The sequence below is a fragment of the Mustelus asterias genome, chromosome 11 (genome assembly GCF_964213995.1).
Source record: "Mustelus asterias chromosome 11, sMusAst1.hap1.1, whole genome shotgun sequence".
Lineage (NCBI taxonomy): Eukaryota > Metazoa > Chordata > Chondrichthyes > Carcharhiniformes > Triakidae > Mustelus > Mustelus asterias.
Window position 1 is genome coordinate 61,839,679 of NC_135811.1, and position 144,179 is coordinate 61,983,857.

The window sequence follows — 144,179 nt, forward strand, 5'->3', positions numbered from 1 at the left end:
TAGTTGACATACCAAATTTCCTTCGTCTTTTGAGAAAGAGGCGTTGGTGGGCTTTCTTAACTATAGTGTCGGCATGGGGAGACCAGGACAGGTTGTTGGTGATCTGGACACCTAAAAACTTGAATCTCTCGACCCTTTCTACTTCGTCCCTGTTGATGTAGACAGGGGCATGTTCTCCTTTACGCTTCCTGAAGTCGATGACAATCTCTTTCGTTTTGTTGACATTGAGGGAGAGATTATTGTTGCCGCACCAGATTCTCTATCTCATTCCTGTACTCTGTCTCATCATTGTTTGAGATCCGACCCACTACGGTGGTGTCGTCAGCAAACTTGAAAATCAAACTGGAGGGGAATTTGGCCACACAGTCATAGGTGTATAAGGAATATAGTAGGGGGATGAGAACACAGCCTTGTGGGGCACGGGTGTTGAGGCTGATCGTGGAGGAGGTGTTGTTGCCTATCCTTACTGATTGTGGTCTGTGAGTTAGGAAGTTCAGGATCCAGTCGCAGAGGGAGGTGCCGAGGCCCAGGCCACGGAGTTTGGAGATGAGTTTCGTGGGAATAATGGTGTTGAAGGCTGAGCTGTGGTCAATAAATAGGAGTCTGACATAGGTGTCCTTGTTATCTACGTGTTCCAGGGTTGAGTGCAGGGCCAGGCAAATGGCGTCTACTGTGTCCTGCGGCAGTAGGCAAACTGTAGTGGATCCAGGTAGTCCAGGAGGCTGGAATTGATTCGTGCCATGACTAACCTTTTGAAGCACTTCATAATGATGGATGTCAGAGCCACCGGCCGATAGTCATTAAGGCACGCTGCTTGGTTTTTCTTAGGTACCAGGATGATGGTCGTCTTCTTGAAGCAGATAGGGACCTCAGATTGTTGTAAAGAGAGGTTGAAGATATCTGCGAATACCCCCGCCAGCTGATCCACGCAGGATCTGAGTCCTCGTCCGGGTACCCCATCCGGACCAGTCACTTTCCGTGAGTTGACCTTTGAGAAAGCTGCTCTGATATCTGCAATGGTGACCCCAGATACAGGTTCATCCAGGGCTTCCAGGGTGGAGGGCATGCTCTCGCTGACCTCTTGCTCAAAACGGGGATAGAATGCATTGAACTCATCAGGGAGGGGTGCGTTGGAGCCGGTGATTTTACATGCCTTTATCTTGTAGCTTGTTATGTCTTGCAGACCTTGCCATAGTCGGCTGGAGTCCGTGTGGCTAGCCTGGGACTCTAGATGAGTCCGGTACTGTCTTTTGGCATCTCTGATAGATCTCCTTACATCATATCTGACTTTCTTATTTAGGTAAGTGAATCGCTGCCGGGGGAGGTAGTGGAAGCAGATACGATAGTGACTTTTAAGCGACGTCTTGACAAATACATGAATAGGATGGGAATAGAGGGATATGGTTCCCGGAAGGGTAGGGGGTTTTAGTTCAGTCAGGCAGCATGGTCGGTGCAGGCTTGGAGGGCCGAAGGACCTGTCTCTGTGCTGTAATTTTATTTGTTCTTTGTTTTGATTAGGACGATTGACAGAGTCATGTGATTAATGGGAGGGGCTAAGCTTGCAGGAAAGACAGTGTTTTAGTTCCATTTTTAAAATGTAGAGCAGTTGCTTACCCAGAGCTGTTTAAAAGAGATGGCTCTCTCTCTCTAGAGGTGTTCAAAAAGCTCTAGGACTGTTAACTAGTACAAGCATGTTAGCCTGTGTTGTTTGCTAACTGATTTTGAAGAAGGGTTTTAAGTCTGTAAGAGGAATATGTTTGAATTGGAACCTAATAGAGATGGGTTAGCAGTTGAGAACTGTATCTTGTCATGTTTAAGTATTGTTCAAATGTTAATTGTTAAGCTGTTTCATTTGTTATAGTTAAACTGTATTGTTAAATAAAGTTTGTTTTGATAAAAGCTACCTAGTTTGTCAATAGAATCACACAGATCTATAAGGCATCATTGGAAGCAGTGAGAGAGGAAGTGTGCAGGCACATGTGCAAAGTTCATATATAATCGATTAAAGGAATATCCATTGAAATTCAGTGTGAAAAGTGTAATGAAGAAACAGGATTTCTGAGAGTTGTGGGGGTCAGTTAGGGAGGCACTAAGTGAGGCTTCACATTTCCCAGTGGAACAGAGCACTGGGGTCAGGGATATTGGGAGGCAATGTGTTTGGAGAGACAAGTGGGATTGCAATCATAGAAGAAATCATAGAAACCCTACAGTGCAGAAGGAGGCCATTTGGCCCATCGAGTCTGCACCGACCACAATCCCACCCAGGCCCAATCCCCACATTTTTACCCGCTAATCCCTCTAACCTACGCATCTCAGGATTCTAAGGGGCAATTTTTAACCTGGCCAATCAACCTAACCCGCACATCTTTGGACTGTGGGAGGAAACCGGAGCACCCGGAGAAAACCCATGCAGACACGAGGAGAATGTGCAAACTCCACACAGACAGTGACCCGAGCCGGGAATCGAACCCAGGTCCCTGGAGCTGTGAAGCAGCAGTGCTAACCACTGTGCCACCCATTGTATACACAATCTGCAGGTCGATGGATGGGTGAGTAGGTGGGCAGGAAGCAACTCTGCACAAGTAGACAGGCATGCTGGCAAGCACCTGGGATGGTCATCCGGCACAGCAAGAGGTACTGGTGAGCAACTGAGGCACTGGCGTGGGAAACATTTGGTGGGTGCAGGAGCACACGGGAAGCTTGAGTTGATTGGGTGATTCATAGAATGACTGAATCATGCAAAACACAAGGAGGCCATTTGACCCATTGTACCTGACATTGTACTAGCTTTTGGAATGGGCTATCCCATCATTCCCAATAGCCTGGTCTTTCCCCCATTGCCCAGTAAAATGCCTCCAGGTTTTTATCTAATTCCATTCCGTTGTTTGTAATTGAATTTGCTTCCAGCAATGTTTCAGAAGGTCCATTCCAGATCAGATTGGATTGGTTAAAAAGCTGTTTCCACATGTTTGTCTTTGGGGTTTTATCAATGATCTACAATCCGTGCTTTCTCGTTCATGACCCTGGAAACAGGTCGATTTTATTTACATGATCAATGATCTACAATCCGGGTTCGATTCCCGGCTCGGGTCACTGTCTGTGTGGAGTTTGCACATTCTCCTCGTGTTTGCGTGGGTTTCCTCCGGGTGCTCCGGTTTCCTCCCACAGTCCAAAGATGTGCGGGTTAGGTTGATTGGCCAGGTTAAAATTGCCCCTGAGATGCGTAGGTTAGAGGGATTAGCGGGTAAATATGTGGGGGTAGGGCCTGGGTGGGATTGTGGTCGGTGCAGACTCGATGGGCCGAATGGCCTCCTTCTGCACTGTAGGGTTTCTATTAAAAAAAAAAAACCCTTAAAGATTCAAATCTCCCGTTAACCTTATCTGCTCTGAGGAGAACAATCCCTGTTTTTCATCATTTCTCTGAGCAACTGAAGTTTTTCAGCCTGGGTTAAACCTATCTGCAGGATATCATTAGATTGCCCAGGATAGCTGGAAAGTTATCACACCAGAAGGTCGACAGGGGCAGAACGTAAGCCTCGGAGCAAAGTCCAAACTCATATAGGCCTCATGCCAGAATTCCTCTGGGATAATCTGAATATAAATAGAATGATTTTTAAAAATGTTTTCACATTGTTATGGTGTAAATGTTGCTGATTTGTTTCTATATGGAGGTGGTTATTGTTCAGATTGAAAAGCTATGAAACATTGAGCTCTGAAAGTTTATATTTTGTGAATATATTGGAATGAGCGAAACACATGGGGAAGTCTAAATAAATGTGTAGGCCTCTAGGGAAGAACTGAAAGCAATGCTGAGAGTGGGAGAGTCTGAAGATACTACTGTAGGTGGATCTGGTGGTTAGACGAATATTAGGAAAACAAAGGTAGTTTTATGGGATTTATATTTGTTTGGTAAACATTAGCAATAAGGTATAGTTTTAAGTGGGGCTAATTTAATGTTTCTGTGCCTGGAAGGGTAAAACCTATAGTTAGATTCATGAGGGGACAAGAGTAGGCCGTTCGGCCCCTCGAGCCTGCTCCTCCATTCAATAGGATCATGGCATATCCGACATTCCTCATGTCCACTTTCCTGCCCTTTCCCCATAACCCTTGATTCCCTTACTGATCAAAAATCTCTCTCTCATTTCTCCTCATCTCAGTCTTAAATTGGTGCCCCTTTATTCTGAGACTATGCCCTCTGATCCTAGATTCTCCCACGAGGGGAAACATCCTCTCAGCATTTACCCATTCCAGCCCCTTAAGAATCCTGTATGTTTCAATGAGATCTCCCCTCATTCTTCTAAATTCCAATGAGTAGAGTCCCAACCTGTTTAACCTTTCCTCATAAAACAATCCCTCCACACCGGGGTCAGCCTAGTGAACCTTCTCTGAACTGCTCCAATGAAATAATATCTTTCCTTAAATAAGGGGAGCAAACCAGCTCACAGTTCTCCAGATGTGGTCTCATCTGTACCTTGTACAGTTGCAGCAAGACTTCCCGACTCTTATACTCCAACCCCCTTGAGATAAGGGCCAACATTCCATTAGCTTTCCTGATTACCTGCTGCACCCGTGTGCTAGATTTCTGTGTTCCATGCACAAGTCCCTTTGTGTTGCAGCTTTCTACAGTTTTTCTCCATTTGAATAATACTGTTCTTTTGTTCTCCCTTCCAAAATGAACAATTTCACATTTTCCCACATTTTACTCCATTTATCAACTTACTTAATCTATCAGTATCACTTTGTAAACAGTTTGTATCCCTCCTGCAGCTTGCCTTTCCACCTATTTTTCTGTGGTCTGCAAATTTAGCTACAGTATGGGGTCGCTTCCTTTCTCTGAGCCATTAATATGTTGTAAACAGTTGTGGTCCCGGCACTGATCCCTGTGGAACCCCACTGGTTACAGGGGGCCAATCTGAAAATGAATGCCTTATTCCCGCTTGTTGTCTCCTGCCCATTTGCCAATTCTCTTTCCATGCCAATATACTACCTCCTACACCATCTTATGACCTAACCTTTTGTGAGGTACCATGTCAAACGCCTTCTGGAAGTCCAAATACAACACATCTACTGGTTCCCTTCTATGTGGTTAGGTACATTGGCCATGCTAAATTCTCCCTCAGTGTACCCGAACAGATGCAGGAGTGCGATGACTAGGGAATTTTCACAGCAACTTCATTGCAGTGTTAATGTAAGCCTACTTGTGATACTAATAAATAAACTTAAACTTAAATCCACTCTGGGTGAGACTTTCTCAAAAAACTCTAATAAATTAGTCAGACACCATTTCACTTTCATGAAGCCATGCTGACACTGCTTGTTTAGATTATGCTTTTCCAAATGTGCCGTTATTCCTTAATAATCGATTCCAACATTTTTCCAACAACACCTGTTCGGCTAATCAGCCTATAGTTACCCGCTTTTGCCTCCCTCCCTTTTTGAATAAAGGCAGTTTTCCATTTTTCCAGTACTTCTCCAGGATCCAAGGATTTTTGTAAAATTACAATCAATGCATCCACTATCTCTGTCACTATTTCTTTTCGGATCCTAGGATGCAAACCATCAGGGCCAAGGAATTTATCTGCCTTTAGCCCCGTTAGTTGTCCAATACTACTTCTTTAGTGATGGTGATGGTACTTACTTCCTGCCCTGTATTCCTCAGTATCAATGGGATGTTCGAAGTATCTCCCAATGTGAGGACGGATGCAAAATATCTGTTTTAACTACTCTGCCATTTCCTTGTCCCCCATAACTATCCCAGATTCATTTCTAAGGGACCTATGTTCTCTTTGCCCTCTCTCTTCCTTTTTATATATTTAAAGAAGCTCTTATTGTCAGTTTTATATTCCTCGCTGTTTTTATGCTGGACAAAGATGTTTGTGTGTGTGTGTGTGGACTGTTTTCAATTCCAACTGTGTTTCCATTGTCCTTAGAGAGGGTTATGGTGTGAAGCATTAACAGAGGTTGGTAGAAGTGGCAGTGGTTGTCTAGCAACTGGGGGCCTTGTAAGGTAGAAAGACTTTTGAATGTAATTTTTAGCTGGATTTATTTGCAGTTGAAGAAGGACACCAGGGAGTGAATATCTTCTCAACTCTGCCAGGAGAAAGACTGGACAGGACAAGTGAGCTGCAAAGAGGCCAACTTTAAAACGTAATGTCACCATAGTCGGTGTATGGGATGATATTCACCCTACAGTCGGAATCTGGGTTGGGGGAGTTTCTTTTCTAGAGCTGAACTCAATGGATGAAATTGTATTTGCTTCTGTCCTTGTAGGAACAATGGAAGGGAGTAGACCATTCAGCCCATTAAGACTGCTCTGCCATTCAATTAGATCATGGCTTATCATGTACCTTACACCACTTTCTGAACTGCTTCTAATGCAATTATATTGTTTCTTAAATAAGGAGACTAAAACAAGGAGACATAGTGCTCCAGATGTGGTTTCACCAACAGCTGTAACAAAACTATGTGATGGTTATGACTGTAACACTACATTCTGCACTCTCTCATTTCCTTCTCTATGAACGGTATGCTTTGTATAGCGCACAAGAAACAATCCTTTTCACTGTATGCTAATACATGACAATAATAAATCAAATCAAATCAAACCTCCCTACTTTTATACTCCATTCCTTTGCAATAAACACCAACATTTCATTTGCCTTCCTCATCCATTTTTCTGAAAAGTTAGTTAGCAGGACTCTGAAACCTCTCTCTATTTAAATAATTTGCTGCTATTCTATTTTTCCTGCCAAAGTGAACACGTTCACATTTTCCCACATTATACTCCATTTGACAAATTTTTGCCCACTCACTTAACCTAACCATATCCTATAAAAGTTGCGACCACTGTAACCCCAGTTATGCATGGGCAACAGACAATCCGACTCCCCCTAATAAGGTGCAAGAACCAGGCCCCAGCCTTTTGGGAAGGGACTGGCTACAGGAAATCCTCCTGGATTGGCAACAGATCTTTAAAATGGGTACTTGCAATTTATGCAAAGTCACGCGGAAGTACCCCAAAGTGTCCCAAGAAGACCTGAGGAAGATTAAAGGTGCCAGGGTCAAAATCTACATGGACCCAAAGGTCCAACCTAAATATTTCAAGCACAACCGGTGCCCTGTGCCCTACATGCCAGAGGCTGAATTGGGACGTCTAGAGGAACTTGGCATTATACATATGCCCAGTACAATTTGCTGAATGGGCTGTGCCATTAGTCCCAATTTTAAAACCTGACAGTTCGGTCTGTCTCTGTGGGGATTATAAATTGATGGTCAACAGACCTTCCCCTTAGACAGATACCCTGTGCCACACATAGAGACTTGTCTGCAAAACTGGCTGGGGTGAGGGTCACATAATTTCCAAATTAGACATGAGCCATACCTACCTCTAGTTGGAGCTTGAGATGCCCTCCAGGAGTTATATGCCTATAAATACTCACAAAGGACTGTATGAGTATACTCGCTTGTCCTTTGGGGTGTCTTCAGTTTGTGCCATTTTCCAAAGGGTGATGGAGAACATCCTTCAAGGGCTGCCCAAAGTGGCAGTCTATCTGGAATGCTTTTTAATCCCAGGAGTTACTGCAAAGGAACATTTGAAGAGTTTGGAACAGGCCTTACGGTGTTTTTCTGATACTGGCGTCTGATTAAAAAAGGAAAAATGTGTGTTCCAGATCAATGAGGTGATATACCTCAGGGACAGAATTGACAAGAATGGATTACACCCTGCCGAAGAGAAGGCGAAAGCCATAAAGAGGCTCTGACTCCAAGAACAGAACGGAGTTGAAGTCTTTCCTAAGTCTCGTAAATTACTATGCAAAAATTCATACTGAACTTGGCCGCCCTGCAGGCACCCTCCATGTACTGTTAAAAAAAATCAGAAATGGTCGTGGCAAATGTCACAAGAGAAAGTCTTTACAAACATCAAACAACAATTGCTGTCAACAAACATATTAGTCCATTATACCCCCAAGACCACTCATTGTGACCTGTGACACCTCCCCCTATCGGATAGGAGTAGTATTATCACACTGTTGGGGTGATGGGACAATAGGTCTAATTGTGTACGCATCACAAACCCTGGCGGATGCAATAAGGAGGTATGCCAGATGGAGCAAGAAGGTTTATCCATGGTGTTCATGGTGAAGTTCCACCAGTACATCTACGGTCAGCATTTTACCACAAAACTCTGTTGGACCTCTTTAAGGAAGACAAGGCGATTCCTCCCATTGAATCAGCCCAGATCCAACCCTGGGCACTGCTATTAGGAGCCTATGAATATTCTTTACAACATTGTCCAGGGAGACATATAGCCAAAGCGGATGCCTTGCGCTGCCTGCCGCTACCGACCGTCCTACCTTCTCCTCTGGAGATTGATGAAGTTGCCAAGCAAATCCAAGCATGGACCCAAATCGAACCTACGTTGGCAAAACTACGTCATGTTGTCCTAAGTGGTGAACCACAAGGACATCCTAAAGAGGATTTGAAACCTTGGCTGGGATTCCTCCCAAAAAATTCAAAGTCCCCAATTCACGTGAAAATGGGAATAACCCCGCCGATTTTTTTAGCCTGGTTTCCAGAACAAATTTCCGACACTCTATACATCACAGAGTGCTCAGCGGGATTCACTCTGCATTAGCCTGTGGATGGGACCTATCCCCGCTGGAGAGGCCGGCAACATGCACTGAGATCGGTACAGGCGCAATAGCCCCCCACTGCCAGCCTTCCAATCGTTGGCCTGCTCTGCACCCCCCCATTGCTGGCCTTCTGACCCTCCACCCCCCGATCGCTGGTCTCCCGGACCTCCCCGGGCCAGTCCCTATGTCCCTCCCCGCAGTCAGCACCGTCTCCTGATTTCCCCCCCTCCCCAGCAGCCCAAACCACCCCAGCAGCCCGAGCCCCACCCCCAAGATGACCAGCCCAATCGCCGTCCTCCCTCCGTCTGCCACCGATCCCAAATGCAGAGTGAGAATGGGATTCCCCACCCCCACCGATCGACCCCAGTAGGCCCCACCCCCTCTTGCCCTGCCCCGTTGGCACTGTCCGATATCTGGTAGGCAGTGCCAAGGTGTCCCTTGGGCAGTGCCAGGACCAGGCTGACACTGCCCAAGGGGCAACCCCCCCTTACCTCTGAGCTCCTGGGGGGGGGCGTCAATGGCCTCTGTTCTCTCTAGTGGGATCCGGCTGACTGTTCCCCGTTAGCGGGGAATTGTTGTAAACCCCACTGGAGTGAACCATTCTTGGCGGGGGGGGGGCGGAATGCTAGTGGGCCCGGAGACTTCAGAACAGTGCCCGCTAATGATATGGAAATGAAAATTTCCATATTGTAATCAGCTCCGGACTGATTTCTGGCGTGGAGCTGCTGACGCTGGAAATCTTCAACTTGGAGACGCACGGAGGCCGTAGCGCTCAGCAGGGAGTCCGCTAAACGGTCTCCACACATCTCCCAGCCCATTGCGATCCCCCCTTATCTCTCTAAATATCAGGAGTTGAGTATAGAAGATGGCATCATCTCGTGGGGAGTCCGGGTGGTTGTCCCACATCCAGGCCAGCAACCAATACCTCAAGAATTGCCCAATGGCCACCCAGGAATTTCTAAGATGCCAAACCTGCCAGGAAAACCAGAAAGCCCCACCCACCAGAAGGCCTTGCTGCACTCCTGGGAATGGCTGAGGATACCCTGACGAGTACATGTTGACTTCAGAGGGCCATTCACTGCTGTTGAAGTATAATTTGTAAACTTGGTTTAATATTTGTGGTGGGATCACCTTCAGAGCTCACACAATCTAACAGTGCAGGATATTGTTGCTGCTGCCAATATTAATGGCCCAAGCTGCATACATGTTGACGATATTTGTAACCAGATGTCAGCAATGAGCATCATCATTTACTAGGTTGTTTGGTGAATTGATTGGTGAATCTTGAAAGGGGAAAATATCATGTATAATTGAGAGGAGGTTAAAGTTTGGGGAGGGGTTAAATAAGGAGCCTGGAAACAGGAGAAGCACCGCCAGGCCCTGTATAGACAGACACAGGAGAAAGGGCTGAATAGCTGACAGTAAAGCACTGCACTGAAAGGCTCTGGACACTAGGGGGTGGCAGATGGCTTCCACTGGAGCCTGAGTCTTTCCTCACACACATTCCCCAACTTGCTGCAGGTCCCAAGATCCAGGGAATCACAAACTAGCAGGAACAAAGATGGCAAAGCACACATGACACAATCTAGTGTTTAGAGAGAGAGAGAGAGAGATAGCACAAGGAAGCATATGGTAGGTATAAAGCACCAAGTAGAGGGCAGGCCCTTCAGGAGTACAGAGAGTGGTGACTGTCCCATATACACAGCTAATGCACAGCCAGGAACTACAGCAAACAGCTCCTGCAGGAAGCTGCAGGTAACCATGGTCACCTGCCGTGTGTAATGATGCACTTTGACTGATTTCATTACAAACACAAAGGGTATTTATTAATAAGAAAACAGGGTGGCACGGTGACACAGTGGTTAACACTGCTGACTCATAGCACCAGGGTTCCAGATTCGAATCCCGGCTTGGGTCACTGTCTGTGTAGTCCAAAGATGTGTGGGTTAGGTAGATTGGCTATGCTAAATTGCCCCTTAGTGTCAGGGGGGCTAGCATGGGGTTATGGGCCAGGGTGGGATTGCGGTCAGTGCAGACTCGATGAGTCGAATGGCCTCCTTCTGCACCGTAGGATTCTGTGGCTGTAGCCAGCTTTCTGCCTAGGAGAACTCCACTCACTGGGGTGATTCCACACTTTGATTGGTCACATAGACCATGTGACCCTCACTCTGCTGTATTGCCCTTAAAGGGACAGTAATCACAACGGGCCCGATTTTAATAAAACTTCCCGCCTGTTTTTGGGCGCATGCGCAGTTCAGAGCTCCGATCGTTCCGGCAGCGCTAAGCCCCGCCCACAGCGCAAATCGGACCGGAGCCGGCAAAACGCGTATGGGCGCGCTGGAAAGAGGATTCCGGGCTCGGATCCGTATTACGCCTGGATCCGGCCCTTAGGCTCCGATTGGTAAAGTCGGGCCTGTGACAGCGCTGCTCTTCCCAGAGATCTAGGAACCTAAACCTCTGTCTGTAGACACTGTTATGGTGTAAATCTCAGCGCCCCCTGCAGACTGGGGGTGGGGAAGGAGATGGCCTGATGATTACAGGGGGCAGAGGGCAATGCCAGGGATGATTGAGAGGGTTGGGGTTGGAGTTTGGGGGGGGGGGGTGGGGGGAGAGATTAGATTTTGTTTCTGTGATTGGTGCGCCTTTTCAGTGGAACCGGTTCTGGCTCTAAGGGCCCCCGCCTCGCCAGAGTGACGGCACAAACCACACCCACTCTTTCTTTTGACAGTTTAACAAGATCCAGAGAGAAAACTGGCCACTGGAACTGGAGAGTTCCACACCAGTTTTCTCACCAGAACTGAAACTCTGCCAAATTCTCATTGCAATTCTGCCCTCTCTCTCTCTGAGAGTCGAACTTACTGGAGACTATTTCACTCACGCAGTGTGTCAGTCCTGTCCTCAGTTCAATTCAGTCTGCAAATCTTCATAATTGAATAACTTCACGTAAGCCGTAACGTTTGAATGTTTAACTTGTTGATATTTGCCTTTTTATTAGTACCCACAGCCATCACATAACATTTTGTTGAGTCACAATATATAGAAATCTGTTACTTGCTGCATGTAAAATTATAGTTATAGATTGATCTGATAAATTGATCTAAATATGAAATATAATGGAGTGTTAAAGCTTGATGCAGTATTCACATTGTTCAAAAGCAAAACAGTTTCTTAAAACTTTCTTAAGAAGGTCTGCTTAGTTCACAGATCATAAAACATTTCCATTCAGGTACAGTATATTTGTTGCTGCCCCTCGTCAAGTATTATTGCTTAGCTCTGTGTTTCGGTGGCGTTTTGTGGGAGATTGGTGTGAGCCCCCCCTCCTCATTGGGTATTCCCAATATTTCTCTGGGTGTCCAGCTGATCTGCTCATAGACACACAGCCCTGCAAAGATCCCAGGGATATTGGTCAATATATTCAGAATCGTAACATGTTCGGAATCTGAGCACCTTCCTCAGTTAACTCAGGAGAGGTCGATCAGGCACCTTGCACGTGCTGAGGTCAGCCATGACACCCACTGACGTAAAACATCCTTAGCCTCTGGTGCAACTGTTTTGATGATGGAGCTGGGCTGGTGGGGCGGTGGGTAGATTTGTGGAACATCTACTCAAGCACCACTGTCTCCAGCATTGGAGGGGGGAGCTGGAGTGGGTGGGTAGGGCTGGGGGACGGGGGGTTGTGGTAGTTTAACACGGTAGAGAAGTTGAACCTCTGCCAAAGGGCAGAAGCTGTAGCGGAGTCGATAATCTGTTAAAGTTTGCTGTTCAGTGTTAATGGAACTGTAGCTTATCAGAAATTCCCTAAATTCTTCCGAGGTTGCTATGAGTATTTATGATGGAAACAGGAACCAGACAATAGAATTGAAAAAAATGAGATAAAACAAGCATTTAGACAATCCTGCTGAAATAACACAAATTCTGATCTTGATCAGTTAGTGGGTAGAATAGAATAACTTGTTGAGAAACAAAGATTAACAAACACAATCTCCAGCTTCTCTGAGCTGCCTTTTAACAAGCTGGGCTGGACTGTGATGAATATAAAAAGTCCCAGAGATGCCTGGAGGATAGGCCATAGCACCTGTGCAGATGATGCCAACAGTTGATAACGCTGTCCCAGAGGCTGCCTCTGCATCAACCAGTCACTCTTCCGTTGGATGTCGAAAATTCTTTGGGTGGGATTATCTGAAAGATTATGGAGAAACGTGAGATCAGCAGAACCATTGTTTGATAACGATTTGGAAAGTGAATTCCGCCTGACTCTGCTATTCAAATGCAGCGATCAAGACACCAGCAACCTAGCAGCTAACTCCACTTGACTGTGCCCTCAATTAAACATCTTTGCACAGAAAGGGGCACAGAAACACGAAACACAATCGATAGGCTATGCTCACAGGGGTGAATATCTTGCAGATGGTATTCATTCCTATTTCTTTAGACTTGTGGTTTCCCTAATCAATATTTAATGTTGGAACTGTCCTCATCAAATTGATCAGCACAAAATCCCATCTTAATGTGTCAACGCTTGTCTTCCTGAACCATTCAAATCATTCTCGTCGCTTTTAGTAAAACATGTTGACACCTTTTCACAAACATACAAAATAGGGGTAGGCCATTCAGCCCCTCAAGCCACCTCCTAGATATGAGTGGAAATGTATTGAATTGTTTTTTGCCACCCTGAGGGTGGAATTTTCCCATCCCTCCCATCATGGGAATTATAGCAGGTGGAGGCGGACCATGCCAAAGTTGACCTGGGATGAGAATTTCCACCTTGGGATGATTGTGGCCGGAAAATCCTGCCCAAAGTGTTTATTTGAAGATTTCAGCATCTCCCAAGGTTTTGTTAAATTAGGGACCTTGATTAAACCGGAGTCAATGGGAATCAGGAGAAAACTCCCCACCGATTGCAGACAATGGGGGGATTTTCCACTCAATCCCCAGAGTGTGGCCCACCATTGGCCAGTGGTGGGATCTTCTGGTCCCGCTGTTGTCAACGGGGTTTCCCATTGAATGCACTCCTCACCGCTGGGAAATCCATGCTGGGGGTGCGGCGTTGGTGGGACTGGAAGATCCCGCTGGCATGAACGGCCAGAAAAATCCCAGCGATGGGTAGGTCAAAGGAAGATAGTTGTGGTTGGATTGACAGCAACTCTCTCACATTCTGCAATGATGTCAAGGAAAGGTCACCGGTACCTGACTTCAGCCACACTCTGGGATATGGGTTGAAAGTTAAAGAGCATTCCAGTGAGTTACAGCAATCTCCTCTCCCCGTCTCAGCTGCTTCACATTAAGCAGTTCATAGATTAGATTAAAGTCTATCTCATTTCTTTGTTGACCTACTTGACCCTTTCCAAGATTATGAAGAGAATCAACAATGTTAATGAGGTGAACTGTTCAATAAGGTCAATAGTTCGAACACCCAGAGCTACGTTAGAAACCAGAAGGAGTGTGAGGAGCATTTTACACAAAGATTATTCGGGTTACGGGGTAGAGGATGGGGATGATCATTGAAGAGAACAGTGGAAATGGGGAAAGGGGCAAATCTATTATTTTTTGGAAAGAAACATAGAAAATAGAAGCAGGAGGAGGCCATTCGGCCCTTCGAGCCTGCTCCACCATTCATTTTGATCCTGGCTGATCATCAGATTCAATATCCTGATCCCCCTTTCCTCCCAAATCCCTTGATCCCTTTAGCCCCGAGAGCTGTATCTAATTTCTTCTTGAAATCAGACAACGTTTTGGCCTCAACCACATTCTTTGGTAGTGAATTCCACATATTCACCACGCTCTGGGTGAAGAAATTTCTCCTCACCTCAGTTCTAAAAGGTTTAACCCTTATCCTCAAACAGAACTACACAAGGTAGACAGGACTAGACAGGGTAGATGGGGCGGCATGGTGGCACAGTGGTTAGCACTGCTGCCTCAGAGCACCAGGGACCTGGGTTCGATTCCTGGCTTGGGTCACTATCTGTGTGGAGTTTGCACATTCTCCCCGTGTCTGCTTGGGTTTCCTCCGGGTGCTCCGGTTTCCTCCCACAGTCCAAAGATGTGCAGGATGGGTGAATTGGTCATGGGAAATTCTCCCTCAGTGTACCTGAACAGGCACCGGAGTGTGGCGACTAGGGGATTTTCACAGTAACTTCATTGCAGTGTTAATGTAAGACTACTTGTGACTAATAAATAAACTTTAACTTTTAGATGCAGGGAGGATATTCCCGATGGTGGGCGAGTCCAGAATCAGGGGTCACAGTCTGAGGATTCAGGGTAGACCATTTAGGACGGAGGTGAGGAGACATCTTTTCACCCAAAGAGTGATGAGTCTGTGGAATTCATTACTACAGGAAGTAGTCGATGCCAAAACATAGAATGTATTCAAGAGGCGGCTGGATATAGCACTTGAGATGAACGGGATCAAAGGTTATGGGGAAAAAGCAGGATTAGGCCAATAAATGGCGGAGCAGGCTCGAAGGGCCAAATGGCCTCCTCCTGCTATCTTCTATGTTTTTCTGACCCCTAGTTCTGGACTCCACCACCATCGGGAACATTCTTTCTGAATCTTTCTTCCTGTCGGAAGGAAGAGTGGTGAGAGTTATCAACAATCCTCCAAAAATGATGGATACAACTAAGAGTGGAGAGGGACAGAAAGAGTGCGAGGGAGCAGTGAGAGAGTGAGTGTGAGAGGGAGCAGGGCGAGAGCGAGTGTGCGAGGGAGCAGGGCGTGAGCGAGCGTGCGAGGGAGCAGGGCGAGAGCGAGCGTGCGAGGGAGCAGGGCGAGAGCGAGCGTGCGAGGGAGCAGGGCGAGAGCGAGTGTGCGAGGGGGCAGGGCGAGAGCGAGTGTGCGCGAGGGGGCAGGGCGAGAGCGAGCGTGCGAGGGAGCAGGGCGAGAGCGAGTGTGCGCGAGGGGGCAGGGCGAGAGCGAGTGTGCGCGAGGGGTCAGGGCGAGAGCGAGTGTGCGCGAGGGGGCAGGGCGAGAGCGAGTGTGCGCGAGGGGTCAGGGCGAGAGCGAGTGTGCGCGAGGGGGCAGGGCGAGAGTGTGTGTGAGGTGCTTGGAGCTGACAGTGTGGTTAGAAGGGGTAGGAATGGAACTAGTGACTGAGAGGAAAACGGGGAGAGTGGAGTGAGCGAGGTGGTTCAGGGAAAGGTCAGCTACAATCCAACAAGGGTGAAAGGTCAGGGAGCAGAAAGCTCGTTCTTTACATAAGGAGGAAAGTGCAGATTAGAATGAAACCAAGTCAGAGGCTGTGTAATACACGTCACATATCTCCCCAAGTGAAAACCACTTCAAATAGTATTCATTGTGCAGAGGGAAATAAGACTGACAGAAAGAATCTGAGAATAGAAGAATAGTTAACATACAAGAGAACCCAAAAAACTTCTATTCGCTTGTGAATAAAAAAGGACAGCAAGAGCTCGTGTTCATTAGGAATAAAGAGGGTGATTTGTACTTAGAGACACAGGGAAAGGCTGAAAACTGAATGCCTACTTAATCCCGTTTAATATGTACAGGAATCTGACAAAATATCGCTAGAAGTAGAAATAGGGTCAATGGATAGGTGTGAAAATTGAGAGGCAGGAGGTGCTGGAAAGGCTAGATATGCTGAGGGTTAATAAATGACTGGCTGCTGATGAATTACATCCCAGAATACTAAAGGAGGTGGGTTTAGAGATAGCAGGAGCACTATCGCAGACTACCTGGAGTGTGATGGGTAGTAAGGTTCCTCAGGGTTCAGTGCCTCAGGGGTCAGTGCCTCAGGGGTCAGTGCCTCAGGGGTCAGTGCCTCAGGGGTCAGTGCCTCAGACTGGTGTGTGCTGGGTAGTAATGTTCCTCAGGAGTCAGTGTGCAGGGTTAGAGGGCCCAAGGGTTCATGCACATTGATCTTTGAAACTGGCAGATCATAGTGAGAGAATGACTGGCAAAGCATATTGAACCTTGGGCTTCATAAATAGAGGGATTGAGTACAAAAGCAGAGGAGTTATACTGCACTGGCTAAGCCTCAGCTGGAGGATTATGTTCAATTCTGGTAACTGGGTTTCAGGATGTGAGGGACATGGAGAGGTTGCAAAGGAGATTTATTAAGGTGGTTCCAGGGATGGGGGACTTTACAAGGTTACATAGAAACATAGAAAAAAGGAGTAGAAATTAGCCATTCGACCCTTCAAGCTTAATCCACTATTTAATATGATCGTGGCTGATCCTCTATCTCAACACCACACTCCCGCACTCTCTCCATACTGCTTCACACCTTTAGAGTCTGGAAGTCTATTTATTTCCTTTCAAAATACATTCAGTGAAGTGGCCTCCCGTGGTTGCGAATTCCACAGGTTCACCACTCTCTTAGTGAAGAAATTTCTCCTCATCTCAGTCCTAATGGCCTAGCCCGTATCCCAGGGCTGTGACCCCTTTGCTCTATGCCCCCCAACCAGAGGATACAACATTTCTGCATCTAGTCTGTCTAGGCCTGTTAGAATTTTATGTGTTTCCATTAGATCCCCTCTTATCTCTCTAAATTCCAATGAATACAGACCCAATCAACCCAATATCTCCTCATACAACAATCCTGCCATCCCAGGAATCAGTTTGGTGAGCCTTCACTGTACTCCCTCTATAACAAATATATCCTTTCTTGGAAAACTGCACACAATACTCCAGATGTGGAAAGACTGGGGTTATTTTCCTTGGAGCAAAGGAGATTTGATAGAGGTTTAGATAAGGAACATGGATTAAGAATGAATGTGAAGATGATCAAAGGTTGGTGGGGTTGTGGATAGTCTAGAGGGATGTCAGAAGTTACAGAGGGACATAGATAGGATGCAAGACTGGGCGGAGAAGTGGCAGATGGACTTCAACCCAGATAAATGCATAGTGGTCCATTTTGGCAGGTCAAATGGGATGAAGGAGTACAATATAAAGGGAAAGACTCTTAGTACTGTAGAGGATCAGAAGGATCTTGGGGTCCGGGTCCATAGGACTCTAAAATCGGCCCCGCAGGTGAAGGAGGTGGTTAAGAAGGCGTATGGTGTGCTGGCCTTTATCAATCGAGGGATTGAGTTTAGGAGTCCGGGGATAATGATGCAGCTATACAAGACCCTCGTCAGACCCCACTTGGAGTACTGTGCTCAGTTTTGGTCGCCTCATTACAGGAAGGATGTGGAAAAGATTGAAAGGGTGCAGAGACGATTTACAAGGATGTTGCCTGGATTGAGTGGCATGCCTTATGAGGATAGGCTGAGGGTGCTCGGTCTTTTCTCCTTGGAGAGACGTAGGATGAGAGGAGACCTAATAGAGGTATACAAGATGTTGAGAGGCATAGATCGGGTGGACTCTCAGGCTTTTTCCCAGGGTGGAAATGGCTGCTACGAGAGGACACAGGTTTAAGGTGCTGGGGGGTAGGTACAGGGGAAATGTTAGGGGGAAGTTTTTCACACAGGTGGGCGAGTGGAATTGGCTGCCGTCAGTGGTGGTGGAGGCAAACTCAATAGGGTCTTTTAAGAGACTCCTGGATGAGTACATGGGACTTAATAGGATGGAGGGTTATAGGTGGGCCTAAAAGGTAGGGATATGTTCGGGGCCGAAGGGCCTGTTTTGTGCTGTAATTTTCTCTGTTTCTATGTTTCTAAAACAATGGTGATAAGCAGAGCCCTCACCCTGAAAGTGAAAAGTGAAGTAAATGAACAAGTCCTGGAACACTTGGAAATGTTCATTTAGGCCGAGAAGGTTCTAACAGACAGTGGCAGATGTAATTGTCAGACTTTGGAACTCTTCTTCAGAAGGCAGTGGAATCAGAGTATTTGATCGAGATAGATTCTTGATTAACACGAGGGTGAAAGGTTAGGCTAGAATGTGGATTTGAGGTTACAATCAGATCAGCCATGATTTTATTGAAGGATGGAGCAAGCCCGAGGGGCCGAGTGGCCAAACCCTGTTCCTAATTTGTATATTCATATGTAGAATCGAGATAGTCAGAAACAGCTCAGTCAGAATGAAAGATGCGTTAAGGTCAAAGAAAAGGAACCTGAAATCAGCGAATGAATGCCGAGCATCTACATTTTATCGTGTGTGTTATATGCCTCAGAAACACGGACAACAAATTAAAAGAACATTGATAAACTGAATACGTTTGGAATGTGGACATAGAGGAAGATGTTGCTCACACCCCACACAGAAAGACTAATGATCAAGAGGTGGAAATGGTTGGAGAAAAGGGGAAATTAGTGCACAACATCAAAGAAAGAAAGATGCAACCCTTCAGTCCCATGATTGAAGCAGACAGCAGATAGGGACTGTTAGCGGAGGAGGCAGATCCACAGGAAACAGAGGAAAAGGAAACAGAGGAGAAAATGGATGACAGACACAATGGACTGGGTACAGTTGACCTCCGTGGAATGTGTAAGGAGTAAGGACAGCACAGATCAGACAGAGATAGCAATCCATGGCAATTCATCATCTGGGAAGAATGAATAAATGAGATAAGGTAGAGAAGAATAAACCCATCCCATTGGCTGATGGTGTAAGGGCCATTAGACACAGGGCATGAGATATGGGGAGGTGTGAGAAAGATTTTTTTACACAGTGAGCGGCAGTGACCTGGAGCTCACTGACCAGGAGGATGGTGGAAGCAGAGAGGATGAACGGTTTCAAAAGGAAATTGGTTAGGCACTTTGATGTAATAAACCTGTAGGGTTACAGGAATTGAGTGGAGTGTGGGATTGACTGGATTGCACCCCAGGGAGCCAGCATGAAATCGATGGGCAGATTGGCTTGTCTGGCACAATGACATGGACAGCAGCTGAGAGATGAAGCTTACTTTCCAGAGATTTCCTGGTGGGTCAGGGAAAGTGGTCCCAGTCACTTTTCCTGTTCAGCCCCCACACACTGGCAGAGTTTGTCTCCTTCAGCAGAGAATTGCTGCTTCCATCTTCAGGTCTAAAGGTGGAAAGAGATGATTTCAGAATAACTCCTCTGTCTGCATGGCCCAGGTTTGTAATGTTTAGCTCAGACTGTTAACATGTATGCATTGGCTAGTGGAGACATCTCTCAGACTGTTCTTTACCCCAGAGTCTCACCCTGCATTTGGTAAAGTTAGTTGAAGACATTTCACAGGGGAACAGGAAGTGAATGACTCCCTTTCACTGACTCCAGGGACCTTGGTGTGGTCAACACTGGAGGTCATTGGCACAGAGAGCCTGGCAATGGCCACCAGAGTGCAGAGATTCCTCTCCCTGCAGTACTGTCCAGAGAAAAGGGTTGAAGAATATCATACAGGTATCTGGGTGAGGTGGATAACCCACACATAGTGTGGGCCCGATTTTACCATTGCTTCGCGCCCACTTTACCAAGGCCCGAAAATGGCCACGATCCGAATCGCGCCTAAAACGGGCGCAACGGCGATTTAAATGCATTTGCATGCATTTAAATTGAATTAATGAACTGCCCGCCCAACTTTACCAGCATTTCCCCCATTGCCATCACTTTTGCGTGTCCAGATTCGGCGTAAAACAGACCTGCTCGGTAAAGGCCTGTTTCGGGCGCTTCAGCTTCTGAAGAGGTAAGTTCAGAGCTTCCAATTGCTCTCTGACTCAGATCAGTGGTGAGGGGGGGACGGAGGGAAGTGGAGGTCGGGGGGGGGCGGGGGGAAAGAGGAGGAGAAGGGTCAGATATATGGGGGGTGGGTGGTGGAGGGAGGGAGGCCAGAGCGTTGTCTGGTTGGTGGGGGGGGTGGAGGGAGGAGGGAGGCCCGGTCATTCTTTGTTGGGAGGGGGGGGGGGGGGGGGGAGGCTCGATCATCCTCTGGGGGGTGGGGGGGGAGGCCAGATGGATCTCTGGTGGAGTAGGGGGGACTGCCACTCTGCGGGCGATCAGTCTGGGGAGTGGTGGGTGGGTGGATAAGGGGGACAGTTATGTTGTGGGGATGGGGCGATATCTGTGGGGGCCATCGTTCCTGGGCCGCTTTATCCGTTTTTTGTGGCCCGGGAGCAATGTGACAGGGGCGCGTTTTTCAAATTTTTTTCTCACTGCGCATGCACAGTTCAAAGCTCCGATCAGACCAGCAGCCTTTCGGGCGTGATAAGCCCCGCCCACAGCACGATTCAGACCCCCAATTTGTTTTTCAGGCTAAGTGCGTATGGGGGCGCCTGAGAACAGGTTTCCAATTCGGATCTGAATTGCGCCCAGATTCAGCACTTAGAATGAAAATGGTAAAATTGGGCCCACAGTGTATATCTCCCTCACCACCTCCACTCCTGAACACTGTGCAGGACCCCCTCACATTCGACACCACACAGTGCATCATCTCTCCCCTCTCCTTCTCCACAGTATCCTTCACTCTTGCCACCCCATCCACCTGGGCACAAACACAACACTACATCCACCCCCAGTGACAGCAAAGAATCAGTCATTTATTTCCAAGACAGAATAATGTGTGACTCGGTGGCGAAGTTGCAGGTGGTGGTGTTCCCAGATATCTGCTGCCCTTGTCCTTCTAGATGGTAGCGGTTGTGGGTTTGGAAGGTACTGTCTGAGGAGCCTTGGTGAGTTCCTGTAATGCAGCTTGTGGATGGTTATCATGGCTGCCACTGTGCGTCAGTGGTAGCAGGAGTGAATGTTTGTGGAAGGGGTGTCAATCAAGCGGGGCTGCTTTGTCCTGGATAGTGTCAAGCTTCTTGAGTGTTGTTGGAGCTGCACCCATCCAGGCAAGTGGGGGGTATTCTCTCACACTCCTGACCTGTGCCTTGTAGATGGTGGACAGGCTTTGGGGAGTCAGGAGGTGAGTTACTCGCCTCAGTATTCCTAGCCTCTGACCCGCTCTTCTAGCAACAGTATTATATGTGACAGTCTGATGATGCAGCTGTATAGAACGTTGGTTAGGCCGCATTTGGAGTACTGCGTCCAGTTCTGGTCGCCGCACTACCAGAAGGACGTGGAGGCATTGGAGAGAGTGCAGAGAAGGTTTACCAGGATGTTGCCTGGTATGGAGGGTCTTAGCTATGAGGAGAGATTGGGTAGACTGGGGTTGTTCTCCTTGGAAAGACGGAGAATGAGGGGAGATCTAATAGAGGTATACAAGATTATGAAGGGTATAGATAGGGTGAACAGTGGGAAGCTTTTTCCCAGGTCGGAGGTGACGATCACGAGGGGTCACGGGCTCAAGCTGAGAGGGGCGAAGTATAACTCAGACATCAGAGGGACGTTTTTTACACAGAGGGTGGTGGGGGCCTGGAATGCGCTGCCAAGTAGGGTGGTGGAGGCAGGCACGCTGACATCGTTTAAGACTTACCTGGATAGTCACATGAGCAGCCTGGGAATGGAGGGATACAAACGATTGGTCTAGTTGGACCAAGGAGCGGCACAGGCTTGGAGGGCCGAAGGGCCTGTTTCCTGTGCTGTACTGTTCTTTGTTCTTTGATATTATATGTGACAGTATTATATGGCTAGTCCAGTTCAGTTTCTAGTCAATGGCAACCACCAAGATGTTGACAGTGGGGGATTTATTGATGGTGATGTCATTGAATGTCAAGGGGAGATGTTTAGATTCTTTTGTTGGAGATAATCATTGCCTGGCACTTGTGTGCCACAAATGTTACTTGGCACTTGACAGGCAGGTTAGTGAGGATTAGGTCAAGTATGTTATTCCCTCTTGTCGGTTCCCTTACCACCTGCTATGGTCCCAGTCTAGCAGTTATGCCCATTAGGACCCAGTCAACTTGGTCTGTGGTGATACCGAGCCACTCTTAGTGATGGACATTGAAGTCCCCCACCCATAGCACAATTCTGCACCCTTGTCACCCTCAATGCCTTTTCCAATCACTGTTCAATGTGGAGGAGTACTGATTCATCAACTGAGGGGGGACGGTATGTGGTAACCAGCAGGAGGTCACGTGTTTGATGTGATGGAATGTGAATTCACTGGGGCCATTTGGAGGATTCCCAGGGCAACTCCCTCCCAATTGTATACCACTGTGCTGCCGCATGTGCTGGGTCTGTCTTGCCGGTGGGACAGGATATCCAGGGATGGTAATGGTAGTGTCTGCGGTGTTGTCTGTAAGGTATGATCCCGTAAGAATGACTATGCCAGGCTGTTGCTTGACTAGTCTGTGAGACAGTTCTCCCAATTTTGGCACATGGCCTCAGATGTTAATAAGGAGGACTTTACAGGGTCAACAGGGCTGGATTTGCCATTATCACTTCTGGTGCCTAGATCCATCCGGTTTCATTCCTTATTGACTTCTCTGTAGCAGTTTGATACAACTGAGTAACTTGCTAGGCCATTTCAGAGGGCATTTAAGAGCCAACCACATTGCTGTGGCTCTGGAGTCACATGTAGGCCGGACCAGGTAAGGACGGCAGATTTCCTTTCCTAAAGGACATTAGTGAACGAGATGGGCTTTTCCAACAATCGACAATAGTTTCCTGATCACCATTTCTGAGACTAGCTTTCAATTCCAGAGGGGTATTTATTGAATTTAAATTCCACCAGCTGCCTTGGAACCCGAGCATTAGCCTGGGCATCTGGAATGCTAGTCAGTGATGCTAGTCCATTACACTACCTAAAATAAAGAATAATTGCTGCACAGTCTAGCTGTAAAAGAAGTTTGTGCAGGAATACAGCTCAAGACACAAAGCAAGACAATATCCTTTACCTATAAAGCTGTGGACAGGACCTCTTTAACATGCTGGATGATTCTCGGCCTGGACGAGTTTTTAATCTGGAATTCCGAAGCAGGACCTTGACTTTCCCACTGGCCTGGTCTTCTACCTGAAATACACATCAGAAAAGGTCAAGCAAGTGATATCAAAATAAAAACAGAAAATGCAGGAAAATACTCAGCCGGTCTGGCAGCATCTGTGAAGAAAGAAACCTTTCACCAGAACTGGAATTAATTCGAAACGTGATAGGTTTTGAGCAAGTGAACAGGGGGAGGGTGGGAAAATTAATTAAAGAGAAGGTATGTGACTGGCTGGAAGACAGGAGTGATTAAATGACAAGAATTGATGGCGCAGGGTCAAAGGGAACGTAATGGTCTGATGATCTTTGACCCAGAAGCAGTCCAATAAGGAAAATTTGTTACTCCTTTAAAATGTCTATGGAATCGGTGATTGTTTTTAAGAATGTTCGAAAAGCACTTTAAGAGTTTGCAGCAATTGTAAAGCAATCAATTGTCATTTTATTGGGTAATATGAAATACTGGTCCATGTGACCTAGGTTGACCTGGAAGTAGTACTGACAGCGAGGAAGTTAATGCATATATGCCACGTGGCCGGACACAAAGGAAAACCACTAACAGAGGAGCTGGAAGAGCAAGGCCCAGTTGCGACATAAAGAGAGACAGAAAGAGGAGAAGAATTAATCTAAGCTCAGGACGTGGTTTTCTTTATGTTTGTCAGAAACAGAGAGGTCAGCCCAGGGGCAAGCTGGAGAATTAAACTGACAGCCCCTGGAAGCTCAGGGTCATGTGTATGGACTGAACAGAGTCACTTCATCTGCATTTGGTGGGCAGTGTCAAGGTGGCAGCTGCCTGGCCGTGCCCCCAACCCACCCGGGGGCTTTGATCACCTCTGATCTCCTGGCGTAGGCATCACATCTGGTCTCCGCTGCTGGAGACCGCTGTGATTCTCGCCAGTGAGAAGCTCACCCAGCGGGTGAGCAGGTAAGTGCAAGTGAGACTGGACAATAGCGTCCAGAACTCACTAATTACATGTAAATCATATCATTAAGATTGAAATCAACCGACTTCACTGGCAAAACAGGACCGGTACGATCAGGAGAGGCGAAAAACTGGGCGCAAACCTGATTTTTCGCTTCTCATCTGATCTTACCACCTCACCTCACCGAACAATGGGTAGGATGAGGTTGTAACATCATGCTCATAGAGTTTTACAGCACACAAAGGGACCCTTTGGCCCATCATGATGGGGAACCTATCTATTCTAATCCTATTTTCCAGCACTTAGTCCTTAGCCTTGTATGCTGTGGTGTTTCAAGTGCTCATCTAAATGCTTCTTAAATGTTGTGAGGGTTCCTGCCTCTACCACCCTATCAGACAGAGAGTTCCAGATTCCCACCACTAACTCAGGATGAAAAGGTTTTTCTTCAAATTCCCTCTAAGGTAAGTCCCTTACCTTAAATACCTGGGGTGGCACAGTGGTTAGCACTGCTGCCTCGCAGCACCAGGAACCCAGGTTCAATTCCTGGCTTGGGTCACTGTCTGTGCGGAGTCTGCACATTCTCCTGTATCTGTGCGGATTTCCTCTGGGTGCTCCGGTTTCCTCCCGCAGTCCAAAAGACGTGCTGGTTAGGTGCATAGGCCGTGCTAAATTCTCCCTTAGTGTACCCAAACAGGCGCCAGGGTGTGGTGATTGGGGAATTTTCATATTACATTCATTGCAGTGTTAATGTAAGCCTACTTGTGACACTAATAAATAAACTTAAACTTAAATCTATGCCCCCTGGTTATTGACCCCTCTACTGACAGGAAAGGTTTCTTCCTATCTATCCTATCTATGTCCCTCGTAATTTTGTACACCTCAGTCTTCTCTACTCTAAACAGAACAACCCCAGCCTAACCAGCCTCTCTTTATAGCTGAAACACTCCAGCCCAGGCAACTTCCTGGTGAATCTCCTCTGCATCCTTTCTGGTGCAATCACATCCTTCCTATAGTGTGGTGACCAGATCTGTACACAATGCTCTGGCTGTACCCTAATGAGCAGTTTATACAGCTCCATCATAACCTCCCTGCTCATATATTCTATGCTAGGTTAATAAAAGTATCCCATATGCCCTCTTAAACACCTTAAATATTTGTCAGGGATCTATAGACATATATCCCAAGCTCCCTCTGGTCCTCTGTACTTCCTAGCATCCTACTGTTCATTATTAATCATGTTTCACAAATTTGATTGAGTTTTTTGAAGGGGTAACCAAGAAGGTAGATGAGGGCAGTGCAGTTGATGTTGTCTACATGGACTTTAGCAAGGCCTTTGACAAGGTACCGCATGGTAGGTTGTTGCATAAGGTTAAATCTCACGGGATCCAGGGTGAGGTATCTAAATGGATACAAAATTGGCTTCTTGACAGAAGCCAGAGGGTGATTGTAGAGGATTGTTTTTCAAACTGGAGGCCTGTGACCAGCGGTGTGCCTCAGGGATCAGTGCTGGGTCCACTGTTATTTGACATTTATATTAATGATTTGGATGAGAATATAGGAGGCATGGTTAGTAAGTTTGCAGATGACACCAAGATTGATGCATAGTGGACAGTGAAGAAAGTTACCTCGGATTGCAACGGAATCTTGATCAATTGGGCCAGTGGGCTGACGAATGGCAGATGGAGTTTAATTTAGACAAATGCGAGGTGATGCATTTTGGTAGATTGAATCAGGGCAGGACTTACTCAGTTAATGGTAGGGCTTTGGGGAGAGTTACAGAACAAAGAGATCTAGGGGTACATGTTCATATCTCCTTGAAAGTGGAGTCACAGGTGGACAGAGTGGTGAAGAAGGCATTCGGCATGCTTGGTTTCATCGGTCAGAACATTGAATACAGGAGTTGGGACGTCTTGTTGAAGTTGTACAAGACATTGGTGAGGCCACACTTGGAATTCTGTGTGCAATTCTGGTCACCCTATTATAGAAAGGATATTATTAAACTAGAAAGAGTGCAGAAAAGATTTACTAGGATGCTACCAGGACTTGGTAGTTTGAGTTATAAGGAGAGGCTGAATAGACTGGGATTTTTTTCTCTGGAGCGTAGGAAGCTGAGGGGTGATCTTATAGAGGTCTATAAAATAATGAGGGGCACAGATCAGCTAGATAGTCAATATCTTTTCCCAAAGGTGGGGAATCTAAAACTAGAGGGCATAGGTTTAAGGTGAGAGAGGAGAGATACGAAGGTGTCCAGAGGGGCAATTTTTTCACACAGAGGGTGGTGAGTGTCTGGAACAAGCTGCCAGAGGTAGTAGTAGAGGCGGGTACAATTTTGTCTTTTCAAAAGCATTTAGATAGTTACATGGGCATGATGGATATAGAGGGATAAGGGTCAAATGTGGGTAATTGGGATTAGCTTAGGGGTTTTTAAAAAAAAAGAACGGCACGGACAAGTTGGGCCGAAGGGCCTGTTTCCATGCTGTAAACCTCTATGACTCTATGGCTGGCATTTTAAGATTGGTGAGTGATTGGTTCTTGCCATCCCAAAGTTGGCATTTAACATGCAACCACTGACTCTCAAACTCCCACTGCCATTTAACGCTTACTTCAGTATTGCTTGGCCGTGGGTGGGACTTCCATCTGCCCTTTGGGAGGAAGTCCCGCCGATGAGAGGTGTCAGCCAATCAGATTGGCCAACAGCTCTCCATCCTAGCCAGGCACAGCGCTGCAGTGGCCAGAAGCGGTACAGCAGCGCTGTGCCTGGAACTCAGTCCTGGACCATTGGAAAGATAAGTACCGGGGGCAGGAGGGTAGGGGATAACCGATGTCCGGGTGGGGAGGGGATTGCAGCGTAGGGTAGGCTGAGGGGGTGTGGGTTCCACCTAAGTATGAAATAGCATCTGGGTTTGGGCGTGTGGGTTCCTTGGGGAATCCCGTCCATTCAATTTTACGCTCCCCTCCCCTTGCCTCAGAACCTGCCTTGGAGGGGAGCATAAAATTCTGCCCTTAATGTATTCACATGCCTTGTTAGTGCTCCCAGAATGCTTCACCTCACATTATTAGGGGCTAAATTCCATTTGCTGCTGTTCTGCCCATCCGACCAGCCTGTCTGTATCACCCTGTAATCTAAGGCTATTTACCACACCACCCATTTTTGTGTCATCTGCACACTTACTGTTCATATCTGTTTCAGACAGTTGCCAGAGAGCAGGGTCAGTGTGTGGTTTGGCAATGGAGTTTGGGTGGGGACCAATCCAAGACTTATATCTGTTACAGGAATCTCCATTGAGTGGAGGAACTGCACCATTTCTTAGTTTGTTAATGTAACTGCGGCTTTTTAACTCTGGAGTGCCACATTCGCAAGTAGTGAGCTGGTATTGTGCCTGCATTGATTGGTGATCTGAGAAAATGAGCAACAGTAGCTATAACTCAATGGCGTATCGGAATACTATCATTATTTCTAGGCGCAATGGAATCCTCTCCACTTGCCTGGATGAATGTGCCTTCAACAACACTGAAAAAGCTCGACACCATCCAAGAGAAAGTGACCTGCTTGATTGGCACCCCATCCATCACCTTAAATATTCACTCCCTAAATCACCGACACGCTGACTGCCGTGTGTACCATCTACAAATTGCACTGCAGGAGTCACCAAGGTTCCTTAGGCAGCAGCTTCCAAACCCACAACCACTACTATTCATAAGGACAAGGACAGCAGACACATGGGAACACCATCACCTTGAGGTTCCCCTCCGAGTCACTCACCATCCTGACTTGGAAATATATCACCGTTCCTTCACTGTCGCTGGGTCAAAATCCTGGCACTCCCTTCCTAACAGCACTGTGGATGTACCTACACCACATGGACTGCAGCGATTCAAGAATATGGCTCACCGCTACCTTGTCAAGGGTAATTATGGATGGACAATAAATGCTGATGCTCACATCCCATGAAAGAATAAACAAAATGGTTCCTGAAACCAAAAGGGAAATAGAGGCAGGAAAAGCCATCGAGTCCCACAGAACTTGTTCTATCAGAGACTGTCCTTGCTTTCAAAGAACAAAGAAAAGTACAGCACAGGAACAGGCCCTTCGGCCCTCCAAGCCTATGCCAATCATGATGCCCTAACTAAACTAAAAAAACCTTCTGCCCTTACTCGGTCCGTATCCCTCTATTCCCTCCCTATTCATGTACCCATCCAGATGCCTCTTAAATGTTGCTAATGTGCCTGCTTCCACCACCTCCTCTGGCAGCTCGTTCCAGGCACCCACCACTCTCTGCATCAAAAACTTCCCCCGCACACCTCCCTTTAACTCTCCCCATCTCACTTTGAACCTGTGCCCCCTTGTAATTGAAGGGGAAAGATACCCACCTAAGTTACATAACGAAGATCGGCAAGTGTGAACTCAAAGTGTGTCATCTTGAACTGATTCCAGACAGAAACTGACAGTGGAACAGAACACAATGACAGCTTCTGAATGTCTCTGTGGAGAGAAGCAAGGGCCACTGCAGCGTGAGTACGGGGAAACCGGTTAAATCGGAGACCAAGGGGATAATTGGAGAGAAAAGCTACAGACACTAAAGCAAGAAATACTTCCAGTGCCGGAACATTCAAAGGCAGTCACAGCTGAAATATTAACAAAGAACAAAGAACAATACAGCTCGGGAACAGGCCCTTCGGCCCTCCAAGCCCGCGCCGCTCCCCTGGTCCAAACTAGACCATTCTTTTGTATCCCTCCATTCCCACTCCGTTCATGTGGCTACCTAGATAAGTCTTAAACGTTCCCAGTGTGTCCGCCTCTACCACCTTGCCCGGCAGCGCATTCCAGGCCCCCACCACTCTCTGTGTAAAATACGTCCTTCTGATATCTGTGTTAAACCTCCCCCCCTCACCTTGAACCTATGACCCCTCGTGAACGTCACCACCGACCTGGGAAAAAGCTTCCCACCGTTCACCCTATCTATGCCTTTCATAATTTTATACACCTCTATTAGTTCACCCCTCATCCTCCGTCTTTCCAGTGAGAACAACCCCAGTTTACCCAATCTCTCCTCATAACTAAGCCCTTCCATACCAGGCAACTCGAATGTTTTCTGAGTAATTGCTGAATGTTTCAGCATTTTCTGTTGTCACTCCAATGTAAACACCACATGGGTTGAAATAATTTTCACACAGTGACCCTCTTTGCTTTCTCAAATCTGTTGTTAAGTTGTTAAATCATTTGATTCCTCTTCAAACCCCTTATGTTTGAAATCTGAGACACTTACCGCTTGGTGTTCCTGGTGTCGAGGGTTGGGGTGGCTGGGCACATTGTGACTGTGTATCACATCAATGTCATGATGATTTGTCATTTTTCCACACACGGGCTTTCTGTAGGTCTGTCTTCCAGCTGTCCCTGTGCTGAAACCTTCAATACAGGCACAGTGACATAAGAAGGATTACCAAATCAGTCATTCCAAGCTCCCTTCTATCTAAATAACAGGACACAGCTTGTTCCACTAAATCTTGAGTACCAGACTGAGGGAACATAGGTGGGGCAGATGAAGTTCAAACTCCCCGAAATGGGTGTGGGCTTTTTGATGGACAATTATCTCATTCAGTGGACAGTGGGCAGGATGCCACCCTTGTGTTGTCCAATAACTCTAATGATATCTGGGTGCAACCATGGTGAACCACTCTGCTCATCAGCCCCATTCTTCAGCGCGTTTCAAATATTGTTACTTTCTAGCGCTACTTAATGCTAACCTGCAAAGCTAAAAGATAACCCGCCCTGTATAAAACAAGTCTAAACTATTCAAAAATAGCCTGTCTCCTGTACAAAACAAGGCTAAACTATTCAAAAATATCTTGCCCTGTATAAAACAAGGCTAAACTATTCAAAGCTAGCCTTGCTTTATACAGGACAGGCTAAATTGCTCAAATATACCCTGTTCTGTACAAAGTAATGTGTAGTAATTCAGCCAAACGTCAGCTAAAGCGCCAGCAATCAAAATCCCAATGGCTTCAGTCTTCCCAACGCTGGGTTAGGGAGGTGATGGCAAAATGGTATTGTCAGTGCAGTGGGAATCCAGTGACCCAGGATAATCCAGGGTAATCCAGTGACCCAGAATATCATAGAAATCATAGAAACCCTACAGTGCAGAAGCAGGCCATTCGGCCCATCGAGTCTGCACCGACCACAATCCCACCCCACATATTTACCCGCTAATCCCTCTAACCTACGCATCCCAGGACTCTAAGGGGCAATTTTTAACCTGGCCAATCAACCTAACCCGCACATCTTTGGACTAATAATCCAGACACTCAGGGTAAACTTGGGACCTGGGTTCAAACCCACCACCGCAGATGGTGATATTTGAATTCAATGAAACTCTGGAATGAAAAGTCTAATGATGACCATGAAACACATTGTTGATTGTTGTAAAAGCCCATCTGGTTCACTAATGCCCTTTAGGGAAGGAAATTTGTTGTCCTTACCGTTCTGGCCTACATGTGACTCCAGACCCACAGCAGTGTGGTTGACCCTTAACTGCTCTCTGAAATGCCACCACCTCACTCACTGACTAACCCCTCACCCACTGAGCAATCCTGTTCTCAGCCCATCCCCAGGAATGTCCCCTAGAGGCAGGGATGTGTCAAGGTGCAGCCCCCACCTAATTCCACCCCCTTCCCGACAACCACTAATGCAAAATTCAGTGCTGGCTCCCAAATGCGCTCAGGATTTACTGTTTGGTGTTTTGGAATCTCCCCTCTAAGCAATCTTTCAACGGAGGGCGAGGCAGGAGTGGCGTCATCATTGAGGGTTAGGGTTAGGTTCTTGTTCTATTCAAATTCCTGCCCCTCAGCATTACTAAGGGCCAGCTCCAAGACTCATTAAATTCCTGCAGTTAGGCTTTCAACAGGGTACATGGGAGTAAAAGAGGGTCTAAGTCAGGAAAGCAACCTGCACCCGCAAAGGTGGGCACATTTTCTATCCTTAGCTTTCTCCCATTAACCGGGTTACACAGAGAATAAGGATTATGGGATACCAAGAGAATATGGTTACCCCGTCAACAGAGGGCAGGTGTCCCATTCTCCAGCTGCCTGGGGCATGTGGGAATTTCCCTGACCCACGCTAATCAATACCCTCGCAGTCATCATGCAAATGCTAGAGGTCATGATGAGTAGGTAGCATGGTGGTTAGCGCTGCTGCCTCACGGCACCAGGGTCCCAGGTTCGATTCTGGCCTCGGGTCACTGTCATGTAGAGTCTGCATGTTCTCCCCATGTCTGCATGGGCTTCCTCCGGGTGCTCCGATTTCCTCCCACAGTCCAAAGATGTGCTGGTTAGGTGCACTGGCCATGCTAAATTGCCCCTTAGTGTCCTGGGATGCATAGGTTAGAGGGATTAGTGAGGTAAATATGTGGGGTTGTGGGGATAGAATCATAGAAACCCTACAGTGCAGAAGGAGGCCATTCGGCCCATCGAGTCTGCACCGACCACAATCCCACCCAGGCCCTACCCCCACATATTTACCTGCTAATCCCTCTAACCTACGCATCTCAGGACTCTAAGGGGCAATTTTTAACCTGGCCAATCAACCTAACCTTCACATCTTTGGACTGTGGGAGGAAACCGGGGCACCCGGAGGAAACCCACGCAGACACGAGGAGAATGTGCAAACTCCACACAGACAGTGAACCGAGCCGGGAATCGAACCCGGGCTCCTGGAGCTGTGAAGCAGCAGTGCTAACCACTGTGCTACCGTGCCGCCCTAGTAATAGGGCCTGGATAAGATTGTTGTTGGTGCAAATTCGATAGGCCGAATGGCCTCTTTCTGCACTGGGATTCTATGATTCTATAGCTTTTCTATTATTTCAGGGATGTGGGCGTGGCTAGGCCAACACTGTTGTCCATTGTAATTGCCCTTGAGAAGGTGATGGTGAGTGCTGTAATTCAGCCAAATGCCAGTTTCTTGTCACCAACACCCTTCATTGTTCACCAAAGGAAAAGGCCGTTCCTGCAGCTTACAGTCGGGTAGTCTTTACCTCGGGGCCTATAATGCCGATCCGGGTAGAGTAACAGGTTTAAAAACCCCCGCTGACCGCTTCCCAGTGCGCGAGCCTCCACTGCCCAATAAAACAGCTCGTACTCCACAAAGCCCCCAGGGAGATCGATTGATGATCTCCCACTGACCTTTGTGCCATCATAACAATGAGCTACCTTCTTGAACCGTTGCAGTGCATGCGGTTTCTGCCGATGTTTGGTAATGATGTTTGGTAAAACAGGGTAGCTTGGCCCGACAATTAGAGCATACAAAACTGTCAAAAACATTGCTGTGGCTCTGGAGTCACATGTCGGCCAGACCAGGTAAAGATGGCAGATGTCCTTCCCTAAAAGACATTAGTGAACCAGATGGGTTTTTCCGACAATCGACAATTGTTTAATGGTCACAATTACTGAGACTAGCTTTATATTTCAGAGTTAATTAAAGTCTTAAGAGTTTAACAGCATTAAAAATACCCTCCAACTCATCGTGTCTGTGCTGGGCAACACACAGCTGTCTAATCTGATACCATTTTCCAGCATTTTGTCCATAGCCGCGTGTGCTACATGTAGCAAGTGCTGATCTAAAAGTAGCCATGGTGTGGAGATGTCGGCGTTGGACTGGGGTAAACACAGTAAGAAGTCTCACAACACCAGGTTAAAGTTCAACAGGTTTATTTCGTAGCACAAGCCACTAGCTTTCGGAGCACTGCTCCTTCATCAGGTAAGTGAGAGTTCTGTTCACAAACAGGGCATATAAAGACACAAACTCAATTTACAAAATAATAGTTGGAATGCGAGTCTTTACAGGTAATCAAGTCTTAAAGGTACAGACAATGTGAGTGGAGAGAGCGTTAAGCACAGGTTAAAGAGATGTGTATTGTCTCCAGCCAGGACAGTTAGTGAGATTTTGCAAGCCCAGGCAAGTTGTGGGGGTTACAGATAGTGTGACATGAACCCAAGATCCCGGTTGAGGCCGTCCTCAAATGATGCTCCAGCCAGATAGGGCCCACTCACACGCCCTCTCAAATCCTGCACCAGCTACTCCCCCAAATCTGTGCCTCCCTCAGCTCCTATTCCAAACCTGGGGTCCCACATTTTACCCTCTGCTTATTCACCTGCACAGTAAGAAGTCCCACAACACCAGGTTAAAGTCCAACAGGTTTATTTGGTAGCACAAGCCACTTCCACTTGGAGCCAGCAGTTTGCGGTGTCGATGGTAGCCATGATGTGGAGATGCCGGCTTTAGACTGGGGTAAACACAGTAAGAAGTCCCACAACACCAGGTTAAAGTCCAACAGGTTTATTTGGTAGCACAAGCCTGCATCCTATTCACCTGCATTCCAGATTCCCCAGGAATCCGGACTCCTCAACTCATCTGCTTTTATTTTTAATTAATTATTTAATTCAATTAATTGAATTTAAATTCCACCAGTTGCCTAGTGGGATTTGAACCCATCTCCTCGGAACATCACCCCTGGACCTCTGGATTATTATACCAGTGACATTTCCACCACATCACCATTCTGAGGAATTCTGTTCCTAATTGGACCATATATTATGAGGTTGAACTAAAACTGAATTCCAATCTCTAAAAGGGAGTTGTGTAGATGCTGGGAGGGAAGTTGAAATGATAGAAGTGAGACACTGACCTTGGCTTCTCATACTGTCCAATCTCCCAGTGCTCTGCGATGTGTTCTCTCCCTTGAAGGAATTCCCGTTACCGGTGATGTTGCTGGATGATCCATTCCGCGGGTCTGGGAAGTTGACGAGGCTCTGATAGATCCCAACAGCTCCACAGCAACAGTGATTCAGAAAGAAGTCCTGAGTGGGAAAGGAGAGAATAACGGTGTTAGAGAGAGGTTCCCGGTAAAGGATTGATGTGATAGGCAACCAGCAAGATTCCCAGTAGCTGGCCTCACAACCACAACAAAGCAATTGATGCAACCGCCCCCTTTCTTCAGAATTAGTTTCTGTTGAGAGAGGGAGCGAACGAGGGAGGGAGGGAGCGAACGAGGGAGGGAGAGAGCGAACGAGGGAGCAAACGAGAGCGTGAGGGAGCAAGAGAGGGACGGCACGGTGGCACAGTGGTTAGCTGCCTTACAGCACCAGGGATCCGCGTTCAATTCTGCCCTCAGGTCACTGTGTGGAGTCTGCACGATCTCCCCGTGTCTGCGTGGGTTTCCTCCGGGTGCTCCAGTTTCCTCCCACAGTCCAAAGATGTGCGGGTTAGGTTAATTGGCCATGCTAAATTGACCCTAGTGTCAGGGAGATTAGCAGGGTAAATGAGGGTTACGGGGATAGAGCCTGGGTGGGATTGTGATTGGTACACACTCGATGGGCCAAATGGTCTTCTGTACTGTAGGGATTCTATGAAAAATAAATACTGCTGTGAGAGGGAGGGAGGGAGCGAAGGAGGGAGGGAGCAAAGGAGGGAGGGAGGGAGCAAAGGAGGGAGGGAGCAAAGGAGGGAAGGAGTGAGGGAGGGAGGAGGGAGGGAGGGAGCGAAGGAAGGAGGGAGGGAGCGAAAGAGGGAGGGAGCAAAAGAGGGAGGGAGGGTGGGAGCGAGGGAGGGAGGGAGCGAACGACAGCGGGAGAGAGCAAACGAAAATGTGAAAGAGAAACTGAGTGAGAAGGAGAGAGAGAGGAACTGGGAGAGTGAGAGAGAGGGAGAAACCATGAGAAAGAAACCAAGAGGAAGAGAAACCAAGAGAAGAGAGAGAGCGAGAGAAAAACCGAGAGAGAGAACCTGCGAGAAAGAGAAAGGAAGGGGGGGGGGGGGGAGAGAGAAACCAAGAGCGAGAGAGAGACCGAGAGAGAGGGAGAGAGAGACCAAGAGAGAGGGAGAGAGAGAGAGAGACCGAGGGAGAGAGAGAGAGACCAAGGGAGAGGGAGAGAGAGACCGAGAGAGAGACCGAGGGAGAGAGAGAGAGACCAAGGGAGAGGGAGAGAGAGACCGAGAGAGAGACCGAGGGAGAGAGAGAGACCGAGAGAGAGAGAGGGAGAGAGAGAGAGACCGAGGGAGAAGGAGAAAGAGACCGAGAGAGAGGGAGAAAGAGACTGAGAGAGAGGGAGAGAGACCGAGAGAGAGGGAGAGAGACCGAGAGAGAGGGAAAGGGACCGAGAGGGAGGGAGAGGGACCGAGAGAGAGGGAGAGAGAGACCGAGAGAGAGGGAGAGAGAAAGAGACCGAGGGAGGCAGACCGAGAGAGAGGGAGAGAGACTGAGAGAGAGGGAGACCGAGAGTGAAGGAAAAACCGAGAGAGAAACCCAGAGAGAGAGAGCGAGAGAAATCAAGAAAATGAGGGAGAGAAAAACCAAGAGAGATAGAGAGAAACTGAAAGGGAGAGAGACCAAGAGAAAGAGAGACCGAGAGAGAGAGAGACCGAGAGAAGGAGAAACCAAGAGAGGGAGAGAGAAACTGAGAGAGAGAAACCGAGAGAGAGAGGGAGAGGGAGAGAATCCGAGAGACAGAGATACCAGAGACAGAGAAAGACTGAGAGAGAGACCGAGAGGGAGGGCTGGGCTCCTAAGGGAGTGGAGAGGTGCACCTTTCTCCTTACCCTGCTGGCTGACAATGGATCCCTTGTCTCGGATGCTGAGGGCATCAAGTCCATTGCCGAAACTATTACACTGCCCTTTTCTCTCTGGATCCGTCCAGTGAGGATGCCCGTAGAGTTTTGTGGGAGGACCTGCCACAGGTCGGCCCGGAGGGCGCCAGTAGGTTTGATGCTCTCAGCAGCCTGGAGGGGCTGACCGGCGCCTTCGACAGCCTCTCCAGGGGAAAAGCTCTGGGGCTGGACAGGCTGCCAGTAGAGTTCTTCAGGATGTTCTAGGAAATGACTGTGGGGGACAGCGTTGCTACTGGGGAATGCCCCTTTTGTGTGCAGGGTGGTGATTGCCCTGCTGCCCAAGATCTCCGCCGCCTCAAAAACTGGCTCCTGCTCTCCCTCCTCAGCATGAATTATAAAATTTTCACCAGGGCAAAGTCATTACGCCTTGGCACCGTGCTGGACCACCCCTGATCCACCCTGACTAATCCTACATGGTCCCCCAGGCTGGACCATTCATGACAACTTACACCTAGGACCTAATCCACCATTCCCAGAGGGCTAGTCTGTCGAGTGCCTTCCTGCCTCTTGACCTGGAGAAGGTGTTCGACAGGGTAGATCATGAATATCTACTCAGGACTCCATGGGTCTGGGTTCGGGATGTCACCCAGATCCGATTACTGTACGCTGCTACAGAGTGTCTCATTGAGGTTAATGGGTCCCTGACGGCGTCCCTTCGTTTTGGGAGAGGAGTGCATCTTCTACCAGGACCTCCTCAAAGTCTAGGACACGGTTGCCTCGCACCGCAGCTCTCCCCCATCTGGAGTAGCGGCTGTTGCTCGGGAGCCACTGCTCAGGAATCCGCTTCTACACCAACTCCATTTCGGTGGCTAGCAGAGAGGCGGACTATGGCTTCCGGGGTGACTAGGGTCAGGGACTTGCTGGGTGGTGGAGGAATGGGCTGAATGACACCCCGCGAGTTGGCTCAACGTGCGACGGTGGGCGTTTAGCTCACGACTTACGCCATCCATGACCTCAAAACAGTCATGCTCGGACCCGGCGTCACATGTGGTCTTGAGGAGGCGCAACTGTGCAGTGGAATCCCGTCTGAGTGTACCCCTGCACGGACAGAATTTCACATTGGCCCCAAGCTCAGACCCATTCCCCTGGGGCTGGAGTCCCACAGTCTCAGCAGCCTCGCGGAAATGCCCTTCGTGCCCTTTGCCACTGCACGGAGGGATTTCCCGTATGGGCTGCTGCTGCACACTTTCCACTACTGTGCCCTCGCCCATCACCTTGGCGTGCCTTGTCACCGTCCGGCGGCAGAGGTCCCCAGTGGAGATCCCTCTAGGAGGGGGGATCCTCCCCCCTCAACATCGGGACCTGGGTGGAGGGTGGCACACGCAGCAACCACAGGTTGCACCAGTTCATGGACTCCCAAGAAACCTGCCCTTTTTGCAATGTTGTGGAGTCCGTGGACCATGTTTATATTGGCTGTTTTAGACTGCACTCCCTTTTCAGTTATTTTAAAAGCCTTTCACTGATGTTTTGTTTGCACTTCCACACTCCTGATCTATGCGCACCCGGTGCAGAGGGGGAGTGGGGAAGGCGGAGGACCTCCTTGAGAACTTGGGCCTGGCCAAACTTGCCGTAAACAGGTCCAGGCAGCGGGCGACCGAGGGGGTTGTCTGCCCCGAAAGTCTGCCCCTCCACCGTGGCTACATTCACAGCTGAGTGTCCCTGGAGAGGGAGCATGCGGAGTCCATGTGCACCATCGAGGCCTCCTGAGCCCATTGGGCCCCATAGGGAATGAGATGTTTAATCAACCCCTTCTTATTTACTTTAATTAGTTTAATTCAAAAGAGTTGGAGTTCTTTATCCTCTGAATGCACCAAGTGAAAATCACAGAATCTCTGCAGCGCAGGAGAAGGCTATTTGACCCATCCATCTACACTGGCTTGCTGAAAGAACATTCTACCTCATCCCACCCTCTGCCTTATCCCCAGAAACTTGCTCTTTCTTTTCAAATAGCAATCCAATTCCCTTTGGAATACCTCAATCGAACCTGCCTTCACCCTCTCAGGAAGCATGTTCCAGACTCCAAACCCCCTCTGGGTGAAAATGTCGCAGTCTCTTCTCCTGGAACACAGGGTTTCTGGTTATTAGCCTGATTACTGTCACCAGGGAGAGGGCTTTCGACATGAGAGCATTGAGGGAAGGTGCCAAACTCCAGCCCCAATCAGAGAGCCTGGCCCAAACCGAGCACTCACATGGACAATGTCTTCCTCCAATTGAGAGAGAGCCTCTTACCTCCTTCATCCTGTTCACTTTCAGAGCTCTCTCTGCAGTCCACATCTGCTTCTGCAGCTGTTTGTTCTGGTCCTGTAACTGGCCAATAGTCTCGATGAGCTGGCAGATATGTTCTAGATATCCCAGGCCCGAGCCTCGATCAGCCGCCTTATCCTGGTTTACCTGGAAACAGCCGTTCATGGTTAGAGATTAGAGAGATGGACGTGTGGCTCAAAGCTTGGTGTGGGAGAAATGGGTTCCGGTTCGTGGAGCGCTGGCACTAATACTGGGAAAGTGGGATCTGTACCTGTTGGGACGGTCTATGCCCAATCCATGCTGATGGTCTAGCAAGCTGCAAAACTAGGGAAGTAGAGAAAGTTTTAAACTAAATAGTGGGGGCAAGGGATCGAATTTGGAAAGATGCAATCAAAGAGCAGAGACAAAGCAAAAGAGAAAGGTATTATTCTGGGAAATGAAAACACACTGTGACAGGGAGGGATAGAGAACACAAATCTAACAGTAAATCAACGATAAGATGAGGGGTTATAAAAATAAAAAGATAAAACTAAAAGCTCTCTATCTGAATGCACATAGCATTCAAAACAGAACAGATGCACTGAGAGCACATATAGAAATAAATAAGTACAATTTGATAGCCATCACAGAGACATGGCTGCAGCAGAACATGGATTGGGATCTGAGCATTAAAGGGGACAGGATATTTAGGAAGCATGGGAAGCGAGGAAAAGGTGGAGGGGTGGCTCTGAAAGTTAATGATGATTTCAGCACAATACAGAGGGATGACCTAAGTTCAGGAAAGCAAGGTTTGGAAATGATTTGGGTGGAGATGAGAAATGGTAAAGGCAAGAGGTTACTTGTGGGAGTCATGTACAGTCCCTTAATAATAACTACATAGAGTCATACAGAGCAGAAAAAGCCCTTCTGCCCATTGTGTTTGCACTGACAATAACTACCACTAAAGTCGCGTTAATCCCATTTTCCAGCACTTGTCCCATATCCTTGATAGGCACTCACCCAAATACTTTTTAAAGGTTGCAATGTTTCTGGCCTCCACTACCTTTCCAGCAGTGTATTCCAGATACCCACAAACCTCTTAATTGAAAAACAAATTCTCAAATCCCTTCTAAATCTCCTGCCCCTCACCCTAAATGATTGGCTGCTGAACCAAGGGAAACAACTGCTTCCTATTTACCTTGTCCATTCCCCTCAATCTTATACACCTCAATCATGTCCCCCCTCAGCCTTCTTTGCTCTAAAGAAAACAATCCAAACCTATCCAGGGTTTCTCCTGATAGCTCAAATGCTCCATCCCAGGCAACATCCAGGTGACTCTCCTCGAGTGCTACCACATCTTTCCTATAGTGAGGTGACCAGAACTGCACACAGTACTCCAGCTGTGACCTAACCAACATTCTGTACAACTCCAACATTACATCCTTGCTCTTATATTCTATGTCACAACTGATAAAAACAAGTGTCCCATATGCCTTCTTAACTGTCCTCTTCACCTGCTCTGCCACCTTCAGGGATCTGTGAATGAGTACCCCAACATCCATCTGTTCCTCTGAGCTTCCCAGTGTCCTGCCATTCATTAAATACTTCCTTGTCTAGTTTCTTCTTCCAAAGTACATCACCTTGCACTTACCAGGTTAAATACCATCTGTTACTGCTCTGTCCATCTGACCAACTCATCTTTTTCATCCTGTAACCTACGACCTTCGTCTTCACTATTAACCATCCTACCAATCTTGGTAGAAACATAGAAACATAGAAAATGTACAGCACAAAACAGGCCCTTCGGCCTCACAAGTTGTGCTGAACGTATCCCTACCTTTTAGGCCTACCTATAACCCTCCGTCCTATTAAGTCCCATGTACTCATCCAGGAGTCTCTTAAAAGACCCTATTGAGTTCGCCTCCACCACTACTGACGGCAGCCCATTCCACTCGGCCACCACCCTCTGTGTGAAAAACTTACCCCTAACATCTCCCCTGTACCTACCCCCCAGCACCTTAAACCTGTGTCCTCTTGTAGCAACCATTTCCACCTGGGAAAAAGCCTCTGAGAGTCCACCCGATCTATGCCTCTCAACATCTTATATACCTCTATTAGGTCTCCTCTCATCCTACGTCTCTCCAGGGAGAAAAGACCGAGCTCCCTCAGCCTATCCTCATAAGGCATGGCACTCAATCCAGGCAACATCCTTGTAAATCTCCTCTGCACCCTTTCAATCTTTTCCACATCCTTCCTGTAATGAGGCGACCAGAACTGAGCACAGTACTCCGAGTGGGGTCTGACGAGGGTCTTATATAGCTGCATCATTATCCCCGGACTCTTAAACTCAATCCCTCGATTGATAAAGGCCAGAACACCATACGCCTTCTTAACCACCTCCTCCACCTGCGGGGCCGATTTTAGAGTCCTATGGACCCGGACCCCAAGGTCCTTCTGATCCTCTGCAGTACTAAGAGTCTTTCCCTTTATATTGTACTCCTTCATCCCATTTGACCTGACAAAATTGAACAATACGCATTTATCCGGGTTGAAGTCCATCTGCCACTTCTCCGCCCAGTCTTGCATCGTATCTATGTCCCTCTGTAACTTCTGACATCCCTCCAGACTATCCACAACGCCACCAACCTTCGTGTCGTCGGCAAACTTGCTAAACATTCCCATGACACTTTCATCTATATCATTTATGTTTATAACAAACAGTAAGGGACCTAGCACTGATCCTTGTGGTACGCTACGGGATACAAACCTCCAGTAATTCAAACAACTATCTACCATTACCCTTTGTGTCCTATTACTAAGCCAGTTTTGGACCCATTTCATCAAGTTTCCCTTCTCAATCAGTCCCCCATGTGAGATTTTTCAAAGGCTTTGCTAAAATCCATATAAATTACATCAACTGCACTTCTCTCATCCACATACTCCCTCCTACTCCCAAGGCTGGGGGAGTGACAGTGACCAGTTGACTATGGGAGTGAGACTGACCCCAGGGAGTGGGAGTGACACTGACCCAGGGTGTGGGAGTGAGACTGACCTCAAGTTGCGGGACTCACACTGTCCATGTGACTGTGGGAGTGAGACTGAGAGTGAGGTTTGCACATAAGCAGTTGGGAGAGAGCACATCCTGAGTGTGACACAGCCAGAGTGAGTAAATCTTCAGAGAGTGGTCTTGCCACTAGACACTACAAGGGAAAAAGCTGACTGGTGTGTCAGTCGTGGGTAAGATCGGGTAAGTATTTACTACTTGTATTATAGTTTCAGAGGTCTTTTTGCGGTTTATAGTTTGTAAGGGCTATATCCTGTAGTAATGAGGACCAGGAAAAAAGGGCCCCAGAGTAATTGATCTTAAGCATCTTCCAAGGTTTAATTAAAAGGGGTAAAGTCATAGCTATAGTTTGTTCCTTGTGCTCCATGTGGGAACACTTCCAGTGCCTGGGACCAGCATGTGTGCAGGAAGTATCTCTAAATGCAGCTCCTGGAAGCTCAGGTTTTGGAACTGGAGCGATGGCTGGGGACATTGTGAGGTATCTGCGAAGTGGAGAGTATCATGGATAGCACATATAGACAGGTGGTCACACTGCAGGCTAAGGTTCCCCAGGCAGAAGGGAATGGATGACCACCAGGCAGAGCAAGAGGATGAGGCAGGCAGTGCAGGAATCTCCTCTGGCTATTCCGCTGAAAAACAGACATAACGCTTTGAATACTGTTGAGGGGAATGACCCTCAGGAAAGCAGCAGCAGCCAAATTCCTTGCACCATGATTGGCTCTGCTGCACAGAGGAAAGAATAGAAAATGTAGGAATGCAATATTTATAGGGGATTCCATTGTAAGGGAAATAGATTGGCGTTTCTGTGGCTCCAGGATGGTATGTTGCCTCCCCAGTGCTAGGGTCAAGGATGTCTTGGGGAGAACTACAGGGTATTCTGGAGGGGGAGTGTAAACAGCCAGTGGTCGTGGTACACATTAGTACCAATGACATAGGTAAAAAAGGGATGAGGTCCTAAAATATTTAGAGTTAGGAAGCAAGTTGAAAAGTAGGACCTCAAACGGAGTAATCTCAGGATTACTACCAGTCCTACATGCGAGCCAGAGTAGAAATAGCAGGATATATCGGATGAATATGTGGCTGAATAGATGGCGTGAGGTGAGGGTTTCAGATTCCTGAGGCACTGGGACTGGTTCTGGGGGTTACACGTGGGCAGGATTGAGACTGATGTCCGAGGGCGGTCATTTGATAGCGTGGTTGACCCCGACTGTAACTGTGAGTGACACTGACTCTGTAGTGGCTGTGAGCAGCGATCTCTGCATTAATGCACTGTGATCTTCTCCAATACTAAATGTAGAAGTCTACAAGATTATGAGAGGCATGGACAGAGTGGATAGTCAGAAGCTTTTTCCCAGGGTGGAAGAGTCAATTACTAGGGGGCACAGGTTTAAGGTGCGAGGGGCCAGTTTTAAAAGAGACGTACGACCGCTTGAAAGTTCCTAAAGTGTCCGACTCCACTATCACAGCAGGCAGTCCATTCCACACCCCAACCACTCTCTGAGTAAAGAACCTACCTCGGACATCCCTCCTATATCTCCCACCATGAACCTTATAGTTATGTCCCCCAGTAACAGCTACATCCACCCGAGGAAATAGTCTCTGAACGTCCACTCTTTCTATCCCCCTCATCATCTTATAAACCTCTATTAAGTCGCCTCTCATCCTCCTCCGCTCCAGAGAGAACAGCCCTAGCTCCCTCAACCTTTCCTCATAAGACCTACTCTCCAAACCAGGCAGCATCCTGGTAAATCTCCTCTGCACTCTCTCCAATGCTTCCACGTCCTTCTTATAGTGAGGTGACCAGAACTGCACACAATATTCCAAATGTGGTCTCACCAAGGTCCTGTACAGTTGCAGCATAACCCCACGGCTCTTAAACTCAAACCCCCTGTTAATAAACACTAACACACTCTAGGCCTTCTTCACGGCTCTATCCACTTGAGTGGCAATCTTCAGAGATCTGTGGATATGAACCCCAAGATCTCTCTGTTCCTCCACATTCCTCAGAACCCTGCCGTTGACCCTGTAATCCACATTCAAATTTGTCCTACCAAAATGAATCACCTCGCACTTATCAGGGTTAAACTCCATCTGCCATTTTTCGGCCCAGCTCTGCATCCTATCAATGTCTCTTTGCAGCATACAACAGCCCTCCACCTCATCCACTACTCCACCAATCTTTGTGTCATCAGCAAATTTACTGACCCACCCTTCAGCCCCTTCCTCCAAGTCGTTGATAAAAATCACAAATAGCAGAGGACCCAGCGCTGATCCCTGTGGTACACCGCTGGTAACCAGTCTCCAGTCTGAAAATTTTCCATCCACCACCACCCTCTGTCTTCTATGAGATACCAGTTACTTACCCAATCGGCCAAATTTCCCTCTATCCCACACTTCCTTACTTTCTTCATGAGCCGACCATGGGGAACCTTATCAAATGCCTTACTAAAATCCATGTATACGACATCAACTGCTCTACCTTCATCTACACACTTAGTTATCTCCTCAAAGAATTCAATCAAATTTGTGAGGCAAGACTTCCCCTTCACGAATCCGTGTTGACTATCCCAAGGGTGCCTGGAACTCGTTGCCGGGGGAGGTAGTGGAAGCGGATACAGTAGTGACTTTTAAGGGGCGTCTTGACAAGTATATGAATGAGATGGGAATAGAGGGATATGGTCCCCAGAAGCGTAGGGGGTTTTAGTTAAGTAGGGCAGCATGGTCGGTGCAGGCTTGGAGGGCCGAAGGACCTGTTCCTGTGCTGTAATTTTCTTTGTTCTTTGTACAGTGGCCAGAGCTGTTTGTCCCAGTGAGGGACAGAGAACACTGTGGTTGCACTATCTCTGTCATCTACAGTTCATTCAACTCTACAACTCCCAATCACCAAGCATTCCTGGCAATTCAGGAGACAGGACAACATTCCAAAGGCTATTTTGGAATAGCCTGGGACTCACCACCAGGACAGGTACAGCACGGGGTTAGATACAGCGTAAAGCTCCCTCTGCACTGTCCCCATTAAACACTCCCTGGACAGGTACAGCATGGGGTTAGATAAGGGTAAAGCTCCCTCTACACTGTCCCCATTAAACACTCCCTGGACAGGTACAGCACGGGGTTAGATACAGCGTAAAGCTCCCTCTACACTGTCCCCATTAAATACTCCCAGGAAAGGTACAGCACGGGGTTAAATAAGGGTAAAGCTCCCTCTACACTGTCCCCATTAAACACTCCTTGGACAGATAAAGCACGGGGTTAGATACAGAGTAAAGATCCCTCTACACTGTCCCCCATCAAACACTCCCAGGGCAGATACAGCACTGGGTTAGAAGATACAGAGTAAAACTCCCTCTACGCTGTCTCCATCAAACACTCCCAGGACAGGGACAGGGCAGGGTTAGATACAGAGTAAAGCTCCCTCTAACCACTGTCTCCATCAAACACTCCCAGGAGAGCAGGATGGGGTTACAAAATAATAGTATGCAGTTACAGCACATAATTAAAAAGGCTAATGGAGTGCTATCGTTTTGCTGCAAGGAATTTAATAGTAAGGAGGTTAATGCTTCAGTTATACTGGGCATTGGTGGGGCCACATCTCGAATACTGTGTACAGTTTGGGTTTTCATATTTAAGGAAGGATGTAAATGCATTGGAGATGGTTCAGAGATTTACTGGATTGATACCTGGAATAAATGAGTTGTTTTATGAGGAAAGGTTGGACAGATTGGGCTTGTTTCCACTGGAGTTTAGAAGAGTGAAGGGTGACTTGATTAACGTTTACAAGATCCTGAATGGTCTTGATTCATGGAAAGGATGTTTCACCTTGTGGGTGAGTCCAGAACTAGTGGGCACTGTTCTAAAATTAGGAGGTGCCTTAATAGCACTGAGATTAGGAAAATGTTCTCTGTGTAATGTGAGACGTTGGAACTCTCTGCCTCAGAAGTGGTGGAGGCAGGGACATTGAATATTTTTTAGGTGGAGGTAGATAGGTTTTTGTTAGAAAAGGACTCAATGTTCATCAGAGGTAGATGGAAATGTGGAACTCAAAACACAAACAGGTCAGCCATAATCTTATTGAATGGCTGACCAGGCTCGAGAGGCTGAATGGTCTTCGCTACTCCTATTTTGGATGTTGTATGTAATTTCTATCTGCATTGGGATATTTGTTACAAGTTTCTAAATTACACTGTGACCCGAAACAAGTACTGCCATTGCAATACGAATAATGGACATACATTAGCGGGAGCTTTGTTATTTATTAACTGGAGCCGAGTAAAATAAACACCCAGAATGTAGGTCAAATTAATGTGAGTGTTGCTAAGGACAGTGTGTGACTGAGGCACAGCAACAAGACTGTCGTAGATTTGCCACCTGAATTTTAGTGAATTTGTTGAAATCAGTCATTGCTGCCATCCTCTGTATTGATGTGGAGATGCCGGCGTTGGACTGGGGTAAACACAGTAAGAAGTCTCACAACACCAGGTTAAAGTCCAACAGGTTTATTTGGTAGCACAAGCTTTCAGAGTGTCGCTCCTTCTTCAGGTGAATGGGAGTTGTGTTCACAAACAGGGCATACAGACACAAACTCAATTTACAAGATAATGGTTGGAATGCAAGTCTTTACCGATAATCAAGTCTTAAAGGTACAGACAATGTGAGTGGAGAGGGGGTTAAGCACAGGTTAAAGAAGTGTATATTGTCTCCAGCCAGGACAATTAGTGAGATTTTGCAAGCCCAGGCAAATCGTGGGGGTTACAGATAGTATAACATGAACCCAAGATCCCGGTTGAGGCCGTCCTCATATGTGCGGAACTTGGCTATCAGTTTCTGCTCAGCGATTCTGCATTGTCGTGTGTCGCGAAGGCCGTCTTGGAGAATGCTTACCCGAATATCAGAGGCCGAATGCCCGTGACTGCTGAAGTGCTCCCCCAGAGGAAGAGAACAGTCTTGCCTGGTGATTGTCGAGCGGTGTTCATTCATCCGTTGTCGTAGCGTCTGCATGATCTCCCCAATGTACCATGCCTCGGGACATCCTTTCCTGCAGCGTATCAGGTAGACAACGTTGGCCGAGTCGCAAGATATGTACCGTGTACCTGGTGGATGGTGTTCTCACGTGAGATGATGGCATCCATGTCGATGATCCAGCACGTCTTGCAGAGGTTGCTGTGGCAGGGTTGTGTGGTGTCGTGGTCATTGTTCTCCTGAAGGCTGGGTAGTTTGCTGTGGACAATGGTCTGTTTGAGGTTGTGCGGTTGTTTGAAGGCAAGAAGTCAGGGTGTGGGGATGGCCTTGGCGAGATGTTCGTCTTCATTGATGACATGTTGAAGGCTCCGGAGAAGATGTCGTAGCTTCTCCGCATTGGGAAGTGCTGGACGACGAAGGGTACTCTGTCTGCCGTGTCCCGTGTTTGTCTTCTGAGGAGGTCGGTGCGGTTTTTCGCTGTGGTGCGTCAGAACTGTCGATCGATGAGTCGAGCGCCATATCCTGTTCTTATGAGGGTGTCTTTCAGCATCTGTAGGTGTTTGTTGCAAGGTGTACCCTTCGTTGTCCAGTGTTACCCCGGAGCTACGACATCTTCTCCGGAGCCTTCAACATGTCATCGATGAAGATGAACATCTCGCCAAGGCCATCCCCACACCTCCACTTCTTGCCTTCAAACAACCGCACAACCTCAAACAGACCATTGTCCACAGCAAACTACCCAGCCTTCAGGAGAACAGTGACCACGACACCATACAACCCTGCCACAGCAACCTCTGGAAGACGTGCCGGATCATCGACATGGATGCCACCATCTCACATGAGAACACCATCCACCAGGTACACGGTACATACTCTTGCGACTCAGCCAATGTTGTCTACCTGATACACTGCAGGAAAGGATGCCCCGAGGCATGGTACATTGGGGAGACCATGCAGACGCTACGACAACGGATGAATGAACACCGCTCGACAATCACCAGGCAGGAGTGTTCTCTTCCTGTTGGGGGAGCACTTCAGCAGTCACGGGCATTCAGCCTCTGATCTTCGGGTAAGTGTTCTCCAAGGCAGCCTTCACGACACATGACAACGCAGAATCGCTGAGCAGAAACTGATAGCCAAGTTCCGTGCACATGATAACGGCCTCAACCGGGATCTTGGGTTCATGTCACACTATCTGTAACCCCCATGACTTGCCTGGGCTTGCAAAATCTCACTAATTGTCCTGTCTGGAGACAATACACATCTCTTTAACCTGTGCTTAACCCTCTCTCCACTCACATTGTCTGTACATTTAAGACTTGATTACCTGTAAAGACTCGCATTCCAACCATTATCTTGTAAATTGAGTTTGTGTCTATGTATGCCCTGTTTGTGAACACAACTTCTCACTCACCTGAAGATGGAGCGATACTCCGAAAGCTTATGCTACCAAATAACCCTGTTGGACTTTAACCTGATGTTGTGAGAATTCTTACCAAACCTCTATATAGTCAGAGGTTGAATCAGAGAGAACCAGCCAGGTATCCTAGCCCTCCTCGTAGGTAAGCTTCCCTATGAATAAAAGTACCTAGTAACGGATCACAGGATTCCCTGGGCTTGCTGCTCAGGATTATAACTTTATGTTAGCACTCCAGATGTCTGGCCTGTATCTTCACCCACTGTGTATTCACACAGTCACTTCCTGTTCCATTGGATTGTTCAGTAGCTGGCTATTTCCCCTCTCCCTGGCCTTTCCCACAATGACTTTGCTGTTCCAACACCTTCGGGAATGAGAGCTCATTGTATTGAAAAATTCCACACTGTACATTCCAGACATTTTCCGACATCATCCCTGTTCCTCATCCCGTTCCCATCTCTGATGTGTGCCATTCTCAGGAGATGGGCTGTTTCCTGGAATGTTATTCCAAAGTTAGGGAACAATGCCTTTGCCTCAGCAGCCTTGAGCCACAGTGGGAAGGGCTGGGATACGGCTACTAGCAGCTCCATAACGTCTAGATATGAATTTAAATACATCCCACTGTAAGGGTCAGGAGATTAGGAGGCAAATGTTATTGAAAAAAATGGGAACTGATTTCAGCTAAAAGAAACATTGGAAATAGTCTTTATTTCATCGAATCATAAAAATATGCCCAGTCCACAGCCATCCTGGCACTTTGTTCATTTGACCAGTGTGTTTTTCAAGTATGTTTTTCCCTCTTGTAGGTTCCCTCGCTATCTGCCGCATACCCAGCCTAGCAGCTATGTCCTTTAGGACCCGGCCAGCTCAGTCTATGGTGTTACTGCTGAGCCACTCTTGGTGATGGATATTGAAGTCCTCTATCTAGAGTAACCAGCTGTAACCTTGCCCCTGTCTGATCTAGTGCCACAAGATTCCATGGAGTCCGGAGTCAATATTGAGGACTTCCAGGGCAACAACCCCTGCCTGTATACCACTGTGCTGCCATCTCTGCTGGGTCTGTCCCGTGGGACAGGAAATATCCAGGAATGGTGATGGTGACGTGTGGGATTTTGTATAGTATGATTCCGTCTGACATGCGCGGTATTTTAGTTTATTAAATACAAAAATTTTGGAGATGGATAAATGACTGTTTGACTACTTCCAGCAATTACATCAGATAGTCACATGATGTAGTCTAGAACTCTCTTCAACTAGACCGGGTCCAGAGACTGGGAAAGAAAGAGAGAGGAAAAGAGAGAAAACAAACACGTGGAGAGGCAGAAAAGAAAAGAGATAAGGACTGAGACAGAAAAGGATAAAATCATAGAAACCCTACAGTGCAGAAGGAGGCGATTCGGTCCATCGAATCTGTACTGAACACAATCCCGCTCAGACCCTATTCCCGTAACCCTTCATATTTACCCTGCTAATCCCCCTGACATTAGGGTTAATTTAGCATGGCCAATCAAGCTAACCCACACATCTTTGGACTGTGGGAGGAAACCAGAGCACTCAGAGGAAACCCACGCAGACATGGGGAGAACATGCAGACGCCACAAAGACAAGCTGGGAATCGAACCCTGGTGCTGTGAGGCAGCAGTGCTAACCACTGGGCTAAAGTGCCGCCCCAATAGAAAAAGAGAGAAGGAATGCAAAAGGAGAGACAGAAACAGTGGGAGATAGCTAGGGAGAATGAGTGAGTGAGAGTACAGAGAAAGGAGGAGTGGGAAATGTGGAGAAGTCAGAGAGTGTGGGAGAAGAGGTACAGAGAAAGAAAGAAAGAAAGGCAATTGGGGAAAGAGAGGGTATAAGAGAGAGAGAGATAATGCCACAAATTTCCTTAAAGGTTTTCCTGATCAAACATTGTAGTTTTGGCAGGAAGTTTGTATCGATAGGTAAACCCATGCATCCGTTGATCGTGTTATAAGGTTTTATATATTATACACACATATCATAAAAATATTATACATATATAATTTTTTAATACTAGTGTATATATATATATATATAATACGTATGTATGTATATGTGTATAAATATATATGTATATAGTGTGTATATACATATATGCAGTATGAGCTCAGAATTTTCCAGCTGGATACTCTGTTCCAGTAGATGAGGTATTAGAAAATGGACACTTCCGATGAGCTCGAAAGGGGTGGAGAGAAAATCATTAAACGCAGCGAGCAAGGGCAAACTGGAGAAAGCACAGTGTAAACCATTTCAAATAGTGCTGTCACTCCACAGCTTCTGGTCCTCTGTGGTCTAGGGGTTGTTCCCAGGGAAGCACACTAAGACAAACATCAACCACTGCTGGAGGGTCATTAACTTGGTGAAAGACGCTCTTTGGTCTGCCTGAACCTTGTTGATCTTCCAATGCAAAGAATTGTCCTCGACCGAGTATTGCAGACTGGTGCATTCCAAGGTCCAGGACTACGTGCTATGAGGAAAGGCCACTGTGTACGGCCTTTCAGCCAATGTACACTGAGGGGCTAGTAACTAGGTAGAACCCTTGGACTGTAAGCATGGGAGAATGTTGGGCTAAATGTATATGTACATTGTAACTGTAAGGGAAAGTGTATGGAGACACCTCATTTACTGTACTCAAAACACTAATTTATATTGTAAACATAGAAACATAGAAGATAGGAGCAGGAGCAGGTTGTTTGGCCCTTCGAGCCTGCTCCACCATTCATTATGATCATGGCTGATCGTCCAACTCAATAGCCTAATCCTGCTTTTTCCCCACAATCTTTGATCCCATTTGCCCCAAGTGTTATATCCAGCCGCCTCTTGAATGCATTCAATGTTTTGGCATCAACTACTTCCTGTGGGAATGAATTCCACAGGCTCACCATTCTCTGGGTGAAGAAATATCTCCTCACCTCCGTCCTAAATGGTCTACCCAGAATGCTCAGACTGTGACCCCTGGTTCTGGACTGTCCCATCATCGGGAACATCCTTCCTGCATCTACCCTGTCCTGTTAGAATTTTGTAAATCTCTTTGAGATCCCCCCTCATTCGTTTGAACTCCAGCGAAAACAATCCTAACCTAGTCAATCTCTCCTCGTACATCAGTCTTGCCATCCCCGGAATCAGCCTGGTAAACCTTCGCTGCACTCCCTCGAGAGCAAGAACATCCTTCCTCAGAAAAGGAGACCAAAACTGCACACAATATTCTAGATGTGGCCTCACCAAGGCACTGTATAATTGCAACAACACATCCCTGCTCCTGTACTCGAAACCTCTCGCAATGAAGACCAACATACCATTTTCTTTCTTTATGGCCTGCTGCACCTGCATGTTTACCTTCAGTGAATAGTGCACAAGGACATTCAGATCTCGCTGCACACTCCCCTCTCCCAATTTACAGCCATTCAGGGAGTAATCTGCCACCTTGTTTTTGCTTCCAAAGTGAATAATCTCACATTTATCCAAATTATACTGCATCTGCCATTGATTTGTCCATTCACCCAACCTGTCCGGATCATGCTGAAGGATCTCTGCGTCTTCATCACAGTTCATGCTCCCACCCAACTTGGTATCATCTGCAAACTTTGAGATGTTACATTTTGTTCCCTCATCCAAATCATTAATATATATTGTGAATAGCTGAGGTCCCAGCACTGATCCCTGTGGCACCCCACTAGTTACCGCCTGCCAATTTGAAAAGGACCCATTAATTCCTACTCTTTGTTTCCCCTCTGCCAACCAGTTTTCTATCCATCTCAATACACTTCCTCCAATCCCATGGGCTTTAAATCTTGCACGATAATCTCTTACACAGGACATTGTCAAACGCTTTCAGAAAGTCCAAATATACCACATCAGCTGGCTCCCCCTTGTCAACTCTACCCCTTACATCTTCAAAGAATTCCAACAGATTTGTCAAGAATGATTTCCCCTTCATAAATCCACGCTGACTCTGTCTGATCCTGCCACTGCTTTCGAAATACTCTGCAATTAAAGTTTTACAAATATTATCCATAAAATATGCTTTTGGTAAAAAACACCCTGTCCTTTGGCAGTCAGTTAACCAGTTATCTGATCTCAGTGGCATTGCTGTGTCTCCTCAAGTTGTAATAGATTGAGGGGAATTTAAGTTCAAACTCAATGTAAAAGGCATGTTTGTTTTCAACAGACTATCCCGGTACAGCTCCAAGCAACATATACACCTCAATGATCATTCGATGTTAATAGATTTTGTCTCAAAGTAGTTGGAAATTTCATCCACGAGACTCTTTTTATATTTAAAGTGGATTTATTTGGATTTCCATGACAACAATAAGGCTGTTTGAACAGGCCTACCCAAACAGGCTTTGCCAAACAGGTTACTCTGTTGAAATTCATCGGAACAGGTCAATCCTCGGCAGCAGTCCATGGAGTCGTGGGTAGGGGGGTGGGTGTGTTGTCATGGAAACAATGCCAACACCCTCTGCGAAGGACAGAGGGAAAATGTCAGGAATGTAAACTATTTCATGATGAAGGAAACTGCTCATCTCCTCTGAATATGCAGCCTTGACTCACTGATTCAGTGATGTGGAGATGCCGGCGTTGGACTGGGGTAAACACAGTAAGAAGTTTAACAACACCAGGTTAAAGTCCAACAGGTTTATTTGGTAGCAAAAGCCACACAAGCTTTCGAGGCTCTGAGCCCCTTCTTCAGGTGAGTGGGAATTCTGTTCACAAACAGAACTTATAAAGACACAGACTCAATTTACATGAATATTCTCACAGACTCAATATTCATGTAAATTGAGTCTGTGTCTTTATAAGTTCTGTTTGTGAACAGAATTCCCACTCACCTGAAGAAGGGGCTCAGAGCCTCGAAAGCTTGTGTGGCTTTTGCTACCAAATAAACCTGTTGGACTTTAACCTGGTGTTGTTAAACTTTTCACTGATTCAGGACAGCAAGTGATAGATTTACTCTAAACCTGGAGATTACAGATAGCGTTAATGACTAAAGGCCATTTTACGCACTCTGACACACCCATATTAGATGTAAGGCTGGGACACAAGTTCACCCACTCCTAATTCAGGGCTTTGTTTTAAACGCCGAGTCCTCAGGAATTTTACTTTGTGGGCTCAATAGCAAAATGCTCTGTTTGCATCATTCTTCTTATATCAGCAGTCCTAAACATTATTTCCCTGGTTAATGTTAAAATTGGGAGCATCTGCAATCTCTGAGTTATTCCTTTCCAGAAAGTAAAAGCTGGATCTCCTCATCATCCTCCCACACCAACAGGCTTTGAAAAGCCAAGCTCGGAGTACACTAACATTCCACTTTATCTTATCTTCCACATTCTTCCACCTTGCTACTTTTGGCTTTGATTTCTGAATGCTAAAAACCAACCCTGGGTATTTGCATTTGGGAGAACGATGGCAGTGGTTAGCACTGCTGCCTCACAGTGCCAGGGACCCAAGTTCGATTCCTGATTTGGGTCACTGTCGGTACGGAGTCTGCACATTCTTTCTGTGTCTGCGTGGGTTTCCTCCAGGTGCTCTGGTTTCCTCTCACAATCCGAAGATGTGCAGGTTGGTGGATCGGCCATGCTAAATTATCCCTTGCGCAGGAATTCTCTGGCCTACCCACCACGGAATTGGAGCGGGCAATGGGAAGGCCTGTTGACCTCAGGTGGGATTTTCCGGTCTCGGGTTGAGCAAGGCCGTAAAATCCTGCCCTTGGTGTCCAAAGATGTGCAGGTTATCTGGATTAGCCATTGAATAGGGTGGGATGGTGTGCCTAGGTAAGATACTCTGTTGATGCAGACTTGATGGGCTGAATGGCCTCCTTCTGCATTGTAGAGATTCTATGATTACATGGTTCCAGCTCCTGTGTGATATTGAATTCCATGGAATGCTGGTTTCAGGAAGTTTCAATCTACCTGTAGTCTAACGGGAGATCCCAATAGAGGGAACACTGAAATACAGAACAAATACATTTTTAAAATATGCTGAACATAGAGCCAGGAGAAGCGCACACTGAAATGCTGCTGGCTACCACTACATCCCCACCCAACTTGATCCCTTCTCCTGCCCTCCCCTTTCATCCCAGACCTGTGAAGAAATGTAATTGGAGCTATGCTCACACAGTGCACTGAAGGAAGAGAATGACCAATTGTTTATATGTTCTGTCTATTGTCAAAATCTGAATGTATTTGATTTGATTTATTAATGTCACATGTATTAACATACAGTGAAAAGTATTGTTTCTTGCGGGCTATACAGACAAAGCTTACCATTCATAGAGAAGGAAACAAGAGAGTGCTAGGGTGTAGAGAAAGATCAATTTCATGCAAGGTAGGTCCATTGAAAAGTCTGATGGCAGCAGGGAAGGAGCTGTTCTTGAGTCGTGACCTCAGACTTTTGTATCTTTTTCCCGACGGACGAAGGTGGAAGAGAGAATGTCCAGGGTGTGTGGGGTCCTTAATTATGCTGGCTGCTTTGCTGAGGCAGTGGGAAGTGAAGACAGAGTCAATGGATGGGAGGCTGGTTTGCGTGATGATTGGGCTACATTCATGACCTTTTGTAGTTTCTTGTGGTCTTGGGCAGAGCAGGAGCCATACCAAGCTGTGATACAACCAGAAAGAATGCTTTCTATGATGCATCTGTAAACATTGGTGAGACTCGTAGCTGACATGCCAAATTTCCTTAGTCTTCTGGGAAAATAGAGGCGTTGATGGGCTTTCTTAACTATAGTGTCAGCATGGGGGGGACCAGGACAAGTTGTTGGTGATCTGGACACCTAAAAACTTGAAGCTCTCAGCCATTTCCATTTCATCTCCGTTGATGTAGACAGGGGCATGTTCTCCTTTTTGCTTCCTGAAGTTGATGACAATCTCCTTCATTTTGTTGACATTGAAGGAGAGATTGTCATCACACCCGTTCACCAGATTCTCTATCTCATTCCTATACCCCGTCTCGTCATTGTTTGGGAGCTGACCCACTACGGTGGTGTCATCAGCAAACTTGAAAATCGAGTTGGAGGGGAATTTGGCCGCACAGTCATAGGTGAATAAGGAGTATAGTAGGGGGCTGAGAACACAGCCTTGTGGGGCTCCGGTGTTCGTGGAAGAGGTGTTGCTACCTATCCTTACTGATTGTGGTCTGTGGGTTAGGAAGTTCAGGATCCAGTCGAAGAGGGAGGAGCTGAGACCCAGGCCACAGAGTTTGGAGATGAGTTTCGTAGGAATAATGGTGTTGAAGGCTGAGCTGTCATCAATAAATAGGAATCTGACATAGGTGTCTTCATTATCGAGGTGTTCCAGGGTTGAGTGCAGGGCCAGGGAGATGGTGTCTGCTGTAGATTTATTGTGGCGATAGGCAGACTAGTGGATCCAGGCAGTCCGGGAGTCTGGAATTGATTTGTGCCATTCGAAGCACTTCATAATGATGGATGTCAAGCTACCGGACAATAGTCATTAAGGCACGCTGCTTGGTTTTTATTTGGTACTGGGATGATGGTCGTCTTCTTGAAGCAGATAGGATCCTCAGATTGTTGTAAAGAGAGGTTGAAGATGTCTGTGAATACCCCCGCCAGCTGATCTGTGCAGGATCTGAGTGTTCATCTGGGTACCTCATCCGGGCCAGTTGCTTTCCGTGGGTTGACCTTCGAGAAAGCTGCTCTGACATCTGCAATGGTGACCCCAGATACAGGTTCATCCAGGGCTTCCAGGGTGGAGGGCATGCTCTCGCTGACCTCTTGCTCAAAACAGGCGTAGAATGCATTGAGCTCATCAGGGAGATGTGCATTGGAGCTGGCGATTTTACATGCCTTCATCTTGTAGTCTTGCAGACCTTGCCATAATCGGGCGTCCGTGTAGCTAGCTTGGGACTCTGGCTTGGTCCGTTACTGTCTCTTGACATCTTTGATGGATCTCCTTAGATTGTACCTGGTTATCTTGATGTGGAGATGCTGGCGTTGGACTGGGGTAAACACAGTAAGAAGTCTCACTACACCAGGTTAAAGTCCAACAGGTTTATTTGGTAGCAAAAGCCACTAGCTTTCGGAGCGCTGCTCCTTCGTCAGGGAGTTCTGTTCACAAACAGGGCATATAGGTCAGGGTCACCTGACTTGAATGTCTCAGACCTAGACTTCAGCAAGCAGTGGATATCCCTGTTCATCCATGATTTCCGGTTGGAAAACACGCGGATTTGCTTCTTTGGCACACAGTCTTCTGCATGGGAATGTAAATAGTCCACTGGAGAGTGGGAAGCTCGAGCCTGCATCTACACCTAACAACATTGGCACATATATTTCTACGGTGGAAAGTTCACTTTCCACATTGATCACCAGGCACTGACGAGATTGTTCATTGCGTCAGGATCAGGTCATCAAGGTCTACCATCAATAGATGTTCAGGTTGAATATCTTGCAGGTTTACACAGCCGAGTAGCTGACAGGATTATCTATACAGTTAGCGCAGACAATGTTAGCAATAATAAAGCAATGTGCAACATTAAAGACAATGTGATCATGGTGATTTTACGGTGCTTTTGCTGCGATTCCTGTTGCAAAGAGGAATTGAAGGGAGAATCGGTGACAGACAGCTTACTGCAGAGAGCTATTGCCAGTAGCTCAAAACTGAGTGATCTTGTGAAATAGAGGAAGAACTGGTCCTGAATTACAGAATATGCAATGAATTCACATTGTATTGTGTGGGCAGCACAGTGGTTAGCACTGCTGCCTCATAGCGCCAGGGACCTGGGTTTGATTCCCGGCTTAGGTCACTGTCTGTGCGGAGTCTGCACATTCTCCCTGTGTCTGCGTGGGTTTCCGCCAGGTGTTCTGGTTTCTTCCCACAGTCCAAAGATGTGCGGGTTAGGTGGATTGGCCATGGTAAATTGCCCCTTCGTGTCAGGGGGACTAGCTAGGGTAAATGCATGGGGGGTTATGGGGATAGGGCCTGGGTGGGACTGTGGTCAGTGCAGACTTGAAGGGCCGAATAGCCTCTTTCTGCACTGTAGGGATTCTATGATTCTAACCAGACTCACTAACCCGGAAGTGTAACAGCCACGCGGAGTGTATCTTGCTCGGGAAGGACATCTGGGTGTTAAGATGAAACAGCGATCCCTTGACAAAGTCTGGTAGCCGGCAATTGAGTATAAAAGCTGGAGTCTGATGATGCAGCTGTATAGAACGCTGGTTAGGCCGCATTTGGAGTACTGCGTCCAGTTCTGGTCGCCGCACTACCAGAAGGACGTGGAGGCATTGGAGAGAGTGCAGAGAAGGTTTATCAGGATGTTGCCTGGTATGGAGGGTCTTAGCTATGAGGAGAGATTGGGTAGACTGGGGTTGTTCTCCTTGGAAAGACGGAGAATGAGGGGAGATCTAATAGAGGTATACAAGATTATGAAGGGTATAGATAGGGTGAACAGTGGGAAGCTTTTTCCCAGGTCGGAGGTGACGATCACGAGGGGTCACGGGCTCAAGCTGAGAGGGGCGAAGTATAACCCAGACATCAGAGGGACGTTTTTTACACAGAGGGTGGTGGGGGCCTGGAATGCGCTGCCAAGTAGGGTGGTGGAGGCAGGCACGCTGACATCGTTTAAGACTTACCTGGATAGTCACATGAGCAGCCTGGGAATGGAGGGATACAAACGATTGGTCTAGTTGGACCAAGGAGCGGCACAGGCTTGGAGGGCCGAAGGCCTGTTTCCTGTGCTGTACTGTTCTTTGTTCTTTGAAGGGGGGGAGGTTTAACACAGATATCAGAAGGACATATTTCACACAGAGGGTCGTGGGGGCCTGGAATGTGTTGCCGGGCAAGGTGGTGGAGGCGGACACACTGGGAACATTTAAGACTTATCTAGACAGCTATATGACCGGAGTGGGAATGGAGGGATACAAAAGAGTGGTCTAGTTTGGACCAGGGAGCGGCGCGGGCTAATTGTTCCTTGTTTCTCTTTTCAAGGCTTCATTCTATGATCATCTTGCTGGTGCCAGTACAGAGCGAGACTGCGGATAGTTGGGAACCTGTCTCAGGGGCAGGGAATTCATATGGTGTTCATGGAAGTGGAAATGACTAGGGTTGGGAAGCATTTTCCGATCAGGGCCATTGTGATCTCCTGGACTCGTTTCGATCGCCTCAGGGGGTCGGAGAGGAATTTCCCAGATTTTTTTTTCCCCCATATTGGCCCTGGGGTTTTTCACTCTGGGTTTTCGCCTCTCCCTGGGGATCACATGGTCTGGAATAGGGGGGTGGGGGTGAGTTAATAGGTTGTAATGAACAAAGCATCGTAGCTGTGAGGGACAGCTCGGTGGATAGGATATTGGTGTGTGGATAGGCTGGAAAGTTGGGCGGGGATCCTGGATTCGGGATTCGGTCCTGGACCGGGGGGCGGCGCGGGCTTGGAGGGCCGAAGGGCCTGTTCCTGTGCTGTATTGTTCTTTGTTCTTTGTTCTTAATACATCACCGTATAGAAGATCTCGTTAGAAACAGCAGAGCTCGAACACTCAGTGAGTAATCTGTTAAACCCTGTCCCGCATTTCTACAACCAACCCCAAGGCCAATCAAATCATGGCAACAGGTCCAAGCGGATATTTATGGAGAAGTACAAGCAGCCACACGGAATCAATGTTTTCTGTTTGTTGTTCATAATCGACGTTGCAAATGGTATGAAATCGCTCCAACAAATTCCATCAACAGAACTTCAGTCATTTACATTCTAGACATTGGCCAGAATTTTAGCGGCCGCCCGCCCCGGAATCGGGAGAGTCAAGGCTAACAGAATTCTCCGTTGCCCTTGGGCGGGATTTTACAAGCCTCGCCTGAGCGAGGTCGTAAAATACTGGACATTGTTTACAAAATGGGCTTTGTTGGTGATCATCACGACACACATTGGAGTGTAGTTTGTCTCCAGTCCATGTCTCCATGGTGTTCCCAGCAAAGTACAAAATTCATCACCATCCAACATTGCAATCAAATGTGAACAATTCACAGAATGATGAAGTCTGAGTGTGTGGGAGGGGAAAATGTTTGAACAATTCATTCATATCCCACTTTGCACATATCGATCCACTCCACATTCTCCAAGTAGACATGCACCGGATAAAGCTGCCACAAGTTTTAACTTCCACATGCCACTGACCATTCTTATGACGTTGATAAGGAGGATGTGCAGGATATTCTGGAGGGTCTGAAAATAGATAAATCCCCTGGTCCGGATGGGATTTATCCAAGGATTCTCTGGGAGGCAAGAGAAGTGATTGCAGAGCCTCTGGCTCTGATCTTCAGGTCGTCGTTGGCCTCTGGTATAGTACCAGAAGATTGGAGGTTAGCGAATGTTGTCCCATTGTTTAAGAAGGGGAACAGAGACTTCCCCGGGAATTATAGACCGGTGAGTCTCACTTCTGTTGTCGGCAAGATGTTGGAAAAAATTATAAGGGATAGGATTTATAGTTATTTGGAGAGTAATGAATTGATAGGTGATAGTCAGCATGGTTTTGTGGCAGGTAGGTCGTGCCTTACTAACCTTATTGAGTTTTTTGAGAAAGTGACCAAGGAGGTGGATGGGGGCAAGGCAGTGGACGTGGTATATATGGATTTTAGTAAGGCGTTTGATAAGGTTCACCATGGTAGGCTTCTGCAGAAAATGCAGATGTATGGGATTGGGGGTGATCTAGGAAATTGGATCAGGAATTGGCTAGCGGATAGGAAACAGAGGGTGGTGGTTGATAGTAAATATTCATCATGGAGTGCGGTTACAAGTGGTGTACCTCAGGGATCTGTTTTGGGGCCACTGCTGTTTGTAATATTTATTAATGATCTGGATGAGGGTATAGTTGGGTGGATTAGCAAATTTGCTGATGACACCAAAGTCGGTGGTGTGGTAGACAGTGAGGAAGGGTGTCGTAGTTTGCAGGAAGACTTAGACAGGTTGCAAAGTTGGGCCGAGAGGTGGCGGATGGAGTTTAATGCGGAGAAGTGTGAGGTAATTCACTTTGGTAGGAATAACAGATGTGTTGAGTATAGGGCTAACGGGAGGACTTTGAATAGTGTGGAGGAGCAGAGGGATCTAGGTGTATGTGTGCATAGATCCCTGAAAGTTGGGAATCAAGTAGATAAGGTTGTTAAGAAGGCATATGGTGTCTTGGCGTTTATTGGTAGGGGGATTGAATTTAGGAGTCGTAGCGTTATGTTGCAACTGTACACAACTCTGGTGCGGCCGCACTTGGAGTACTGTGTGCAGTTCTGGTCCCCACATTACAGGAAGGATGTGGAGGCTTTGGAGAGGGTGCAGAGGAGGTTTACCAGGATGTTGCCTGGTATGGAGGGGAGATCCTATGAGGAGAGGCTGAGGGATTTGGGATTGTTTTCGCTGGAAAGGCGGCGGCTAAGAGGGGATCTTATTGAAACATATAAGATGATTAGAGGTTTAGATAGGGTGGATAGTGATAGCCTTTTTCCTCTGATGGAGAAATCCAGCACGAGGGGGCATGGCTTTAAATTGAGGGGGGGTAGTTATAGAACCGATGTCAGGGGTAGGTTCTTTACCCAGAGGGTGGTGAGGGATTGGAATGCCCTGCCAGCATCAGTAGTAAATGCGCCTAGTTTGGGGGCGTTTAAGAGATCCGTAGATAGGTTCATGGACGAAAAGAAATTGGTTTAGGTTGGAGGGTCACAGTTTTTTTTTAACTGGTCGGTGCAACATCGTGGGCCGAAGGGCCTGTTCTGCGCTGTAATGTTCTATGTTCTATGTTCTATGTCACTGCTACCCAATGAGAGTGGCAGAGAGAAAACAGAAATTAAAAGGGACAGGTTTAAACAAAAATATATTCTTTTTGTTTTTTTAAAATTATTAGTGTCACAAGTAGGCTTACATTAACACTGCAATGAAGTATTGATATAGAAATATAGATATAGAAACCCTACAGTGCAGAAGGAGGCCATTCGGCCCATCGAGTCTGCACCGACCACAATCCCACCCAGGCCCTACCCCCACATATTTTACCCGCTAATCCCTCTAACCTACACATCCCAGGACTCTAAGGGGCAATTTTTCAACCTGGCCAATCAACCTAACCCGCACATCTTTGGACTGTGGGAGGAAACCGGAGCACCCGGAGGAAACCCAAGCAGACACGAGGAGAATGTGCAAACTCCACACAGACAGTGACCCGAGCCGGGAATCGAACCCGGGACCCTGGAGCTGTGAAGCAGCAGTGCTAACCACTGTGCTACCGTGTAAATCTCCTAGCAGCTACACTCCGGCGCCTGTTCAGGTACACTGAGGGAGAATTTAGCACGGCCAATGCACCCTAACCAGCACATTTTTTGGATTGTGGGAGGAAACCAGAGCACCCGGAGGAAAGTCACACAGACACAGGGAGAACATGCAGACTTTGCATAGACAGCGACCCAATCGGGAATTGAACCCAGGTCCCTGGCACTGTGAAGCAGCAGTGCTAACCACTGTGCCACCCAAGGGGACAGGGAGCTCACATAGAAAATTGCAGCAAGGTCTGACTGAATCATTCGATTCATCAGAACCTGAATGCCATCAACCTTTGAATTTGGAAGGAGAAATGCTTGTCTGTTCTGTCTGTGGGAAAAGATTTCAAACATCAGTGTGCCTAGAAAAGCATCAAGACACACACGCCCGAGTGACAACGTTCCAGTGAACTGACTGTGGAAAGAGCTTTAACCAGTTACAGATCCCTGAAAAACCATCATACAGCAGGCACATTAGCAACATTTAAGAGGCATATGGATGGATACATAAATAGGGAGGGAGTACGGTCCGAGTAAGGGCAGAAGTTTGTTTGAGTTTAGTTGGGACATCATGATCAAAACAGGCTTGGAGGGCCGAAGGACCTGTTCCTGTGTCGTACTGTTCTTTGTAGCCCCTGTCTCCAGACTTCAACATCATAAAACAGATTATCTGGTCATTATAACATTGCTGTTTGTGGAAGATGCTTTGTGTGAATTGGTTACCAGATTGTCTATGTTACAAGTGACTACACTTCAAAAGGCGTACTTATTAGCTCTGAAATCTTTGGGACGATTGTGAAAGGTGCTTTATAAATTCATGTATTCCTTTTGGTAAATTATTATAATAAATCACTTATTCCGAATACGGTTACCTCCTACCACACAGGATCTCAGCTAAAAGAAGTCTTGGTGATTCAGGGTACCCACACCAGATTTGGCACCGCTGGGACAGTTAACAAACAAATGGGCACAAGGGAACCACAATTTGAAGCTGAGGATTGAGTTGACATCAAATGGCCAAAATTGCAACCACAAAACTTGTACCATCTCTGTCAGGACCAAAGCAGATTGAGGGGTTGCTGGGTAAAATGGTTTCTCTGTTGGATGGCGACAGAAAGTGGAATGCAGGCTGCTTGATAGTGAGCAGAGTGTGAGAGTTCCAGCACCGCAATTGTGAGGATACATTTCTCTTTCTGATGAATAACTGTGATATTGATCATCGGTCTCATCCAGCTGATCAGAGTGAACCGCATCCTCAAACTTACAGATCTGAGTGTCGTCATCAGAGACCTTCACATCTCAGAGACTATTTCTGTACTTAGAGAAAATGGACAAGATCCACGCTGAGAAATGGCTCAATGTAAATATGTTTGCTGTTTACGATGCCTTCATTTATCTTTAGTTTTACACGAGTGAATTGTTCTGTGTTCAATTATGTGACTTTGATTTCTATGGATGCTCCTACTTGATTGGTTAAACCTGGAGGTGGACTCAGAGAAAAGTAAACAAATGGTAGAAAGAGCTAGAAGTTGCTAGAAGCATGGAGGAGATATTTGAAAACACTATGAATAAAATTGGCTACGCACAAAGAAACTAGTGTCATCTCTGCGTAGATCCGACATATGAAACCAATGATTCCTTTCCATCACCTTGGCCGCACCTTTTTCCTTTTACTACTTTCCCTAGACAAGAGGCCTGATCTTTACTGAGCTGCCCAAGATGTCAGTTAGGTGTCTGCAGCTTGCTAATGATATGAAGACAGGAAATCGGAGCCAGATTATAATAGCCACTTGAGTCTGCTTCAACATTCAATAAGATATGGCTGATCCTTGACCACAGTTCCACTTTCCAACTCAATCCCCACATCCCTCAATCCCTTTAGTGCTCCCCTCGCCTGTTATAACCTCCCACACCCATTCCGTTCTAATCTTTTAGAATATGATTCACTGCTTTGTGATTTCCTCACTTTCCCGGGGATTCTCTGTGATTTAAACAATTCATTTTAAAGTATCTGCTCCTTGTGAATCTTGTTCAGTCGTGACTGAAACTAATTTTTGTGAACTATGGGGGAATGTGCATATGAGAAATAATTGAATATTCTCTTACCTGACTTAATCTGCAGCACTCCTCCATGTAATCGTTTAGACTATCACTCGATGGTCGTCTTTTCAATGTCTCTTGGTCTAATCGAACTTCATTTGCATGCTCCACAGTATCACTCCCAGACAATTGTGAATTGGTGTCAGCAATCACTATTTCAACAAGTGAGAGACGTTTATGCTCTGTCACTTCCTCATCAATAACTGTAGGATTCTGATTAAAGTTTTTGTTTGACCTATTGATTTTTTTCCAATTGGCAGAGGCTGGGTGAACCTTCTTGACCTTTACCTCTTGATTTTCCTCGGCCTTTCCATCTGTTTTTGTACACTTGTCCAAGTTGCAGTACTCAGCTGGGAAAGGGCAATGTTGAATAGCAGGAGATGAGGACACAATGCTCAAAGCCATCCCAGAGTCGCAAGAGGATTCCCTCCGATGAATGCCAAAGCTCTGCTCAGATCCTGAAGGCGTAGAGGGAGAGTTTGTACCGCTAGGCAGTTCAACACCAGAATCCTCCGACTCCGATTTATACAGTTTCAGGATGCAGTTTGATGGCTCATTAACTGCAGCATACTCAGAGAAAGAGCTCAGGAATGCAGACTTTGCTAGCTCCGTGTGATTGTTAGTTTGTTGTGCTGGGTTGTCCTCAGGATTTCCTGTCTTGGCTAGCGCTGGATGTGACAGGATGTCTTCACACTGTGGCCCATTTTGCAGGAGGGTCACTTTGGTCAGAACCACTTTCCTCTTGGCCGATTCCTGTCTCACCACTAGAAACACAAAAGCCACACATCATCACATTCATAATTACTCCCGAGTCAAAGGTTTTGCTGTCACACTAAGGGCCAGTGTTGACCATTCAGCCTCAAGCAGCCAAGGTCTGGTCACATGATCAGAATTCTCAGACCTGATCATTTTATGTGGGAATAGTGAGCTTTTAAAAGACACACTTTTAAAAGGCTTGTTCAATCTGTAAGCTCAATCTTACAAGCAACGTAGCAGATCATTGAGGCCATAGCTAAGGTTGGAAAGATCAATAATGTGCAAAATGAAAAGAAATGTTTCTCAGTATCATTCCTTCATTCGTCACCAATTATCTGAGGAGTTCTTTGCATCAACTCAGACTTGACGGAGATGCTGACCCCACTCACCCCTCCTCCCCATCTCTAACACCTCAGAGAGGCAACTGACTTGTCGGAATGTTCCTGAAGATGGTTTACAATTGGTTGATCAGTTGTGGGGAGGGTGGATTAGTTGATGCTTAAGGTTTGAACATTTTAGCAAAACTATTTTGACAAAGGGTTCACACCTTCTCTGTTCTCTCCACAGATGCTGACTGACTTGTGGAGTGGGGGTGCCATCGTTGACATGTTCCTGGGAGTGTCATCAGGTTATCCAGCCTCCAACTGTCCCACCCACTCAAACAACCTTTAAAATACACACTGTAGAGGTGACACCATCGAAACATTCAGTGCCCCGTGGGCACTGGAGTGTTTTTATCCCTAAATTTGTTGATTTAGTTTATTTGGTTAACCCAAAAGTAGGGGGAGGTGCTGGCACAGCGGTAATGTTGCTGTAGTAGTGGCCCAGGGTAATGAGACACGGGGTGGAATTTTACCGTCCTGTCATGGTGGGGCAGGGTTGGAAAGTGCAGCGATCCATTCAGAAATCCACCGATTTCGGTGGCACTGGAAATTCTCACCGGTGGGAGCGGCTGTAAGATTCCGCCCGTGAGGTCAAATCCCATCATGGCAGCTGGTGGAATTTATATTCAATTAGTCAAATTTAAAATTGACATCTAATCTCAGGAATGATGGCCATGAATCGATTCAGTAATGTCCACACAAATTAGGAGCAGGAGTAGGCCATTCAGCACCTCAAGCCTGCTCTGCCATTCAATAAGATCATGGCTGATCTGATCGTGGCCTCAACTCCACTTTCATCAAATCAAGGATCTATCTAACTGTGCCATAAAAATATGCAAAAGCTGTCCCTCCACCACCCTGAGGAAGAGAGTTCCACAGACTAAAAGCCCTCTACAAGAGGAGACCCCTTATTTTTAAACTGTACCCTCAAGTTCCAGTTAATCCCACAAGGAGAAACATTCTTTCAGCATCAACCCTATCAAATCATCTGAGGAATAGGATTCTAACCCAGATATCAGTCCAGTGAACCTTCTCTGAACTGCTTCTAACAGCATTATATCTCTTTTCAAATAAGGGGACCAAAACTGTACACAGAATTCTAGATGTGATCTCACCAAGGCCCCAAATAGCTGCAGTAAAACTTCCCTACTTTTATATTCTATGCTCCGTGCAATAATTTGTATAATCCTTTGCATAATCAGGCTGGAAGGTCCATTACTCACCATGATTAAGTCAGGGATTGGAGAAGTTGACTTTATCCTTCTTGTTCGTGGGGTGCTCCTGGTACAGAAAGCCTCCACAATCTCCCAGATAGAGTGCTAGAAGGTGAACTGAATAATGTTCCAGCCTGGAAAAATCTACTGGGGTAAAAATCGAGGCCACAGTCATCTTGACAGCTCCTGGCAGTGCTGTCCTCTGCAGCTGCAGGTCTCACTATGGGAATGTGGCACCTTGCTGTGATCCCCTAGTGAAGCCTCCACAGACATTTAGAGTACTATTTACAATTCTGGTCACCCGTTTAAGGAAGGATCCTACTAAACTGGTAAGGATGCAACAAGATTTACAAGGATGTTACCAGGACTGAAAGTTTGAATTATAAGGAGGGGTTGGATAGGCTGGGACTTCTTTCCCTGGAGCGTAGGAGGATGATGGGTGACCTCAGAGGTTTATAAAATCATTGATAAGGTGAATAGCCAAGGTCTTTTCCTCAGGGTAGGGGAGTCCAAAACTAGAGGGCATAGGTTTAAGGTGAGAGGGGAAAGATTTAAAAGAGACCTGAGGGACAACTTTTTCCACACAGAGGGTGGTGCGTATATGGAATGAGCTGCCAGAGGAGGTGGTAGAGGCGGGTACAATTACAACATTTGAAAGACATTTGGACAGGTTAGTGGATGGCAAAGGTTTAAAGGGAATAAGAGCCAAACGCAGACAAGTTCAGTTTAGGAAACCTGGTCGGTATGGAGGAGTTGGGCTGAAGGGCCTGTTTCCGTGCTGTATATCACTATGACTTTGTTCCTAGCTGAGGTAGAGTTCGGAGTAACGCTCTCCGAATACCCTCGGAGGGTACCGCCTCCTGCTGAAAGGCCTCCTCTTCCTTCTGCAAGCAGTCTCTCCTGCCTGCTGCCCTGCTCCCTCTCTCTGATCCTGCAGCCTCCCTGTAACTGTAACTGTAGACACCCCAATTGGGAGAAAGTGGTGGACAGAAAGCGACCCTTTCAGAAACACACAGCCCCTTCCAAACGTCCAGCACCACCCACTTCAGACTTACTCAATTTCTCCCAAATCCTCCAGTATAGAACTTCCACCAACACTGAAACAGTTAAAAACATCTCCCCTCGTTAAGCTGCCACGTTTTAAACAGTGTTTGTAGGGTAGGGTGGTGGAGGGGGGCCCCTCGTACAGCATGTTCAGCTGTGTGTGTTTGAGAGAGATTGTGAACAGGAACAACAAGGTCCAAGCTGACAGGATGTTAAATCAGTGTTCGACACTAGCTGACATGATGATCTCTGCTAGCGTTCCAGGATATGCACGGGATTCCTGAGGTATTGCCCTTCATAACACACTGAACCGCGTGGGCTGTGCAGGAAGAGGGTGAGAGTGTGGCCCCCACACCATGTTTTCCTCATATGGCTCCCCCAGCAATAAAAATCAACAGCAATATGAAGCCTTCTATTCCTTCATTCAAGACAGTAATTACATGGTTAAATGCTGAGAGTGAGTCGCCATCTCCCAGAAACAGGCACCCATCATATCCTGTCACACAGGGAGCAGACCTCCAATTCTCTCTCCTTCCTTCCAGCCCATTTCCATCTCGTTACCTCCAATTCTGTGCGTTTTTTGCCAATGATCTTTTATATGAAACCATATCAAATTTTGCCACACTTAAGGACAGGGTCAAGTATATTCCTGTTAAACCGGTTCTGCTCACAGTACAACAAAAGCTCTCCTTTAAGAACCAGAAATAAAATTAACCCCGAAGAACATTCTGAATAATGAGGGGATTGGATATTTTCTCAGGATTTTGATAGCAATTCATTAGTCCTTTGTGCAGAATCATTATAAAAAGTGGATCTCTACTCAAATATAATGTGTATTTATTTAATAACCTCTAAAGATGGGGCAAGAGTAGGGAATTAGAACTACATGGAAGTAGTTCAACTCTGAAACCCTCCCAATCAGAAGCATTTATCTTTGATTGGGTGGTTGAAATGTTAAAGTATCACAGACAGTGCTCCTGCTCATTCTGCAACTCCCACCACAAACTGTACTTCTGTTGGGGCTCGGGAATCCATGAATCTATATCAGCTCAACTTGACACCCGCAGATCCAGCAAAGTGTGTACATTTTAAAATCCCTACCTCTCCCATGAATTAACTATTTCTACTGGAAAGGGAGGGTGAGAATCAGAGCAGGTAAGGCCCAGCAATTGGACAGTCCAGGACGATAACTGGCTCAAAACTGATCTTAATGTCGATTACTGTGAACCATTCATTCTAACCCCAGATACCAGAAAGGATTTTTATACCAGCAAGGCTCCAGTGCTACAAATGGGGAAGTTCTAACCTGCCATCACAGAGGGTGTGACCACCAAATTTTGTCAGGGTCAAAAATCTCAGGGATCTTTTTCTTTATAAAACAGGACTGCGGAAAACCTCCCAATTAAAGATAAATATAATTACAACAAAAGCACATTTTAAGCTCACACAATGTCTAAAACCAATACATTAGCAGATTGACAATGCCACAGATTACATGAGCATGCGAGGTGAAATCATCTATCAGGAATGGCTACAACTGCCTAAAGGCTAACTTAATGCCAGACATTTTCTGCTATTCACAGAATTGTCACGGCTTTACGTTTGAAAATGACCAAGAAACTTTTCTGATCAATGACTCCAAGAGATAATATTTGGTCTAGGATTTTACAGTTGCTGATGTATGCGAGGAATAGAATCACTAGGAATTCATAAAACCGGAGACACAATGTTTGAACTCTAGTTATTTAGAGATCTCCCTGCATGCAGCATTAAATGCCTGCTTTTATACTCCATACCCCCTAGAGTCTAGCGAGCTTTAACTTCCCTCCCCTTTTTTGATCATTACTTTATTGAAACTCCCGTTCTCTGCTCCTTGACTGCTTTTCATTTCACCATTTAGTTTATTCACACTTAGTTTACACACCAGTGGATTCAGGGGCAGAGATGTCGGGCGGGAATAATACTCACTGGAATTATATCGGCACATTGTGGTTCCAGACACTGGGATCAAATCCGAGTGCTGAGCAAAATGTAGGAGTGTGGCGGGATCCCATTAAGGATGGTGGCAGGCCTCTCCCACTTGCCTATCCAATCAGAAGGCTGGCACTTTGGCTGTCTGGGCGGTGCCACCAGTAAAATAGCGGCAGCTGAGTCTGCGAGGAGAGGAGGAGGGCACCTCCATACTGAGGAATCCTCAAAGAACTGAGGAGAATGACTTCAACCTGCTGAGACCAGGCAGGCTCCACTGATTGGATGGGATTAGCCCATCAGCAATGGTGTTGAAACTGTTGGGGGTCAACTGAGGGAAATTGAGCCTCTGGGAAGGAAGGTTCCCAGTCCCCCCTTCCCCGGGAAGCTGTCTCAATGTAGCTGGCAGTGTCCCCACACAGCAGAACCGGGCCGACACAGGAGTATGATCGTGGTTAATGGCAGCATGGTGGCACAGTGGTTGGCACTGCTTCCTCAGTGCCAGGGACCCGGGTTCAATTCTAGCTTTGGGTGATTGTCTGTGTGGAGTCTGCACGTTCTCCCTGTGTCTGTGTGGGTTTCCTTCAGGTCCTCTGGTTTCCTCCCACAGTCCCAAGATAAGCAGGTTAGGTTGATTGGCCATGCTGAATTTCCCCATAGTGTCAGGGCAATTAGCAGGGTAAATAAGTGGAGTTAAGGGGGTAGGGCATGGGTGGGATTATTGTCAGTGCAGGCTCGATGGGCCAAATGACCTCTTTCTGCACTGTAGGGATTCAATGAATAGACCAGTTCAACTGGTTGCCTGTCTCTGGTTGACAGACAGTTGAGCCGCTGCTATTCCTGCCTCTAAAATTTTCCCATCGTGGTGGGCAGGAAGATCTCTGGCTTCCCTTCAGTAGACTTCCATTGCTTTTGTTAACCATAAAACCATAAGACATAGGAGCAGAATTAGGCCACTCAGCCCATCGAGTCTGCTCCGCCGTTCAATCATGGCTGATATTTTTCTCATCCCCATTCTCCTGCCTTTTCCCCATAATCCCTGATCCCCTTATTAATCAAGAACATATATATCTCTGTCTTAAAGACACTCAATGACCTGGCCTCCACAGCCTTCTGAGGCAAAGATTTCCACAGATTCACCACTCTCTGGCTGAAGAAATTCCTTCTCATCTCTGTTTTAAAGGATCTTCCCTTACGCCTGAGGTTGTGCCCTCTGGTTCTAGTTTTTCCTACTAGTGGAAACACCCTCTCCACATTCACTCTATCCAGGCCTCGCAGTATCCTGTAAGTTTCAATAAAATACCCCCTCATCCTTCTAAACTCCAACGAATACAGACCTAGAGTCCTCAACCGTTCCTCATATGACAAGCTCTTTATTCCAGGGATCATTCTTGTGAATCTCCTCTGGATCCTTTCCAAGGCCAGCACATCCTTCCTTAGATATGGGGCCCAAAACTGCTCACAATACCCCAAATGGGGTCTGATCAGAACTTTATACAGCCTCAGGAGTACATCCCTGCTCTTGTATTCTAGTCCTCTCGACATAATGCTAACATTGCATTTGTCTTCCTAACTGCTGACTGAACCTGCACGTTAACCTTAAGAGAATCTTGAACAAGGACTCCCAAGTCCCTTTGTGTTTCTGATTTCCTGAGCATTTTCCCATTTAGAACATTCCTCCTTCCAAAGTGCATAACCTCACACTTTTCCACACTGTATTCTATCTGCCACTTCTTTGTCCGCTCTCCTAAGCTGTTCAAGTCCTTCTGCAGCTCCTCTGCTTCCTCAATATTACCTGTCCCTCTACATATCTTTGTATTATCTGAAAACTTAGTTCCTTCCTCCAAATCGTTAATGTATATTGTGGAAAGTTGTGGTCCCAGCACTGACCCCTGAGGCACACTGCTGGACACTGGCTGCCATCCTGAAAAAGACCCCTTTATCCCCACTCTCTGCCTTCTGCCAGTCAGCCAATCCTCTACCCATGCCAGGATCTTGCTCTTAACATCATGGGTACTTAACTTATTTAAGGGCTTGATTAACTTATTTAACCAAGCTCTTCCACTTCCCAACCCATCTCCAGAGAGCCAGTGAAGTCCTGGACAATAGTGTTCAGGCTGCTGAAGACCCCTGGCTATCTGGTGATTTAGAATGAAGCAGGGCTGTGAGCAGTCAGGCAGGAGTTGCTGTACTAATTTATAAAGAGGGTTCACTGAAAGACGTCAATGCAGTTCTGACCCAAACCCCTTCAAAGTTTCACAGGGTAGTCACAGGAGAAAGTCCACCAGCTGAGCATTGTAGGTTTAAAAGGCAATAGGGAGCAGCCCAGTTTAACTGACAGATTGGATCAGTTACAGTAAATGCCGATCTGTTCCAATCCCTACCTTTTTTCCAGGAATTTCCTACTCCAAAGATGCCATTTCTTCCAAACATCATCTCTCAGCGGGCTGTTCGAAATGAGCCTCTTGTCAGTCTGCTCCAGATTCCAGTTCTCCCCTCATCTACAATCCACGGCCTGTCACAAACATCCTCGGTTCTTTGAAAGGTGATATTCCAATCACTGCTGGGGTGGGTTAGGCTGGTAAATGAAGGAAGGAAGCTGGGTGTGAGTAAAGCTGCATCACCGGCTGCCGCAAGCCAGAGGCACTCATTCAGAATCCACTTGAAGAAAGGACAAGCTCCCTTCCTGATAATATCAGAGGGTGGGGAGGTGGGAGGGGATTACTGGATCCTCAGCTAATCAGCACAGAACTCATCCTGGAACAGGACTGGGCAGACTCGAACAGCCACTCACAGCCCTGCCTTGGAGAGGAGGTTAAAAGGTGAAGAATTGTGATCATTTAATAAATTATGGAAGGAATTGGGCTCCTTTTTCAATGTAGTAAATCTCTGAACTCCGACTAGTTTAAATGCTGCAATCTATTTCCTTTACTTTTCCTGTTTTGTCACAAACAGGTGCATAGAAATCAGCCCTGGCTCTCTCCTAGCGAGGCCCCTGGCTCACTCCAGTTTCTTGGCAGACACTAAATACCCCTTGTTATATCTTTTAATAATTCAGATAATGAGTAACTTCTCAACCATCGCGCTGTGTCCTGTGAACACACACAAGTGCTGAGAGAGTTGGGCAGGAATGCACTGCTATCGGGTCCAAGCAGCTGGCATGTGATGTTAGTTAAATATTTCCTCAGATGCTTCTATGACAGTCTTGTGCAGGAGACGGGATTGTAAAATCAGTTCTTCCAAGCAGGTATCCTGTAAAACTCAGTGATCCGACTGATTATGTTCTCCTGTTATTCATCAGCCGGACTCCAATCCCAGCTGCCCCCAGATCATGTTTAACATTCTCGTTATGTCAGGATCAGAGCATTATGGGCAGGACATTCAGCCCATCGAGCCTGCTCCCCCAATCATGGCTGATCATCCACTTCAATGGCCTTTCCCCCACTCTATTCCCATATCCTTTTTCAACACTGGAATTTAGAATTCTGTCAATCGCCATGTTAAACATACTCACTGACGGAGCTTCCACACACCCCAGTGAAAGAAAATCCAAAGATCAAACATGCTCTGTGCAAAAGAATTTCACCCCATCTCAGCCCTAAGTGGCCTCCACTTTATCTGGAACTTGTGACCCCTGATTATAGAGAGTAACTGGGAGGAGAAAAATGACTCCCCACATACTGTGTGCATATTGGAGAATACAGTGACTCCCCATGTTGTACCTGTTCTGTGAGTGTTTGATGGGACAGTGTAGAGGGAGTTTTACTCTGTAGCTAGGTGATGGCCTAGTGGTATTATCGCTAGACTATTAATCCAGAAACTCAGCTAATGTTCTGGGGACCTGGGTTCAAATCCCATCACGGCAGATGATGAAATTTGAATTCAATGAAGAATTTCTGGAATTAGGAATCTACTGATGACCATGAAACCATTGTCGATTGTCAAAAAACCCCATCTGGATCACTAATGCCCTTTAGGGAAGGAAATCTGCCGTCCTTACCCGGTCTGGCTACATGTGACTCCAGAACCACAGAAATGTCGTTGACTCTGAACTGCCCAAGGGTAACCAGGGATAGGCAATAAATGCTGGCCAGCTAGCGATGCCTATGTCTCACGAATGAATAAAAAAAACTAACCCCGTGCTATGCCTGTCTGGGAGTGTTTGATAGAAACAGTGTAGAGGGAGCTTTATTCTGTGCTGCACCTATCCTAGGATTGTTTACTCTGTATCTAACCCCGTGCTGTACTTGTCTTGGGAGTATTTGATGAGGACAGTGTAGCGGGAGCATTACTCTGTATCTAACCCTGTGCTTACCTGCCCTGGGCTGTTTGTAGAGGGAGAGTTACTGTTTCCTAATCTATATTTTCTCCACTCAGGATATGTTCAGTTGATAAACCTGATACTTTAAATTTTCTGTGAATACAGAGTTTCATGATGCCAACATGAATGGGCAGGGAGTGGCATAGTGTTATTTATTGTCACTGTATTTGCAGCCCAGGGACACAAGGCAAGATATGGGGAAGTTGGTTTGAATCCCACCACGGCAGATGGTGAAATTTGAATTCAATAAAAATCTGGAATTAAAAGTTTAATGATGACCATAAATAATTGTCAACTGTCGTGAAAACCCAACTGGTTCACTAATGTCCTTTAGGGAAGGAAATCTTCTATCCTTACCCAGTCTGGCCTACACGTGACTCAGACCCACACAGCAATGTGCTTTCTGAAACAGAGCAGTTAGGGATGGGCAATAACTGTTGGCCCAGCGATGCTCACGTTCAGTAAAATGAATAAATAAACAATAGGAACAGTGTGCAGAGAGACAGAATTCCTTTTTATTCCTTCCCTTCTCCTCTTAGTGCCTGTCCATCCCTAATCATGGGAATAGGATGGACAGGCACTAAGAGGAGAAGGGAATTATCAGCAATGACTGGGCAAGTGAATTAATGAAAGTGAAAGGAAGCAAGTGGAGGGAGCAGGAAGAAGGACGGATGAGAGGCAGATAGTGAGAGAGAAAAAGAAGGAATAGATAGTAGCTGGCAGGGCAAAGAGAGGGAGTGGTTATGCAGCATATGTAAAATGGATAGCAATAAAAGGAGACAGTGAGGAGGGGAGAAACTGAGAATGGTGCTTTATTGCTCAGTATTAATTCAGAGCTGAGAATTGCTTGATATTTTCGAATCAGTTATTTCTTAACCAGAAGCAGTTAGGGAAATCCATTCTGAAAGGGATTAAACTTGTCCATTTTTAACCAGCTTTTGTAAACAGCAAGAATTATGGAAAGTGCAATGTTTGGTGACAGGAACAAAGGAATATCCTGGGCTTTACCTTGGAAATGATTCAATGTTTTCCGGTCCGGAATTCAAACAATCTCTGCTGTTCAAATCCTGCTCCATTTCCGACTTATCTGATCTCCACTTGGTTCACTGTTTCACTGCAGCTCGTCAGTGATTAGGACTGTGAATGTAAATGTTTGATGACTTAATGTGACTGGGAGTTTTTACTGCCTCAGAGAGGTTGTGTGTCAAGGCACTTGCCTCAAGGGAGCACTGCTAAAGTGGAGAGGGAAAGTGAGTTGAGTAAAATGATGAATGAGGGATTTAGTTGTCACCAAGTAACCAAGTATAATGATTGGAGGGAGTAATGAAAGAGTGAGGGAGAAGGGGAGTTTCATTCTGATATGGTTCTGAAAAAGCGTGGAGGGCTAAGTGGAGGAGAGGAAACCACAGTAGCCTGGGGTATTTACAGTTGGAGAAAAACAGGAAACTTCAGCACAGTACAGTATTACTGAGTGAAGAATGTTGCTTGTAACTTTCACCTATCTCAGGGCCACATTCCAGAACTTTTGTTAACATCTCCTCTTACTTCCCTTCACTCCAGTGCTCCTCCACATAACCTATCCCTTCAGTCATCATCCTGATCACTGCACAGTTTCAGATCCTGCTATGTGAGGCACTTTGAGACAGTTAATTATATTGAAGATGCAGAATAAAGTTTCGCCGATGGTTCTAGGGCAGAAACAGGCTATTTGACCCAATGAATTAATGATCATTTGGACAGTGACACAGTGGTTAGCGCTGTTGCCTCAGAGCGCCAGGGACCCAGGTTTAATTCCAGTCTTGGTCACTGTCTGTGTGGAGTTTGCACATTCTCCCCGTGCCTGCTTGCTCCCCTCACTCTTTCACTTACACCAAGGACGTCACAGTGGTTAGCACTGCTGCCAGTGGGACAGGACATACCCAGGAATGGTGATGTTTGGAACATTATCTGTAAGGTACGATTCCATGAGAATGACTAAGTCAGGCTGTTGAGTGACTAGTCTGTGAGACAGCTCTCACAATTTTGGCACAAGCCTCCAGATGTTAGTAAGGAGGACGTTGCAGGATCAACAGGGCTAGGTTTGCTGTTGCCATTTCCGGTGTCTAGGTCAATGCTAGTGGTCCGTCTGGTTCACCCTTTGAGCATCTTGCCACCTACTGGGGTTTCACATATGCAAGCATGTGGTTGTGAGCATTTCCCATTAGAGATCGACCATTATTCAGAGGGTTCAACCTCTGCCATGTTCTTGTAGGCAGGGTGTTGGCAAGATTGGTCTAGTTTGGTTTCTGGTCAGTGACAATCTCCAGGAAGCAGAGAGTGCTGGGCGATTCCGTAATCTGGAAGATTATCAGTAAACGATTAGACTTTCCCAACAGGGAGCACTTCAGCAGTCACGGGCATTTGGTCTCTGATCTTCAGGTAAGCGTTCTCCAAGGCGGCCTTCACAACACACGACAGCGCAGAGTCGCTGAGCAGAGATTGATAGCCAGGTTCCGCACACATGAGGACGGCCTCAACCGGGATCTTGGGTTCATGTCACACTATCTGTAACTCCCACAACTTGCCTGGACTTGCAAAGTCTCACTGGCTGTCCTTTCTGGAGACAATACACATCTCTTTAACCTGTGCTTAATGCTCCCTCCACTCACATTGTCTGTACCTTTAAGACTTGATTAGCTGTAAAGGCTCGCATTCCGATCATTATTCATTATTCTGTAAATTGAGTTTGTGTCTTTATATGCCCTGCCCTGTTTGCTGTTTATGAGCAGATCTTCCACTCACCTGACAAAGGAGCAGCGCTCCGAAAGCTAGTGGCGTTTGCTACCAAATAAACCTGTTGGACTTTAACCTGGTGTTGTTAAACTTCTTACTGTGTTTGTTGGGGACAGTGCAGAGGGAGCTTCACTGTTTCTAACCCTAATTTGTGAAATGCAATAATCCCAATATAAATAGCAAAATGATTATAGAGACAATTCCTTGAGGATTATATAATGAAATGTTTGAAGGCAGTGTGTTTGTGTCTCACTCACTACAAGAATATTTACAAAAATATGATTTGGAAACATTATGTGAGGAGAGATTCAGTGAGATAACTTGTACAGGAAGCCACATCAGCAACTTTTTAAAAACACAACAAAAGAAAAACTGAAACATTCAGCAATTAGCTATGCAGCAGGATGTAATGTTGATTCTAAAAGTTTATGTGAAGTGATTTAAACTTTTTGTTGACTGGAGAATGTTTCCAAAAAACACATTAAAATCTTTAACTTCCTGGATACACTGGATACACTGCCTTGTGTTTGAGATACTGAGCGCCCCAAACAACACGAGGGCTTCAGACTCAATTCCCAAACTCAGTACCTTTCACTGACCTCAGCTGGGCAGCTCATGGAGTTACTCCAGTTAGCCTCAGCACACCCACACTGTGGCTTATAAAGAGCAGCCAGGATTCCCGCTTACATTCACTTTTGCTGCAGCCTTTGGGAAATGGCTCGGTGATTCTGTCAGTGCTGTCTCTTGTGGTTGAATAGCCTTCAAACACTCAGTGCCTGAACCATTTTCTCTGAAGCTGCCTGTGATGATTAATGGCAATCAGGTGACAAGATCCCTGACACTGAAACCCTTAAAAGAAAGATAGCAATTGATGCGCATCAATTTGACACGAGGCACAAAGCTTCGGTAAAAGAAGGCTTTTATTAACTAACAATGGAACTATCAGAACTTTAACACACTATCCCAGACTGAAGAGGTCCCGCCCGAGCAGGGGGTCTTATACCTCTCCCAGGAGGCGGAGCCCGACTGGGATGTGCCACAACAGTTACAACCACAGGTGTATCAATCCCACCCTAGCCCAACAACAACATTAGAACAACCCAACAACAACATTAGAACAATCCCACAGTGGGAACCAACGATGGTTCACCACATTCACCCCTCCTTTGAGAACAAAGGCCGGCGGGGTACGAAAACAGACTAAAATAGAATAGAAACCCTACAGTGCAGAAGGAGGCCATTCGGCCCATCGAGTCTGCACCGACCACAATCCCACCCAGGCCCTACCCCCACATATTTACCCGCTAATCCCGCTAACCTACGCATCTCAGAACTCTAAGGGGCAATTTTTAACCTGGCCAATCAACCTAACCCGCACATCTTTGGACTGTGGGAGGAAACCGGAGCACCCGGAGGAAACCCACGCAGACACGAGGAGAATGTGCAAACTCCACACTGACAGTGACCCGAGCCGGGAATCGAACCCGGGACCCTGGAGCTGTGAAGCAGCAGTGCTAACCACTGTGCTACCGTGCCGCCCCAAAAATGTCAACAGATTATAAGTTCAGACGGTCTGGAGGACCGCACCGTCGTTGTGACCTCCTCAATACCGGCGGTGACACCGGAGTAGGTGCTTGCGGTGGCGTTCTCCCCAAAACAGCGTCCAGCTGTTCTCCCACGGACTCACAGGCCGGTTGACCCAGATGAAACGGTAGTGCAGGGGATCCTGATACATTCTGCGATGGCGACGATCTTCGGGGCTCAGGCAAGCTGTGCATTGGAGTAAAACTGTTAAGCATTGCTCCCGATGCTGTCCGCGCCACGTCCGGGGGAGAAATAAGGGATAAGGGATTCGTCACTGGGGGTATGGGAGCGACAGGAGTTGCTACGTCCCCTGCGGGCGCCAGGTCTCGGATCGAGACTGTGTCCTCTCGCCCGTCAGGATATGCCACATAGGCATATTGAGGGTTGGCGTGGAGGAGGTGGACCTGTTCGACCAAGGGGTTGGACTTGCGGGCCCTTACATGTCGCCGCAGGAGGACGGGTCCTGGGTACGTCAACCAGGCTGGTAAAGATATCCCCGAGGACGACTTCCGAGGGAATGAGAACATCCTCTCGTGGGGAGTAGCATTGGTTGCCGTACACAGGAGGGAGCGAATGGAGTGAAGCGCATCAGGGAGGACCTCCTGCCAATGGGAGACTGGAAGGCCTTCGGACTTCAGCGCCAATAGGACAGCCTTCCAGACTGTAGCATTCTCTCGTTGCACCTGTCCATTACCCCTAGGGTTGTAACTCGTGGTCCTACTAGAGGCAATCCCGTATGAGAGCAGGAATTGCCTCAAATCATTACTCATGAACGACGAGCCCCTGTCGCTATGGATATAGCTGGGGTACCCGAACAGGGTAAAAAGATCACGGAATGCCTTGATCACCGTGGCAGCCGACGTGTCCGCGCAGGGGACAACAAACGGGAACCGGGAGTACTCATCTATTATGTTCAGAAAGTACACGTTCCGATCTGTTGAGGGAAGGGGGCCCTTAAAATCCACACTCAGCCTCTCGAAGGGGCGAGTGGCCTTGACCAAATGTGCCCGGTCAGGTCGGTAAAAGTGCGGTTTGCATTCCGCGCAAATCCGACAGCTCCTTGTCACCGACCTGACGTCCTCCACCGAGTAAGGCAGGTTGCGGGCTTTGACAAAGTGGTAGAGCCGAGTGACCCCAGGATGGCACAGGTCATTATGGAGGGCGTTCAAGCGATCCTCCTGCGTAGTAGCGCATGTTCCGCGCGAGAGGGCATCCGAGGGCTCATTGAGTTTCCCTGGACGATACATGATATCGTAGTTATAGGTGGAGAGTTCAATTCTCCACCGCAAGATCTTATCATTCTTGATCTTGCCCCTCTGCGTGTTGTTGAACATGAACGCCACGGACCGCTGGTCCGTGATCAGGGTGAACCGCTTTCCCGCCAGGTAATGGCGCCAGTGTCTGACGGCCTCCACAATGGCCTGGGCCTCCTTTTCCACCGCTGAATGCCGAATTTCGGGGCCTTGGAGGGTGCGGGAAAAAAACGCGACGGGCCTGCCCGCCTGGTTTAGTGTGGCGGCCAGGGCGAAATCAGATGCATCGCTTTCCACCTGAAAAGGGATGGATTCGTCTACCGCGTACATCGCGGCTTTCGCGATGTCGTGTTTCAATTCCTTGAAGGCCAATTGGGCCTCTGGCGTGAGTGGAAAAGTCGTGGACTTAATAAGCGGACGGGCTTTGTCCGCGTAGTTGGGGACCCACTGCGCATAATAGGAGAAGAAGCCTAGGCATCTTCTCAGTGCTTTTGCGCTAGCGGGCAAGGGAAGTTCAGCAAGGGGGCGCATACGGTCTGGATCAGGGCCAATGACCCCGTTTTCCACCACGTATCCCAGGATGGCTAACCGGCGCGTACGGAATACACACTTCTCCCTGTTGTAGGTCAAATTCAGGCGAGATGAAGTGCGTAAAAAGTTCTGGAGATTTGTGTCATAGTCCTGCTGATCACGGCCGCAGATGGTGACATTATCCAGGTACAGGAAGGTAGCCCGCAGCCTGTTCTGGTCCACCATTCGGTCCATAGCACGCTGGAAGACCGAGACCCCATTGGTGACACCAAATGGAACCCTAAGGAAATGATACAGACGACCATCCGCCTCAAAGGCCGTGTAATGTCGGTCCTCTGGGCGAATGGGGAGTTGGTGGTAGGCGGACTTAAGGTCTATGGTGGAGAACACCCGGTACTGCGCAATCTGATTGACCATATCAGATATGCGCGGGAGGGGATACGCATCCAGCTGCGTATATCGATTAATGGTCTGACTGTAATCAATGACCATCCGGGGTTTGTTCCCGCTCTTGACCACCACAACCTGTGCTCTCCACGGACTAACACTGGGCTGTATGATCCCTTCTTTGAGGAGTCGCTGAACCTCAGATCTGATGAAGATCCGATCTTCAGTACTGTAACGCCTACTTTTAGTAGCGATGGGCTTGCAGCCTGGTACCAGATTCTGAAATAAAGTGGGTGTGGAAGAAAGATTGCAGGCGGGGCGCTTTGGACAATTTGGAGACTGCAGCTGTTCCCCCACTGTCAGCGAAGGGAGTGGCCCACCGTACTGTAGGATCACACTCTTCATGTGGACCATAAAGTTTAGTCCGAGGAGAATTGGTGCGCAAAGATGCGGCAACACAAGGAGCCTGAATCGCTCGTAAATTGTGCCTTGCACTTTCAAAGTTACCACACAACGTCCTAGCACAGCGACAGACCGGGACCTTGATGCCATAGAGATTGTCTGTTTGGCAGGTTGAATCTGGAGTCCATACCTCTTCACAGTGTCAGGGTGAATAAAGCTCTCAGTGCTCCCGCTGTCAAACAGACAATAAATTGCACGACCATTTACCTGTATATCCATCATTGAACAATCAAGCCTGTGATGCTTAGCCAGGGTGATCGACGCCACCGTTGGTCCGTGAACGTCACTGCAGGCAGCTGAGGTCGATGCTGAGGACCCCTGCTGGTCGCTCATGGTCATCGTCGACCAAAATGGCCACCCCCATGAATCGCACATGGGTGAGGGCGCCAAACGTAGCGACTCCTGGTGGTCATCCTCCTCCGACTCCGTCGACCGCAATGGCGTCGTCCTGGACTCGCACGTGGACGAACCCCGTGAGTACTTCGACAACGATGGTGATGATCCCCGTTCCGAAGGGTCACAGGCCGCACTGCCGTTCTTGGGCTTCGATCTGCACACCTTCGCATAATGCCCCTTTTTACCGCATGAGGTACAGACTACCGCTTTAGCGGGACACTTTTGTCGTGGATGTTTGGCTCCTCTGCAGAAGTAGCACCACGGGCCGCATGGGGCTGCAGCCGTCGTCTGGTCCACATGGGAGCACGCCATAACACTACACTTCAAGCCCGTGGGGCGAGGAGGGATTTGCGACTGCTCCTGCCACGTTGTCTCCACGTGGTCCTCCGGATACAGGACCAAGCTCTTCGAAGCCGCCTCAAGCATTTCAGCTAATTCCATAGCTTGGGTCAGGTTGAGATTTCCCTTTTCTAGCAGCTTGAGACGGATGTATGAAGACCCGACCCCGGCCACAAACGCATCTCGGGCGAGGTCGTACATGTACTGCTCAGCCGACACAGCTTTGCAGTCACAGCCCCTGGCTAGCTGCAAGAGCTCATTGGCGTAGTCCTCCATGGTTTCGCCCGACTGCCGACGTCGTGTAGCGAGGAGGTAACGAGCGTGGATCTCGTTAGGAGGTTTCGTATAGCGCTTTTTTAAAAGCTCGAGGGCCCTCAGGTAAGTGGTGGCCGCACAGATCGCGAGGTAGACTGTGTCGCTTACCCTCGCATGGAGGACCCGGAGTCTGTCATCGTCTGTGGTGACCGCTGCGGAGGCTGCTAGGTAATCTTCAAAACACTTCAGCCAGTGGTCGAAGGTGTTAGAAGCGCCCACCGCACGTGGATCTAGCGTCAGACGTTCTGGCTTTAGGATTTGCTCCATACTCTCCTTTCTTTTTTTCTTCCGTCAAGAGTTTAATGTTAGTTAATAAAATTGATACGCATCAATTTGACACGAGGCACAAAGCTTCGGTAAAAGAAGGCTTTTATTAACTAACAATGGAACTATCAGAACTTTAACACACTATCCCAGACTGAAGAGGTCCCGCCCGAGCAGGGGGTCTTATACCTCTCCCAGGAGGCGGAGCCCGACTGGGATGTGCCACAACAGTTACAACCACAGGTGTATCAATCCCACCCTAGCCCAACAACAACATTAGAACAATCCCACAGTGGGAACCAACGATGGTTCACCACAGCAATGTGGCTGTGAATGTGACGGTGTAGCTCTGATCACAAAGCCAGGTGTTGCGAATGTCAGTTCCCAAGGAAGATTGTTAACAATATATTGACAACTGGGATATGAATTCATTATGGATAGCACAAGAGATATAACAACTGTTTAAAAGTGACTTTGAAACAAGACACTGAAGATGTTTATAAGTTAGGAAGGACCAGGAGATGTAGTATCAACTAAGAGATATAATTGTAAGGAGGGTGCAGGAGCAGAGAGGCTGGTGGGTATTGTACACACAGCGTTGGGGATGACAGGGCAGGTTGAGAAAGTGGTTAAAATGATACTTGGAATCCTGGGCATTATAAATAGAATCACAGAATCATACAGTGTAGAAGAGGCCTTGGCCCATCGAGTCTGCACCAACACCCGAGAGCCACCTGAACTCCCACTTAATACTATCTACCAGCACTTGGCCCATAGCCTTGAATGTTTTAATGTGCCAAGTACTCATCCAAGTACGTTTTAGAGGATGTGAGGCAACCCACCTCTCCCACCTTCCCAGGCAGTGCATTCCAGACCGTCACCACCCCCTGTGTAAAAAGCTTTGCCTCACTTCCCACTTCCTAAACCTCCTGTCCCTCAACTAGAACCTATGGTACCTTGTGTCTGACCCTTCAACTAAGGGGAACAACAGCTCCTTATACACTCTGTCCATGTCCCTCATAATTTTGTATCTCGATCAGGTCACCCCTCAGTCTTCTCTGCTCCAACAAAGATAACGCAAGCCTACTCACCCGTTCTTCATAACTTAAATGTTCCACCCCAGGCAGCATCCTGGTGAATCTCCTCTGCACTTCCTCCAGTGCAATCACATCCTTCCAATAATGTGGTGACCAGAACTGCAAACAATACTCCAGCTGTGATTTCCCTGCTTTTGTAAAGCCTCACTATTAACCATCCAGCCAATCTTTGTGTCATCCTCATAGCAGTGTAAACGAGTAAAGCAAGGTATGGTTGATCTTTTATTAAGCAAGGGTTTTTTAAATTCATTCATGGGCCGGGGTGTCACTGGCGGCCAGCATTTTTTGCCCATCCCTAGCTGCCCAAGGGCAGTTAAGAGTCAACCACATTGCTGTGGCTCTGGAGTCACATGTAGGCCAGACCGGGTAAGGACGGGCAGATTTCCTTCACTAAAGGACATTAGTGAACCAGATGGGTTTTTCTGACAATCAACAATGGTTTCATGGTCATCAGTAGACTCTTAATTCCAGATTTTTAAAAATTGAATTCAAATTCCACCATCTGCTGGGCGGGATTCGAACCCAGGCCCCAGAACATTAGCTGAGTTTCTGGATTAATAGTCTAGCATAATATCACTAAGCCATCGTCTCCCTGATAAAAGGGTATGGATTTGAGTGAAATATTATTGTGTCCAATTCTGGGCAAATCACTGAAAGAAGGATAAGAAGGTGCAGAGAAAATGATTCCAAGGATGAGGGACTTTGTTTATGTGAGTAGACTGGAGACATTGGGATTGTTCTCCTCAGAGAAGAAGGTTGAGAGGAGATTTGATAAAGGTATTAATGAGTAGATAGGGAGTAACTGATCCCACTGGTGGAAGGGGAGCACTGTGATGATGGTACTGGATTAGTGATCCCAAGGCACAGGAGTTGGTGGAATTTGAATTCACTTGAGAATCTAGAATTGAAATGCTAGTTTCAGCAATGGTGACCATGAAACCATTTTTGAATGGTTCACTAATGTGCTTTAGGGAAGGAAATCTGCCATCCTTATCTGGTCTGGCCTACATGTGACTCTAGACCCATAGCATTGTGGTTGACTCTTAACTGCTGTCGGAAATGGCCTCGCAAACTACTCAATTCAGGGATAATTGGGGATTGAGCAATAAATACTGGCCTTGCCAGCGACACCCACATTCCATAAATGTGAAAGATTATGATGAGCCAAGGGTTTGTACTGAGGACTACATTGTAACAAATCTGACTGCACAGGGTTAAATTCCCAAGGCAAAACATTCTGACAAACAGCTGTTTGAACTGAAGGAAGGACAGGTGAGCGGTTTTAGAAGTTTTCTGCCATGTTTACAATGATGTTAGGTAACAGAGGAGGCTGCTCATAGTTCTTCCTCAGTAAAGGAATGGTCCGAGGGTGGCCAATACTGTTGGTTTTAGAGCCTGAATAATCTTTTATTAATCAGGGCCAGTAAACAGGGGCCTGCAGTTTGTAACAGATTGTAGAGACCAAGATAATGGATGTTGGATGGTCAAATATTTAGAAAAATGTTTAAAGTTTCAATGGAACTTCTTCATTGACCGATTGACCTTAAAGAAATGCACTCTAGTGGAAACTAAAGAGAACATCTTACCTCTGCAGATGATGTAGTTTGATTCCATTGTGGCATATTGTTGTGTTGTACCTGTTAATTCTCAGATACTTTCAACCAGTTTACCCTGGTGTCCTTATTTGCAAGATGGACAAAGGACAAACACAAGTAAAGGTTCAAAAAGTTTATTAATAATAACACTATTAACCCTTAAATTACCCACATAAAACAAGAGGATACCCAGCAGATTCAAGTATACTACCCGTAAAGATGGTTTGGTTGAACTGCAGGCCCGAAGATGAGTCTCGATGGCAGCTTCTTCCTTCCTTCCTTCTTCGGTCAGTCTTCCGAATGGGCAAGGCCGTCTCCTTCGTCGAGTCTTCGCTCCTGTGTGACTCGAAGTGTGTCCCTTTATCCCCCAGCCTGCTTGCCTTCCCAGAAACTTCTCTGGCTTCTGGCCAATGAGGTTCCAGGAGGGGTTCCAATACCCAGTGGGTTTCTTGATGCCTGTCTGACAGGACACCAGGGTCCACCCCCAGGTCTCCCATCTCCATCCTGTTGCTTATGTATAACTTGTTATCAGATAAGGTATCTACAGGAACTCTTGGTGACAGAAAGTCTGGTCCGATCTGGGCTTCTAACAATAGGCCGATGCATTTCAATGAGGTGCAATGATCTCCTGCTGAGTCTCGATAGATTGTAACGACCTTTGATGGGTGGTTGATGGGTCAGGCGCAGACACGTTTGTGTATTGTACAATTGGCCTGCCTGAGGTTTGACTGTGTTTGATTTCAATATGCCCAATTCTTTAATTTAGGATATCCAATTTTATCAGCGTTAAAACTAGGCCCTGTTTATATTACCACAGTTGTGAGCAAAGTAGCTGCTATGTCTGTCCACATTCCAAATAGAATGAACGAAAATGATGGAGGTGCTTTTGTAACTTTTCATTGAAACTTAGGGCCCGATTTTACCAAAACTTCGCGCCCATTTTCGGGCGTGAATTCGTGGTAAAGTTGGGTGTCGGGCCTATGCCGCGATCTGCACCCGATTCTGAGCAGATCGCGGCTTTACCGACATCCGATTCTGGCACGGGTCCAGAATCGGGTGCATACGTTTAAATCGACTTAATGAACTTAATGAACCGCGCACCCAACTCTACCGCCAAATCCCACTTTACCGTCTTCTGGCCCGTTCTGCACCCGCGCTGTAAGCGACCTGCAAAATAAAAGTCTGAAGTCGTCGCTGCAGCTTCCGAAGAGCGGGGTCAGAGCCTGCAACGGCTCTCTGACCCAGATCATCCTCTGGTCGGGGAGGGGGTCCGCTGCCAGTCTGCGGCCGATCCCTCCGCCCGGAGTGGACGTGCGGCCATGCCATCCCACAAAACCTTCAGGATGAAGCGATTCCTCGCTAAGAAGATGAAGCAGAACCGGAAGATTCCACAATGGATCCGCATGAAAACCAGCTACAAGATCAGTACAAGTCCCAAGAGGAGACACTGGAGAAGGACCAAGCTGGGCCTGTAAAGGGATACACCATCACCAGCCATAGCTATCTCTCCCGCTATCTTGCACCTGCAGGGAAGAGTATTCGGGTGTCGGTAAAGACGCGATCTGCTCGGAATCAGGTGCAGATCGCGGTATAGAACATAGAACATTACAGCGCAGTACAGGCCCTTCGGCCCTCGATGTTGCGCCGACCAGTGATACCAATCTAAAGCCCCTCTAATCTACACTATTCCAATATCATCCATATGTTTATCCAATAACCACTTGAACGCTCTCAACGTTGACGAGTCCACCACTGCTGCAGGCAGGGCATTCCACGCCCTTGCTACCCTCTGAGTAAAGAACCTACCTCTAACATCTGTCCTATATCTCTCACCCCTCAATTTAAAGCTATGTCCCCTCGTGCTAGCCAACACCATCCGAGGAAAAAGGCTCTCACTATCCACCCTATCTAATCCTCTGATCATCTTGTATGCCTCTATTAAGTCACCTCTTAACCTTCTTCTCTCTAACGAAAACAACCTCAAGCCCCTCAGCCTTTCCTCATACGATTTTCCCACCATACCAGGCAACATCCTGGTAAATCTCCTCTGCACCCTTTCCAACACTTCCACATCTTTCCTATAATACGGCGACCAGAACTGTACGCAATACTCCAAATGCGGCCGCACCAGAGTTTTGTACAGTTGCAGCATGACCTCCTGTCTCCGAAACTCAATCCCTCTACCAATAAAAGCTAACACACCGTACGCCTTCTTAACAACCCTATCAACCTGGGTGCCAACTTTCAGGGATCTATGCACATGGACACCCAGATCCCTCTGTTCATCCACACTACCAAGTATCTTACCATTAGCCCAGTACTCTGTATTCCTGTTACTCCTTCCAAAGTGAATCACCTCACACTTTTCCGCATTAAACTCCATTTGCCACCTCTCAGCCCAGCTCTGCAGCTTATCTATGTCTCTCTGTAACCTGCCACTTCCTTCCGCACTGTCTACAACTCCACCGACTTTAGTGTCATCCGCAAATTTACTAATCCATCCTTCCACGCCCTCATCCAGGTCATTAATAAAAATGACAAACAGCAGTGGCCCCAAAACAGATCCTTGCGGTACACCACGAGTAACTGAACTCCAGGATGAATATTTCCCATCAACCACCACCCTTTGTTTTCTTACAGCTAGCCAATTCTTGATCCAAACCACTAAATCACCCTCAATCCCATGTGTCCGTATTTTCTGCAAAAGCTTACCATGGGGAATCTTATCAAACGCTTTACTGAAATCCACATACACCACATCAACCGCTTTACCCTCATCCACCTCTTTGGTCACCTTCTCAAAGAACTCAATAAGGTTTGTGAGGCACGACCTACCCTTCACAAAACCGTGTTGACTATCCCTAATCAAATTATTCCTTTCTAGATGATTATAAATCCTATCTCTTATAATCCTTTTCAATACTTTGCCCACAACAGAGGTAAGGCTCACTGGTCTATAATTACCAGGGTATAGGCCCGACGCCCAACTTTACCGCGATTTTGCACCCGAAAACGGGCGCAAAGTTTTGGTAAAATCGAGCCCTTAGACTCAAAATGGTAAAATCAGGCCCTTAAATGGTGTTGTGGAATGATGAACAAGTCGGGTTTTCACTATTGAGCTTAACGATTCTATGTGGGATAAATTGGGATTGGCAGGAGAGATCGACAAGCATGTTGGAAATGTGTATTGGGGCAATTATTAACTCAGTCACATGAGCAGCCTGGGAATGGAGGGATACAAACGATTGGTGTAGTTGGACCAAGGAGCGGCACAGGCTTGGAGGGCCGAAGGGCCTGTTTCCTGTGCTGTACTGTTCTTTGTTCTTTGTTCAGTGATTACTCACTGGACTAGTCACCTGAGGGTGTGAATTTTGGTTCCATAATAGACTTCAAGCCTTTAGGGAGTGATTTTTAACATGTATTTCAGAACCATAATGGCCTCCAAAATGGCCAAGGTGGGATGTCAAACTGGAAAGTTAGTTTAGCAATCGACTCGGTGCATAGCGGTCTCTGATATCAGGCAAGACAAACAGCATCGAGCCCAGAGGTGGCAGTGCTGGCTTTTCCTGTCATTTATATGATGCCTAGGAGAAATTATTGGCAGGCAGGGGTTCCATGCCATCTTGTCAGTGGGCAGCCTCTGATTCACTCACCCCAGCACCACCTCAGTGCTTCGATAATCTGGGCACCATATTTAAAAGCTGCCCCAGGTCAGAGTTCACAGGGAGGCCCTGGCTGTCAGAACCAGGAAACACTCTGCACCTGAGTTCAACACCTCGCTTTGGTAATTTTTTAGTACATTAGAAGTCTGCTCGAGAGATTAAAATAACAAAGTGAAATATTTCAAATCCCTGTTCAATTTGAAATACGGGGCCGTGACATGCCTCAAACTAATGAAAGTATTTTTGAAGTAACTTTTGTTTCAGAGAGATGTAACATTCACACCACATCAATGCCAGGCAATGATCATCTCCAACATAAGGATCTAAGCATTGCCCCTCGACATTCAATGGCATTATCATTGCTGAATCCCCCACTATCAACATTCTGAGGGTTACCATTGACCAGAAACTGAACTGGACCAGCGTAATAAATACTGTGGCTTTCAGAACAGGCCAGAGGCTGGGAATCCTGTGGTGCGTAACTCAACTCCTGGCTCCCCAAAGCCTGTTCACTATCTACAAAGCACAAGTCAGGAGTGTGATGGAATACCCTCCACTTGCCTGGATGAGTGCAGCTTCAGCAACACTCGGGAAGCTCAACACCATCCTTCATCGAACATTCACCTGATGAAGGAGCAGCGCTCCGAAAGCGCGTGATTCCAAATAACCTTTTGGACTTTAACCGGTATGTGAGACTTCTTATTGTAATCTACAAGATGCACAGCAGGAACTCACTCACCAAGGTTCCTTAGGTCGCTTCTTCCAAATGAACGACTATTACCATCTAGAAGGAAAAGGGAAGCAGATGCCTGAGGGGACCACCTCCTGCAAGTTCCCCTCCAAGTCACTCATCATCCTGATTTGGAAATATATCGCTGTTCCTTCACTGTCGCTGGGCCAAATTTGTGGAACTCATTATAAGCACAGTGGGTGTACCTACACCACAGACTGCAGCAGTTCAAGAAGGCAGCTCACCACCACATTCTCAAGGGCAATTAGGGATGGGCAATAATTGTTGATTTAGTCACCAATGCCCACTGTAGTGATTGTGGTGTCTGTCAATTTAATACAGCACAGCAGAAGAGGGTCACCTGGCTTGAGGGACCAATAGGAACGGAGAGTGAGTAATCACCCCACAGGGTGGAGTCCTCCTGCAGAATCATTTAGAAGCCATGTAGCCAACATGTAGAGGCTGGAGCGCTGCTCTAAACAGCCAAGGACTGATTCCTCTTTATCAATAAACACCTTTCGCTCTGATGAAGACCGGAGTGTCTTGATACCACCTGAGGGGTGCCACGCTATTATACATTGGCGATGGGACCGATTGGTTTTGACGGCACAGCTGACCTGAGTGTATTTTATTCAATTGAAGTTTGGAAAAGAGGGATACCTGACTAAGTGCCTGATTGAGGGTGAAGAGACTGAGTGAGTTGTGGAAGTAGTGCCAATCCCTGAGAGGCAGACAAAGTAATGAACCCAGTGTGGCTGGAAAGTCAGGAGATTTGGAAAGACATGAAAAATTAAAAAGAAGAGAGATTAGTCTTCAGGATTGCTGTATTTTGTTTTGTAAGGGGAAGGAAAACACAGGAAACTGAGCAGTATCTCAGGGTTAAAAAGAAGAAATCTGGATGGAAGGCAGAGAATTGCTTTAGTTGGATAAGTTCAGAGGCTAAAAGGGGAAGAAAAGCTCCAGAGAGCTGCAGGACTTGTCCCAGAAGCGCAAGAAAGTGAAAAGCCGAGATTTGCAGGCCCCCTGATCGGTACAAAACTTGCAGGAAGTCTGGGTAGTGATCCCGGCACAGAGGGACTCTTGAGCAAGAATAAAACAGGTTAACTGTAAACATTGGTGTAGAAGCCGCGAAAGGAAGTTAAACAGTTATAAAATATCCAAGAAGGAGGAGCTTAAAAGCACGGACAGATAGAGAGAGAGAGAACCATAGAACCATAGAAAATTACAGCTCAGAAACAGGCCTTTTGGCCCTTCTTGTCTGTGCCGAACCATTTTTTGCCTAGTCCCACTGACCTGCACTTGGACCATATCCCTCCACACCCCTCTCATCCATGAACCCGTCCAAGTTTTTCTTCAATGTTAAAAACATTTACCACTTTATCCGGCAGCTCATTCCACACTCCCACCACTCTCTGCGTGAAGAAGCCCCCCTCTAATATTCCCTTTAAACTTTTCTCCTTTCACCCTTAACCCATGCCCTCTGGTTTTTTTCTCCCCTAGCCTCAGCGGAAAAAGCCTGCTTGCATTCACTCTATCTATACCCATCAAAATCTTATACACCTCTATCAAATCTCCCCTCAATCTTCTACGCTCCAGGGAATAAAGTCCCAAGAGAAAAACAGCAGCTGTTGGCAGTTGATAGTCTTGTACAAGGAGGAACAAAGGACAGGAGACAGGAAAATGAGAGGTGATCCAGATAGAGGACAACTCTTTAAAAAAAAGTCTGTAAGCAACACAAGACCTCAGCAGAGGAAAGTAATGCCTCAAGCAAGAGGCAAAGCCAAATTCAGAGTAAGCAGTAAAAGACCATCGGAGGGGATGCACTGACAAACCACAGAGAGGGGGGAACACTGGTAGATCCCAGAGAATGGGAAGTGCTGAAAAATCCCAGAGATGGGCGGAGGGGAACACTGGTAGACCCCAGAAGAAGGGGGAGCTGACAAATCCCGGAGAGTGGAGCAATGAAAACTCCAAAATGGGGAAGAGGCTTTTAGAAACCCTGGTGAAAACAGAGGGCAAGGGAAGACCCTTAGAGTCTGAAGAGCTGAAGGCATCAAAATGCAGTTGCATTTCATCCTGTTGTATTGTAATGAGAAGTTCCTATAAGCAAGCAATAAAGCTGTAATCAGTCAGAAAGTAAGATAAGCCATCGCAAAAGAAGAAGTAAGAGAAAAGAGTTGGATAAATTTCACCAAGAACCACAGCAAATCAAAAAGGACATAAAGGTTTGTGACCCTAATCTAAATGAGAAGCGGCCCAGCTATATCAAAACTAAGAAATCTATTAGGGCCAGTGAGAAACAGTACAACATTCACCAGCAAGCGGTGAAAGAACTGGAGTTAAAGCATGAAGATGTGAATAAAGGTAAAAAGGGTTGAGAGAAAAGCACAAGCAGAACTCAGCAACAGAGGTCACAGCATTGAACTTGAGAAGAGCCATGGAAATCCCATGTAATGGATGCTATCAGCTTTGTGATTAGCGAGAGAACGCAACTGTTCAACAAGTTAGCAATTCAGGAGAATTGTCTAATAAAAATAACAAGAAGGTAGAAATGTTTGAAATACAAAAGTAAAATTTGTTGCAACTGTAACAAAAGGAATATAACAATTCTGGGCAAACATGCAGAGCATGAGATGGGAGAGATTGTTGTCTAACATTGTCAGGAGAGACTGTTGGGTTCATTGGAAGAAACTCAGAAATGGATAAACTGAATGGATTGCAAAAGCAAAGCAATGAGCTAAGAGTAAAACTAGCTCATACTGGGAATGAAAATCTGAAACCAACCACAACAACTAAGTCATTGCAAATAACTAAATCATGCATGACAGATTGGGTAGGCAAACAGTTGGGAAGTAAAGCAAAGTTTCAGAAACAGGTTGAAGACTGTGATCGCTGCAGAGAACTTTTAACAAAGTGGAGCCACTTAAAATTGTCAATTAATCTAAAGGGACTTCAGGTGAATATCAAGGTAAAGGAAAAACCAACTGTGGGAGATGGAGCTCAAACCAAACTGTAACAGGCAGAGGGTGAGTGCAAAATTACTGGTGGAGGAGATGTGGAAGATTGGTTGATGCAGAAGACACAAGGAAGAGAGTGGAAAATGAAGCCATCCAGTTGTAGAAGGTGTGCCAGAGAGGGCTAGACAAAGCAGCAATTCAGAAAGAGGAGGAAACTATTCCAGTTGTAGATGGCACATACTAAAAAGGGTAGATAATGTGAGAGATCTTAGTGTACAAGTACACAGGTTCCTAATGGCAGCAGTTTAAGTAGACAAGGAAGTAAAGAAGGCATATAAAATGCTCTCCTTCATTGGCAGAGGTATAAAATATAAAAATAAGGATATAATGTTGGAATTGTATAAAACACTGGTGAGGCCACAACTGTTTAACTCCTAGTTCCGCACTCCCCCAATGTCGGGAACCTTCTTCCCGCAACAAGCCTGTTCAATCGCATCAGGATTTTATATGTTTCTATGCGATCCCCTCTCATTCTTCTAAATGCCAGTGAGTACAAGCCCAGTCGATCCAGTCTCTCTTCATACATCAGTCCTGCCATTCCGGGAATCAGTCTGGTAAAACTTCGCTGGCCTCCTTCAACAGCAAGAATGTCCTTCCTCAGACTAAGTGACCAAAACTGCACACAATACTCAAGGTGTGGCCTCACCAAGGCCCTTTATAACTGCAGCAAGTCATCCTTACTCCTTTACTCAAATCCTCTTGCTATGAAAGCCAGCATGCCATTAGCTTTCCTCACCCGCCCGCTGTGCCCGCATGACAATCTTCAGCGACTGTTCCACTATGATGCCTAGATCCCATTGCACTTCCCCTTTTCCTAAACTGCCACCATTCAGATAATCTTCCTTCCTGTTTTTGCCACCGAAGTGGATAATGTCACATTTATCCACAGTAAGTAGTCTCACAACACCAGGTTAAAGTCCAACAGGTTTATTTGGCAGCACGAGCTTTCGGAGCACTGCTCCTTCATCAGGTGAGTGAATGAGCACTGCTCCTGATAAAGGAATAGTGTTCCGAAAGCTCGTGCTACCAAATAAACTTGTTGGACTTTAACCTGGTGTTGTGAGACTACTTACTGTGCCCACCCCAGTCCAACGCCGGCAATTTCACATCACATTTATCCACATATTATATTTGTCCACTCAGCCAGCCTGTCCAATCACCCTGCAGCCTCTTAGCATCCTCCTCACAGAACACACTGCCACCCAGCTTAGTGTCGGTTGCAAATTTGAAGATATTGCATTCAATTCCTTCATCCAAATCATTAATGTATATTGTGAATAGCTGGCGTCCCAGCACTGAACCCTGCGGTATCCCACTAGTCACTGCCTGCCACTCTGAAAAGGACCCATTTACTCCCACTCTCTGCTTCCTGTCTGCTAACCAGTTCTCTGTCCACATCACTACATTACCCCCAATAACTTTAATTTAGCTCACTAAACTCTTGTGTGGGACCTTGTCAAAAGCCTTTTGAAAGTCCATAACATCCACTGGTTCACCCTCGTCCACTCCACTGGTCAAATCCTCAAAATATTCCAGAAGATTGGTGGAGGCAAAGTCAATAGGGTCTTTTAAGAGACTCCTGGATGAGTACATGGGACTTAATAGGATGGAGGGTTATAGGTAGGCCTAAAAGGTAGGGATATGTGGGGCCGAAGGGCCTGTTTTGTGCTGTAGTTTTCTATGTTTCTATGTTTCTAAGATTTGTCAAGCACAATTTCCCTTTAGTGAATCCATGCTGACTTGGGCCAATCCTGTCACTACTTTCCAAATGCTCAGTTATTACATCCTTAATAATTGCCTCCAGCATTTTCCCCATCACTGATGTCAGATTAACCGGTCTATAATTTACGTTTTCTCTCTCCCTCCTTTTTTAAAAAGTGGGGTTACATTAGCTACCGTCCAATCTATTGGAACTCTAAGTCTATAGAATGCTGAAAAATGCATCACCAATGCATCCACTATTTCTAAGGCCACTTCCTTGAGTACTCACGGATGCAGAGCATCAGACCCTGGGACTTCTCGGGTTTTAATCTCAACAGTTTCCCCAATACAATTTGCTGACTAATAAGGATTCCCTTCAGCTCCTCCTTCATGCTAGACTAAAAGATTTCTAAAAGGCATTTGACAAGGTGCTGCATTAGAGGCTGATGCACAAAGTAAAAGCTCATGGAATTGGAGGAAGTGTGTTAGCGTGGATTGAAAACTGGCTGTCACAGAGAAATAAATGGGTCCTTTTCAGAGTGGAACGGGTAACTAGTGGAATGATCAGTTGGCCTGCATTTGTTCACTATTTACATTAATCACCTGGAGGGAGGAACAGAATGTAAGATTTCCAAATTTGCTGATGATATGAAGATAGGTGGAAGGGCATGTTGTGATGAGGATATTGTGATTCTACAACGGGATATAGATTTGGGTGACTGGGTGAAAATCTGGTGGCCTCACATAGAATACTGTGTGCGATTTTGGCCCCCTTACCTTAAAAAAAAATGTAGTAACAATGGAGGCAGTCCAAAGGAGATTCACCAGGCTAATTCCTGGGATGAGAGGTGAGGGAGACTAAATACTCTGGGTCTGTGTTCCTTGGAGTTTAGAAGAATGAGGGACGACCTTATCCAAACATATAAGATCCTGAGAGGGCTTGGCAAGCTGGATGGTGAGATGTTTTCACTAGTGGGAGAGTCTTGAACAAGGGGATAAAGCCAAAAGATAAAGGACTGGTCATTTAAAACTGAGGTGCATAGAAATTTCTTCTAGCAGAGGGTGGTGAATCTCTGGAATTCTCAACCCCAAAGGGTAATGGAGGCTGAATCATTAGAAGTATTTAAATATTTGATAGATTGAAGAATAGAGGCTATGGGGAAATGGCACAGAAAAGGAGTTGAGACCAGCAGAGGTCAGCTATGATCTTTTTGAATGCGGGGCAGGATTGAAGGACCTACACCTGCTTCTGTTTCTTAGGTTCTCTTTGGTACACAATAAAGGGTTTCTGGAAACTGACATTTGGCTGAATTACTGCATAAAGCTTCTGTGAAATACCTGGTGGCACAGTGGTTGGCACTGCTGCCTCACAGTTCCAGGGACTTGGGTTCAAATCTGGCCTCCAGACAAAACCCACGCAGACATGGAGAGAATGTGCAAACTCCAAACAGACAGTCACCCAAGGCTGGAATCAACCCAGGTTCCTGGCGCTCAGAGGCAGCAATGCTAACCACTTTGCCATCATATGGACTCAAAACGTTAATCTGCTTCTCACTCCACAGATGCTGCCAACCTGCTGAGTTTATCCAGCAATTTGCTTTTATTTCAGATTTGCAGCCTCTGCAGTATCTTGCTTTTCTTTGAAGTGATTATCTCCAGCCTGTCAAAGACATCACTGTGATTCCGACACTCTGTATCCATCACTGACATGAGTCAGGATCAGACTCATTCGCCACCACAGCTGATTCAGACAGATAGTGAGCTGAATATCACTGCAGGACTCAATGTTACAACAGCAGAACAGTGCAGAGAAGTTGCCTTTCTGTTATTAGGTTTATATTCTCTTCTCACAATATCTTTCTCAGAGATTGATCAATGCGACTAACTACATTCTGTCTGAGAACACTGGGTAAGAATTAACCAACCTAGCAGTGAGCTGGCAAGACTGACCACCTTGGTTCCTTTAGTGAGTTACGAAGCCTATAGACTAATGCTGTCCAGTATAACCCCTCTCCATATTTATTCATATTTTATACTTTGCAAATCCATATCAAGTTCCTTATTAAATAATGTTACAGCTTCTAATAGAGTCAGTTCCTGCTAAAACATTTCATATTCTGATCATTCCCACTGCAATTCCCAAATTCATTCACTTCGTGCTAATCCTCAAACTATAACTGCCTCGTAAACCGATGGGGACATGATTTCATTATTTACCCCCTCAAAATCACATCCCAACAATAGTGCGCATTCATAGAGCACCTTTAAAGTAACAAATGATCCCACAGAACCATTAACTAACACATTTGACACAAAGATAAAAGCAAAATACTGCGGATGCTGGAATCTGAAACAGAAACAGAAAATGCTGGAAAATCTCAGCAGGTCTGACAGCATCTGTGGAGAAAGAATAGAGCCAACGTTGAGAGTCTGGATATCCAGACTGCGAAAGGATACATGGGTCTTGGAGGGAGTGCAGAGAAGGTTCACCAGGTTGATACCAGAGATGAGGGGTGTAGATTATGAGGAGAGATTGAGCAGATTAGGTTTGTACTCGTTGGAATTTAGAAGGCTGAGGGGGGATCTTATAGAGACCTATAAGATAATGAAGGGGCTGGATAGGGTAGAAGTGGAGAGATTCTTTCCACTTAGAAAGGAAACCAGAACTAGAGGGCACAGCCTCAAAATAAAGGGGGGTCAGTTTAGGACAGAGTTGAGGAGGAACTTCTTCTCTCAGAGGGTGGTGAATCTCTGGAATTCTCTGTCCACTGAAGTGGTGGAGGCTACCTCGTTGAATATGTTTAAGTCACGGATAGATGGATTCCTGATCGGTAGGGGAATTAAGGGTTATGGGGATCAGGCGGGTAAGTGGAACTGATTCGCTTCAGATCAGCCATGATCTTATTGAATGGCGGGGCAGGCTCGAGGGGCTAGATGGCCTACTCCTGCTCCTATTTCTTATGTTCTTATGTTGGCACACTTGACACAAAGCCTTTCTAAGAAGGCACTTAGACAGAGAAATAATCACTAGGTCCAACAGGTAAGGAGGGGAGAGAGGTTAAGAGATAGATTAAAGGAGTGGATTTTGGCTACATTTAGGGGATACACGTCACTGTCGTTAACACATTTTCAGGGTCCACATATCACTGCACAGCTACTGTTTAATACATCCACAAACTTTGCTGTCTTGTATTCTGTTTAAGATACACATCAGGGACTTGACCCCCGACCTTTAGACAGGACAGTTTATTTCAATCCCTGTGCTGATGGAAACAATTATAACTCTGAACTTGGTTTTCTATCAATTTTATCGTATTTTGCTTCAAAGCTGACAACTTTCTGATACACATTTTTGAATTTGAAGGCTTGCTGTTATCATTATCTGACATGTTTCTTGGCTGCATTGACGTTCAGTGAATTGGACACTATCTTTAAGTATTTGTGGTATCTGCTATTTGTTACCACTGTAATAATTACTACCGTGTCCGATAAGGTGAAAAATGACAGGGCCAGATCATTCAGCTCATTTCTGATCACAGCACAAGTTGCAATAACCCTGATAAATTGTTAAAACATGCATGTAGCAAAAGGTACCAGTGAATGCTGCCTTGTCCAGATTACCCCACTAATCTTTCACTGCTGATCACACACTTTCTTAAACACTAGTTACAAATCCCAGTGTAATTTATCACAGACTTCACCCAGTTAGACTTTCCCAGCCTCATTGATTTATTTTGTGAATGCAAATCCACAAAGCCAAGTGATGGTCTCCTTGCTAAGTTTAAGATGGTTAGTCTGCCACATAATCTAAAATAGTGTAACATTATTTGTGTCTTTGCACAAGTGCATTTGGGGTTTGTACTGAGGTCCCAATGGGGGAGTTTGGCTGGTAAGAAGTCTCACAACACCAGGTTAAAGTCCAACAGGTTTATTTGGTAGCAAATACCATAAGCTTTCGGAGCGCTGCCCCTTCGTCAGATGGAGTGGATATCTGTTCTCCAACAGTGCACAGGGGCCCATGCCTGTCCCGAACATAGAATTCACAGTGCAGAAAGAGACCATTCGGCCCATTGAGTCTACACCAACTGTCTGTGGTGAACCATAGATGGTTACCACTATGGGTACTTGTACATATGTTACTCTTGTTACTGTTGGGGTTAGGGTTGGGGTGTTCCACCTGTTAGCATTGTTCTGTGGTACACTCCGTTTGGCTCCGCCTTCTTATAGGAGTATAAAGGTCACTGCTACTTCCTAGTGGCCCTTAGTCTGGGATAGTATTGTTAAGCAATATGCTCTATTCTTGTTGCGAATAAAAGCCTTTATTCCCGGGTACGACCTCGCCTCCCGGGTGAATTAATCGCGCATCACTGTCTGACAGAGCATCTTACTCAGGCCATCTTCCCCCATCCTATCCCCATAACCACACACATTTACCATGGCCAATCCATCTAACCTACACATCTTGGGACACATAAGGGGTAATTTAGCATGGCCAGTCCACCTAACCTGCACGACTTTGGATCTGTTAGCAAAGAGTTTGGGGTTTACCACAAGGAACTTAACGATTTCCTGTGTTTCCCATTTCTTAATCCAGGGGATGTTCACTGGGAGGTCTCATTCAGGGTGGGTGCTTCATGTGGGCTGCTGAGATGGAAGGCAGGTGTTAGTTGGGTTGAGCAGGCGAGTGAGGTGCGGGTTTCCATCAGTTGGTTGATGTGTCAGAGAGTGACATTTGCAAAAACAGGGAAGTGGAAGTAAGCAGAGTTCCAGTTACAATGCACATTATTGCATCCAATTGAATGAAAATAAGGTGCATGTGTGTGAGATGACCTTTGGCAGAGGTTTCTAACCCTTTCTAACTGTCAAAGGCAGATACTGTCTGGTCACCAGCACACTTTCACCTCTCTACACACCCAGCAACATATTCATCGTAAGTGATAGCATAGAACAGTATGATTTCCTACTTTGAACATTCCCATCATCATGAGCTGTCTGGTGGGAATCAGGAAGAGGACAGGGAGTAGATAATGATGGTGAGGACAGACCACAATGATAATACTGAAGATCTTAACAACGGGCTACATGAGAGGAGTTCCTAACTCACCAGCTGACATAGAGTGGAACATTTTGCCTTCGGTACCTTTCCTCACCTCTGTTTGATCACCCCTGTTTTCATGTTGGATTTGACAGAATTTGCTGGCAACCAAAGGCTGCTTCTTACCTTTTCCTTCTTTTCTTCAAAGGGAAGATAACTCCCTAACACGACAATAAAGAGATTAGTTGAAGATGGCAGCTTCTTCCTCTCTCCATCCCAGGAGTCTCTGATTTGATTTATTACTGTCACGTGTATTGGAACACAGTGAAAAGTATTGTTTCTTGTGCACTATACAGACAGAGCATACCATTCATAGAGTACACAAGGGAGGAGGAAAGGAGAGTATGCAGAATAGTGTTACAGTTACCCATAGTGTGTATAGAAAGATCAGCTTAATATTAGGCAGGTCCATTCAAAAGTTTGATAGCAGCAAGGAAGAAGCTGTTCTTGAGTCAGTTGGTATGCAACCTCAGACTTTTGCATCTTTTTCCTGATGGAAGAAGGTGGAAGAAAGTATGTCCGGGATGCATGGGGTCCAAGATTATGCTGGCTGCTTTCCCGAGGCAGCAGGAAGTATAAACGGTGCCAATGGATGGGAGGCTGGTTTGCGTGATGGACTGGACTACATTCACAACCATTTGTAGTTTCTTGCGGTCTCGGTCAGAACGGGAGCCATACCAAGCTGTGATACATCTGGAAAGGATGCTTTCTATGGTGCATCTGTAAAAATTGGTGAGAGTTGGAGTGGACATGCTGAATTTCCTTAGCCTCCTGAGAAAGTAAAGGGGTTGGCAGACTTTCTTAATTATAGCATCAGCATGAAGGGACCATAGAATCATAGAAACCCTACAGTACAGAAAGAGGCCATTCGGCCCATCGAGTCTGCATCGACCACAATCCCACCCAGGCCCTACCCCCATATCCCTACCAGGACAGTTGACGGTGATCTGGACACCTAGAAACGTGAGGCTCTCCACCATTTCCACATCATCAATGGTCATAGCGTTTTACAGCATAGAAAGGGGCCCTTTGGCCCATCATGTCTGTGCATGGCCATCAAGCATCTATCTATTCCAATCCCATTTTCCAGCACTTGGTCCATGGCCTTCTTTCTATGCTATGGCATTTCAAGTGCTCATCTAAACGCTTCTTAAATGTTGCCAGGGCTCTCACTTCTACCACTCCTTCAGGCAGTGAGTTCCAGATTCCCACCACCCTCTGGGTGAAAAAGCTTTTCCTCAAATCCCTTCTAAATCTCCTATCCCTTACCTTAAATCTATGCCTCCTGGTTATTGACCCCTCTACCAAGAGGAAAGGTTTCCTCCTATCCACCCTATCGGTCCCTCAATTTTGTACACCTCCTTAGTCCCTCCTTAGCTTTCTATGCTCGAAGGAGAACAACCCCAATCTATTCAGCCTCTCTTTCTAGCTGAAACACTCCAGCCCAGACAATGTGCTGGTGAATCTGCTCTGCACTGTCTCTTTTGCAATCACACCTTTCCTATAGTGTGGCGACCAGAACTGTACTCAGTACTCTGGCTGTGACCTAATGAGTATTTTATACAACTCCATCATAACCCTCCTGCTCTTATATTGTATGCCTCAGCTAATAAAGGCAAGTATGCCATATGCCTTCCTAACCACCTTATCTAACTTCAGATGGAGCAATGGAGATTCTGGTGAGAAGTCAGCCGAGGCAGTTGGACGATAGGACCTTGGAACTTGCCGATTAATAAGCCTGTCGTGATATTGTGCTTCTTATTCTTACCACAATATAATCCACATGATTTGTCAAAAGCAGATCACAAACATTTACTGCAAGCCCATTGTGATCTCTGGTCCTCAGCAATTCATCCTTAACTCTCTTCCAAGTCGATGATAATAAGAACACCATGATCCAGAGGTGGAAGAGCTCAATCTGCTTCTGATCCTCCCTCCGTGTACTGAGCACTGCAACACTTAATCACTCCCTTCCAAACACTAGTCTTCTTGCGTTTTAAGGGACATTGGGGGTGGGGGGGATGCATAACCCACAAATGGTCAGGAGGATCAAGGACTGAAAGGCAAGGGAGAAAACACTGCTATTAGGATGAGCAGAATGCATTACCTGCTCCTCAGGGAGGCTCATCAGGAGCCAAACATGTGTCATAGAGTATGCTCTATAGTAGAGTACAAGAGCAAACACACTGGGGGCCATTCTCCCCCCCAGAGAAACTAAGTGCCCAAGGGGCAGGAACAGTGGTTTATTGGGAGTACTTAGTTGAATGAATCTCTGTCACTCTGTGTATCACAGTGCTGCAGAGGGACCTCATCCCGCCCAAGAAGCCAGAATCAGTTCACTGGGTGGGCCACTACGCATGCACCGATCTGTCAGTGGGGAGATCAGCGCATGCGCACTGGCCCCACCCATCACCAGCCTCACGTTCATCCTGATTTGCCCCCCCCCCTTCATGTGCAGCCCTGACCGCCCTCCTCCCACCCAACCCCACCGATCCCTAATGCAGAGTATGCAGCAGGACACCCCCCACCCGCCATAACCACCACTGATTGGCTCTGGCCCCTCCTCCTTGGCACTGCCCAGTGCCTGGTGGGCACTACCCAAAGGCATCCCTCCTGCCCCTGACCTCTGAGGGGTGGGGGGGTGGGGGGGGGAGGGGAATACTGCTCCACGCTTGCTCATGATATGGAAATTGATACTTTCATATGGTAATCAGCTCCACACCGATTTACAGCGCGAGGCTGATTATATTTTTAAAATGGTCTGAGAGACTTGTGACCGGCTAAACACCAGTTGTGAGTCCCACTACAAACCCCCCGCTGGTGTCTCCTGGCTCCGTGCGCTATTCGAGCAGCGGGCTAGGAGAATTGTGCCTGTTAGGACTTTACATTTTAGGAAGGATATGAAGGCAAAAGATTTCTGATGAAGGTGCCAGTGATGATAGAAATCATAGAAACCCTACAGTGCAGAAGGAGGCCATTCGGCCCATCGAGTCTGCACCGACCACAATCCCACCCAGGCCCTACCCCCACATATTTACCCGCTAATCCCTCTCACTTACGCATCTTAGGACTCTAAGGGGCAATTTTTAACCTGGCCAATCAACCTAACCCGCACATCTTTGATAGGTTTGATTCCAGCCTCCAGTATCTGCATGGGTTTCCTCCGGGTGCTCTGGTTTCCTTCCAAAAATGTACAGGTTAGGTGAATTAGGCATGGCAAATGCGTGGGGTTATGGGGATAGGGTAGGTATTGGTACAAACTCGATGGGCCAAATAGCCATGCACTGTAAGGAGTCTGTGGTTCTAAGTTGGGATGGTTTTCCTTTAAAGAGGAAAAGGTTAAGAGGAGGTATTCAATACATGAGGGATCTGGAGAGAGTAGATAGGGAGAAACTATTCTCAGTGGTGGGAGGGTTGAGAAACAGAAAACACTGATGTAAGGTGAATTTGATTTGATTTATTATTGTCACATGTATTATCATACAGTGAAAAGTATTGTTTCTTGTGTGCTATACAGACAAAACATACCGTTCATAGAGAAGGAAAGGAGAGAGTGCAGAATGTAGTGTTACAGTCACAGCTAGGGTGTAGAGAAAGATCAACTTAATGCAAGGTAAGTCCATTCAAAAGTCTGACAGCAGCAGGGAAGAAGCTGCTCTTGAGTCGGTTGGTACGTGACCTCAGACTTCTGTATCTTTTTCCCGAAGGAAGAAGGTGGAAGAGAGAATGGCAAAAGAATTAACGATGGTAAGGTAGAAAACATTTTTAGGCAGCGAGTGGTTCGGATCTGAATGCACTGAGAGTGTGGTGGGGACTTTCAAAATAATAATTGGATACAAATTTGAAAGATTGTCATGGCTACAGGGGAAGGGGTTAGGTGAGATTATCTTGCAGAGAATCATTATGGGCAGAGGCTGTGTGGTAACAATTCTGTGATGGCATGAGGGAAAGGGCAGGCGATGGCCTAGTGCTATTATCGCTCGACTATTAATCTCGAAACCCACATAATGTTCTGGGGACCTGGGTTCGAATCCCGCCACGGCAGATGGTGGAATTTGAATTCAATAAAAAATATCTGGAATTAAGAATTTACTGATGACCATGAAACCATTGTCGATTGTCGGAAAAACCCATCTGGTTCACGAATGTCCTTTAGGGAAGGAAATCTGCTGTCCTTACCTGCTGTGGCCTACATGTGACTCCAGAGCCACAGCAATGTGGTTGACTCTTAACTGCCCTCTGAAATGGCTGAGCAAGCCATTCAGTTATATCAATCACGACAAAGTCTCAACAAAGAAATGAAACCAGACAGATCACCTGGCATCGACCTAGGCACCAGAAAAGACAACGGCAAAACAAACAGCCCTGTCTGTGGTGAACCATCGTTGGTTCCCACTGGATAGTACTGAGCCAGGGTCTGGCCAGTACTACAAGGATGTACATATGTTACTGTTGGGTTGTGCTACTTGTTGCTGTTGGGGTTAGGGTGGGGTTGTTACACCTTTGTACTGTAGTGTTGTGGTACATCCCAGTCGGGCTCTGCCTCCTGGGAGAGGTATAAAAGTCCCTGCTCTGGCTGGGACCCCTTCAGTCTGGGATCGTGTATATAATTATTGGCTGCTTCATTACAGTAAATAAAAGCCTTTATTTCCCGAGCATCTAGCCTCGTGTTTGAGATCGCGCATCAATTTTATTCACTGTTGTTAAACTCTCGTCGAAGAAAAAAAAAGAGAGTATGGAGCAGATCCTGAAGCCGGAACGCCTTACACTAGATCCACGTGCGGTGGACGCCTCTAACACCTTCGACCACTGGCTGAAGTGCTTCGAAGACTACCTGGCAGCCTCCGCAGCGGTCACCACAGATGATGACAGACTCCGGGTCCTCCATGCGAGGGTAAGCGACACTGTCTACCTCGCGATCCGTGCGGCCACCGATTATACTAAGGCCCTCGAGCTTCTGAAGAAGCGTTATATCAAACCGCCCAATGAAATACACGCTCGTTACCTCTTAGCCACTCGACGACGGCAGTCTGGCGAAACGATGGAGAAATATGCGAACGAGCTCCTACAGCTAGCCAGGGGCTGTAACTGCAAAGCTGTGTTGGCTGAGCAGAGCATGAACGACCTCGCCCGAGATGCGTTTGTGGCGGGAGTCGGATCGTTGTACATTCAACTTAAACTATTGGAGAAAGGTAACCTTGACCTTACCCAGGCAATCGAGCTAGCGGAGATGCTGGAGACGGCCTCCAAAAGCTTAGTATTGTATCCGGAAGACCACGTGAAGACAACGTGGCAGGAGCAGTCACCAATCCCTCCTCGTCCCTCGGGTTCGAAATGCTGCGTAATGGCGTGCTCACACTCGGGCCAGACGATGGCAGCAGCTCCAGGCGGCCCGCGGTGTTACTTCTGTGGGGGAGCGAAGCATACTCGGCAATGGTGTCCCGCTAAGGCTGTGTTGTGCTCCGCTTGCGGTAAGAAAGGGCACTATTCGAAAGTGTGCCGATCTAAACCTAGGAACGGCAGTGCGGCCTGCGATTCTTCAGAGCTCAGCTCTTCGTCGTCGAAATCATCGAGGGGTTCGTCCACGTGTGAGGCCAGGACGACGCCATTACGGTCGACAGAGTCGGAGGTGTGTGACCACCAGGGGTTGCTGAGTTTGGCGCCATCACCCATGTGCGACTTATGGGAGCGGCCATGTTGGTCGGCACCGACCGCGAATGACCAGCAGGGGTCCTCCTCGTCGATTTCAGCTGCCTGCAGTGGCGCTCATGAACCAACGGTGGCGTCGATCATCCTGGACCAGGCCAAGCCTCATAGACTTGACAAATCTATGATGAACATCCAGGTAAATGACCACGTGATTTATTGTCTGTTTGACAGCGGGAGCACTGAGAGCTTTATCCACCCAGACACTGTGAAGCGGTGTGGACTCCGGATTCAACCTGCCAAACAGACAATCTCTATGGCATCGAGGTCCCGGTCTGTCACCGTGCTAGGGAGTTGCGTGGTAACTTTGATGGTGCAAGGCACAGTTTACGAGCGTTTCAAGCTCCTAGTGTTGCCGTACCTTTGCGCGCCAATACTTCTCAGACTAAACTTCATGGTCCACTTGAGGAGTGTAACCCTACAGTACGGTGGGCCACTCCCTTCACTGGCAGTGGGAAAACAGCAGCAGCCTCCAAATTGCCCAACGCCTGTAGCCTCTCGACGCTGAAGATCACCACACCCTCCCTGTTCCAGAATCTTGTGCCAGGCTGCAAGCCCATCGCGACTAAAAGTAGGCGTTACAGCACTGAGGATCGGATCTTCATTAGATCTGAGGTTCAGCAGCTCCTCAAAGAAAGGCTCATACAACCTAGCGCTAGTCCGTGGAGAGCGCAGGTCGTGGTGGTCAAGAGCGGGAACAAACCCCGGATGGTCATTGACTATAGTCAGACCATTAATCGATATACGCAGCTGGATGCGTATCCTCTCCCACGCATATCTGATATGGTCAATCAGATTGCGCAGTACCGGGTGTTCTCCACCATAGACCTCAAGTCTGCCTACCACCAACTCCCCATTCGCCCAGAGGACCGACAATACACGGCTTTTGAGGCAGATGGTCGCTTGTATCACTTTCTCAGGGTTCCCTTTGGTGTCACCAATGGGGTCTCAGTCTTCCAGCGTGCTATGGACCGAATGGTGGACCAGAACGGGCTGCGGGCTACCTTCCCATACCTGGATGATGTCACCATCTGCGGCCATGACCAGCAGGACCACGACATGAATCTCCTGAATTTCCTACGCACTGCATCTCGCCTGAACTTGACCTACAACAGGGAGAAGTGTGTGTTTCGTACGTGCCATTTAGCCATCCTAGGATACGTGGTGGAAAACGGGGTCATTGGCCCTGATCCAGACCGTATGCGCCCCCTTTCTGAACTTCCCTTGCCTGCTAGTGCAAAAGCACTGAGAAGATGCTTAGGCTTCTTCTCTTATTATGCGCAGTGGGTTCCCAATTACGCGGACAAAGCCCGTCCGCTCATTAAGTCCACGACTTTTCCCCTAACGCCAGAGGCCCGATTGGCCTTCGATAAGTTAAAAGCCGACATCGCGAAAGCTACGATGCACGCTGTTGACGAGTCCATCCCCTTTCAGGTGGAGAGCGATGCATCTGATTTCGCCCTGGCCGCCACACTTAACCAGGCGGGCAGGCCCGTCGCATTTTTTTCCCGCACCCTCCAAGGCCCCGAAATCCGGCATTCAGCGGTGGAAAAGGAGGCCCAGGCCATTGTGGAGGCTGTCAGGCACTGGCGCCATTACTTGGCGGGAAAACGGTTCACCCTGATCACGGACCAGCGGTCCGTGGCGTTCATGTTTAATAACACGCAGAGGGGCAAGATCAAGAATGACAAGATCTTGCGGTGGAGAATTGAACTCTCCACCTATAACTACGACATCATGTACCGTCCAGGGAAACTCAATGAGCCCTCGGATGCCCTCTCGCGTGGAACATGCGCCAGTATACAGGAGGACCGTTTGCAGGCTCTCCATAATGACCTATGCCATCCTGGGGTCACTCGGCTCTACCACTTTATAAAAGCCCGCAACCTGCCCTACTCGGTGGAGGACGTCAGGTCCGTAACAAGAAGCTGTTGGGTTTGTGCGGAATGCAAACCGCACTTTTACCGACCTGACCGGGCACATTTAGTCAAGGCCACTCGTCCCTTCGAGAGACTGAGTGTCGATTTTAAGGGCCCCCTTCCCTCAACAGATCGGAATGTGTACTTCCTCAATATCATTGACGAGTACTCTCGGTTCCCTTTTGTTGTTCCCTGCTCTGATACATCCGCTGCCACGGTTATCAAGGCATTCCGTGATCTCTTTACCCTGTTCGGGTACCCCGGCTACATCCATAGCGACAGGGGCTCATCGTTCATGAGCGATGACTTGAGGCAATTCCTGCTCTCATACGGGATTGCCTCTAGTAGGACCACGAGCTACAACCCTAGGGGTAACGGACAGGTGGAACGTGAGAATGCTACAGTCTGGAAGGCTATCTTACTGGCGTTGAAGTCAAAAGGTCTTCCAGTCTCCCGTTGGCAAGAGGTGCTCCCTGATGCGCTCCATTCTATTCGCTCCCTCCTGTGTACGGCAACCAATGCTACTCCCCACGAGAGGATGTTTTCATTCCCTCGGAAGTCTTCCTCGGGGACCTCATTACCGTCTTGGTTGACGTACTCAGGACCCGTCCTCCTGCGGCGACATGTAAGGGCCCGCAAGTCCGACCCCTTGGTCGAACAGGTCCATCTCCTCCACGCCAACCCTCAGTATGCCTATGTGGCCTACCCTGACGGGCGAGAGGACACGGTCTCGATCCGAGACCTGGCGCCAGCAGAGGACGTAGCAACCCCTGTCGCTCCCATACCCCCTGTTACAAACCCTTTAACTCTTGTTTCTTCCCCGGACACGACGCGGGCAACATCGGGACCATTGCTTAACCCTTTTACTCCCGTGTACAGCTTGCCTGAGTCCAGAGGATGGTCGCCACTGCAGGGCGTGTCAGGACCCCATGGACTACCGTCACCTCAGGGTCAACCGGCCTGTGCGTCCGTGGAAGAACAGCTGGACGCCGCCTTGGGGAGAACACCACCGCAAGTGCCTACTCCGGTGTCACCACCGGTATTGAGGAGGTCACAACGACGGTGCGGTCCCCCTGACCGTCTGAACTTATAGACTGCTGACACTTTATTCTGTTTTTTTGTACCCCGCCGGCCTTTGTTCTCAAAGGAGGGGTGAATGTGGTGAACCATCGTTGGTTCCCACTGGATAGTACTGAGCCAGGGTCTGGCCAGTACTACAAGGATGTACATATGTTACTGTTGGGTTATGCTACTTGTTGCTGTTGGGGTTAGGGTGGGGTTGTTACACCTTTGTACTGTAGTGTTGTGGTACATCCCAGTCGGGCTCTGCCTCCTGGGAGAGGTATAAAAGTCCCTGCTCTGGCTGGGACGCCTTCAGTCTGGGATCGTGTATATAATTATTGGCTGCTTCATTACAGTAAATAAAAGCCTTTATTTCCCGAGCATCTAGCCTCGTGTTTGATAACGCGCATCACTGTCGACCCTGCAAAGTCCTCCTTACTAACATCTGGGGGCTGGTGCCAAAATTGGGAGAACTGTCTCATCAACTAGTCAAGGAACAGCCTGACATCGTCATTCTCACGGAATCATAACTTACAGACACCACCATTACCATCCCTGGATATGTCCTGTCCCACCAGCAGGACTGACCCAGCAGAAGTGGTATACAGTCAGTAGGAAGTTACCCTGGGAGTCCTTAATGTTGACTCCGGACCCCATGAAGTCTTCTGGTTTCAGGTTAAACATGTGCAAGGAAACCTCTTACTGGTTACCATGTACCGTCCTCCTTCGGCTGATGAATCAGGATTCCTCCATGTTGAACAACACTTGGAGGAAGCACTGAGTGTGAAAAGGGCGCAAAATGTACTCTGAATGGGGGATTTCAATGTCCCCCACCAAGACTGGCTCAGCAGCAGCACTACTGATCGAGCTGGTTGGTCCTAAAGGATATAACTGCTAGACTGGGTCTGCAGCAGGTGGTGAAGGAACCAACAAGAGGAGAAAACATACTTGACCTCATCCTTACCAATCTGCCAGCTGCAGATGCATCTGTCCATGACAGTATCGGTAAGAGTGACCACCGCACAGTCCTTGTGGAGACGAAGTCCCACCTTCACATTGAGGATAACCTCTATCGTGTCGTGTGGCACTATCACCGTGCTAAATGGGACAGACTTCGAACCGATCTAGCAACTCAAGACTGGGCATCCATGATGTGCTGTGGGCCACAACAGCAGCAGAGCTGTACTCCAGCACAATCTGCAACCTCATGGCCCAGCATATCCCCCACTCAATCTTTACCATCAAGCCAGGGGATCAACCCTGGTTCAAGGGAGAGTGCAGGAGGGCATGCCAGGAGCAGCACCAGGCATACCTAAAAATGAGGTGTCAACCTGGTGAAGCTACAACACAGGACTACGTGCATGCCAAACAGCATAAACAGCAAGTGATAGACAGAGCTAAGCATCCCACAACCAACGGATCAGATCTAAGCTTTGCAGTCCTTCCACATCCAGTCGTGAATGGTGGTGGACAATTAAACAACTCACTGGAGGAGGAGGCTTCACAAATATCCCCATCCTCAATGATGGAGGAGCCCAGCACCATCAGTGCAAAAGATAAGGCTGAAGTATTTGCAGCAATCTTCAGCCAAAGTATCGAGTGGATGATCCATCTCGGCCTCCTCCAGTGATCCCCAGCATCTCAGGTGCCAGTCTCCAGCCAATTCGATTCACTCCACGTGATATCAAGAAATGGTTGGAGGCACTGGATACTGCAAAGGCAATGGGCCCTGAAAACATTCCGGCAATAGTACTGAAGACTCATGCTCCAGAACTTGCCGCTCCCCGAGCCAAGCTCTTCCAGTACAGTTACAACACTGGCATCTACCCAACAATGTGGAAAATTGCCCAGGTATATCCTGTACACAAAAAGCAAGACAAATCCAATCTGGCCAATTACCGCCCAATCAGTCTACTCTCGATCATCAGTAAAGTGATGGAAGAGTTCATCAACAGTGCTATCAAGCAGCACCTGCTCAGCAATAACCTGCTCAGTGTCGCTCAGTTTGGGTTTCACCAGGGTCACTCAGCTCCTGACCTCATTCCAGCCTCGGTTCAAACATGGACATGGAGCTGAATTCTAGGGGTGAGGTAAGAGTGACAGCCCTTGACATCAAGGCTTCATTCGACCGAGTGAGGCATCAAGGAACCGTAGCAAAATTGGAATCAATGGGTATCAGGGGGCAAACTCTCCACTGGTTGGGGTCATACCTGGCACATAGGAAGATGGTTGTGGTTGTGGAGGGTCAGTCATCTGAGCTCCAGAACATCTCTTCAGGAGTCCGTCAGGGTAGTGTTCCAGGCCCAACAATCAGCTGCTTCATCAATGACCTTCCCTCCGTCATAAGGTCAGAAGTGGGGATGTTCGCCGATGATTACACAATGTTCAGCACCATTCGCTACTCCTCAGATACTGAAGCAGTCCATGTTCAAATGCAACAAGATCTGGACAATATCCAGGCTTGGGCTGACAAGTGGCAAATAATATTTGTGCCGCACAAATGCCAGGCAATGACCATCACCAATAAGAGACACTCTAACCACCACCCCTTGACATTCAATGGTGTAACCATCACTGAATCCCCCGCTGTCAACATCCTGGGGTTACCATTGACCAGAAACTCAACTGGACTCACCACATAAACACCGTGGCTACAGGAGCAGCTCAGAGGCTAGGAATACTGCGGTGAGTAACTCACCTCCTGACTTCCCAAAGCCTGTCCACCATCTACAAGGCACAAGTCAGGAGTGTGATGGAATACTCCCCACTTGCCTGGATGGGTAAAGCTCCAACAACACTCAAGAAGCTGGACACCATCCAGGACAAAGCAGCCTGCTTGATTGGCACCACATCTACAAACATCCACTCCCTCCACCACTGACGCTCAGTAGCAGCAGTGTGTACTATCTACAAGATGCACTGCAGCAATTCACCAAAGATCCTTAGACAGCACCTTCCAAACCCACGACCACTTCCATCTAGAAGAACAAGGACAGCAGATACATGGGAACACCACCACCTACAAGCCCCCCTCCAAGCCACTCACCATCCTGACTTGGAAATATATCGCTGTTCCTTCGCAGTCGCTCGGTCAAAATCCTGGAATTCCCTCCCTAACGGCATTGTGGGTCAGCCCACAGAACATGGACTGCAGTGATTCAAGAAGGCAGCTCACCGCCACCTTCTCAAGGGCAACTAGGGATGGGCAATAAATGCTGGCCAACCAGCGATGCCCATGTCCCACGAATAAAAAAAATGATCAGATTACTGACATTCTGCAAACATTGTTTCTCAAAAGCTGTTGGTTGGAGTGTTTGAGAAAAAGCAATGGCATGGTGGCACAGTGGTTAGCACTGCTGCCTCACAGCGCCAGGTACCCGGGTTCAATTCCGGCCTTGGGTCACTGTCTGTGTGGAGTTTACATGTTCTCCCCGTGTCTGTGTGAGTTTCCTCCAGGGGCTCCAGTTTCCTCCCACAGTTCAAAGATATGCGGGTTAGGTGGATTAGAATCATAGAGGTTTAAAGCATGGAACCAGGCCCTTCAGCCCAACTTGTCCATGCGGCCCAGTTTTTTACCATTAAACTAGTCCCAATTGTCCGCGTTTGGCCCGTATCCCTCTATGCCCATCTTACCTATCTAACTGTCTAAATGCTTTTTAAAAGACAAAATTGTACCCACCTCTACTACTAATTCTGGCAGTTTGTTCCAGACACTCACCATGCTCTGTGAAAACATGCTCCTCTGGAGCCTTTTGTATCTCTCCCCTCAAACCTATGCCCCAAGTTTTAGATTACCCTTCCTTTGGGAAAAGATGTTGACTATCTACCTTATCTATGCCACTCATTATTTTATAGACCTCTATAAGATCACTGCTACTGATCTATAATATCACTCCTAAACCTCCTGCGCTCCAAGGAAAAATGTCCCAGTCTATCCAGCCTCTCCTTATAACTCAAACCATCAAGTCCCGGTAGCATCCTAGTAAATCTTTTCTAGTTTAATAGTATCCTTTCTATAATAGGGTGACCAGAATTGCACACAGTATTCCAAGTGCGGCCTGACCAATGTCTTGTACGACTTCAACAAAACGTTCTAATTCTTGTATACGGTGTACTGACCAATGAAACCAAGCATACTGAATGCCTTCTTCACCACTCTGTCCACCTGTGACTCCACTTTTAAGGAGCTATGAACATGTACCCCTAGATCTCTTTGTTCTATAACTCTCCCCAATGCCCTACCATTAACTAAGTAAGTCCTGCCCTGGTTCAATCTACCAAAATGCATCACCTCGCATTTATCTAAATTAAACTCCATCTGCCATTCATCAGCCCACTGGCCCAATTGATCAAGATCCCATTGCAATCCTAGATAACACTCACTGTCCATTATGCCACCAATCTTGGTGTCATCTGCAAACTTACTAACCATACCCCCTAAATTCCCATCCAAATTATTAATATAAATGAGAAATAACAGTGGGCCCAGCACTGATCCCTGAGGCACACCGCTGGTCACAGGCCTCCAGTTTGAAAAACAATCCTCTACAACCACCCCCTGTCTTCTGTCATCAAGCCAACTGGCCATGCTCAATTACCCCTTAGTGTCAGGGGGATTAGCAAGGTAAATACTTGAGGTTATGAGGATGGGGCCTGGGTGGGATTGTTGTTGGTGCAGGCTCAATGGGCCAAATAGCCTCTTTCCGCGCTGTAGGGATTCTATGATTCTAACGTGCCTTGGTGGGCAGTGTCTGTGTCTAGGGAGAGAGGGGCAGCTGGTTCATTTGAAAAATGGGGAAAAGAAAATATAGAGGGATGTTTCGGTCTTATAATGTCATCTTGGCTGAGTGTGTCATTTTCAATCTTTTTCCTCCCCCTTTCATCTCTCTGTATCCTGACACCCTCTCTACACCACTGTACGGGTGACTTATTTCACCATCAAAGCAGACCAGGCCCTTTCGCATCCTCATAGATCCCACTGAATGAGCAACATTTTCCAAACTAACCTTCATGGAGAGGAATAGCAATCACTGATTCTGAACAATATTGCCTACTAGTGACTCTGAATTGACATTACCGCCCGATATGAAATACAAAGAATGTTTCTGCCGATTTGATTTGATTTGATTTGGATTTGATTTGATTTATTATTGTCACATGTATTAACATACAGTGAAAAGTATTGTTTCCTGCACAATATTCAGACAAAGCATACCGATCATAGAGAAGGAAATGAGAGAGTGCAGAATGTAGCGTTACAGTTATAGCTGGGGTGTAGAGAAAGATTGGCTTAATGCAAGGTAGGTCCATTCAAAAGTCTGACGGCAGCAGGGAAGAAGCAATTCTTGAGTTAGTTGGTACGTGACCTCAGACTTTTGTATCTTTTCCCAACGGAAGAAGGTGGAAGAGAGAATGTCCGGGTGCGTGGGGTCCTTAATTATGCTGGCTGCTTTGCTGAGGCAGCAGGAAGTGTAGACAGAGTCAGTGGATGGGAGGCTGGTTTACTTGATGGATTGGGCTACATACATGACCTTTTGTAGTTTCTTGCGGCCTTGGACAGAGCAGGAGCCATACCAAGCTGTGATACAACCAGAAATAATGCTTTCTATGGTGCATCTGTAGAAGTTGGAGAGAGTCGTAGCTGACATGCCAAATTTCCTTAGTCTTTTGAGAAAGTAGAGGCGATGGTGGGCTTTCTTAACTATAGTGTCGGCATGGGGGGACCAGGACAGGTTGTTGGTGATCTGGACACCTAAAAACATGAAACTCTCGACCCTTTCTACTTCATCCCCATTGATGTAGACAGGGGCATGTTCTCCTTTACGCTTCCTGAAGTCGATGACAATCTGCTTCATTTTGTTGACATTGAGGGAGAGATTATTGTTGCCGCACCAGTTCACCAGATTCTCTATCTCATTCCTGTACTCTGTCTCGTCATTGTTTGAGATCCGACCCACTATGGTGGTGTTGTCAGCAAACTTGAAAATCGAGTTGGAGAGGAATTTAGCCACACAGGTGTATAAGGAGTATAAAAGGGGGGCTGAGAACACAGCCTTCTGGGGCACCAGTGTTGAGGATGATCGTGGAGGAGGTTTTGTTGCCTATCCTTACTGATTGTGGTCTGTGGGTTAGGAAGTTTGGAGATGAGTTTTGTAGGAATAATGGTGTTGAAGGTTGAGGTGTAATCAATAAATATGCTTCCTGAAGTCGATGACAATCTCCTTCATTTTGTTGACATTTTTTTGATGACGGCTCTAAGTATTATTTCATTATATTTACTGCATTGAGCTTCCACAAGCGTGTAACTTCCTAATATTCAGGGTACACAGGAAGGTAGAAAATAGAAGGAAGCCAATTAAAAAGTAATATTTCAAGCAAGCTGATTTTAAATGCTTGTTAGAAAGCAGAAGAATGGGAAGATATGAGAAGTAAAGGATTTGGAAAGATAGTGGTTTTAAAAAATCAAATTAATTTACCCCTGAATTAGGGCAGAACAGAATAAAACTATAAGACCAATCTGACTTCATAGAAACCTACAGTACAGAAGGAGGCCTTTCGGCCTATCAAGTCTGCACTGATAACAATCCCACCCAGGGCCTATCCCTGTAACCCCACATATTTACCCTACTAATCCCCCTGACACTGAGGGGCAATTTAGCATAGCCAATCAACTTAAGCTGCACATCTTTGGACTGTAGGAAAAAAACAGAGCACCTGAAGGAAACCCAGGCAGACCGGGAGAAAATGTGCAAATTCCACACAGCCAGAATTGAGCCTGGCTCCCTGGTGCTGTGAGGCAGCAGTGTTAACCACTGTGCCACCGTGCCGCCCCATTAGCTTCATGAGCAAGCAGTGAATAGCAGAGGGAGTAATTGAAAGCAGACAACATCCTTAAATGTTCAAGAAAGGAACAGGATGGAGAAATTCACCCATCCTGGGTTGAGAAATGCTAAGCAAGTGATAAGCTGGAAAAGAGGGATCATGTGGAACACTGCAGAAAAAATCGAGGGCAAGACAGTAAATCAATCTTCAAAAAAGCAAGATATTCCAGATGCTGGAATCTGAGACAAATACAGAGGATGCTGGAAAATCTCAGCAGGTCTGGTAGCATCTGTAAGGAGAGGAAAGAGAGTTACATTTTGATCCCGCTTGACTTTTCATCAGAATTAAAGAGAGGGAGAATGTATTGGATATTAAACTTTAGCTGTGAGAGATCGCAACAAGGTGTAGCAAACTTAAGAACAAAAGACTTGGTGGGGGAGTGGGAGGGAAGGGTTTGCATTGAGGCAATACATGTAGGGGATATTTCTAAGGGTTTACAATGGAAGAGTAAATGGTTCTTGAGCACACAGAGTCACTAGAATCGTAAGCACTAACTCCCAAGATTGTTAGTGAAGCAAATAGAAATGATGGGATGCAGAGCAAACATTGAGACAGGATCTGAATCCTAGAGATGAGATCAGAGAGACTGTATTGTGATTGAGGGAGATTCAGTGTCGGTAATGCTATTGATCATCAGGCAGAGATGGTTGGATTCTCACTTGTTGGAAGCGGCCATTGCCTGGCACTCAAGTGACATGAATGTTACTCACCACCTACAAGTCCAAGCCTAAATGTTTTCCAGTTCTTGCTGTATGTGGGAATGAATTCTTCAGTATCTGAGAGTTGCGAATGGTGCTGAACATTGTGCTGTCATCAGCAAACATTCCCACTTCTGACCTTATGATGAAAGGAAGGTTATTGATGAAGCAGCTGAAGATGATTGGGCCTAGTACATTACTCTGAGGAACTCTTGCAGTGATGTCGGGAGGTGAGATGATTAACCTCTAAGCACCACAACCATCTTCCTTTGTGCCAGGTATGACTCCAACCAGCAGAGGGTTTTCCCCCGATTCCAGTTTTGCTAGGGCTACTTGATGCCACAATCAATCAAATGCTGCTTTGATGCCAAGGGCAATCACTCACACCTCACTTCTGGCATTCAGCTCTTTTTGTCTATGTTTGAGCCAAGGCAGGAGCTGAGTGACTTTGGCAGAACCCAAATTGGGCATCACTGAGCAGATGCTGTAGCTGATTAAGTGCTGCTTGTTAGCGCTTTACTGATGATCGAGAATAGACTGATGGGGTGGTAATTGGCTGGGTTGGATTTGTTCTGTTTCTTGTGGACAGGACATACTTGGACAATTTTCCACGTTGCCGAGTAGATGCCAGTTTGTAACTGTACTGGAACAGCTTGGCTAGGGCGTGACAAGTTCTGGAGCACAAGTCTTCAGTACTATTGATGGAATACTGCCAGGGCCCATAGCCTTTGCAGTACAGTGCCTTTAACCTTTTCTTGATATTACTTGGTCCATAAGGCCATAAGCAATAGGAGTGGGCCATCTGGCCCCTCAAGTCTGCTCCACCATTCAATTGGATCATGGCTGATCTGACATTCCTCATATACAATTTCCTGCCCTTTCCCGTGACCCTGGATTCTCTTACTGACCAGAAATGTGTCTCAACCTTAAATATACACAAGAACTCTGCCCCCACAGCTCTCTGTTGCAAGGAGTTCCAAAGAGCCACTACCCTCCAAGAGAAAAAATTCATCCTCATCTCAGTCTTAAATTGCTACTCCTTCATTTTGAGACTACGGCCATGATCTTACCGGCACCAGATATCTGACGTATTCAGCCCCCCACCCATTTATGGCAAGACTGAATCGTTTATTTAAATCTTCATTTAAATGTGATTAGCGAGCCCAGGATGCAATTGTCCGGGCTCACTTGCCTTTGTGATCTCGCCGGGAGTGGTTCACTCCAGCGAGGAAAACACCTGGATCCCAGCAACGGGGAATAGTTGTGTTTGGCCTCGCCTGTAGGACCAGAGGCCATTGAGGTCCCTCCGGGAGGTAGAGGGCAAGGGTGGGGTCTCAATGGGGCCTTGGGCAGTGTCAGCCTGTCCGTTCCAACCCACCCCCCCGATCGCCAGCCTCCCCAACACCTCTCCTCATCGCCAGCAAGCAGTGCAGTGAGCACCAGAATCACCCACAATCATCTCACCAGTACCTTCCCGACTCTTATACTCCAACCCCTTGAAATAAGGGCCAACATTCCATTAGCCTTCCTGATTACCTGTTGCACCAATGTGGCAGCTTTCTGTGTTCCGTGTACAAGTTCCCCCCAGTCCCTTTGTGTTGCAGCTTTCTGCAGTTTTTCTCCATTTGAATAATACTGTTCTTTTGTTCTCCCTTCCAAAATGAACAACTTCACATTTTCCCACATTATATTCCATTTGTCAACTTACTTAGTCTATCAATAGCTCTTTGTAAACTCTTTGTATCCCTCTTGCAACTTGCCTTTCCACCTATTTTTGTGTTATCTGAAAATGTGGCGATACTACATTCACTTTTTTCCTCCAGGTCATTAGTATATATTGTAAACAGTTGCGGTCCCAGCATTGATCCCTGTGGAACACAACCTGAAAAAGAACTCCTTCTTCCCACTTGTTGTTTCTCTGTTCATATCAATTTACTACCTCCAACACCATGTGCCCTTATCTTATGACAGGCATGAAACTTGGGGAAATAAATAGTGATGTCTTGAAGAATGCACATATTACAGAGAAGGAGGTGCTGGAATTCTTAAAGCCCCGGGATCTAATGAAGCGTATCCTAGGACGTTGAGGGAGGCTAGGGAAGAAATTGTGGGTCCCCCAGCAGAGATATTTGAATCATCGACAGCCACAAGTGAGGTGCCTAAAGATTGGAGGGTGGCAAATGTCGTGTCTTTGCTAAGAAGGGCTGCAGGGAAAAGCCTGGGAACTACAGGCCGATGAGCCTCACATCTGTAGTGGGTAAGTTGTTAGAAGGCATTTTGAGAGATAGGATCTACAGGCATTTAGAGAGGCACAGACTGATTAGGGACAGTCAGCATGGCTTTATGAGTGGAAAATCATGTCTCACAAATTTGATTGAGTTTTTTGAAGGGGTGACCAAGAAGGTAGATGAGGTAGAAGAAGGTAGTGCAGTTGATGATGTCTACATGGGCTTTAGCAAGGCCTCTGACAAGGCACCACATGGTAAGTTGCTGCATAAGGTTAAATCTCATGGGATCTAGGATGAGGTAGCCAAATGGATACAAAATTGGCTTGATAACAGAAGACAGAGGGTGATTGTAGAGGGTTGTTTTCATGGCCTGTGACCAGCGGTGTGCCTCAGGGATCGGTGCTGGGTCCACTGTTATTTGTCATTTATATTAATGCTTTGGATGAGAATTTAGGAGGCATGGTTAATAAGTTTGCAGATGACACCAAGATTGGTGGCATAGTGGACAGTGAATAAGGTTACCTAGGATTGCAACACGATCTTGATCAATTGGGCCAGTGGGTTGATGGATGGCAGATGGAGTTTAATTTAGATAAATGCGAGGTGATGCATTTTGGTAGATCGAACCAGAGCAAGACTTACTCAGTTAATGGTAGGGCATTGGGGAGAGTTTTAGAACAAAGAGATCTAGGGGTACAGATTCAAAGTTCCTTAAAAGTGGAGTCACAGTGGGCAGGGTGGTGAAGAAGGCATTTGACATGCTTGGTTTCATTGGTCAGAACATTGAATACAGGAATTGGGATGTCTTGTTGAAGTTGTACAATACATTAGTAAGGCCACAGTTGGAATACTATGTTCAGTTCTGGTCACCCTATTCTAGAAAGGATATTATTAAACTAGAAAGAGTGCAGAAAAAGATTTACTGGGATGCTTCCAGGACTTGATGGTTTGAGTTATAAGCATTATGAGACTGGGACTTTTTTCCCTGGAGCATAGGAGACTTAGCGGTGATTTTATAGAGACCTATAAAATAATGAGGGGCATAGATAGGTTAGGTAGTCAACATTTTTTCCCAGAGGAAGGGGAGTCTAAATCCAGAGGGCACAGGTTTAAGATGAGAGGGGAGAGATACAAAAGGGTCCAAAGGGGCATTTTTTTCCACACAGAGGGTGGTGTGTGCCTGGAACAAGCTGCCAGAGGTAGCAGTAGAGGCGGGTACAATTTTGTCTTTTAAAAAGCATTCAGACAGTTCATGGGTAAGATGGGTATAGAGGGATATGGGCCAAATGCAGGCAATTGGGATTAGCTTAGTGGTTAAAAAAAAGGGCGGCATGGACAAGTTGGGCCGAAGGATCTGTTTCCATGCTGTAAACCTCAATGACTACCTTTTGTGAGGTACCTTGTCAAACGACAAATGCAACACATCTGGTTCCTCTCTATCCACTCTGATTTTGATTTGATTTATTATTGTCACATGTATTAAAATACAGTGAAAAGTATTGTTTCTTGCATGTTATATGGACAAAACATACCGTTCATAGAGAAGGAAAGGAGAGAGTGAAGAATGTAGTGTTACAGTCATAGCTAGGGTGTAGAGAAAGATCAACTTAATGCAACGTAAATCCCTTCAAAAGTCTGACAGCAGCAGGGAGGAAGCTGTTCTTGAGTCGGCTGGTACGTGACCTCAGACTTTTGTATCTTTTCCCGAACGAAGAAGGTGGAAGAGAGAATGTCAGGGGTGCGTGGGGTCCTTAATTATGCTGGCTGCTTTGCCGAGGCAGTGGGAAGTGTAGACAGAGTCAATGGATGGGAGGCTGGTTTACGTGATGGATTGGGCTACATTCATGACCTTTTGTAGTTACTTGCGGTCTTGGGCAGAGCAGGAGCCATACCAAGCTGTGATACAACCAGAAATAATGATATTGAGGGAGAGATTATTGTTGCTGCACCAGTTCACCAGATTCTCTATCTCATTCCTGTACTCTGTCTCATCATTGTAAGCGATCTGACCCACTACGGTGGGGTCGTCAGCAAACTTGAAAATCGAATTGAGAGGAATTTGGCCGCACAGTCATAGGTGTATTAGGTGTATAGTAGAGGACTGAGAGCTCAGCCTTGGGGGGCACCAGTGTTGAGGATGATCGTGGAGGAGGTGTTGTTGCCTATCCTTACTGATTGTCGTCTGTGAGTTAGGAAGTTCAGGATCCAGTCGCAGAGGGAGGAGCCGAGACCCAGGCCACAGAGTTTGGAGATGAGTTTCATGGGAATAATAGTGTTGAAGGCTGAGCTGTAGTTAATAAATAGGAGTCTGACGTAGGTGTCCTTGTTATCGAGGTGTTCCAGGGTTGGGTGCAGGGCCAGGGAAATGGCGTCTGCTGTGAACCTGTTGTGGCAGCAGACAAACTGTAGTGGATCCAGGCAGTCCGGGAGACTGGAATTGATTCGTGCCATGACTAACCTTTTGAAGCATTTCATAATGATGGATGTCAGAGCCACCGGCCGATAGTCATTAAGGCACGCTGCTTGGTTTTTCTTAGGTACCAGGATGATGGTCGTCTTCTTGAAGCAGATAGGGACCTCAGATTGTTGTAAAGAGGTTGAAGATGTCTGAATACCTCCACCAGCTGATCCGCACAGGATCTGAGTGCATGTCCGGGTACCCCATCCGGGCCAGTTGCTCTGACATCTGCAATGGTGACCCCAGATACAGGTTCATCCAGGGCTTCCAGGGTGGAGGGCATGCTCTCGCTGACCTCTTGCTCAAAACAGGCGTAGGATGCACTGAGCTCATCAGGGTGCGGTGCGTTGGAGCCGGCGATTTTACATACCATCATCTTGTAGCCTGTTATGTCTTGCAGACCTTGCCATAGTCGGTGGGGGTCTGTGTGGCTCGCCTGGGACTCCAGCTTGGTCCGGTATTGTCCTTTGGCATCTTTGATGGATCTCCTTAGATCGTATCTGGCTTTCTTGTAACGCCTGACTTGAACGCCTCAGACCTGGACTTCAGCAAGCAGCGGTTATCCCTGTTCATCCATGGTTTCCAGTTGGGGAACAAGCGGATTTGCTTCTTTGGCACACAGTCTTCTACACACTTACTAATGGAGTCAGTTACTGTAGTGGTGTACTCGATCAGGCTGGTTGCAGAGTTTTAAAATACTGACCAGTCCACTGACTCCAAGCAACCCCGTAGGCGATCATCCGATTCCTCAGACCAACATTGCACGACTCTCTTTGATGGATTGAGACATCTTCAAAAAACTAATAAATTAGTCAGACACAATTTCCCTTTCATGAAGCCATGCTGACTCTGCTTGTTTAGAGGTTATAATTTTCCAAACGTACTGCTATTCCTTCCTTAATAATGGATTCCTACATTTTTCCAACAATACCTGTTAGGCTAATCAGCCTATCGTTTCCTACTTCTTGCCTCCCTCCCTTTTTGAATAGAAGTAACTCATTAGCAGTTTTCCAATCCTCTGGTACTTCTCCAGAATCCAAGGATTTTTGTAAAATTACAATCAATGCATCCACTATCTCTGTCACTATTTCTTTTCGGATCCTAGGATGCAAACCATCAGGGCCAAGGAATTTATCTGCCTTTAGCCCCGTTAGTTGTCCAATACTACTTCTTTAGTGATGGTGATGGTACTTACTTCCTGCCCCGTATTCCTCAGTATCAATGGGATGTTCGAAGTATCTCCCAATGTGAGGACGGATGCAAAATACCTGTTTTAACTCTTCTGCCATTTCCTTGTCCCCCATAACTATCTCAGATTCATTTCTAAGGGACCTATGTTCATTTTGCCCTCTCTCTTCCTTTTTATATACTTAATTAAGCTCTTATTGTCAGTTTTATATTGGTTTTCCCTCAGTTTATTTTCTCTCTTTATTATCTATTTAGCCCTCCTTTGCTGGATTCTGAACTTATTGCAGTCTTTGGGTACTTGTGCCTCCTTATTCTTACAATCTCCTTAACTTCCTTGGTTAACCATGGTTAGTTTATTCCTCTTTTAGAATCTTTCCTCCTTACTGGGTGGCACAGTGGCACAGCGATTATCACTGCTGCCTCAGCGCTAGGAACCTGGGTTCAATTCCAGCCTCAGGTCACTGTCTGTCTGCAGTTTGCACATTCTCCTCGTGTCTGTATGGGTTTCCACCCACACTCCAAAAGGTGTGCGGGTTAGGTTGATAGGCCATACTAAATTGCCCCTTAGTGCCAGGGGGATTAGCAGGGTAAATACATGGGATGACAGGGATAGGGCCTGGCTGGGATTGTTATCAGTGCAGGCACGATGGGCTGAATAGCCTTCTTCTTGCACTGTAGGGATTCTTCTACTGGGATAAATTTTTGCTCAGTAATAAATGTCTACCACTGTTTGCTTACTGACTTTCTGCCCAGTCCATTTCAGCTAACTCTATTCTCGTTTCATTGTACTTTCCTTTATTTCAGTTAAACACAGTTGTTTAATCCAAGTTTCTCACACTCAAACTGATTATTAACTCAATCGTGTTATGATCTTGACTTCCGAGGGAATCTTTTCCTCTAAGGTCATTTATTAAACCTGCCTTAGTATACATTACCAGTCCCAAGATAACCTGTTCCCTGGTTTGCTCCGTGGCGTATTCCACTAGGAAACTGTCCCTTAATGCACTCCATGGATTTGATATTATAGCTACCCTTTCCAACTTGATTACACTCAGATAGAGTGGCCTCAAACTTTGATTTTTAACATAATTCTCTGTTTTGATCTTATTTGATGCGTGCCTCTGTTTCATCTACCTCTTAATTACACTCTACTTTTCTACTTCCAGTTTTACTTCTTTCTAATCTGTGCTCCGTCTCGGGTAACCATTCACGTTTAAACCCTTCCCAATCGCAAAACCTCCCTTCAGTGAGCAAGGTGACAAAATCAGAACAATGCATGGATTCATTCCTAAGTGGTTTGTACAGTATCATGGATAATAGTGACTCTGGAATTCTCAGAGCTGAATTAATCCACATTTGTGTACTTGTTATGTCTTTGATGAAGTTTTATCAGATTTTTTGAGAAGGCAGAGCAAATAGAACAACAGAGTGAGTTTAGAAAGTAATTTTGCATAGAGATCCTCTTTTCATGGCATTAGATATCTGTCCAGATGAGACGGTCTGTTCACCAAAATTTTACAATCACCACAGAGGTGGATTGTGTTGTCTGGCTTTAACACCAGAACTATCAGTGCAGCCCACTTGGAAAATTGCATGGGATGAATAATATCCAGCTCTTCTAATCGCTTCAGCATAATCTCAACTTTTGCTCATAGAGCATATGGAACTTGCCTTGCCTTAAAAAATCTCGGTTGAGCATCCGGGGTCTATGTAAATCTTTGCCTTGACCCTTTTTATTTTTCCAAGGCCTGTCTGGAAAACCTGTGGGCACTTTCCTATTACCTCATTTAAGTTACCAATGCTCATTTTGAAAATGTGCCGCCAATCCAAGCTGATTTTCTGTAACCAGTCCCTTCCCAAAAGGCGGGCCCTGGTCCTTGTGCCACTATCAACGGGAGCCGAACTGTTTGATGCCTGTATGCGACTGGGGTTACAGTGGTCCTGATTACGCATAATTGCTCTCCTGGATAAGTTGCCAATTTTTGACAAAGTGTCTCTCAACTTGAGTGTAGAGAAGCCCAATTGTAATCTTCGACATTCCCCTACAATGGATCCCCCTCCAGATCCACCTCCGTATCCACCTCCAGATTCAATGGGCGTCCATTCACTTGGAGCTAGATCTGTATTGGGGCCACCTTTGGTGTGGAGACATAATTTAATTGCGCTAGCCTGTTCTGTTTTGGGGTGGCTTCGGCCTTCGATATGGGCGATGCACGCTCTGCTTGTTTTGGTAACTTTGCTGGGACAGGCTCCCTGGCTGCATGCGCAGTGTTGTTGTGCTGGTCACTCCCTAAACTGTGACTCCCTCTTGTCCGGTGCAGGGATTTCTTGGTTTCTTTGTTTGCTCGCTTTTCTTCGCCCAAGACAGAGGATCATGAGTGTGTTGAACTGGGGAGCTGGGTCTGCGGTGGAGGGCTCGCCCGAGCATGAGGACATTATCTATAGATCCTTGCAGCTCTTGGGCTCCCTTCTCCACATTTTCATGATAAGGCTAGTTCTATGGCATTTTTTTAAAATCGAAATTTGTCTCTGTCAAAAGCCTTCTTTGGGTTGCTAGATCATTTATGCCACATACTAAACGGTCTCTCAGCATTTCAGGTAATGCTGGGCCATACTCTCAATGTTCCACCAGTTTTCTTAGTCATGTCAGGAATTCTATCACAGGTGCCCCTGCAATTCTAGTGGTTGTTCTGAACTTGTACCGTTGCAAGATCATGGAAGGTTTAGGATCATGATGATTTTCCACCATTTCCACAAACTCAAAGGTCTTGGAACCTGGTGCTGCCTGATGCGGCAGACTGTTTATAATACTGAATGTTGAAGCCCCACACGCTGTCATTAGGATGACCTTTTGCCAGTTATCTCCTTCTATTTCGTTTGCCCGAAAAGAGTATCTAATTCTCTCAGCATATTGTGGGCAGTCTTCAACACTCGCATCATATAGAGTCATAGAGGTTTACAGCATGGAAACAGGCTGTTAACACCCAGTTTTACCATTAAGCTAGTCCTAATTGCCTGCGTTTGGCCCATATCTCTCTATACCCATCTTACCCATGTAACTGTCAAAATGCTTTTTAAAAGACAACATTATTTCCGCCTCAAATACTACCTCTGGCAGCTTGTTCCAGACGCTCACCACCCTCTGTGAAAAAATTGCCGCTCTGGACCCTTTTGTATCTCTCCCCTCTCATCTTAAACCTGTACCCTCTAATTTTAGACTCTCTTGCCTTTGGAAAAAGATGTTGACCTTATCTATGCCCCTCATTATTTTATAGACCTCTATAAGATCACCGCTAAGTCTCCGATGCTCCAGGGAATAAAGTCCCAGTCAATCCAACCTCTCCCTATAACTCAAACCATCAAGTCCTGGTAGCATCCTAGTAAATCTTTTCTGCACTCTTTCAAGTTTAATAATATCCTTTCTATAATAGGGTGACCAGAACTGTACACAGTATTCCAAGTGTGGCCTTACCAATGTCTTGTATAACTTCAACAAGACGTCCCAACTCCTGTATTCAGTGTTCTAACCAATGAAACCAAGCATGCCGAATGCCTTCTTCACCACCCTGTCCACCTGTGATTCTACTTTCAAGGAGCTATGAACCTGTATCCCTAGATCTCTTTGTTCTGTAAAACTCTCCCTAAGGCCCTATCATTAACTGAGTAAGTCCTGCCCTGTTTTGATCTACCAATATGGCTACAATTTCCTGAAAAACAGCATTGCAAAAACTCCACATCTCAGGCTTACCAGGATCTGAAGAGCGGGGTTACCAAAATGTTCCTTTTATCTTATTGCTAGTATAATAACTCCAAGAGTCAGCTATAAAGGAATGTGCTTTATTGCATAAAATAAAGTAAAGCAGAACCACAAGCCTGTAGTGAACACAAATAGGTCCTAACCGGTATGATACAGTAATGGACCCACTCACGGGCTTTATCCAGGGCTCAGAATACGAGTTCCAACTAGTGAGTTAATTACCAATCCCCAAGGAGCTAATATTCATCGAGTCCTGCAGGGAGGCCAATCAGTAATTCCCTCACTGGGAGGGGCTGGGGATGATCGTGTGGTGAGAGCTCCGCGGCGATGTTCTTGCTTTTGGTCTCTCTCAAGATTTTGCATCTGTGTCACCATTGGCCAAATCCCGGCTAATATAACAAACAAGAAAAGAAAATGCACCAGTGTGAAGCAAAAGTCCGCGGACTTGGGGGAAGAAGTGTTGTGACTGCCTTGTTGAAATAATCTCAGTGTGGTGGGTAGGAATACTCTGCACGAGCAGTTAGACTGCCCAGCAGGGGGAGCAGAGTGTCACAAGTTTGGACATTTTGTACATGGTACAAAAACTTCCAGAGGCTCACCGTCTGACTGTGCACTGACTGCAAGGTTCTGCACACGCCACCTTCCAGGTTAAATGCAAAGTGTGAGCAGTGTGTATTTCCTCTTGTGCTTGTGGTCTTTAGCCTGTTCGCCAATGAATACGACCATAGACGGTTATTCATAAACCCATTCTTTATTTACAGATCTCTATAAATCTCTACACAAGAGTGTGTGTTTACTTCTCACCAGGTCTCTATTACTTCATCATATGACATTGCACCATCTTTACATTGGCAGGTTACATCAGTATCAGGTACTCCTGATGTTAATCATTTACTTGGCATCTCCCCCAATGTCCTTATCCCAGTGATATACCTAGGTGATTCAACTCGAGGACACTTTGGTTCTGTACGAGGCGCTCTGACCCAATAAAATGTTTCATCTGTAATTTAAGAATGTGATTGCACTGGAGGGGGTGCAGAGGAGATTCACCAGGATGCTGCCTGGGATGGAATATTTAAGTTATGAAGAGAGATTGGATAGATTTGGGTTGTTTTTATTGGTGTGGAGATGCCGGCATTGGACTGGGGTAAAGACAGTAAGAAGTTTAACAACACCAGGTTAAAGTCCAACAGGTTTATTTGGTAGCAAAAGCCACAAGCTTTTGGAGCGCTGCTCCTTCGTCAGGTGAGTGGGAATTCTGTTCACAAACAGGGCACATAAAGACACAAACTCAATTTACAGAATAATGGTTGGAATGCGAATACTTACAGCTAATCAAGTCTTAAAGGTATAAACAATGTGAGTGGAGAGAGCACCAAGACAGGTCAAAGAGATGTGTATTGTCTCCAAACAGGACAGCCAGTGAAATTCTGCAAGTCCAGGCAAGATGTGGGGGTTACGGATAGTGTGACATGAACTCAATATCCCGGTTGAGGCCGTCCTCATGTGTGCGGAACTTGGCTATCAGTTTCTGCTCAGTGACTCTGCGCAGACAGCTTTTACTATGACCTACACTAATTCTAGGATATGGTTCTGTTGCATTGCAGTTCTCCCATGTTTGAAACATAGAAACATAGAAACCCTACAGTACAGAAAGAGGCCATTCGGCCCATCGAGTCTGCACTGACCACAAACTCACCCAGGCCCTACCCCCATATCCCTACATATTTTACCCACTAATCCCTCTAACCTACGCATCTCAGGACACTAAGGGCAATTTTTAGCTTGGCCAATCAACCTAACCCGCACACCTTTGGACTGTGAAAGGAAACCAGAGCACCCGGAGGAAACCCACGCAGACACGAGGAGAATGTGCAAACTCCACACAGACAGTGACCCAAGCCGGGAATTGAACCCAGGTCCCTGGAGCTGTGAAGCAGCAGTGCTAACCACTGTGCTACCGTGCCGCACACGGAGTAGTGGTTGTCATCAGGGAGCCACTGCTCATGAAACCGCTCCTCCACCAGTAACATTTTGGGTAGCTGCCCAGGTGACCAGGACTGGGAATGTGCTGGGTGGTGGAGGAGGGGGCTGGACAACCCATACATTGGTACAGTGCCCGTTCACCAATGCCTTCAATGACCTTAAAATGGCTTAAAACTCAAGCAAAAATACAACAAAATTCTTACTGGTCTGGACTTCATAAAGATGTGCTGGAATTTTGCCAAACATGTTACACACGTCAGGTACTGGGGAAACCGCAAGTGGTAATAAACCCAGCACCCTTAATAACAATTCTGGCATTTGAGGAACCTTTCATGTGAGTCCTAATTAATTGCACAGGGACCCTCCCTAGAAAGAAAAGTGGGAATCAATATTTGTTGACCATAATGGATGTGTCTACTACATTTCCAGAGGCCATACCATTAGGCAATATTACAGTTAAAAGGATTGTAGAAGAGTTACTTAAATTTTTACTTGGTATGGACTACCCACAGAAATACAATCAGATCAAGGATCTAATTTTACATTGAGGTTATTCAGGGAAGCTATGGATAGCTGGGATGTAAAGTAATTTAAATCTGTTCCAATTGAGCAATATTTGAATAGACTTACTCCACTCAAGGTAGCACAAGTTCAGAAGGAAAAGCTGACGTTTGCTCAGTCTGAGATGATGAAGCCAAAAGTCTTGATCAAACACTCTGAAGGGCTGGTGAATGGTTGCAAATCTCATGAAGACTCAAATGGAGACAGATGAGTGCAATGTAAAACTAGTGAAGGTGTAAAAGGAGAACCAGTAACTGGACAATGATGTGAATAAAGAAAGTGAGCAGGTGTGGAGACAGATGCAAGACAGGTTGACTGATTTGGAACCTGTTCTGAGTTGTTAAAATTACCTGAACATAAACTGTAGGACTGTCAACAACAGCTCATCAACTATGAGAAGAAAAATGTAGAATCAATCAGCACTCACGTGTAATCTCAAGCTGGAGATTGAGGAGCCAAAGTATTGGACTCCTGCAGACAAAACAAAAGGACAATGGCGTGAAGTGAGACTATTTGCTGAAACTGAACCATTATTCAAAATGAACTGCTGGGAGAATGAAAGTATAGAGCTTGCACAGACATGGATAGCCAGTGAAACAGTACTGTTCATAGCTGATGTTTGAGTAAATTACAATGGTTTTGACAGCTATATGAACGGAGTGGGAATGGAGGGATACAAAAGAGTGGTCTAGTTTGGACCAGGGAGCGGCGCGGGCTAATTGTTCCTTGTTTCTCGTTTCAAGGCTTCATTCTATGATCATCTTGCTGGTGCCAGTACAGAGCGAGACTGCGGATAGTTGGGAACCTGTCTCGGGGGCAGGGAATTCATATGGTGTTCATGGAAGTGGAAATGACTAGGGTTGGGAAGCATTTTCCGATCAGGGCCATTGTGATCTCCTGGACTCGTTTCGATCGCCTCAGGGGGTCGGAGAGGAATTTCCCAGATTTTTTTTTTTCCCCATATTGGCCCTGGGGTTTTCACTCTGGGTTTTCGCTTCTCCCTGGGGATCACATGGTCTGGAATAGGGGGGTGGGGGTGAGTTAATAGGTTGTAATGAACAAAGCATCGTAGCTGTGAGGGACAGCTCGGTGGATAGGATATTGGTATGTAGATAGGCTGGAAAATTGGGCGGGGATCCTGGATTCAGGATTCAATCCTGGACCGGGGAGCGGCGCAGGCTTGGAGGGCCGAACGGCCTGTTCCTGTGCTGTATTGTTCTTTGTTCTTTGTTCTTTGTTTTCGCAGCAGTCTAACTGCCACAGTGATATCTGGAACCATGGTTGCAATGGGTTCTGACATCAAGGAAGACAATCTGCCATGTGTCTTTGTACAAGAGTATGCAGAAAGTGATGGTGAAGAATAACCAGAGGACTTGATAAACTGCATTTGAGACTCTGGAAAGAGTTTTGAGCGTACCACTTCGCAACAGAAGTTGGAGGTGGACTGTCTGACAGAGGAACGAAGGCCAGTCAACAAGAAAGGGGAAAGAGACAGAATCATAGAATCATACAGTGCAGAAGGAGGCCAATCGGCCCATTGAGTCTGCACCGACCGCAATCCCATCCAGGCCCTATCTCCATAACCGTATGCATTTACCCTAGCTAGTTCCCCTGACACTAAGGGGCAATTTAGCATGGCCAATCCACTTGACCCACACATCTTTGGACTAAAATGACCTTTCTGGGTGAACCTAATCACCCATGTGTGAAGTTGAGAGTGCATGCAAAGGGACAGGCTCTCTTTGACAAAGTATGTATACAGTTCAATCTTCTGGTAAAACATTACTTTGTTTTGACATTTTGGGACTTTGGAAATTAAAGGAACTGTTTGTACTCAGCAGAGGAAATTAGAAAGCAGATCCAAAGTGATTTGTGCCAGTTTGAATCCAATGTAAGATTTTATTTTTCTGATCCTGCCTCGCTCTCTGAGGACATTACCAGAACTAATTTATAATCATAATGAGTAAATTGAGCTTGGATTTGAAATCAAAGTGGGATTAAGGACTGAGGAAGGTTTTTGAAAAGGAAAGAGGAAGCAGCTGAAGAATAGCAGTGTAGTCAAGGAGGAAGGGAAAAAGAACGTGTTGGTGAATGCTTTACCATGACTTTGATGAAAGAAGAAGGAATGTTCAATGGTGGAAGAAAATAACTTTTTAAGGGGGTAGGTGTGATGATACTGTGCCTTTAAGAAATGTATTTTATGTCATGTTTCTGGTGAAGGGTGTGCTGATGCTCCAGCTCTGATTACGGTACCGATTGTCTACAGCCAGCAGCTTCCATGCTGAGCATGTAGAAGACTAATTGCTCCTATTGTAGTGTTTATTTTGATCTGGCCTAATGCATTATTGGTATTCTTAGAGTTGTTCTCTGGAGATTCAGAATAGGCTTTGATTAGGTTGATTGACAAGAAAATAATGTGTGTGATTGGGGCTAGGCTTACAGAGAGTTGCAGTTTGAATTTAGAAGGAGAAGTAACTCTTTCCCTCTCCTTTTCTGAAGTCTGGACCCTGCCAGAAAATAGGTATCTCTCTCTCTCCAGAGGTCTGAAACAGTGAGAGATGTTTCTCCCTCTTTATCTCACTGGAGTTCTGATGTGTGAAGAAAGGTTTTCTAGGTTGCTGAGAGTAAGAACATTGGTGTCTCTCTGTATCTGTGTCCAGAGGGGGTAAAACTGATTCTGAAGTGGAATTTACATCTATGGAGATATTGCTTAAATTGGAACTATTAGAAATTAGAGTTAAAAATTATACCTTTCCATGTTTAAGTATTTAAATTGGTAAAAGTTATGCTAATTCATTTTGTTATATTTTAGTTGTGTTGGAAAATAAAGTTTGTTTTAATAAAACCTTCCTGGTGGGTCAGTAGTCACCTGGAATGAAACACCTCTGTGAATCTCGGCTCTGGCCTCTTGGATATTTTGTCCTGCACTGCCTGCCTGTTCATCCTTGGGGTTTTTATGGAGCTGCCCCCTGTTAGGGCAGATCAGTTGCAGGCAGCTTGGGAGAGAATTCCAGCAAGTTACACGCAGTTTGCTTGTTAGCATTGAGGGGAAGGCAAGTGAGCACTTGCAGGTGCGCTGATGGGGGGTCTGTGCCTCAATGATGATTGGGCAGGAGAGAGAGAGGGAGGTGTCATACAGCCATCAGTCAGGAGGAGATGGGGGCTATGTGCAGGTGGGTCCGGGATAGGGGGCCACTGCCCCTTTGCCTGCGATCGCTGGGGGAAGGGTCTGCTGCCACTCTGCCTGCGATCGGGGGGGGGGGGGGAGGCGGGTGTGATTGGTCTGGATGGCGGGGGTGGAGGTAAAAGGGAGTCAGTAACATTGGGGGGGGGGTGCAATGTCTGTGGGGCCCAGGGGGAGGCATTATCCAGGCTGAGAGGAATCTGGCAGGGGAGCAGCATTATTTTTTTTGCGCATGCGCAGTTGGCGGCTCCGATTGGAGCTGCAGGGTTTTGGGTGCGCTAAGCCCCGCCCACAGGCCCCTGTAGCAAGAATCGGACTCGCTCAAAATTTTGCAGGCAGAGTGCGTATGGGGGGAGCTTCAAAAAGTTTCAAGTCCGCCCAGCACTTAGACAAAAAATGGTAAAATAGCACCCCTTATGCTAACACTAATGCCAGAATCAAAAATATTTGGGGTCCAGGTCACTTCATAACATACCTTGAAATTTCTGAACTGGCCCCTAACATTTGACTGTTTGTTATTCTATGTAGTAACTATTGTGGTCTATCAAAACATGTCTGTAGTCCTTGACTATTATTTGGTCCGTCTGGTTCACCCTTTGAGCATCTTGCCACCTACTGGGGTTTCACATATGCAAGCATGTGGTTGTGAGCATTTCCCATTAGAGATCGACCATTATTCAGAGGGTTCAACCTCTGCCATGTTCTTGTAGGCAGGGTGTTGGCAAGATTGGTCTAGTTTGGTTTCTGGTCAGTGACAATCTCCAGGAAGCAGAGAGTGCTGGGCGATTCCGTAATCTGGAAGATTATCAGTAAACGATTAGACTTTCCCAACAGGGAGCACTTCAGCAGTCACGGGCATTCGGTCTCTGATCTTCAGGTAAGCGTTCTCCAAGGCGGCCTTCACAACACACGACAGCGCAGAGTCGCTGAGCAGAGATTGATAGCCAGGTTCCGCACACATGAGGACGGCCTCAACCGGGATCTTGGGTTCATGTCACACTATCTGTAACTCCCACAACTTGCCTGGACTTGCAAAGTCTCACTGGCTGTCCTTTCTGGAGACAATACACATCTCTTTAACCTGTGCTTAATGCTCCCTCCACTCACATTGTCTGTACCTTTAAGACTTGATTAGCTGTAAAGGCTCGCATTCCGATCATTATTCATTATTCTGTAAATTGAGTTTGTGTCTTTATATGCCCTGCCCTGTTTGCTGTTTATGAGCAGATCTTCCACTCACCTGACAAAGGAGCAGCGCTCCGAAAGCTAGTGGCGTTTGCTACCAAATAAACCTGTTGGACTTTAACCTGGTGTTGTTAAACTTCTTACTGTGTTTGTTGGGGACAGTGCAGAGGGAGCTTCACTGTTTCTAACCCTAATTTGTGAAATGCAATAATCCCAATATAAATAGCAAAATGATTATAGAGACAATTCCTTGAGGATTATATAATGAAATGTTTGAAGGCAGTGTGTTTGTGTCTCACTCACTACAAGAATATTTACAAAAATATGATTTGGAAACATTATGTGAGGAGAGATTCAGTGAGATAACTTGTACAGGAAGCCACATCAGCAACTTTTTAAAAACACAACAAAAGAAAAACTGAAACATTCAGCAATTAGCTATGCAGCAGGATGTAATGTTGATTCTAAAAGTTTATGTGAAGTGATTTAAACTTTTTGTTGACTGGAGAATGTTTCCAAAAAACACATTAAAATCTTTAACTTCCTGGATACACTGGATACACTGCCTTGTGTTTGAGATACTGAGCGCCCCAAACAACACGAGGGCTTCAGACTCAATTCCCAAACTCAGTACCTTTCACTGACCTCAGCTGGGCAGCTCATGGAGTTACTCCAGTTAGCCTCAGCACACCCACACTGTGGCTTATAAAGAGCAGCCAGGATTCCCGCTTACATTCACTTTTGCTGCAGCCTTTGGGAAATGGCTCGGTGATTCTGTCAGTGCTGTCTCTTGTGGTTGAATAGCCTTCAAACACTCAGTGCCTGAACCATTTTCTCTGAAGCTGCCTGTGATGATTAATGGCAATCAGGTGACAAGATCCCTGACACTGAAACCCTTAAAAGAAAGATAGCAATTGATGCGCATCAATTTGACACGAGGCACAAAGCTTCGGTAAAAGAAGGCTTTTATTAACTAACAATGGAACTATCAGAACTTTAACACACTATCCCAGACTGAAGAGGTCCCGCCCGAGCAGGGGGTCTTATACCTCTCCCAGGAGGCGGAGCCCGACTGGGATGTGCCACAACAGTTACAACCACAGGTGTATCAATCCCACCCTAGCCCAACAACAACATTAGAACAATCCAACAACAACATTAGAACAATCCCACAGTGGGAACCAACGATGGTTCACCACATTCACCCCTCCTTTGAGAACAAAGGCCGGCGGGGTACGAAAACAGACTAAAATAGAATAGAAACCCTACAGTGCAGAAGGAGGCCATTCGGCCCATCGAGTCTGCACCGACCACAATCCCACCCAGGCCCTACCCCCACATATTTACCCGCTAATCCCGCTAACCTACGCATCTCAGAACTCTAAGGGGCAATTTTTAACCTGGCCAATCAACCTAACCCGCACATCTTTGGACTGTGGGAGGAAACCGGAGCACCCGGAGGAAACCCACGCAGACACGAGGAGAATGTGCAAACTCCACACTGACAGTGACCCGAGCCAGGAATCGAACCCGGGACCCTGGAGCTGTGAAGCAGCAGTGCTAACCACTGTGCTACCGTGCCGCCCCAAAAATGTCAACAGATTATAAGTTCAGACGGTCTGGAGGACCGCACCGTCGTTGTGACCTCCTCAATACCGGCGGTGACACCGGAGTAGGTGCTTGCGGTGGCGTTCTCCCCAAAACAGCGTCCAGCTGTTCTCCCACGGACTCACAGGCCGGTTGACCCAGATGAAACGGTAGTGCAGGGGATCCTGATACATTCTGCGATGGCGACGATCTTCGGGGCTCAGGCAAGCTGTGCATTGGAGTAAAACTGTTAAGCATTGCTCCCGATGCTGTCCGCGCCACGTCCGGGGGAGAAATAAGGGATAAGGGATTCGTCACTGGGGGTATGGGAGCGACAGGAGTTGCTACGTCCCCTGCGGGCGCCAGGTCTCGGATCGAGACTGTGTCCTCTCGCCCGTCAGGATATGCCACATAGGCATATTGAGGGTTGGCGTGGAGGAGGTGGACCTGTTCGACCAAGGGGTTGGACTTGCGGGCCCTTACATGTCGCCGCAGGAGGACGGGTCCTGGGTACGTCAACCAGGCTGGTAAAGATATCCCCGAGGACGACTTCCGAGGGAATGAGAACATCCTCTCGTGGGGAGTAGCATTGGTTGCCGTACACAGGAGGGAGCGAATGGAGTGAAGCGCATCAGGGAGGACCTCCTGCCAATGGGAGACTGGAAGGCCTTCGGACTTCAGCGCCAATAGGACAGCCTTCCAGACTGTAGCATTCTCTCGTTCCACCTGTCCATTACCCCTAGGGTTGTAACTCGTGGTCCTACTAGAGGCAATCCCGTATGAGAGCAGGAATTGCCTCAAATCATTACTCATGAACGACGAGCCCCTGTCGCTATGGATATAGCTGGGGTACCCGAACAGGGTAAAAAGATCACGGAATGCCTTGATCACCGTGGCAGCCGACGTGTCCGCGCAGGGGACAACAAACGGGAACCGGGAGTACTCATCTATTATGTTCAGAAAGTACACGTTCCGATCTGTTGAGGGAAGGGGGCCCTTAAAATCCACACTCAGCCTCTCGAAGGGGCGAGTGGCCTTGACCAAATGTGCCTGGTCAGGTCGGTAAAAGTGCGGTTTGCATTCCGCGCAAATCCGACAGCTCCTTGTCACCGACCTGACGTCCTCCACCGAGTAAGGCAGGTTGCGGGCTTTGACAAAGTGGTAGAGCCGAGTGACCCCAGGATGGCACAGGTCATTATGGAGGGCGTTCAAGCGATCCTCCTGCGTAGTAGCGCATGTTCCGCGCGAGAGGGCATCCGAGGGCTCATTGAGTTTCCCTGGACGATACATGATATCGTAGTTATAGGTGGAGAGTTCAATTCTCCACCGCAAGATCTTATCATTCTTGATCTTGCCCCTCTGCGTGTTGTTGAACATGAACGCCACGGACCGCTGGTCCGTGATCAGGGTGAACCGCTTTCCCGCCAGGTAATGGCGCCAGTGTCTGACGGCCTCCACAATGGCCTGGGCCTCCTTTTCCACCGCTGAATGCCGAATTTCGGGGCCTTGGAGGGTGCGGGAAAAAAACGCGACGGGCCTGCCCGCCTGGTTTAGTGTGGCGGCCAGGGCGAAATCAGATGCATCGCTTTCCACCTGAAAAGGGATGGATTCGTCTACCGTGTGCATCGTGGCTTTCGCGATGTCGTGTTTCAATTCCTTGAAGGCCAATTGGGCCTCTGGCGTGAGTGGAAAAGTCGTGGACTTAATAAGCGGACGGGCTTTGTCCGCGTAGTTGGGGACCCACTGCGCATAATAGGAGAAGAAGCCTAGGCATCTTCTCAGTGCTTTTGCGCTAGCGGGCAAGGGAAGTTCAGCAAGGGGGCGCATACGGTCTGGATCAGGGCCAATGACCCCGTTTTCCACCACGTATCCCAGGATGGCTAACCGGCGCGTACGGAATACACACTTCTCCCTGTTGTAGGTCAAATTCAGGCGAGATGCAGTGCGTAAAAAGTTCTGGAGATTTGTGTCATAGTCCTGCTGATCACGGCCGCAGATGGTGACATTATCCAGGTACAGGAAGGTAGCCCGCAGCCTGTTCTGGTCCACCATTCGGTCCATAGCACGCTGGAAGACCGAGACCCCATTGGTGACACCAAATGGAACCCTAAGGAAATGATACAGACGACCATCCGCCTCAAAGGCCGTGTAATGTCGGTCCTCTGGGCGAATGGGGAGTTGGTGGTAGGCGGACTTAAGGTCTATGGTGGAGAACACCCGGTACTGCGCAATCTGATTGACCATATCAGATATGCGCGGGAGGGGATACGCATCCAGCTGCGTATATCGATTAATGGTCTGACTGTAATCAATGACCATCCGGGGTTTGTTCCCGCTCTTGACCACCACAACCTGTGCTCTCCACGGACTAACACTGGGCTGTATGATCCCTTCTTTGAGGAGTCGCTGAACCTCAGATCTGATGAAGATCCGATCTTCAGTACTGTAACGCCTACTTTTAGTAGCGATGGGCTTGCAGCCTGGTACCAGATTCTGAAATAAAGAGGGTGTGGAAGAAAGATTGCAGGCGGGGCGCTTTGGACAATTTGGAGACTGCAGCTGTTCCCCCACTGTCAGCGAAGGGAGTGGCCCACCGTACTGTAGGATCACACTCTTCATGTGGACCATAAAGTTTAGTCCGAGGAGAATTGGTGCGCAAAGATGCGGCAACACAAGGAGCCTGAATCGCTCGTAAGTTGTGCCTTGCACTTTCAAAGTTACCACACAACGTCCTAGCACAGCGACAGACCGGGACCTTGATGCCATAGAGATTGTCTGTTTGGCAGGTTGAATCTGGAGTCCATACCTCTTCACAGTGTCAGGGTGAATAAAGCTCTCAGTGCTCCCGCTGTCAAACAGACAATAAATTGCACGACCATTTACCTGTATATCCATCATCGAACAATCAAGCCTGTGATGCTTAGCCTGGTCCAGGGTGATCGACGCCACCGTTGGTCCGTGAACGTCACTGCAGGCAGCTGAGGTCGATGCTGAGGACCCCTGCTGGTCGCTCATGGTCATCGTCGACCAAAATGGCCACCCCCATGAATCGCACATGGGTGAGGGCGCCAAACGTAGCGACTCCTGGTGGTCATCCTCCTCCGACTCCGTCGACCGCAATGGCGTCGTCCTGGACTCGCACGTGGACGAACCCCGTGAGTACTTCGACAACGATGGTGATGATCCCCGTTCCGAAGGGTCACAGGCCGCACTGCCGTTCTTGGGCTTCGATCTGCACACCTTCGCATAATGCCCCTTTTTACCGCATGAGGTACAGACTACCGCTTTAGCGGGACACTTTTGTCGTGGATGTTTGGCTCCTCTGCAGAAGTAGCACCGCGGGCCGCATGGGGCTGCAGCCGTCGTCTGGTGCACATGGGAGCACGCCATAACACTACACTTCAAGCCCGTGGGGCGAGGAGGGATTTGCGACTGCTCCTGCCACGTTGTCTCCACGTGGTCCTCCGGATACAGGACCAAGCTCTTCGAAGCCGCCTCAAGCATTTCAGCTAATTCCATAGCTTGGGTCAGGTTGAGATTCCCCTTTTCTAGCAGCTTGAGACGGATGTATGAAGACCCGACCCCGGCCACAAACGCATCTCGGGCGAGGTCGTACATGTACTGCTCAGCCGACACAGCTTTGCAGTCACAGCCCCTGGCTAGCTGCAAGAGCTCATTGGCGTAGTCCTCCATGGTTTCGCCCGACTGCCGACGTCGTGTAGCGAGGAGGTAACGAGCGTGGATCTCGTTAGGAGGTTTCGTATAGCGCTTTTTTAAAAGCTCGAGGGCCCTCAGGTAAGTGGTGGCCGCACAGATCGCGAGGTAGACTGTGTCGCTTACCCTCGCATGGAGGACCCGGAGTCTGTCATCGACTGTGGTGACCGCTGCGGAGGCTGCTAGGTAATCTTCAAAACACTTCAGCCAGTGGTCGAAGGTGTTAGAAGCGCCCACCGCACGTGGATCTAGCGCCAGACGTTCTGGCTTTAGGATTTGCTCCATACTCTCCTTTCTTTTTTTCTTCCGTCAAGAGTTTAATGTTAGTTAATAAAATTGATACGCATCAATTTGACACGAGGCACAAAGCTTCGGTAAAAGAAGGCTTTTATTAACTAACAATGGAACTATCAGAACTTTAACACACTATCCCAGACTGAAGAGGTCCCGCCCGAGCAGGGGGTCTTATACCTCTCCCAGGAGGCGGAGCCCGACTGGGATGTGCCACAACAGTTACAACCACAGGTGTATCAATCCCACCCTAGCCCAACAACAACATTAGAACAACCCCACAGTGGGAACCAACGATGGTTCACCACAGCAATGTGGCTGTGAATGTGACGGTGTAGCTCTGATCACAAAGCCAGGTGTTGCGAATGTCAGTTCCCAAGGAAGATTGTTAACAATATATTGACAACTGGGATATGAATTCATTATGGATAGCACAAGAGATATAACAACTGTTTAAAAGTGACTTTGAAACAAGACACTGAAGATGTTTATAAGTTAGGAAGGACCAGGAGATGTAGTATCAACTAAGAGATATAATTGTAAGGAGGGTGCAGGAGCAGAGAGGCTGGTGGGTATTGTACACACAGCGTTGGGGATGACAGGGCAGGTTGAGAAAGTGGTTAAAATGATACTTGGAATCCTGGGCATTATAAATAGAATCACAGAATCATACAGTGTAGAAGAGGCCTTGGCCCATCGAGTCTGCACCAACACCCGAGAGCCACCTGAACTCCCACTTAATACTATCTACCAGCACTTGGCCCATAGCCTTGAATGTTTTAATGTGCCAAGTACTCATCCAAGTACGTTTTAGAGGATGTGAGGCAACCCACCTCTCCCACCTTCCCAGGCAGTGCATTCCAGACCGTCACCACCCCCTGTGTAAAAAGCTTTGCCTCACTTCCCACTTCCTAAACCTCCTGTCCCTCAACTAGAACCTATGGTACCTTGTGTCTGACCCTTCAACTAAGGGGAACAACAGCTCCTTATACACTCTGTCCATGTCCCTCATAATTTTGTATCTCGATCAGGTCACCCCTCAGTCTTCTCTGCTCCAACAAAGATAACGCAAGCCTACTCACCCGTTCTTCATAACTTAAATGTTCCACCCCAGGCAGCATCCTGGTGAATCTCCTCTGCACTTCCTCCAGTGCAATCACATCCTTCCAATAATGTGGTGACCAGAACTGCAAACAATACTCCAGCTGTGATTTCCCTGCTTTTGTAAAGCCTCACTATTAACCATCCAGCCAATCTTTGTGTCATCCTCATAGCAGTGTAAACGAGTAAAGCAAGGTATGGTTGATCTTTTATTAAGCAAGGGTTTTTTAAATTCATTCATGGGCCGGGGTGTCACTGGCGGCCAGCATTTTTTGCCCATCCCTAGCTGCCCAAGGGCAGTTAAGAGTCAACCACATTGCTGTGGCTCTGGAGTCACATGTAGGCCAGACCGGGTAAGGACGGGCAGATTTCCTACACTAAAGGACATTAGTGAACCAGATGGGTTTTTCTGACAATCAACAATGGTTTCATGGTCATCAGTAGACTCTTAATTCCAGATTTTTAAAAATTGAATTCAAATTCCACCATCTGCTGGGCGGGATTCGAACCCAGGCCCCAGAACATTAGCTGAGTTTCTGGATTAATAGTCTAGCATAATATCACTAAGCCATCGTCTCCCTGATAAAAGGGTATGGATTTGAGTGAAATATTATTGTGTCCAATTCTGGGCAAATCACTGAAAGAAGGATAAGAAGGTGCAGAGAAAATGATTCCAAGGATGAGGGACTTTGTTTATGTGAGTAGACTGGAGACATTGGGATTGTTCTCCTCAGAGAAGAAGGTTGAGAGGAGATTTGATAAAGGTATTAATGAGTAGATAGGGAGTAACTGATCCCACTGGTGGAAGGGGAGCACTGTGATGATGGTACTGGATTAGTGATCCCAAGGCACAGGAGTTGGTGGAATTTGAATTCACTTGAGAATCTAGAATTGAAATGCTAGTTTCAGCAATGGTGACCATGAAACCATTTTTGAATGGTTCACTAATGTGCTTTAGGGAAGGAAATCTGCCATCCTTATCTGGTCTGGCCTACATGTGACTCTAGACCCATAGCATTGTGGTTGACTCTTAACTGCTGTCGGAAATGGCCTCGCAAACTACTCAATTCAGGGATAATTGGGGATTGAGCAATAAATACTGGCCTTGCCAGCGACACCCACATTCCATAAATGTGAAAGATTATGATGAGCCAAGGGTTTGTACTGAGGACTACATTGTAACAAATCTGACTGCACAGGGTTAAATTCCCAAGGCAAAACATTCTGACAAACAGCTGTTTGAACTGAAGGAAGGACAGGTGAGCGGTTTTAGAAGTTTTCTGCCATGTTTACAATGATGTTAGGTAACAGAGGAGGCTGCTCATAGTTCTTCCTCAGTAAAGGAATGGTCCGAGGGTGGCCAATACTGTTGGTTTTAGAGCCTGAATAATCTTTTATTAATCAGGGCCAGTAAACAGGGGCCTGCAGTTTGTAACAGATTGTAGAGACCAAGATAATGGATGTTGGATGGTCAAATATTTAGAAAAATGTTTAAAGTTTCAATGGAACTTCTTCATTGACCGATTGACCTTAAAGAAATGCACTCTAGTGGAAACTAAAGAGAACATCTTACCTCTGCAGATGATGTAGTTTGATTCCATTGTGGCATATTGTTGTGTTGTACCTGTTAATTCTCAGATACTTTCAACCAGTTTACCCTGGTGTCCTTATTTGCAAGATGGACAAAGGACAAACACAAGTAAAGGTTCAAAAAGTTTATTAATAATAACACTATTAACCCTTAAATTACCCACATAAAACAAGAGGATACCCAGCAGATTCAAGTATACTACCCGTAAAGATGGTTTGGTTGAACTGCAGGCCCGAAGATGAGTCTCGATGGCAGCTTCTTCCTTCCTTCCTTCTTCGGTCAGTCTTCCGAATGGGCAAGGCCGTCTCCTTCGTCGAGTCTTCGCTCCTGTGTGACTCGAAGTGTGTCCCTTTATCCCCCAGCCTGCTTGCCTTCCCAGAAACTTCTCTGGCTTCTGGCCAATGAGGTTCCAGGAGGGGTTCCAATACCCAGTGGGTTTCTTGATGCCTGTCTGACAGGACACCAGGGTCCACCCCCAGGTCTCCCATCTCCATCCTGTTGCTTATGTATAACTTGTTATCAGATAAGGTATCTACAGGAACTCTTGGTGACAGAAAGTCTGGTCCGATCTGGGCTTCTAACAATAGGCCGATGCATTTCAATGAGGTGCAATGATCTCCTGCTGAGTCTCGATAGATTGTAACGACCTTTGATGGGTGGTTGATGGGTCAGGCGCAGACACGTTTGTGTATTGTACAATTGGCCTGCCTGAGGTTTGACTGTGTTTGATTTCAATATGCCCAATTCTTTAATTTAGGATATCCAATTTTATCAGCGTTAAAACTAGGCCCTGTTTATATTACCACAGTTGTGAGCAAAGTAGCTGCTATGTCTGTCCACATTCCAAATAGAATGAACGAAAATGATGGAGGTGCTTTTGTAACTTTTCATTGAAACTTAGGGCCCGATTTTACCAAAACTTCGCGCCCATTTTCGGGCGTGAATTCGTGGTAAAGTTGGGTGTCGGGCCTATGCCGCGATCTGCACCCGATTCTGAGCAGATCGCGGCTTTACCGACATTCGATTCTGGCACGGGTCCAGAATCGGGTGCATACGTTTAAATTGACTTAATGAACTTAATGAACCGCGCACCCAACTCTACCGCCAAATCCCACTTTACCGTCTTCTGGCCCGTTCTGCACCCGCGCTGTAAGCGACCTGCAAAATATAAGTCTGAAGTCGTCGCTGCAGCTTCCGAAGAGCGGGGTCAGAGCCTGCAACGGCTCTCTGACCCAGATCATCCTCTGGTCGGGGAGGGGGTCCGCTGCCAGTCTGCGGCCGATCCCTCCGCCCGGAGTGGACGTGCGGCCATGCCATCCCACAAAACCTTCAGGATGAAGCGATTCCTCGCTAAGAAGATGAAGCAGAACCGGAAGATTCCACAATGGATCCGCATGAAAACCAGCTACAAGATCAGTACAAGTCCCAAGAGGAGACACTGGAGAAGGACCAAGCTGGGCCTGTAAAGGGATACACCATCACCAGCCATAGCTATCTCTCCCGCTATCTTGCACCTGCAGGGAAGAGTATTCGGGTGTCGGTAAAGACGCGATCTGCTCGGAATCAGGTGCAGATCGCGGGAAAGAACATAGAACATAGAACATTACAGCACAGTACAGGCCCTTCGGCCCTCGATGTTGCGCCGACCAGTGATACCAATCTAAAGCCCCTCTAATCTACACTATTCCAATATCATCCATATGTTTATCCAATAACCACTTGAACGCTCTCAACGTTGACGAGTCCACCACTGCTGCAGGCAGGGCATTCCACGCCCTTGCTACCCTCTGAGTAAAGAACCTACCTCTAACATCTGTCCTATATCTCTCACCCCTCAATTTAAAGCTATGTCCCCTCGTGCTAGCCAACACCATCCGAGGAAAAAGGCTCTCACTATCCACCCTATCTAATCCTCTGATCATCTTGTATGCCTCTATTAAGTCACCTCTTAACCTTCTTCTCTCTAACGAAAACAACCTCAAGCCCCTCAGCCTTTCCTCATACGATTTTCCCACCATACCAGGCAACATCCTGGTAAATCTCCTCTGCACCCTTTCCAACACTTCCACATCTTTCCTATAATACGGCGACCAGAACTGTACGCAATACTCCAAATACGGCCGCACCAGAGTTTTGTACAGTTGCAGCATGACCTCCTGTCTCCGAAACTCAATCCCTCTACCAATAAAAGCTAACACACCGTACGCCTTCTTAACAACCCTATCAACCTGGGTGCCAACTTTCAGGGATCTATGCACATGGACACCCAGATCCCTCTGTTCATCCACACTACCAAGTATCTTACCATTAGCCCAGTACTCTGTATTCCTGTTACTCCTTCCAAAGTGAATCACCTCACACTTTTCCGCATTAAACTCCATTTGCCACCTCTCAGCCCAGCTCTGCAGCTTATCTATGTCTCTCTGTAACCTGCCACTTCCTTCCGCACTGTCTACAACTCCACCGACTTTAGTGTCATCCGCAAATTTACTAATCCATCCTTCCACGCCCTCATCCAAGTCATTAATAAAAATGACAAACAGCAGTGGCCCCAAAACAGATCCTTGCGGTACACCGCTAGTAACTGAACTCCAGGATGAATATTTCCCATCAACCACCACCCTTTGTTTTCTTACAGCTAGCCAATTCCTGATCCAAACCACTAAATCACCCTCAATCCCATGTATCCGTATTTTCTGCAAAAGCTTACCGTGGGGAATCTTATCAAACGCTTTACTGAAATCCATATACACCACATCAACCGCTTTACCCTCATCCACCTCTTTGGTCACCTTCTCAAAGAACTCAATAAGGTTTGTGAGGCACGACCTACCCTTCACAAAACCGTGCTGACTATCCCTAATCAAATTATTCCTTTCTAGGTGATTATAAATCCTATCTCTTATAATCCTTTCCAATACTTTGCCCACAACAGAGGTAAGGCTCACTGGTCTATAATTACCAGGGTATAGGCCCGACGCCCAACTTTACCGCGATTTTGCACCCGAAAACGGGCGCAAAGTTTTGGTAAAATCGAGCCCTTAGACTCAAAATGGTAAAATCAGGCCCTTAAATGGTGTTGTGGAATGATGAACAAGTCGGGTTTTCACTATTGAGCTTAACGATTCTATGTGGGATAAATTGGGATTGGCAGGAGAGATCGACAAGCATGTTGGAAATGTGTATTGGGGCAATTATTAACTCAGTCACATGAGCAGCCTGGGAATGGAGGGATACAAACGATTGGTGTAGTTGGACCAAGGAGCGGCACAGGCTTGGAGGGCCGAAGGGCCTGTTTCCTGTGCTGTACTGTTCTTTGTTCTTTGTTCAGTGATTACTCACTGGACTAGTCACCTGAGGGTGTGAATTTTGGTTCCATAATAGACTTCAAGCCTTTAGGGAGTGATTTTTAACATGTATTTCAGAACCATAATGGCCTCCAAAATGGCCAAGGTGGGATGTCAAACTGGAAAGTTAGTTTAGCAATCGACTCGGTGCATAGCGGTCTCTGATATCAGGCAAGACAAACAGCATCGAGCCCAGAGGTGGCAGTGCTGGCTTTTCCTGTCATTTATATGATGCCTAGGAGAAATTATTGGCAGGCAGGGGTTCCATGCCATCTTGTCAGTGGGCAGCCTCTGATTCACTCACCCCAGCACCACCTCAGTGCTTCGATAATCTGGGCACCATATTTAAAAGCTGCCCCAGGTCAGAGTTCACAGGGAGGCCCTGGCTGTCAGAACCAGGAAACACTCTGCACCTGAGTTCAACACCTCGCTTTGGTAATTTTTTAGTACATTAGAAGTCTGCTCGAGAGATTAAAATAACAAAGTGAAATATTTCAAATCCCTGTTCAATTTGAAATACGGGGCCGTGACATGCCTCAAACTAATGAAAGTATTTTTGAAGTAACTTTTGTTTCAGAGAGATGTAACATTCACACCACATCAATGCCAGGCAATGATCATCTCCAACATAAGGATCTAAGCATTGCCCCTCGACATTCAATGGCATTATCATTGCTGAATCCCCCACTATCAACATTCTGAGGGTTACCATTGACCAGAAACTGAACTGGACCAGCGTAATAAATACTGTGGCTTTCAGAACAGGCCAGAGGCTGGGAATCCTGTGGTGCGTAACTCAACTCCTGGCTCCCCAAAGCCTGTTCACTATCTACAAAGCACAAGTCAGGAGTGTGATGGAATACCCTCCACTTGCCTGGATGAGTGCAGCTTCAGCAACACTCGGGAAGCTCAACACCATCCTTCATCGAACATTCACCTGATGAAGGAGCAGCGCTCCGAAAGCGCGTGATTCCAAATAACCTTTTGGACTTTAACCGGTATGTGAGACTTCTTATTGTAATCGACAAGATGCACAGCAGGAACTCACTCACCAAGGTTCCTTAGGTCGCTTCTTCCAAATTAACGACTATTACCATCTAGAAGGAAAAGGGAAGCAGATGCCTGAGGGGACCACCTCCTGCAAGTTCCCCTCCAAGTCACTCATCATCCTGATTTGGAAATATATCGCTGTTCCTTCACTGTCGCTGGGCCAAATTTGTGGAACTCATTATAAGCACAGTGGGTGTACCTACACCACAGACTGCAGCAGTTCAAGAAGGCAGCTCACCACCACATTCTCAAGGGCAATTAGGGATGGGCAATAATTGTTGATTTAGTCACCAATGCCCACTGTAGTGATTGTGGTGTCTGTCAATTTAATACAGCACAGCAGAAGAGGGTCACCTGGCTTGAGGGACCAATAGGAACGGAGAGTGAGTAATCACCCCACAGGGTGGAGTCCTCCTGCAGAATCATTTAGAAGCCATGTAGCCAACATGTAGAGGCTGGAGCGCTGCTCTAAACAGCCAAGGACTGATTCCTCTTTATCAATAAACACCTTTCGCTCTGATGAAGACCGGAGTGTCTTGATACCACCTGAGGGGTGCCACGCTATTATACGTTGGCGATGGGACCGATTGGTTTTGACGGCACAGCTGACCTGAGTGTATTTTATTCAATTGAAGTTTGGAAAAGAGGGATACCTGACTAAGTGCCTGATTGAGGGTGAAGAGACTGAGTGAGTTGTGGAAGTAGTGCCAATCCCTGAGAGGCAGACAAAGTAATGAACCCAGTGTGGCTGGAAAGTCAGGAGATTTGGAAAGACATGAAAAATTAAAAAGAAGAGAGATTAGTCTTCAGGATTGCTGTATTTTGTTTTGTAAGGGGAAGGAAAACACAGGAA

General features: G+C 46.8%; 1 protein-coding gene across 2 annotated transcripts; it reads right to left on the bottom strand.

Annotated features, from left to right (window-relative positions):
• Positions 1–11,592: 11,592 nt before the first annotated feature.
• LOC144500563 (uncharacterized) lies at positions 11,593–70,983 on the bottom strand. 2 transcript variants are annotated; one of them, XM_078223681.1, is made up of 8 exons: positions 70,695–70,979; positions 62,952–63,709; positions 38,156–38,317; positions 33,948–34,119; positions 29,538–29,677; positions 23,265–23,380; positions 19,433–19,551; positions 11,593–12,812 (listed from the first exon to the last, which is right to left on the bottom strand). In XM_078223681.1, the coding sequence occupies exons 1-7, from the start codon at positions 70,744–70,746 to the stop codon at positions 19,455–19,457; spliced, it is 1,497 nt and encodes a 498-aa protein (XP_078079807.1). In that variant the 5' UTR covers positions 70,747–70,979; the 3' UTR covers positions 11,593–12,812; positions 19,433–19,454. The 2 variants fall into 2 exon arrangements, with proteins under 2 accessions (XP_078079807.1, XP_078079808.1); XM_078223682.1 differs by lacking the exon at positions 19,433–19,551 and having other exon boundaries at positions 70,695–70,983.
• Positions 70,984–144,179: the final 73,196 nt, after the last annotated feature.

Bases quoted from the DNA above. Each gene is read 5' to 3' on its own strand.
- LOC144500563 (XM_078223681.1), bottom strand. From the start codon at position 70,746: ATGATGTTTGGAAGAAATGGCATCTTTGGAGTAGGAAATTCCTGGAAA. The intron at 38,318-62,951 runs GTAAGAGAATAT...GGCTGTTTCCAG, and splicing joins AGTGCTGCAGATTAAGTCAG to GTAAACCAGGATAAGGCGGC. The intron at 34,120-38,155 runs GTAAGAGGCTCT...TTTCCCACTCAG, and splicing joins AAGTGAACAGGATGAAGGAG to GACTTCTTTCTGAATCACTG.